Source organism: Nyctereutes procyonoides, unplaced genomic scaffold, assembly GCF_905146905.1.
Source record: "Nyctereutes procyonoides isolate TBG_1078 unplaced genomic scaffold, NYPRO_anot_genome, whole genome shotgun sequence".
Classification (NCBI taxonomy): Eukaryota; Metazoa; Chordata; class Mammalia; order Carnivora; family Canidae; genus Nyctereutes; species Nyctereutes procyonoides.
In genome coordinates, this window is record NW_026575141.1 from 5,356,804 (window position 1) to 5,465,692 (window position 108,889).

Below are 108,889 nucleotides of genomic sequence, written 5' to 3' on the forward strand. Positions count from 1 at the left end.
TATGGAACGTCTTTGAGACCAGGCTGCAGGGAAGCTGGCCTCCCAGTAGTCTAGGGCAGTCTTCCAGAATACTGTTCACCTCCCTCTCCCCCCCAGCTCTCCCCAGCTGTCTAAGAGTCTGAGAACTAATCCCCAAGGCCCCTGGCAATGGTTCTTTCAGGTATCCTGCCATAATCCCAGACCCCGCCAAATAGGTGGTGGCCACCCAGAGAAAGCACGAGAACAAGAGCTAAGCCTCTGCGACAGGCCACACTTTATTTGGAGTGTTCCATGTAAGCGACTCCCAGCAGAGCCGCCTGATATGTGCAAAAGTCCCCCCAGAAAGCTGGGCCTCGCAGTGTGTAAAAAAGGCCCCTCATGGGGCAGAGCTGTGCAACTGTAAAAAAAAAAAAAAAGAGAGAGAGAGAAAGAGAAAGAGAGAGAAAGCAGTCCTCCAGGAAGCCTGGCAGGCAGATAGAAATCGCTCTGGGCCAGGTCACGTGCCAGCGCTGCTGCTGGTTCTGGGTCTGTTTTCTCCTCCGATTGTGCTTTCTTTTCCAAGTCCTTCACACTCTGGGGTTGGGGCCACCGGAGGGGCCAGACACAGTCCTTAGCAAGGTGGTCTGGCCGGCAGTGCGGCTTGAGGGTAACCTCTCTCACACACGCAGACACCCCCAAACACGTGCTTCCCCACTGGCCTCAGCCCCACCAGAAAACTCGGGGCTTCCCTGACCCCTTCCCAACCCCCAGCCTGCCCTCATGTCACATTCGATGGGAGGTGCACTGCCCTGAGACAGATAAGGCCCTCCATCCCCTGGGGGCATGGCAGGGTGGGGAGGCCTTGCCGCTCATTTCACACCCCAGGGCAGGTGTTCGTGGTCTGACTGCGTGTGTGCATCTAGGGGTGTGTATGTGTGTGTGTGTGTGTGTGTGTGTGCATTGGCTGGAGGTGGGGGCCGAGGCTGGGGGAGGCACTTCTGGGATTCAGGGCACGTTGACTTTGAAGGGGCTTCCAGGGACGCTTTCGTCGCCCCACTTGACGATGAGGATGTAGTCCCCTTTCTCCTTGACGGTGTAGGTGACGTTGTATACCCGGTTCCCCATGTGCTTCACATACACCTCCTCACAGGGGGTCTTGGGCCCATGCACGCCCACCATCATCATGTTGGTGCCTAGAGAAGGAAACAGAAGGGGCTGGCTCACACCGGGGGCCTGCAGCCCTTTGGCACCTCACACCCGAGAAAACCACCCCTTTCCTCCCTCGCATGCCTGCTTTGCTGCAGTCCACAGTGAAGGAGTTCTTCTGGCCCACAAAGGCCTGGGACAGCCCTGGGCCCCGTGTCACCACCTTACTGGCATCTGAGGAGAACTTAGGGATGGAGCTGTAGCTGGAGCCGCGGCTGGAGGATGACTTGGTCACGGTCTCCACCAGAACCGTGGATGTTTCGTGAAGGCTATGGCCTCCAGACAGCCGGGGACCTGAGGGACAAGGTGGAGTAACCACGAGTTGTGTGAGAGGCCTACGTCCCCTGGCAGCAGACCCTCGGCCAGCACTGACAGCCCCCGTGGGCCACATCCCTTCCCCCGCTGTGGCTTCCAGAGTTCCCAACAAGCCCTGCAATGTGTACCAGGTCCGGCTCATCCCGAGGTCCTGGGCCTCTGATGGCTCCAGCCCTCACCCTGGCTTGGTCTGGGAACCCAAGTCATAGGGTAAGAGTCTTGCTTTGAAAACAACACATATCCAACTAATCCTTCAGTGTTTTGAAAAGGAAAGCTCGCTAAATATGTACTGAGTTTTGTCTTCTAGGAAGCCAGAAACACAGGAAGCCAGGAGGGCAGAAAGTTAAGCTAAAGCTTGGGAGTCACTGCAGGGAAAAGAGTAATCAAGGGATGGATTTCAAACATGATTCTCCATGACATCACAGAATGGTGTGCTGTGTGAGGCCAGGCGACCTTATTCCTGGTTAGTTGCCCGTAGTTCCTGGGTTAGAACATGGCCCAATGTGAATGGCCACTGGACTCATCCAGGCTGGGATGGAAGGATGCGCCCAACCAGGGCACTCACCTGTGACCTTGGCCTTGAAGGGGCTGCCCACGATGTGCTGGGGGCCACCATACTTGATGGCAATGAGGTAGTTGCCAGGGGCCATGGGAGTATAAGTGACCACGTGGCCCTCAGGACACTCCCGACAGTCTAGCTGCACCTTGGAGGGGCCGTCGATGGTGACAGACAGGGCCCCTGAGCCCGCATTCAGGGTGTTGACAATGAACTCTGATGATACACCTGGGGGCCAGAGGCAGCAAGGCTGTAGGCAGGAAGGGCTTGGGGCCCAGAGCAGACCCTGCAGGGACTCAGTGCCCCGGGACAGGGCAGTGCAGGACCAGAAGCCGAGCACCCCAATAGCCAGCCCTCTTTCCCAGCCCCAGGCACTCACCAGTGGTGCCTCCCTCAAGCCCAGGACCATAAGCTGACACCAAGCCTGGGTCCCCTGCCTGGCTCTGTTCCCCAACACGGATCTTGAAGGGACTGCCGGGGATGTGGGCACCGTTGAACTTGACATCAATAGAGTGGACGCCGTTCTCATGGGGGATGAAGCGGATGGTGTGCTTGTCTGTGGGGCAGAGGGTTGGTGAGTGAGGCTTTGCTCTTCCCCTCTCCACTCCAGAAGGGCTGCACAGGGTGGGCAAGGCTGGGGCAGCTCACCGCTGTCCAGCTCAGAGACGTAGCACTCCTCCACTGCACCCGAGGGCGTGTGTACTCTAGCGTCGATCACGCCCCGAGCACCATTCAGCTGCACCGCGAAGGAGGCTGGCTGGTTCACCTTGAGCCCCGTCTCCTGCAGGGGCCACAGAGGGCACTCAGACTCCTGGGCAGGGTCTGGAGCACCACTCTCCGCAGCCCGACACTGCTCTCACTGCCCGCCCAGCCTGAGGCTCCCAGCCCCAGCCTGGCCCAGCTCAGGGAGGTAGTCAACAAGGCTGTGGGAGCTGGGAGGCAGGGGCTGGGCCTCTGGCTGGCATCCATCTGCCAGGAGGTGGGCCCACCTGGCTGTGCTGGGCACTGTGGGGGAGGAGATGCCGTACCCTGTCCTGGCTGAGGAGGTAAGGTTCACACGATAGAGGAGGCCAGTGCTATATGGCCCAGAGGCCCAGACAAGGAAGGAAAATGTAACCTAGACTGGCCTGGGGGTGCTCCCCAGAGAAGGTGGGTCAATGGGAAGGACTAGGAGAAGCAGGAGTGTGTGATGATCCTGGAGGTGAGACATGACGCCCCCTGCTGTACAGATACTGGGTTTCTGCTGACTGTCCTTACTGAGGTCCCTGCTAAGCTCCTGGACATGTTGACCTGCCCTCGACTCCTGCCCATCTCTTAGGATGGCAGAGGGACCCTACCCCTGGGCACATACCTGCAGGCTGGTGACGGTGAGGCGGCGAGCGTCATCTGAGAGGGAGGCCACAGGCACCACAAAGGGGCTGTCTGGTATGTGCTCATCATTGAACTTGATGGAGACCTCATAGTCACCTGGGGAAGGAAGGCTGGTTGGCACAGGCCCCTGGATGGCAGGTGGTGGGGGTGGAATCACCCAACCACCTCATCCCAGGATAGGCACCTTGGGTCCAGGGCTCAGGTCTGGAGAGAGACTCCCATCCCCAGGGGGTGTGGGGGTAGAGGGAGATGGGGGCAGAGAAAGAGCAGGGACCCATCTGTGCTCTGGCCAGAATGCCAGTCTGAAGGGTCAGGCAGGCACAGCCTCTGCCTCCAGCGTGGACCACTCACCTGGTTCCTGGACAACATAGGAGACGCCACAGGAGCCATCTTTTCGGTCTTCGAAAGCAATCTCCGCCTTGCTGGGTCCCTCCACAGCAATGGACAGGCCCCCGGCACCTGCTTCTCGAGTCCAAATGCTGAACTCGGCTGGGGACAGGGAAGCAGGGCAGAGGCAGCTTTTTAGCACCACTGCCACCCCGCCGGCTGCCCTGCTGCCACCGCCCCCCCGCCCGGCCCCTGCCCCTCACCTGGCACACCGGCCACACCTCGTTCCAGTCCTGTGCCACCAGCCCTTACTTTGTGGGCACCACCTTCACCCAGTGGCCCCACAGTAAACTGAAAGGGGCTGCCAGGCACATGCTGACCACGGTATTTGACAGTGACTGTATGGGGCCCCATCTCCTGGGGCACGAAACGCACACTGTATGCGCTGTCTTCTCCCTCAACGATCTCTGCGGCTTCCATCTTGCCCGATGGGCTGGTCACCTGTGCAGTCATGTCCTGAGAACTGGCTTCACCTGCAGGGAGTGTGGATTACTGTCAAGGTGAAACTGGGGCTGCTCCGAGCCTTGGACGTTCCCTCCCTCCTCAGTAACGCTTCTTCCTCCACCCAGAACACCTGCTGCCCGTGCCCTCCCCACCCTGTCCCAGGGACCAGAAGGCCCGGTGCAGCCATGCTTACCCTCCTGCTGCCGGGTGATGCTGCCGAAGGAGCCTAGGCGCTCCCGGCCCAGGAAGTCTCCGAAGACAGCAGGGAAGGGATCTCCACCCACCTGGGTGGACTCCTCCACCCGCACCTCGCGCTTGGTCTCCCCACCCCGCGTCTTGCTGATCTCCGTGCGCTCTGTGCGGGTGTACGTGTGGCTGCTACGCGTGAAGGTGCGCGTCAGGCGCTCCTGGGCAGACACCATCTGGAACCAGTTCCCTAGGAGACACAGAGCAGCAGAGGTGAGTCGGAGGCCCCGTGCCCTCCCCAGAGCCCCGCCCCAGCTCTTCCGAGTCACACCTGGGATCTTGAGGTTGAGGTCACAAGTGCTGCCGATGGTGGCGATGGAAGGCGCCTGTCTGCGCCGGGTGATGCTTTCCTTCATGCGGCCTTCGCCGGTAACCTTCACAGTGAATGGGCTTCCTGGAAGAGGGGAGGGGGGCGATAGGGTAGCTCAGACCACTGGCCTCACAGCCTCTCCCTGCCCAGCCGTGGCCCACAGCTTACCAGGCACGTGCTTGTCAGCAAATTTGATGTTGATGATGTAGGTGCCAGGCTCCGTGGGGCAATAGGTGACTTTACATGTACCATCTTCCATGTCCTCACAGTTGATGTCCACCTTGCTGGGGCCTTCAATACTCAGCCCCAAGCCCCCATAACCTGGCAGGAAACCAAGGACCCATCTCCCTCAGGCCCTGCCACTCTGCTCTCCCTTGCCCACACTACAGGCTCTGTCTGGAACAGGTGGCCGACGTGTATAATAACAAGTAATGAAAGCTGGCTCTGCAGGAGGAGGAGTGGGCCAGGCGCTGAACCAGAGGGCCAGGGATGGGGCAGTGTAGAAAATTCACTGGAGCCTAGGAGGCCTCCTCCCCCAGGGAGGGAAGGTGAGTCAGAAACTCAGAACAGATGAGCTTTCTCTTACATTTGAGAGAAGTGCATAGCCCCCCAAATGGACCCCGGAATGTGAATCCCAACAGAGATGGGGGCCAGGAAGTCCAGGGAGGAGGATGTGACTAAGGGGGCCCTGGGCAGGAAAGTTCAAGTCCTTGTTAGAAGCTCCAGCTGAAACAAGGGCCCTGGGGCAAGAAGTACCTGCATTGCGAGTGTCCACGATGAACTCCGCCACCTGGAAGGTGTGTCCCTCGGACAGGCCTTTGCCCCAGACCCGCACCTTGCTGGCATCCCCGATCTCAGATGGCCCCACCAAGATCTTGAAGGGGCTGTTGGTGACGTGCTTGCCACTCTTGCGCACGCTCACCACGTGCTCCCCAACCTCCTTGGGGGTGAAGGAGATGCCTGTGGAGAGGGGGTGGTCAGGCACGGTGTCCTGCGCCTGGCAGAGCACCCCTTCCTGACTCCTGTCATGCCTTCCTCCTCCTGAGGTCCCTCCCCACAGCCCCATGCTCACCAATGTGCCGGTTGGGCAGGCGCTTTAACAGGCAGGGCTCCTCATTGCCGGAGGGGGCACGGATGCTGGCGGTCAGCAGGCTCAGGTCACTCTCGGTGATCTTCAGTGACACATCCGTGGAGGTGCCCACGTTCAGCTGTGATGTGCGCATTGAGTCATCACCTGGTGGGGGAATTTGACATGTCAGACTGTGAGGACTCCAGACAGGCCATGTCCTCTTGGCTCAGGAAACCTCCTAGCAGACCCCACTGGACTCAACAGATGGGACCACTCAAAGGGCAGAGGCCCAAGGCCCAGGACAGCACAGTCTTCATTCATGTGTTAGCCACCAAAGATTACTGGTGGGTCCAGGACCCTGGCTGCCCCGTGGATGCCTCAGGCCAGAATGGGTTCAATCCCTAATCCATATTTTTTAATTGCAAGTTGTGGTTTCATGACACTGAAACACTAGGCTGGACTGGACGATGTAGACCGTTGCCTTCCATGTGGCTCTGACCTAGTTGCTTAGCCTCTCTGGGCCTACTGATCTATCAAAAGAGATTATACCCTAACTTCACAAGTTATTTCAATACTAAATGAGATGATGTATTTGAAAGCATGTGGGGTGGTTGGATACTCCTCATCTGCTATTGACAATGGAGTGTTCCCTCTATTTGTCCAAACAGACCTCTTTCACCCAGAGGGGCCCCTAGTCTAACGCCCTGGGTCAATCAAACACGCTGGGCTTGCACATCCAGCACGTGCCGGGGCTTGGCCTGTAGGCCTGTGTGCCCACCCCTGCCCCACCTGTGATCTTGGCTGTGAAGGGGCTCCCTGGGATGTGCTTGTCATCAAAGCGGACGATGATGCTATAGTCTCCGGGTGCAGTGGGCAGGTAGGACACGGTGCAGGTGCCATCCTTGTTGTCCTTGCAGGTGATCTCAGCCTTGGATGGGCCCTCCACGGCCAGGGACAGACCCCCTGTACAGGGAGGTGGGGCTGAGCTCAGATGTTCCTGCCCTCAGCCCTGCACCTGGCCTCCTACCCAAGCCCTCTGCCTCCCCAGCACTCACCTTCCCCAGCATCCTTGGTGACAATGGTGAAGGTTGCCGGCTTGTTGACCATGCCATGGCTCAGGCCTGGCCCATAGGCACTGACATGGCGGCTGTTGATGGCGTCCACGTAGAACTGCAGGGGACTTCCTGAAAGCAACCGAGAGAAGGGGTGGTACTGGTAGTGAGGACAGGAGCTACCTCAGCCCACCTGTCTCCCACATGACTCCCTGACTTTCTCTGTCTGCCATAGGGCCTGATGGAAGTCTGCCTCCTACTGAGATAGCAGCCTCCTCGAGGGCTGGCGTGGCATCTGCAAAGAGCAGGTGCTCGAGGGACGTTTGTTGAAAGACGGCAGGCAAGGATGAAGTCACCGTGGGTTCCTCTCAGCCCAGCCCAAGCCCAGCCCGGCCCCAACTTACCAGGGATGTGGTTGCCGTCATACTTGATCCCCATCTGGTGTAGGCCTTTCTCTGTGGGTGCATATCTCACCGTGATGGTGCCGTCCTTGTTGTCGGTGATGTTGGGCCGGGCCGTTTTCCCAGAGGGCATCCGTACCTCCCCTGCCGGGTAGCATGGTTATTAGGGGACCCCGTTTTTTCCCACCATGCCCACCCCTTTCTTGTTGCCCTGAGGCACCAGGAGACAGCCCGGAGCGGCAAGATGAAGCCTGCACTGGGATGTAGGAGCCTCGAGTCTGAGTTCCAGCCCTGTCCAGCTTGGCTATGTGACCCTGGGTAACTCCTTTCCCCTCTGGGCCTGGAAGAAGGTGACCCCTTCCCAGGCAGCGCAGGACAGTACCCGTGAGTTCCCCTTTCTGCACAGTGAAGGGGATGACCAGGTTGAAGGGCCTCAGCATGGATTCCATTGGCTCTGCAGGCACCATGGGCTCCTCTGTGGCCTGTGTAGGGGAAAGGAACGGTCGGCCAGGGAAGGTCTGGGGAGCCTAGCCTGAGTCACAACTGAAGTCCGAGAAAGTGAGGAAAGAACAAGATGGTGAATGGTGAAGCCAGAGTGGCAGGAGAAGTGTGTCAACCGCAAGAGAAGAGGTGCTCAGCTTGGAGGCCCATCTGCCCAGACTGACACCCACTTGCTCCCCAAGATGGCCCCCCCAAACCATGCCCCAGCCCTGGCCACAGAGGACTAGAAGGAAGAAGTGAAGGAGCAGGGGGAGGGCGAGGCGTGGCCCAGGTGGGAGGCAGCAGTACCCAGTGTGTGGGGTAGGTGCTGGGCCGGGGCAGCTGCAGCACGTCAGCAGGCTCCTCCACGTGGGGCATGGGGTCACACGCCTGGGAGGCAAGGCACGGAAAGCATGGGTTGTGGCAGGCTAGTCCACACCCGCCAAGAGACCAGGAGCTGACTCTGAGAATGGCCCAGGGACCTGCAATTGGGCTACCCCTGGGGCGGGATGGCTATTTCATGAGCTTTATCCTCTGGAGGGCTTCATCGTCCTGCAGGGCCACCTTGAGGGGATGTATAGGGACTGTGGGCCTGAGGGTCAGTGAGGAGAGTTCTGACCGACCACTGGAGGGACCTGAGACAGGGGCTGTGCTCAACTCCCAAGTTGGAGGGCCATGGGGATACAAAGGCTTGACTCCAGAATACTTGGACCACAATTCATCAGACATGGGGATGGGTTCTGGGATTTCTTGCTGCTGCTAACAAGGCCCATCTCCTCAGCCACTGCCCCAGGCCTTGGAACTTACCAGCACATGGAAGGGGCTGTTGGGGATGTGCTCGCCTCCAAAGCGGATGGTGATGACGTACTTGCCGGGCTCGGGTGCTGTGTAGTAGATGTCAAAGGTACCATCGTGGTTCTCAACCACGTCCACGTCGAGCTCTGCCCCATCCGGCGTGGATACCGTGCATGTCACCTTCCCCTTGCCTGCTGCCTTGGCATCTACTGTGATCACGGTCTCCTCCCCGATCTGGATGCGGGGTCCCAGGCAGGCACCTGCCACCCAGAAGAGCCAGGTTGAGGGTCTATGAGGGCTGTGCCCAGTCCCTCTCCATTCCCAGCTGCCCCTACCACCTCAGCCCATGGCAAGAAGAGAAAGGGCACTCACCCAGGCCATGGCCTCCAATGGACACTGGAAACAGAGAAGAGTGTGAGGCCACACAGCCATGGAGAGGAAGAGGGGGTGGGGGATGGGGGCAGATGAGGTGGGCTCTCTGACCAGCAGTCCCCTAAGGACTGGGCCAGGGACCTGGAAGAGCTATGAGGGGTGCTCCATGGTGAGCAGGAGCAGAGGACAAGGCGGAGGGTGGGCACCCACCTGTGACAAGACACTTGCTGGCATCCCCAGTGGGCAGGGCATGGATGCGGAAGGGTGAGTAGGGGATCTCATCGCCACCATACTTGATGGTGATGGTGTACCGGCCACTCATGTCTGGCAGGTAGGACACGGTGTACGTGCCATCCCCGTTGTCTCGGATGTTGGCCTTCTTGGGCTTTCCCTCAGGATCCTGGGAGGGAAACAGAGGTCAGGGCCTGCCTGTGCCCAAACCCTGACCAGGGAGGTGAGCTACACACGGACTCACCAGGATCTGGACGGTGAGCAAACCCTCGCCAGCATCCCGGGCATCAATGGTGAACTCCACAGGCAGGCTGGCAGGGATGCCAGAGGCATTGAGGCCAGGGCCACTGGCCCGCACCTTGCTGGCATCGTGGGCAGGAAGCACCTTGATCTTGAAGGGGCTTGAGGGGCAGAAAGGGTGGACAGTTGTCTGCGGGTCCGGGGGGAGTGCTCCCCACAGACAGAAGCAGGAGGGAGGATTCTGCAGGGCAGAAAGGAAGGAAGAGCCCACATCCCAAGTTCTGTGGGAGGGTAACCTGCGGGGTTACCCGCTCATGATGGACCCAGAGCATTTCTGCGTTCCCTGGAAGATGCTGTGGTCAGTTTAAAGAGGAGGGTGTGGAAAGCTTCCTTCTCCCACCACCTGCTATTTCCCAAGGCACTAATTTTGTGGCTATGTGGCAGGAAAGCCTGACCCAAGGAGAGCCCCTCCGGCTGTGTGCCTCTCTGGGGTGACAGGCAGGGAGCCCCAAGGAAAAGCGGACTGGGGGGCTGAGATTGAGACAGGCGAGGCCAAGGCAGATGGGAGGGGCACCCCCAGGACCCTGGCAATGGCCTGCAGGTACAGCCCCCATAGCAGGGCTCCAGAACTCAGGCTCAGTGTGTGGGAGCCCAAAGGTAGTTCTCACCTGCGTGGCACCTCCTGGTCAGCATACTTGACAGCTACCGTGTAGGGCCCATCCGTGGCTGGGGTGTAGTGGACGGTGTGGGTGCCACCTCCATTGTCAAGCACCTCCACAGGCTCGGCCACACCTGGGCAAGGTAGGCAAGGTCAGCAGAGAGCCTCCTGATGCTCCATCCTACCGGCTCTCCTCCCCCCACCCCCACCTGGACATTCTGTACCTGTGGGGCCCAGAACGGCCACTTGCAGTGGGGCCCGGCCAGCTTGGCTGCAGTCCACTGTGAAGGTCTGGGGTACCCGGGCCCGGACACCGGCCCCCAGCCCTGGTCCTGAACACTTCACCTTCCCAGGGTCCACCACGTCCTTCACTGGCACCCGGAAGGGGCTCCCTGCAAGGAGGAGGACATCAGCCCCAGCCCACCTGCCTGGGAAGATCTTGGACACTGAGGAGGCAGCTAGAAGGAGGTCTCTGAAATGCCTCAGGGAGGCCAGACCAACACGTGCAAATGCTTAAGACCTTGCTAAGAAAATGTAAACAGGAATAAACAAACTTGGCTGCAGACAGCGACGGGGCAAACCTCATGTGTAGGGCCACAGGCCTGGAAGAATTCCTTCCTAAATAAAATGCTCGAAATGCATTTTAAAAATCAGATCCACTTTTGATGGTGTGAAATTAGAAACGGTCAAAAAAGTCCAATTTCAACATGCCCAAGCTCTGCAATCATGGAAGACAGAACGTGTGCCAGCAGCTCAGCCCTGCAGGGGAGCAGGAGAGGGTGCAGACAGAGCAAGAGGGTATGAGAGGCGACCTCGCTGAGCCAGCAACAGGGGTCTGGACTGGGTCTGAGTGACTGGACCCCTGAAGTCTTGTGCTTCAGGCGAGAGGCCAGGACACCAGCTCTGGACTTGTGGGCGTGAACTGGAGGGGCCATCTCGTCCACAGCAAGCACCACCCTGCTTCTCACGCCCTCAACACCCGCACCACCCCACCACCCCACCCGCAGCCTCACTGCTGCCTCCCCCCGGCGGCCTGCCCTCCATGCACACCTGGGATGGGCCGCCCCCCGAAGGTGATGTTGACGTCATAGTCTCCAGGAGTGAAGGGGATGTACTCCACGGTACAGCTGCCATCCTTATTGTCTTTGCAGGACATCTTGGCTTCCGAAGGGCCCTCGATGGCTAGGCCGAGGCCTCCAGTGCCAGCTCCCCTGCAAGGTGACACCCTTGTCAGCTCCGCTAGTGACAGTCAGGGAGAGGGAAAAGTGGCTGACTGGGGTGGGTGGAGGAAGGAGGGCAGGCCACCAGGGGGCCAGCTGAGGAGGGAGGAGCTACAGGGGTTGACGTGAAGCACTGCAGGAGGTTTGCTCCTAGGTCACCCTTGAGGGGATGTGATGAGGCTCACACAGAAGGACAAAGGAGAAGGGCACATGGCTGGGTCAGGATGGCCATGCCTCAGAGGGCAGATTAGGAAAGGGGGAGGATACCTGGTCTCCACAGTGAAGTGGTTGGCCTTGTTGACTAAGCCACTCTCCAAGCCTGGTCCGAAGGCCCGCACTCGGGTGGGGTCACAGCCCTCCGTCACGCCCACTCTGAAGGGGCTCTTGGGCACAGCTACGTCGTCATACAGCACCTCCACCAGATGTACGCCTGGAAGCCGGCCACACACAGCAAGTCAGGGTGCACACAGCCCCAGTGCCCCTGCTGCACTGAGCAAGCAGTGATGGGAGCCCCACCGTTCCTCCCTCAGCCCATGCTCTCACCCTCTTCATAGGCGGTATACTGCACTCGGTAGGTGCCATCACCATTGTCCGTCACATAGGTGTCCGTCTTAGCACCCGAGGGGTTGAGTACACGCGCTGTCACATGGTTCCCACCAGTGGCTGTTAGGGATCTTGCATCCACAGTGAACTCTGTGGTCACCTCACGCAGGACACCTGGGTCCCAAGAGAGGCACAGTCAATGTGGGTCGGGGGCAGCTCTCACATAGTTGCTCACATCTCCACCCTCCCTAACTCCCAGGCTGTCCCTCCTATCCGCCAGCTACCTCCCCACCTGAGCCCAGCCACCCTCTGCACCCCTGTGCACTCCAGGCCCACCTCCCACAGCCCCTGATTTGTTCCCATCACCACCCTGTGACACTCTGTTCACATCAGATGTCCCACAGTCTCAAGGGTGAGTCTGGGTCTTCTCTCTCCTATACCTTCCACCCCCACACCTAGCCAGTGGCTGGCCCCCAGCAGGTGGCCACTCATGTTTACTGAACTGAGCTGAACGGTCTCCTAACCCTCTACTCCAAAACTTTCCCTCTATACTCTCCACAGTGTGGATTTTTCAGGTCAGGGACATGATCCAAGAAAGCTAGGCTCTCCTCAGAAAGATGCACACAGGAAGGCACAGGTTTGCTACGGGAGCAGAGAGGCAAAGCTCCATGCCCAGCCTCTGGCTCTTGGTTCCTTCTCTGGGGTATCTGAGCCCTAAGAACTCCAGGCTGCCCCCCAAGCCCTATTTTCACCCAGCCCTGGCCCTCCCTAAGCCTTCAGCCCTGCTTCCCTCTCTCCTGCTGATGCCCATGGCTCCCTGACTGGCTCCTTCCTCTCACTCACCATGAGGCTCCACCCCAGGCCCCGAGACCTTGATTCCACTGGTGTCAACAGCAGGCTGCACGTGGACGCGGGTGGGGAATTTGGGGACAGGGTGCCCGCCATACTTGATAGTAATGGTATAGGTGCCAGGAAAGGCTGGGCTGTAGGTGATGTGGTAGGTGCCGTCTGCGTTGTTGTGGATCAGCACCTCGGCCTTGACGCCGGCATCCGACAGGATCTCAATGGTCAGCTCAGCCTCACCCGCCTCCGAGCAGTCCACAGTGAAGGTGGCTGCCTCGCCAGCCTTGCCACGCTCCAGGCCAGGCCCACTGGCCCGTACCTTGCTTGGGTCAAACACGGGCCGGATGGTGGCCTTGAAGGGTGAGCCTGGGATGTGGGCTTCGGCAAATAGGATGTTGATGGTGTACTCGCCCGGCTCCGTGGGTAGGTAGCTGACAGCACATGAGCCATCACCATTGTCCTGGCACTCGATCTTGGCTTCGCAGGGGCCCTCTACAGTCAGCCCGAGGCCGCCGGTGCCTGCCCCCTTGGTGTCAATGGAGAACGGTGCTGGGCTGCCTACCAGTCCACCCTTGAGACCAGGGCCATAAGCACAGACCTAGGAAGAGGAGCAAGTATATGGGTTCCTGATATCCCATGGTTGGTCTTCATGGCTCCCTACCCAGCTAAGCACCTTTAAATGTAGCAGCTACTACAGACTGAGTCCTTATAACAATTCCAGATGAGGAAGTGGGGACAGACAGATCAAATCATTTGTCCCAGTTAGTGAACCTGGAATGCAAGCCCAGTGCAGTCAAATACCACACTCTTAATAACTAAGCTGTCTCAAAGGCAGGCCCTGGGATGGGGGAATCACTTGGCATTGGGTCCTTGGCTGCACTCACTCCAGGTGCATGGGTCTTCTAGCCTCTGCCCCTGTGATTCCTCCATCTTCCCTGTAAACCCCCATACCCCAGCTCCCTCCAGCTGCCATCTCTTCACCTTGGAGGGATCAGGGGGCAGGACACCTTCCACAGCAAAGGGGCTGCCAGGCACTGGGTGACCATCGTAGGTGATGTCCACCTTGTAGGGCCCCTCCTCAGGGGGCATGTAGCGCACAGCCTGGGTTTCAGCTCCACCCCCAGGCTCCACCTTGCAAGGGATGGGTCGGCGAGAGGGTGAGGTCATCCGCACATCCAGCTGGCCCTGACCGCCAGCCCCACGTGTGTTCACAGAGAACGCTTGTTCTTGCCCCACAGCCACCTCTGCGGAGAGGGCAAGGGACACAATGAACAGAGACTCCAGCCCATCCCACAATACCGGTCACTTCCCAAGGCAGCTCCTGTCCCACTTACTGCTGTTCAAGCCTTGAACTTTGACTTTGCTGAGGTCCAATGGGGGTGCCACATTCACTACAAAGGGGCTCTTGGGGACAGGGTCCCCACCATAGGTCACTGTCACAGCCATGTTGCCCTGTTGGGTATGAGAGGAGGTCAGAACTAGGTGGGTTAGACATAGCCTGGCAACACACCCTTGGCCAACATGGACTTGAGGCCCAGAGGTGCACAGCCAGAGAGGAAGGGTGGCAGGAAAGGGGCCAACACTCAGAAGTGGCCCTAGGAGACTGGAGAATGGAAATTCAGGACCCTGTCAGCCAGGAATGGTGAGGTGGGGTGGGGGGACACACCTGCTGGACAGCTGTGTACTTGACAGTGTAGGAGTAGTCATGGTTGTCAATGATTTCAAAGTCCCGCACAGCTTCGCCCTTGGCAGCCCCAGCAAAATGCACATCCAACTTGGCCTTGCCGGCTCCCTTGGTCAGTACCGTGAAGTGAGTGGGCTTCCCAACTTCCACACCTGGGGAGCCCAATCAAGATGGCAGGTGAGGGCCTGGGGGACACCCAGCCCCACCTCCAGCCCAGCCCCGTGTCTGCCCAGACACCTACCTGTTCTGTTCAGCCCAGGGCCCTCAGCCTTGACCTTGCTGGCATCATGGGATGGGTCCACCTTAATATGGAAGGGACTGGCAGGGATCTCCTGGATGGGAAAAAGACCTGGTGAGGATAGGCAAAGCCAGCTTCTGAAAGAGTCCCCTTTGTTTTTTCTGAAGCATGCTGCCTGCACACAGAAGTGCTCGATCGATGGCTGCAAAACTGTCCCCAAATGACATCATATCAAGCTGCTGGCTTAGACATGGAGGGTATAGGCTACCAGACTGCCACAGGCCAAGGGTGGGGTACCTGGTTGGCAAACAGCACCATGATGGTGTAGCGGCCCGCTCCCGGGGGTGTGTACTTGACTGTGAAGGTGTCATTGTCATTCTTGATGATGTCAAAGTCGATGTCAGCTTCTGCAGGGCCCACTACGCCAGGGGCGCACTTGATACCGATACTCACATCACCTGAAGGGAGGCAGGCACAAAACCGTGAGTGGGGTCTCAACAGCCTCACCCACTTAACTATAACTCTGCCCAGAAACAGGGTGGAGCCAGAGCAGGAGCCCCACCCCAGGCCCCTTCCCCCACCCCAGCCACAGCTGGGCGCACCTTGCCCAGCCTCACTGCAGTCCACGGTGAAGTAGGTAGGCTCGTTGGCCTTGAGGCCTGTCTTCTCCACGCCTGGGCCATACACCTTCACCCGCTCAGGGTGGCTGCCTTCTCCCACATTTACCTGCAGGGAAAGGGGTCAATGCTCAGCACAGTGCTCCTCCCACAAGGCCACTTTCCTCAGCACTACCAGCCCAGCCTTAGTGGTACCGATCTTAGCCTCCATGTGGGCAGTGAGGTGGGGAGCAGGTGACAAGGGTCCAGGGACAACCAACATCTCCTGTGCAGGGTTCCACCCTCCCCTGGGACCCCAGCGGCAGGGAGCAAGACAGGAGGACATACCCGGAAGGGGCTCTTGGGCACGTTGACACCTCCCCAGGAAATGATGATGGTGTGTTTAATGGGCTTGGTGGGCACATAGGAGCAGCGGAAGGTGCCATCGCCGTTGGGAATGACCATGATGTTGACAGGGCAGCCATCAGCATCCTGTGGGCATCACCAAGCGAATCTTAGAGTGCTCAGGCCTCCTCAGAGCACTGGCGCCCTCTGCTGGCCTCCATGCCCTCCTTACCCACCGCCTCTGACCTCAGGCCAAGGGAGCTCGGCCCCACGTGCTCTGGTGGTCAGGGCCCGCCCTGGGAGCCTAGAGATCTGGCTCTAGGCCATCTGTGTGGCCTGGCCTCCCAGTTAAGCATCTGAAATGTGTTAGTGGGGGAGAGGTTGCGCTAAGTCACTGTTTCTAAAATTGAATAGTGAACATTTTAAAGAAAAATTATCCTCTTGGACCCAAGAATACATTCATTAACTTCTAGAGGTTAGTGGCTACCAGTTTGAGAAACTGATTTGGGAAGCCAAGTCTATCACTGGCTTGAAAGATAATCAAATAATCTTTCAAATTCAAAATTATTAGTACAACAAAATACACTTTTGGTAAAATATGCTCTTATGAATTCATCAGGAAACACAAAATTTTGTTTCCCATAGTTCTCCTGGATCCATGAGAGTCAGTCCTGCCATGCTACAATTTCCTCTGCCTCTCACCTGCCCCCACCTCCCAGGGCTCCTGCCCCAGGTGATGGGGGCAGCAGGATTGGGCAGTAAGTACCCCACCTGGGCATACAGATTCAGGTCTCCCTTGCCAGCAGCACGGGCATCAATGGTGAACTCCGCAGGCTTGTCCACGATGCAGCCTGTGGGCTCCAGGCCAGGCCCAAAGGCCTTCACCTGTGTAGCGGGAGGAGCAGAGAGCTAGGTCAGGGCCTGGAGGAGGGCCCTCTCCCCCAATTCTGGGCCCTTGTACAGGCGCTGGGACCCACCTTGTCTGGAAAGCAGTCGGGTGCGGCTGGCTGGATGTGGGCAATGAAGGGGGAGTCTCGGATGTCCTCATCATCACAGATGACATGCACAGCATACTCTCCGGGCTCTGTGGGCCAGTACCTCACATCGCAGGAGCCATCCCCCTTGTCATCACACTCAATCTTGGCCTGCGAGGGCCCCTCAATGGAGAAGCCTGTGTGCAAGGTACAGAAGATCAGAGGGCACAAGAGGCAGCTCGGACATTCAGGCAGGACCCCTATGTCCCACTCCTGATACTACCCAGCATTCCCACCCCGTCCCCAGTCACTTCCCAGGTCCCTCCATCACATCACTTCCCCAGCATTCCTAGCTGCTACCACCCAGCCACTTACCCAGTGTCCCCACCTCCGTGCCAATGGCCTCCACCACAAAGTCGGCTGACTTGCCCACCTGGCCAGTTTTCAGGCCAGGACCCCAGGCCCGTACCTTCTGTGTTCCTGCCTGTGGGCTCACCTGTACCTCAAAGGGGCTAGGCAAAGAGGGATCTGGTGTCAACGCCAGGAAGTACCTCTGCTGGGGGTAGCCCTCCTCTCTTCCCTCACAGTTCCAGGCAGCCCAACCTCCCCCCTCCACCCTGTGAGGGTCCCAGACAGGAAGGCATAGAGTGTGCCCAGTGCTTACCTGCGGGGGATAGCATAGCCGCCCCATGTGATGGTCACCACGTACTTCCCAGGCACCACAGGGTAGTACTCACACTCGAACACACCATCTCCAGCCTCTCGCACCTTTACTGGCTCCTCTGTGCCCTCTGAGGAGATGAGGGGTGGAGAAGGGGGTGTGATCAACAGTTTGGGAGTAACAGTTCCTCCATCCCTCAAGGAGCCCTCGGAACCCAGGTCCAGCCTGAAGGCAGGACTACCAGTGAGCAGAACTGAGATCAGGCAGGGATCACATGTCATCCCTGTGCCTCACACCCGGGGTTGCACGTAGGGTGAAGAGGATCATTCCTGGCTTGCAGTTGGGAAACTGAGGCAAGAGAAGAGACAATGGGTCTCTTTGGAGCCTCTCCAGGGGGGCATGGTACTAGCTGTCACTGCCCTGAGGGAGCTAGACCCACCCAGACCCAGGCCCTGTCACTCACTCGGCCCCTTGACTGTGACCTTGAGCTCTCCACTGCCGGCACCCTTCGTGAACACCTTGAAGTCAGCCACCTCTTTCACACGCACACCCTTGGGCTGCAGGCCCCGCCCAGAGGCACGGCAGGCATTGGGGTTACAGGCTGGGGGTTGGAGAGAGAAGATTACCGAGGCTCTGTCTCAGGCTCCTCACCACTCATCCCCTACCTCCCTGGGCATAGTCTTCCTGACCCTCACAAGCACAGGGCTCTGCCCTCATGCATCTTCCCCCTGTACTCCCTGGGGCCTCTGACACAACTGGAGCCTCTAAGAGCCAAGCTGGACAGCGAACCACTAGCAACCCTTCTCGCTGGGCTTCTCAGAGTCCGTGGTGCCTGGGACAAAGATACAGCAGAGCCTGGCAGAGAGTGGGGCAGAGAGAGATAGGGGAGGGCCCCAGACCACCCCAAGGCACCCACCTAGAGCCACCTGGGCCTTCTCAGGCAGACCCACCATAGTGGCTTTAGGACTAAGTTATGCCACAAAACACTAACATGGCCTCAGAACAAGAGATACTCAACATGAAGCCAGCCACAGGCAAGGCAGGGAAATCAGCCTGCCATGGAATGCTACCACTGGCAATGAACCCAGACCTGGTTTCTAAACACAGGCCAAAGAATGGTGATCTCAGCAGAGAACCCAGTGGGGGGCCACAGACTAGGCAAGGACATGTACTCCTGGCCTACCATGGAACCTGGGCCCGGCCACATAGCACAGGTGAGGCCAGTTAGCCATGGACATGCTGGCCGCCTCCGCCAGGCAGCACTAACTTGGCACCACTTTCTTGGCCTGGTGGATGATGGGCAGGGAGTGGACGAGTGATGCCAAAGGTTCTGAGTGGCAGAGAGAAAACTGGGAGGAGGAGTCACCATCTGAGGGCCTGGGCTATGGGTGTCATCACATGTGCCCCTGCAATCCTTCCAAGGTGGCACCTGTCTCATATGCTTTCCTATGGTCTCCTGACCCTCCCTGGGAGTAATGTGTGGAGAGATGATCGGGATGAGATCTGTCCAGAGCTACCCACATCCTCACCATGACTCTTCTATTTTAAAGCTTCAGCTGACTCCCTGGATCGGGTCCTTCATTTCCCATAAGCCCTCAGACCCAGAATGTGGTGGCAATTGTGTCCCAGCCTCAGTGAGGGTGACTGTGGGGGACAAAGGACCTTTACCTTCTGCCACATGGACGGGGAAAGGACTGCGGGTGATGGGGGCACCAGCAAAGGCCACATGCACCGTGTGGGGCCCCTCCATCACAGGCCTATACGTGCATCGGAATGTGTTGTCACCCTTGTCTTCCAGGGCCACCTCCACTGTGTCCCTCCGGCCCTGCGGGTCCACGATCACCACGGCAACATCACCAGTCCCAGCCCCTGCCAGGCACAAAGGCTGTGAGTGCTTGGGCTCTGGACACACACAGCTGCTCAGAATCCCCTTCTCTGGGACTGCCCACCTCTCTGCCCCAGGCCCCCATCTGCATCACCCCATGCAATTGTGGGCTGCCTGCCTGACATCCCCCTGGGGCCCACCCTTACCCGCAGTGTAGATGTCAAAGTAGGTGGGTTTGTTGGCCACATTGCCCATGGGCTCCAGGCCAGGGCCACGGGCCGACACCTTGTTGGCATCCCCCAGGGCCATGCCCACGTTCACCTCAAAGGGGCTGCGTTCGATGTTCTGGCCAGCAAAGAGCACGGTCACCTAGAGTCAGGGGACAAGTGTTAGCTTCTTAGGGAAAGCAATTCTGAGAGGGGGTAGTGGGGCAGGGCAGAGCCAAGAATGGGGGGAGATGGGCTGCTGGGTGTGCTGGGATGGGGTGGGGTGTGAGCCAAGAGGGGTCCACTCAACCAGGGCTAAGGATGTGAATGGAATGGGGAGGGTCTGCAGGGAGATACCTTGTGCAACCCTGCAACCTTAGGCACATAGGAGACAGCATAGGTCCGGTTCTTGTCATTGTTGGGAACCACCTTGGCCTATGGGGAAGGGAAAAGATCAGAAGTCACAGCACCTGGCAACACCCACGGGGATGCCTCCCCCAGTCCCCAGTATAGCAGCTGGTTCTGGCAGCCATCTCCAGGCCATTCCTGTTATCAGCCTGTGGTCTCTGGTTCCAAGCCCATGCCAATCCCTCTGGTCCCCAAAGGCTCTGCCATACCTCCTCGGTGTGGCCCTCAGGGTCCTCAATGTAGACCAGCACCTCACCCACACCGGCATCCACCGTCTGAACAGTGAAGTGGGCAGGCTGCAGCACCGTGTTGCCGTGGGGCTCAATGCCTGAAGGACAGAAGGCAGAGCCAGGGTATTTACGGGACCCATCCAAGGACGTACCCAGCTGCACAGGGTCCATCCAATCCCAGGCCCTCAACACATACCAGGCCCGTAGGCGATGGCCTTCTTCGGGTTCAGCTGCTTAGAGCGAACAGGGGCACCAGGCTTGAGTTTGGCCTTGGGGAACTGGGACAGGTAGGTCATGACAGAATGCTCATCCACGTTGGGATCCACAATCTCCTCAGGGGCAATCACCTGCCACAGAAAGGAATGGAGTCACAGGGTGCCTGCCACCTTGCAACCTATTTCTCTCCCACATCCTGGCTGGGCTCCTTATAGACCCAACCTCCCTCCTGAGCCCGCTGACCCCCCTTCTCTGCCCTCACCCCATTTGCTGGTGTACCTGGGGCACCCCGAGCCAGTCGTCCGCCTGCTGCATGGCCTCCCGGGCGTTCTCCACAGGCTGGTTGGGGTCCCAGGCCTCCCAGTCAGGGCAGAGGCCTGGAAAGATGGTAAATGGAGATGGTGACTTGGGGGTAGTAGCCAGTCCAAGGCAGAGCATTTCCTTGTCCGACAGCCTCGCAGGCTGTGAATTCACATGCCCTGCTTGAGGCCCCGAGCAGCAGCAGTGCCTCCTGACCACTTACGTTAGGGCACATTGGCTGGGATGCCCATTGCTGTTGAGAGGCACAGCAGCCCTCCCTAGCACCAACAATGAGGTCTTTCTGCCCTGGCTGACGCAGCCTGGCACCAGCCCTGCCTGTCAGCCTCCTGCCTGCCTGGGCCCCAGTGCAGACCCTGTGAGGACACCCCCATCCCGTCCCTCCTGCCTTGTTCCTGCTGCCTTGGGGGTGCTCAGAGGAGGTGAGAGGCCCCATCCTGCATAAGCCTCTGGCCTGTCCCCCAAAAGGTCTCCTCACAGCCACCCTCAAGTCCTAGACCTCCAAGCACTTCCCACATCAGCCTTAGGGCATAAGACACCCTCTCCTTCCTCACTGACCACTTGGGGAAACTGAGGCACTTAAGGGCATGTTTTGAGAGAATGGGTTCTCCTCTGTGGACACCCAAAATCCAGCCCTCCTAATGGGAAGAATGCTGAGGCAGCCCCAGATCACTCCTGTCAAGGGGTGCAGAGGTTAGGGGGTACTTGGTCCAGGCCAAAGCTGGAGGAAGGGTGATGCTCATTGGTTGGGAGGGGGCTGGCTCAAAGGCTGGAATCCATGACCGCCGGAACAGCTGAGCTCACTGCTGGCGGCCTCACCAGCTGTGGGCAATGGTTCAGCAGCTGGGAATGCTTCCCAGGCACTGGTGCCCCCGCCTCCCACCCCCTGGCTCCCCACCCCCTGCTCCCCGGCTGACCCTAGGCTGGGGGAGGATCCTCCCAAGGGGCCAGCGGGCAGAGCTCATCCACCTATCCGGGTTAGAAAACGACCTATCTTCTTGGGAGGTGATGGTCAGAAAGGGAGCTGCCTATGGGACAGGGCACTAGTGCGTGATGCCTCAGTCTCCTCGCCCTGAGCTGTCCCCACCTGATGAGGCCAGGGGCTACAGCGAGAGAGGGCAGGGCTGGGTCACCTGCCACTGGGCAGTGCCACACCAGCCTCAGCCCCTCCTCAAACTGATCCCAGGGTCTCACGAAGAAGAACCTTCTCAGGACCTAACTCCTGGCCTTCTTGCCACATTTCTGTTCTTTCAGCTCAGCAGAAACGGTACCCATGTGGCAAAGTAGGAAGCTCATGGAGCAGGGAGTTGAGGCCTTGGGCTCTAGTTCAGTTCTGCCACAAATAAGCTGTGTGGTCTTGGACAGGTCACTGGCCCTCTCTGGACCTTAGTGTCCTTGTCTGTAAAATGAGGAATTCTGAACCTTTTGCAGCAGCTGCAGGATCTGGCACAGATCAGAGAGGGCCTGCTGCCAGCGATGATTCTCGGCTGGAGCACGGGCAAGCCTCACCAGCGCTCCTGATCCCCCAGCCCATTCTGACAGGCCCAGGCCCCAGCACCCCCAGCGAAGGGCTCCATGATGAGCCCTCTGGCCCACTCACCAGGGGCGCAGTTGTCCACCAGGGCACCCAGAGCCTTGCCGTCCTGCCAGTCACGGTTGAAGTTAGTGATGGGCAGTTGGGGCACCTTGTTCTGGATCCAGCCGAGCAGACGCTGTTTGGGCGTCTGCTTGCGGGCATCCTCATCATCCTCATCCTCCCACATGGGCATGGAGATGGAGTAGTGCAGGATCAGCGTCCAGATTAGACCCAGGATCAGCTTCAGGTTCCCATCCACGATGGCCTTGCTGTCTGCAGAGCAGAGAGAACAAGCTGGACTCAGCAAAGGGGCTGCCCTGAACAACTCAGCTCCTGAAGCTGCTGTTAGAGCACGGGGAACAGAACTCCTGATTCTGGAACCTGCCCCTTCTCTGCCTACCAAATTCTCACCCTCCCACAATGCCGGACCCAGAGGACTAATGCATTTGTTTGGGTCTCTCCCCTGGAAATGAGGTTGCTTCCCAATGTGCCTCCACAACAGGTGCCTGGCACCAAAGGAGACCAAAGACCTGAGCAACAGTGCACGCATGGGCCTCCATCAGGCTACAAGCACCTGGGCAATTCTCCGGGATTGTGAGCCTCTTGGGGACAGACGCTGTTTTCTTTTTTTTTTTTTAAGTTTTATTGAGGTACGCCTGACATACAACAAACCGCACATATTAGAGCATACAACTGGATAAACTTTGACGGCACGTATACAACCAAAAAGCCATCACCATGTCATAAATGTATCCATCCCTCCCCAAATTTCTTTGCATGCGCCCCTTTGTGACCCCTCTCTCTGCCCCTCCTTATCTCCTCTTCCCAGGCAACAACTGGTCTGCCCTTGGTTACTATGGATTAGTATATGGATTGCATTTTCTAGAGTTCTATACAAATGTAATCGTGTAGTATGTACTCTTTTCGTCTGGCTTCTTTCACACTAGACACTATCTTATTTCTCTAGACTCAGTGTAGAACTTGGTGGGGTCTCAATAAATACTGGTTGAATGGGTGAAGATTTTAAAAACTGAATTTGGAGAGGAATAGAACTAACCTGGTTCCAGCCAAATTTTCCTCTGAACACCATAAAAGGCTTTTGGAACAAAGTTCTGGAAGGAGGGAGGGGGTACAGTGCAGGCTTGAGTAAGGCTTGAAAATCATGTTTTCAAATGCTGGGGCCAGTGGGATTTCACATGAGCCAGGAAGAATGTCACCCATGTGGACTCAAGTCTCAGAAGCTCAGACACCGCACCCATCCCTTCCTTTGAGGAATACCAGAACAGGTCCCCCAATATTTGGGGGGCCTAGTTCACCTTCCATAGCCAGAAAGAAATATCCAGGTCCCAAGGTGACCTGGAGTATAGATCTTTGCAAACCAGCTTATTTATAAAAGACAGCACACGAGTGAAATCCATCAGCTTCCCTGAACACCACTTTTAGGAGGTTTGGCGGGCAGGGAGACTCAGCCTTGTTTACTGGTGTTGCCTGAGAGATAGGAGAGGGTGGGGCTGGAGCCACCCCACCCCCCTTACACATCTTTTCCTCCTTCTCTAGATCTTGGGAGAAAGCAGTTAGGAGACCAAAGACCTGGGGAACTCCAGCATCCTCCACCCCATCCCACCCCCACCAGCCCCCAAGAGGGAGAATCTCAGCCTCTCTGTCCCTGCGGCCTCCAGCTCTAGCCCCCTTGGCTCCCCCACCCTTTCACTGATTCATCCTTCCTTCCCCCGCAGCTCCCCAGCCCGCCCCCCTCCCCCTGGCTCCACCGCAGCACAATGGTTTGGCAGCTCTCAGATTCCATGACACACTCCCGGCCTCCCGGTGCTTCAGTGCGCTCTCTCAAACACTCGGTCCACAATACTTTCACACAGCCTTGACACCCAGTGCCCCGCAGCCTCTCACCACCCTGACAGCCTCCAAAGCCAGTGCTCACACACCCAGAAGTGCTTCTTGCAAACTAGAGCCAGATTCCTGGGAGGGAGGCCCTGAGGTTGCCGGGGTTGGAGGGGGTGTCATTCATATTTGCTTCAGGGAGAAGTTTCTCCCCAGTAACTGGCCCTGGGCCAGACAGCAAGTGGTCCACTGCAGCCTGGGGCAGGAGAGGGGCCCAGAGTCCTGCTCTGGAGCAGTGACCTTCCTCTCTGAACTCACCCCCACCCCCAGGCCAGGCAAAAGAGGGAGAGCTCCAACAGAGCCAGGCTTCCTCCCTCATTCCCTGAGCCACCACTTCTTCTCCAGCCTGGGGACACCCCCAAAGGGGTGGGAGGAGCCTGAGAGCCAGTCCTTGAGGCCACCCCAGGCCTCAAGTGAAGGGGGAGGAGAGAGGGCCTGGGCGAGGGAGGTGCCGGCACAGCTGCTACCCCCTCCAGCCCCTCCCTCAGCTGTTGGCTCTAGAAGGAATAGCAACTGGGGAACAGCTGCGGCACAGAGCTGCCTCATTAGGCCTCTTTGTTCGGAGGGGCTGGGGGGGGGGTCGGGGTGTTGGGGTAAGGGTGCAAGGCTCCTTCAACCCAGGCTGAGCACCCCTCCTTCAGGTGTACTTCTCAGATCCCACCCCACTCCTAGAAAGGGAAGTGGGGAGACTTTTTGACTCCCTCCCAGGTGCCCAGATGCTCAATTTCAGTCCTGAGACAATGCCCAGAGGAGGCCCCTGGACAGCCCCCTTCCCACCACTAGGTGGGCCAGAGGGAACCAGAGGAAGCAGAACAGCCAGCCCTGGTGGAGAATCCCTTGACATCTCCCGGCTGGGGTGAGCAGCCCTGCTGCCCATGCCCCCTCCCTTCCACCCTCAGCCTCAGGCCTGGCCCCAAATTGCTGACAGCTTATCTCATCAGCGCGAGTGAGCCACTTGGCCCAAATGGGGAACAGTTCCCCTTCCTCTCAGCGGGAACCGAGGAGCGTCCCTCCCATCCCCAAACCATCTTTTGCTTCTTCCCCCTCTACTCTGAGCCGGCCCCTCTACAGCTGAGCCAAGGGGCTGGAGCCAAACACCACCATGGGGGAGGGGAGAGGTGGGCTCAGGAAGGATGAGGCCCAGGCCCGGAGAGGGGCTGGCCACCCCCGCAGTGGGGAAGGGAGGGGAAGGCTGAGCAGTTTCCTATAAAGCTCTGGTAAGGCCCCAGGCCCTGCCCTTGAGACCCCACCTGGGACAGTCAGTCCTGTGGGTCAAATCCCAGCATGCAGGGGGATGACAGCCCCAGGACTGACTTGTCTCTGCCCCCCCCCACACACACACCATCTGACCCCCCCCAACACACACACACACATACACACACACATGTAGCCTTCAGCCCCACTACAAACACCAGGGCCCCCTCCCCCACTCCCTGTCCTCAGGCTTGTCCTTCTGGAAAGCTCAGAGACATCTGCTGTGTCACGGAGGCAGGGCTATTTCCAGGCCAGAGCGGGTGGGGTGGGGGGGCAGTATTGGGGCAGGAGGGGTAAGGCCTAGAGAAAGGACTGGACAGGGCAAAAGGCCCCGGACTGACTTCAGCTGCTAATTCAGGAGGCCGAGAGAAGCCCTGAGGGACAGTGGGGGTGGACAGACATTCAATTATCTAGAGAAGTCTCTGGGGTAGCCTGGTGGGGAAAGGCACCTGACTCTATATGAAACTCCTCTTCTGGGGCCCTGGAGTACACCCCAAGCGGCCCTTTCCTGTAAATCATGGCAAGACTCTTAAGAGCTTATCACAGGGGTTGGGGGTCTTCCCTGGGCCCTTAGCCAGCAGGGAGCACAGCAGGGCTGGGAGGGGAGGAGCAGCCCCTGGCCACTCAGATCCCACCCCCAGCTCCCTAGCTCCCCAGCTCCCAAGCCTGGAGTGCCTCCCCACCCCCACCAGCACTGATACACCTTCCAAATCTGGTTACACTCAGGGACTTCCTCCCTTCTACAGTCCTTCCCCTCCCTCTCCTCAACCCAGACCTTTAGTTGCAGCCAATGGGGGCCAAGTGGGTGGGCTGGGGCCTGGCGTGGACTTGGGGGAGCACCCTCCCAGGCCAGCTGAAGCTGGAGGTGGGTAGGCAGGGGTTAAGGTTCTCTGCACTCGCTCAGTGCCTTTTTAGGTTTCTGAGGCTGGGCCCTGCCTGCCCTGGCCCAGGAGCCTGAACCCAGCTGCTGAGCACATGCCTGTGGAGGGTCCCCGGGCCCCATGCCTGCCCGGCTACCAGCTCTCCCTGCACCTCTCAGTCCTCAGATGGGCAGTGCCTGGGACCTGCCTTCAGTGGGCTCCTCCTCCGGTGGAGGTGCTAGGAGGCAAAGAAGCTATTTGCTTTGTTTAGGGAGTAGACACCCCCAGGAATCAGTAATGGGCACTGACCCTGTCTTCTCAAGCGGGGCTGGGATGGCCCCATGGCAAGAAAGGGGACAATGAGGAGAGGAGGGTTGATGGGAGTGTGTGCGGGAAGGCTGAGCTGGAAGACTTAAGAACGGTAAGGTCTGGACTCCTCCGGACACCCCCCAGATGCCCCTATAAGTAAGGTCTGGACTCCTCCGGACACCCCCCAGATGCCCCTATAAGGACAGCCCGGTGTGCAGGCAGTGCCCGTGTGGCCTGCGTCGGAGGGCTGGGAAGTCCCTGTGCCTCCCCCCGCCCCCCCGTGCCGGGGTCGCCCCCTGCCCTAGCTCAGCTCCCCGCGCCCACCAGCACCAGCACCAGCACCACGCGCGGCGGCCCCCGGGGCCCGCCCATTCTCAGGGCGCGTCCCCCTCCCGCACTGACCGATGGACACGAGCTTGATGTGCTCGCGCTCGAGGAACTCGAGGGCCACGGACACGTTCTCCAGCTTCATCTGGCGGAAGTTGGGGCGCGGGTGGAACTTGCGGTACATGCGCTTCTGGCTGAGCACCTCGAGCAGCGCGATGAGGCGCAGCCCGTCGCTGAGGTCGCGCTGCAGGTCGGTCAGGCGCTTGCCCACGCACTTGAGGTGCTCGTTGCACCAGCGCGTGAACGTGTTCTGCTGGATCTTCTTCCACGGCGCGTCCTCCGCCAGGTCCTTCTCCGTGGACGGCATGTCGTCCACCTCGTCGCCCAGGCCGAGGCCCGCGGCCTCCGAGTAGCCGCTGTTGTTCATCATGCTGGGCGGGCTGCGCGGGCTGCGCGGGCGCTGTCGGGCGCTGTCGGGCGCTGTCGGGGCGCGAGCGCGGGACTCGGCCGCTCGGCGCGGCTCTCAACTTCTCTCTCGAGCGCGCCCCGGCTGGCGGGACTCGGCGGGCCTCCTCGGCTCCTCGGCCGCGCTCCCTCTCGGTCTCCCTCTCGGTCTCCCTCTCCGGGGGCGGAGCGGTGCTCGGGAAGTGCGGGCCGGGCCGGGCCGGGGGGTTTAAGAAGCCCCCGGGGCCGCGCCCCCCCCACGCGGCGCGGCGGCCCCCGGGTCCACGTCAGAGCGCCGGCCTCCCAGGAATGCCGCCCGGCCCGCGGGTGGGGGCCGCGCCGGCGGGCGGGCCCCGCCTCCTCCTCCCCTCCCCCACGGCCGCGCGGCGGGAGGGGCTGGCCCGGGCGGGGGTCCGCGGCCCAGGCGGGCCCGCCGCCCCGCGCAGCCCCGCCGCCCCGCCCCGCCGCCCCGCGCAGCCCCGCCGCCCCGCGCAGCTCCGCCGCTGGGGGCGGTGGCTCGCAGCGCAGGAAGGCGAGGGGTGAGGGCACCCGACACCCCCAGGCTAAGCGTTGCCAGTCGCTTTGCCAGTCGCTGAAACACCCCTTTCAGACGCTGTGGGGCTAGAGAGATAAGTGGGGAAACTGAGGCTAGTGCTTAGGGGCCAAACACACCGAACTAGTGTTGACAGAATTTTCTGGATGAACCGGTGTTAGGGCCATCGACAGGGCCTGCGAGTTCTGGCTCTTGGCCCTGGGGTATTGTCCACCTGCAGGGGAAAGGAAGTGTGTGTGCTTGTGATGGGCTGAGAGGAAGCAGGGACACTGCCCAGGCCAGTTAGGGAGCAGGCGTGGGGGCTCTCCACTTTACAGGTAGAAAAGCCTCATTGGAAGCCCAAATCCAGGGTCCCAGGGCAAAGACTGAGGCTGCCCCTGACTCAGTGTCCCTGTCACCAGCCCACTTGGCCTCATCTCCTCAAAATGAAGCTGAGCTCAGGAAAAGAGTACCTGGTGAGTCAGACTGTGTCCCCCCTATGTCTGACTCAAGCCAAGGTGACAAGAGGGCAGGGAGAGACTCTGTCCCGTTGTACCAGGGAGCCCCTTGGGCAGTGTGCCCATTTGAGCCACAAGGCCGATCCTTCCAGCAAAAGGGCGGGTTAGCCAGACAGAAACAGGGAGAGCCCAGCCCAGAACAGCCAAGGGGAAACGTGACGGGGCTGGTGGGCAGGGAGAGCCTGAGGGAGCCAGCCAGAAAGCCTAGGCGGGACTGGGCTCAGGGTAAGCCAAGGGCAGCTGGAGGCCTAGGGTATGGTGACAGCAAGGAAACTGAGGCACTCGGAGGAGCTGCTTTGGTGAGGTGAAAGAGCCAGAGAGCATACTTATATAGAGGATATAGAGTCTGCAATTCTGTAGCATACATATGTTCCACATCTCGCAGTACCCTTTCTAGGCCAAACTTTCTCAGCTGCCCCAACCTTATTGACCCAGTAGGTCTGGGCCAGACAATCCCCAACCTAAGCTGTGTGTGGTGATTAGAATTCGGGAAGGTTCTGGGACCTTCTCTGAATCATTCTATCTTATTCCTCTTCTACCCCCAGGCATGGTGAAAACGAAGAGGACAGTAGGCACCTTTGAAGGGTGTCTCTTCAAGAGCAGAATGAAGGCAGTCCCTGTTACGGGGCTCAGGAAGAAGTTCAGGAGTTTTGTGGGGGGGGCAGTGCTTCTGGTAAAAGGGGGTCTGGGAATGATTTCTTTCCCTTCTCATAATGTAGGGAGGGGGAGGAGTAGAGAAGGGACCAGAAACAGAAAAGAGACCTGCTGTGTGTGACTTGGGAGGGGGGAGCTCTGGGGGCCCTGATAGTGACAGGCGAGGTATAAATAGCTTGGGTCCTGCGGCTCATGTTCTGTCTGCTGCCTGTGACGAGGTGCTCAGGAATTCCACTCTGCTAGTGGCACCCCCCCGTCTCCAGAACTCTCGTTCCCCCATGCCACCTTTGTTCCAGGTCCAAAATCAACCATCCGGCATCAGTACTGACCATCGACTTGAGAGGCTGAGCTCTCCTGTGGAGAGGTGCCCAGCTGCAGACACATGACACATAGCTGGGTCTCACAGGGATGTGTGTGTGTGTGTGTATGTGTGTGTGTGTGTGTGTGTGTGTGTGTAAAAAGGTAGACATTTGATACCCAGTCTGATGTGCCAGCTCAGGGATCAGTGAGGTTGTCTTTGAAGCCCTGATGAAGAAACTGAGGTAGGGATCTGAGACATCTCTCCTGCAGAGGAGAGAAAGGGGTAGGGTGGGTTTGCGTGGAGCTGACAGCCTCTTTACAAACTCTGATGGAAAAAAAAAAAAAAACCTCTGATGGCTCACAGTCCTGTTTTGTGGGCATTACCTGAGGCCCCCCAGTAGGTTGAGGGAGTCTGTTGAGGAGGGGAGGATTTCGAGGGGAAGCCGGTGTGTGAAGAAAGAACTCCCAAGTACAGCTTCCCGGCTCTCTCCTCCTCCTTCCCTCACCCCTCTCTCTCCCCTCTCTCCTCCTTCTCCTTCCCTCTTTTCAAGAGAGGTTTGTGTGCGGCTCCAGAGGAGTAAGTGAATGGTTGGCAGACAAGGGCGCCCAGTGCCAAGGATGGTTCCCGGCATCCTTCTCACCCCCTCCCACAGAAACCCGAACCTGTTGCTCTCCAGGATAAATCGGGGCCTGACTCAGGCCCCAGCCAGCCAGTCACAGTCAGCCTGACCCAGGCACAGGCTGGTGACTCAGCCCTCAATATAGCCCATGAGCCTGGGCCCAGCCATGAAAGCTGGAACAGACCGTGCACAATGCTGGTCCTGGGGCCTGCCAAGTGGGGCCCCCTCCCTGAGGAGGGCTGATGTGCTCCTCCCTGAGTCAGGCAGGGGCACAGAGAGGGGTTTACAGGGGGTTTCATCAGCTGAGTATTTGGGGCAGTGCTGGCTGGGGCCACAGGCCTTTTATAGCCCCCCTGACTCACCACCCACTGACCTGTCTCAGGAGACCAGGTTGCCTGGCTGTTCACCTGGCCCTGCCTTTCCCACCAAGGGGCAATGCCTGTCAGCCACTGACACTGGCCATATTTAACTTAGGCTGAGGGCAGCCCCGGTGGCGCAGCGGTTTGACGCTGCCTGCAGCCTGGGGTATGATCCTAGAGACCGGGGATCGAGTCCCACATTGGGCTCCCTGCATGGAGCCGGCTTCTCCCTCTGTCTCTGTGTCTATGCCTCTCTCTGTGTGTCTATGAATAAATAAATAAAATCTTAAAGAAAAAATAACTTAGGCTGAGCAGAATCTAAGTGACCAGGTCTAATGGGCCATGTTTGGAAATCTTGTTTTTCTGGAACCAGGGACATTTCTATAGTCACCTGTGATGATACCAGGTTGGCCAAGCTCAAAGTTGGCGCTTTAATCAATCTGTGATACTGACTGTGGCCCTGACTTAGGTCAGGGACACTGTGATAGTGTAGAAAGAGCCATAGGCTGAAATCCAGCCTCTTCACTTCTGGGTCTTGCAACCTTGGGCAGATAATATTACTGCTTTGGGGCTTCAGTTTTCTCATCTGTAAAACGGAGTTACTAGTACCCTCATAGGACTTTTTTTTTTTTTTTAATGTGTGAAGGCGTAAGGCGACAACATGTGAAATGATTAGCACAGTGCCTGGCAACCAATAGGTGATCAGGAAAAAAAAGTGAGTTTGCTTTTTCTGCCGGTACCATGTAGTTTCTAGTGAGCTAGCCCTTCCTCACGGCTTTCCCTATCCCCTGTAGAGCTCATTGCCAGGATCTCTACACTGTTCCCCAATTCCCTTCCCCATCTGCCAGAATCCAAACCGGAGTACTTCTGATCTGTGGAACCGCCCAGGAGTGGCAGGTGGTGGCGTGGGAGAGTCAGAGGTGGCCGTTGTGCAGAAAGGGAGCAATCATGCAGAGTACAGTAGGGGGGAAGGTGTTTGGAGTCCTGATTCTAGCTGTACCTTGGCCCAGGTGTGTGCCTGCCTGTGGCTTCTAAGAGAAACCCTTGCAGACATAAAGCTAGCTTAAGTGGCTGTTTCATATTCAACACAGAGAGGCCTCTCTACCGGGGCAACAGTGTATCAACAAGACCAGGAGGCACAAAGCCCCCAGTGATAAAGAGGATGGCTTTCTAAAGCAAGCCAACAAGAGCAAGTGTCCTAAAGGGAAGAGTTCTGTATTCAAAGCACAAAGGCCGGGGGAAAGCAGGACCACTTTCCTGCCATTGCTCAGGCTCTAGGCTCAGGTCTGGGAAGGAACACACAGCATCCTAACTGGATGCTGACTGCACACCAGACTGTGACCTCCATCTTGGCTTCTAATTCCAACTTAAATCAGTGATCCTCACGGGTAGGTAATCTTCCAGTCCTTTCCACCACATATGTTCTCTTGCCAACTGGTGGCTGGAATAAAGCAGATAAAAAAAAAAACAAAAACAAACCCAGGGTCTCACTAACACTCAACAGCAAGGGGCTAGTGGTACCAGGTGGGTTGTGAAGGAATTTCTCCAATTTAAGTTACAACTGAGAACACATGACCTAATGTAACCGAGGGCAGTTCTTCTCTAATTTTACTGTGCGTGCTGATCAACTGGGGATCCTGGTAAAATCCAGATTCTGTGTCAGTAGGTCTGAGGTAGAGCCTGAGCATCTGCCTTTCTAACAAGCTAACAATGGTGCTGTTGCTGTTCCTGGTCTGTGGGCCACACTTTTGAGTAGCAAGGGGCTAGGCCACCCTAAATCAGTGCTAGTTTCAAAGAGGACTCATTTAAAAGGAGGTAAAAGGAACACATGGCCCTGCCCTCAATCTGCCTAGGTGCAGCCTTGTTCATGCGGACTGGTCACGAGTTTAGCACCAGCCCCAGGCCCCCTGGGAAAAGGCCAGGGAAGAGATGAATTTTTTTTTAAAGATTTATTTATTTATTCATTCAGAGAGAGTGAAAGAGAGGCAGAGACACAGGCAGAGGGAGAAGCAGGCTCCACGCAGGGAGCCCGCCATGGGACTCGATCCCGGGTCTCCAGGATCACACCCCGGGCTGCAGGCGGCACCAAACCACTGCGCCACTGGGGCTGCCCGGGAAGAGATGAATTAATCAAATGTTTGGCAGTGCCCACCACAGTGCCTCATTCTTTTTTTTTTAATAATAAATTTATTTTTTATTGGTGTTCAATTTGACAGTGCCTCATTCTATAGGTATGTGTTGCTTTGGATATTTGAGTGAATGGAACAAGGTCCTGTGGCATCAGGTAAAAAAGAGGCAGAGAGGAGGGTTCTGGGAAGCCAGCAGTCAGGGTGCCGTTTTGCCCACTGTGGGCTATGTATATACTCACAGGCCCTCCTCTGGGAACAGTCATGTGAAACAAAGAATCACAAAGGGTTCCACAGAGATGGAGGAAAACAAGGACTCTCCTAAATTTCCCTCATCATCCTGCTTGTCCCCACTTTGACCCACTCTCCATCCTTTTCCCTGCTCTGAATTCCAGGAGACTGACTTTATGTCCCCTAGGCATCTCTGCTCTCTGGCTGCCAGCTGGGATTAGCCAATGAAAGGTGCCAACAGGAAACTGGCAGGTGGGAAGAGGGTATCAGGCTCTGGCAAGGGCTGTACCCCCTGTGGGTCTGGGGTCCCTTTCCAGGCCTCTAGCCCTTGCTTCCTCCCCTCTCCCCTTCAGGGCTGGGAGGGGTGACAACTGTTGCTGGTGCCTAAGGACTTCACTATTCCTTGCTGGTTCTCCTAACTCTGCCTGCATGGAGCCCCTTCACTAAACACTCTTAAAGTTAAAGCTCTAATACACCCCCTATTCACTGCAGGCGCCTACATGATCAGTAAGTCCTCTCTGAGCACAAATCCCATGAGGAGTCACAAGGACTGAGACTTGAATGCTCACATGCATATCTTCTCAGGGCACTCTTCTCACTACAGACGGGTATGGGCACAGACCCAAGGGCAAGTCATTTAACCCCCCTCACACAGAGTACCCAGATCATTCCATTTCCCTGAGCTAGGATGAGCTCCTAGAGACGGGGTTTATATGTGCAGACCAATGCATTTGCGAGTCAGCTGGCAGCACAGGGAGCCACCCTCATCCTGAGGTCATCTGCAGGGTGAGAAATCATATTCAGGAACCAGATCCTTAAGTGAGGTACCTGGTTAAAGGGGGACTGCTCTCTTCTGGTTGTGTTGTGAGGTTCTGTTTAACAAACAAAAAGCCACAAAGTCTCAGGTAATTAGGTTGATATTTAATTACACGGAACCCGGGTTCTTACACAAGGCAGGAGATGGCAGCCAGCAGCTCCCCATAACCTTTCCAGCCTGGGTGACTGAGGCTAAGGAGATGGGGACACATGGGACACATGGGTGAGGTGGGGGCTCTGGCGCAGTGTGTCCTGCCCAAAGCTGAGGATAGTGGCCACTGGGGATCTGCTCCCTCGGCTGGCCCAGGTCTGCCATCACTCCATGAGGCAGAACTCTGACTCCTGCGGTCGCATGTTGGGTAACACATACAGAGCCACAGCCGCAATAGCCAAGAACACCATAGGCTTCCACATCCCAAACAAGTTCTGTGGGGACCAAAGACAAATGGTGAGTGCTCGGCCTTCTGAATCCTTCCCTAAGCCAGAGATTCCCCTGTCTACTGGCACTGGAGAGACATCAGGAACCTCATGGTCTGGTCTCTCTCACCTCCTGGGTAACTGCTGAAGACAATGTGGCCTTAGTTCTGGCAGTGTTAGACATCTGGAACAACGCCAGGTATATCACCTGAGGTGACTGCGTGTAGGCATGCCCAATGGAATGAGGAGAATACCAGTTCCTGTGTGTAGAAGCAAGCTCAGGAGGCAGACCAAAGAGTACCCAGATGGTCGCAATGAGAAAGGATCAAGTGCCATGGCAAGAAAAAGAGAGGGTAAATGGGGGCCTTTAGGAAAAGCAGCAGTGCCTCATTGGCTTTATGCAGGAGAAGTGAACTCAGTCAAAAGGATAAAATGGAGGGGGAAGTAAAGAAAGCACACCATGGAGTACAGGCAAATATGAGGTTCTTAGGCAGCCGAAGCCTTTTGTGGAGAAGGACATTGGTTTGGGGAAACTCAAGGAAGCTGGTCACTGGTCTAGAAGGCAAATGCCAGGGTCCTTAAAACACCCCTGGTCACCAGGGCGTTGACTTCCAGAGCATGTGCCACTGTGCTAAGTCTTCTAGACTCTGCTGACCACAGTGAATCCTGCTGATTCATGGGACAACAAAGCAGCATCATTTAGGGCACATGAAATCGTGGACAATACATACTTAGGAAAATAGTTCCTATTGTTACTACTTTTTTTTTTTTTACTGTATTACTTGAAAGACCAAATTTGGGTTTTGAGTCCTAAGCTATGGCATAATAATGGGGAGGATTTTAGGTAAGAGCAGAGTATAGCCCATTGATGCTCAGAATGCATTTGCTCAGAGAATAATGGAACTAAAAAGAGGATTTTAAGCCAGCTATAAAGAACAAAGATCTCCTACATTTGTAGAAGTAGTTACTAAATAGAGCAGCACAAATGTAATGGAAAGCACAATGCTGGAGATAGATATATAGAGTAATTTATGTAACAAAATAACTGGAAGGGCACCTGAGGGGCTCAGTCGGGTAAGTGTCCAACTTTGGATTTCAGTTCAGATCATTATCTTAGGGTCATGAGATCCAGCTCCATGTTGGGCTCCACACTGGGCATGGAGCCTGCTTGGGATTCTCTCTCTCCCTCTCCCTTTGGCCCTCCCCCTCCTCAAATAAATAAAATAAAATAAAATTTAATTTAATTTAAAAATAAAATAAAATGGAAGATAGAGCTGATCCATAAATGTGAACTAGTAATTCTCTATACCAGAGATGCAAGTTCCAGACTGGCTGAGTGGAGGGCTGCTCCCAAAGGGTAAGTCACATCAGGCTCTCCTTTCAGACTGGGTTCCTAAGTTGGCAGACCAAGGAAATGTTTTTGGACTTTATCAAGACATCTGACAGACTTTCCATGATATCCTTGGAGAGGATGGGAGGAAATAAGAGTAGGGTACCAGCACAGTTTTCTGTGTGACCATTTAATAAGTGATCAGTGAGCTGGATAAAAGAGAGCCTGGAGAGACAACACTCTAGAGGCTCAGCCCTCATCTTTGATGATCATGAACAGGGTGCCTAGCTGGCTCAGTCAGAAGAGCAAGCAACTCTTGGTCTCGGGGTGGTGAGTTCAAGCCCTATGTGGGGTGTAGAGATTAAATAGATAAAACTTAAAAAAAAAACAATGCATAATATAAAGGTGGGCTGGTCACCTCTGAGGAGGATGCAAAGCTGGCAGAGAAATGGGTACTTTGAAGCCACAAGGTCAAGATTTAAAAAAAAGAAAAACACAAACCCAAACTCCACAAGTTACATCAATGGATTATACCTAATGGGAATGAATTAAAAAATCTGCCTTGGATAAAAAAATCAACTGCAGGTAGAAAATGAGGAGAGGATGCTTAGCATATGCAATATGCAAAGAGGCTTTATAAACAATGCATGCCCTGAGTTAACAATGTGACATTAGTTGTCGAGAGCTAACACCATTGGAGGCTACATTAAGAGAAGTACGGGGTCTTCCTAATTACATGGAAGCAACCAAGGAAAACTGCTCAAAATGTGGAGAGATGGTAAGGAGGGAAGCAAGACTGGCATTTTAGCTGCTGCTAATATTAGTCCTTAGAATCTAACTCACAATTCAGTGGTGGTATTACTTGACCTCTCCATGCCTTGTTTTATTATATGATAATAAAAGCTACCTGGTCGTTGCAAAGATTAAATGAGTTAACATACATAAGGTGATAAGAACAGTGCCGATCACATAGTATGTATAATGTAAGTATACACTCTTTTAAAATTATTCATGGGGTGTTTTACCATTTATGAAGCACTTTCATAAACATGAACTCCTGTGATCTTCACACAAGGAAGACAGAGGTTTGTTTGACCATCCTTTGCTGTCATCTCAGAAACGAATGTTCTCATTATACATTTTGCCCACTGGGACTAAAAGGAAGAGGCAGAGACAGACTGGGCCAGATTTTCTGACCACTGGTCAGTCACACCTTCTATAGGGCTACACTGCCTCAGCTCCTGGACTGGGAGCTGCAGAGCAAGAGGCACAGCCAGGCTCCCCAAGAGTGCCCTACCCAGGGCTCCTTCCTCTCATTCTGCATGGGCCTGGCCAAGCTGCAGAAAGGTTCCATCCAAATGCTTTGGGTCTCCCCTAGGAACTGAGAAATCTGGATATGGACCGGAGAAGAACAAGTATAGGGAGACACTCTGTCACCAAAGGAGTAAGTAGAATGCCTTAGAGGGGAGAAAGGATGCAGAGGAAAACAAGTAAGGGGAAAAGGATGCTGGTGAGTCCTTACCAACACATGCTTCAGCTGCCACCCCAACCTGTGTGTTAAGCCAGCTGCACTCCATTTGCAGGGGTGAGAAAGGAGGGCAGGGAGTGGGGTAAACAGGGGAGCAGGAGAAAGAAGCCAGAACAGGCCAGGAGAGAATAGTTTATGGGTTCCAAAGATAGGTGGAACCCTAGGGCTCTACCTTGGGCCCTCTAGACCACATTCTGCCTCCTAAATTTGGTATCCTGTTGAGAGACCAGATTACATGGACCAAGGCCAAATGGAAGGTGCCCAGAATATGTCAGCCTCGGTGCCCTGAGAACACTTGCATCTCGCTCTTTTCACAAGTACCTCATTCTCTCCAGAAAGCCTGGTTTGGGAAGCCAATTACAATAGAATCTGGACCCCAAAAGGGATAAACGGAGAACTATAAAATATTTCCTGGCATTCTTATTCTGATTTTTCCTAAGACCAGAAGTCCCAAACCAGAGAATTCCTTAGAAGAACACAATATGGTAGGGGTTTCTATTCCATTTTCACCAAGTTTGAAGGACAAATTGAGGCTGCCCTCATACAAATGCCCCTGGGCAGAGGGATTAGGGTTGGGGTTGGGGGCTGGTCATGGCAGGCCAGAATTCCTCTCTCACCCAACAGGGGAGGCAGTGATGCCTTATTTTGCCGTCATGGGTGGTGACAGTAGTGAGAGCGTGGTTCTGGGGCTAAACAGAGACAGCCTTGCCAACAGATGTCAGCTCACCAGAAGTGGTCAAGCGTTTCTCAAAGTAGCCACAGTGCTGGGAGCAGCCAAGGCTTTCCCAGCCAGAGGACAGAAACTCAAACTGTGTCAACAGTATGCATTTCAACTCACTATGTGTTAGGAAGACGTGCTCAGAGGTGTGGGCTCTGCAGTAGCCCGAGGAGAAGTCAGGGCTAAAACTCAGCCCTGCGTATCCTGCTGTCCGATGGCTAAAGCAAGAAGCAAGCAAACGAGAGAAAGGGGAAAGAGGAGAGGCCAGGGCAACCTGCACCCTCCCTCTACCCCTCGGAAGAAGAGGACTCAATACCAGTACCTGTGTTAGGACGACGTCTCAGCCCACCAGCACCAGAGCAAAGCCGATATGACCACCAGGCCTACAAGAGGCAAGGAGAAGATGGGGGGCTTGGGGGCAGGGGATGGCTGCAACATACCAAATGAGAAGGAAGCACAGGGAGAGGCCAGGAGATGGGGGGTGGTATAAAAAGACAGAAACATATGAATCCAATGGATAATGAAGATGAGAAAACAAAGGGAAAAGAGAAAGAGATTGAGAGGTTAAACAACAGGCAGTGAGGGCAGCCATATCTCTCCCCTGGCCCGGGGCCTGGATCTTCCCACTGGCAGCCTGCGGAAGATGCAAACCTGAATGGGTTAAATCAGGCAGTGGGGCCACTCTCCTGGCTCACCATAGCCCTCTCAAGCGGGGTGATCTGCACTAGACAGTTCTTGAAGGACAGTGACTCTTGAAAAGGGATGCCCCGAGAGTAACGCTGGGCTCTCTGGATGAGGAGGACGTGTACTTCTCCAGGTCACTGGGTCTCCTGCCAGGCCACCCATCCCTCCAGTAGCCCACTTGTTCTGGTTGCTCACCACCAGGTCTCAGTGTTCTGGGCTCTGGTCCCAACGATCCCCTAGGAGTCTAATGCTGTTGTTGGGGGACAACATGCACTAGAACAGGCTAACAGTAGAGAAGTGCTAGTGCTTCGACTTGCAACAATCTTCCAGAGAGCAAGTGAATTCGCAGGCAGTGACACACATGCCATCAGAGCTGCCTGCAAAAGATTCGGGCCGCAGGGAGGCAAAGGGGCACCTCCACGTGTAGACACAAGGAATGTGCTCAACTGTGAAGTTCAAGGATCAGGCTGGCGTTTAAAGATGCAGCACCCAAGGCAAGGAAAGCTAGGAGGCTCTAAGCCAACATGTGGTGGAATATGATGAATTTGAAGAAACTGGAACACTGGGGAATGGGCTGTGGTTGCTCCTACTTTTTACATCCCAAATAATGGTCCTCTGCCACAAGGTTAACAGAGAACTGCACACTAGATTTTTTAGCCAGTGCTGTGGACGGAGTTGACTGGGACATCTCACCACAAGAGACTTATTTTCTTCCCCTGTGTTTAGAGAGATGGAAAGAACCTGTCCTGTAAACTGAGGACTTATTCAGGAAGGACTCTTCAGGGAATCGGAGCCCCCAGTTAACCTCAACTAGGGCAGGAAATCAGTTGGTTCGTACCTCTGCAGATGTACCAGTAGTTAAAATACAGAAATACTTTTGTACAGTTGGTAAACAACTCAGGATGCTCCCATACCAGCCTCTCAAGATCTAGCAACTAAAGGGTGAGGGCTCTGGTGGCTCCCCGGATGGGCCAATGGCCCTTGCTGTGCAGACTAAAATACTCTACCGCTTCTGACCAGCCCCCATCCTCCTACCCTGTAATACACAGAACCTGTAAGGCACAGCAGCCTCCCCACACCCTTGACAGCAATGACAAAGGTCAACCCAACAGGGCACCTCAAGGAAGCAGGACCGAGCCACTAATGCAGGCTGAGAGGGCTTGAAGCAGGCCTCACATTGTCCTATCCTCAGTGCAGCGCCAGGTGAGGGGTGAAGAGCCCTCCTGACGTGAGGAACAAGGGCTACCACCCAAGTGAGAGGAGGTAGGATGGCAACAGCCCCACCCCACTTCCCAGGAAAGGAGATCTCTGAGCCATAGGTCCACCGCATGTGGGCCTGAGCCCACCATCTCTCGTGGAGAGCCCACCTCCACCACTTCAGGCTCCATCTGCACTCTCCCCAAGTGCTGCACCTCAGGCCTTGGCTGGCCTCTGCTCCTACAGACGTCCATCCTCAGGCTGGGTAACCCCTCCACACAAGGGCACCTGAGGGAGCCCAGAGCCCACTTCCCACTCAATCCAGCCTTTGACCGTGGTTACCTTTTTGCTCTCAGAAAGCTTGAGGGGGTTGCTTCCCTCTGAAGCTTCGGGACAAGCATCAACAGTGCTCTCATCTTTGCTGTCTTCCTCCTTGCCCTCCTGTTTTTGGGACTCTTCATAAACCCCGTCCTCATCTTCTGTGGACTTCACCTCTGGAGGCTCTGACATCACAGAAACCACTTCATTCCAGAGGACCTGCTTCATGTTCTTGATTTTTTCCTTCCCCTCCTCCACTTCTGTTAGATCACCTAAATCCATGTGGCTGGCCTTGTAGTGCATCACCACCTCCAGATTCTGTGGGTGGAGGCAGGGCAGGATTCTGCAGTTACCGCAAAGATGCCCACCTTTGGTGACAAAGCTGGACTATCTCAAGAGCACTTTGCTTCCCAGAGTGCTCGGTGCACAGGCAGCAGCACATTCTGGCACCAAGTCTCTGCCTGAGCACAGAGCGGTGACAGTCACATCCAGCCTCTCTGGACCGACACAACCATCGTTGGCCATTTAAGATGGCTACCAGAGCTAAAATCTTGAGCTCTGTCCCTCAGCTGCTGCCTCCTACCCCACAGGGCGACCATGACTCCTACTTGACCCCACCCTCCTCTCGTCTTAGGACACAACTGCTTTGAATGAATTCCTTCTCTGCATCCATTTGGTCCCTCTCTTGGGCATGTAACCCACGAAGAAAATTGGGCTGAGCTAATTGGAGCACTTGTCCACCCTAGGGGATATGGTCCTTTGGGGCTGTACCACCAGGTATAAGTGATCTGTGTTCCACTGCTTTTAAATACACAGGAAAGGGGAGTATGGAATTGCCACCAAGAGGGAAATACTCTGCTACAAGAGAGAGGCCAGAAGCTTCTCTACAAATACCTCACCTGGCCAAAATGGTGGCGGTGATGATTTTTCTTCCCAAGATCTCGTCTGCCTTTCTGCTTATCTGGCTACTAAGGTTATTACTCACCTTTTCGTTCTCATAGCTGCCCTCAGAACAGTCCAGGCTTGGTATGGTCACCTTTTTATTTTTAACCCCATTGGCATTTTTGTTCATATTCTTATTGCCATTTTTCCCATTGGTTTCTTTGGTAACAGAGGACTTCTCTTTGAGCTGGCGGAGCTCTTCCTGGCAGCACTGCAGCTGCCCCTCCAGCTGCTCCTGCACTGCCAGAAGCCGGCCCTGCTCATCCATGCTCGCCTGGTACTGTAGCTGCAGCTCCCGCAGCTTAGTCTGCAGCTCTTTGATCTGCCAGGGTGGGGGAGCAGAGGGCCAGTCAGCCGCAGCCTGGCCTAGTCAGTCAGCTGGAGCCCTGCCTGGGGGTCACTCCCAGAGTGTGCCTTGCCAAGGCCCAAGGGGGAGTAGACGAGAGGAAATTTTAAACTGCAGGATACGAGTCTCTATTGCAGTTTTACAAATAGGCTCTGAATGAGGTACCTGACGGTTTACACCTAATGTGATCCAAAAAGGATGATTTAAATTATGTTTTTACTGTGACCTGTCTGGGGAAGAACTATAGGGCTACCTTTTCTGAACCTCGGGGCTTTATTACAGATAATCTTTCTGATGGAAACTCTTACTTTGCCCAAGCTATTTCTCTATTAGGTACAACTACCTAAGGAACCATGTGGTCCACTCCTGAGAGCGTGCCTGGACTCCTACACTTCACCCTGGAAACATAGGCAAATTCCAATGCTGCTCTCTAATTTCTGGTTTTGTCTTTCCTGACTTCTGGCATCACTTCTGGTTGCCCTGGTAGGTACCAATACTAAGCAACCTAGGCCCACGTGCTGGCTGCTCTCTGAACTCTCCTGTGTGCACATGGTGAGCTCCGCTGGACTGGACTACTCCTGGGTTTAGAAAGACTGCCTTCTGTCCCATCCCTCACAGATGCACAGCACCCTTCTTGGCATAATGTGATCCAAAAGGAGGCAAGCCTCTGTCCTCAAGGTGCTCACAATCTAGCTAAAGAGACCCCAAATAACTAAAGGTGAAAAAATACAACTCCACAGAAGTGCTCTGGGACCTACAAAGGAGAGAGATGGTAAAAGGACAAAGAGAAAAGCTATTCAGAGTTTTGATGATGAATAACTCTCAGCGCAGTGAGCACTGAGCAGTGTCCATCAGGGCTGATGGGCTGCAGCTCCTGCTCTGCTCCTCTGACCAGGAAGGGGGCGACTATGCAGAGCAAGCAGTGAGCTCCCAGACCTCTTTCCTCAGTCTCTCCAATATGGCTGTGACCTATGACCTCCTCTGGCTCTAGGAATTCCTGGAAGAAACCTGGCCTCCTAGATAGCAGTTACCTCATTCTTGTCGTTTGGGGAGGCAGTGGGCTTCTCAAGGCTTTCTATGCACTCCTTGAATTCCTTTTCACAGGCGTCCAGCTCTTCCTTCAGCTCTTTCTGCCTGTCCAGCAGCTTTTTCATCTGCTCTTGCAGCCGATCGTGTTCCTCCTGGCTGAGCTGGTACATGGCCTGCACCCCCTGCAGCTTGATCACCACCTTGGCAACCATGTCCTCACAGTGCTGCGGAGGGTGGAGGAGTAATGACCGCACCCAGGGGAGGACCTGCCCTCCGCCCCACTCTCTTTGCTAGGCCCTTACCTGGGTACAGAACAATGGCGGCAAGGATCTGAAGCTGCCCAGGGGCTAATTCTGTATTTCCTCCCATAAAGCACCATTGCTGTGATGGGAGCATCTCCATATTAGACAAGGCGGAGTGCCTTGTTCATTTCCAGTGACCCAGCTCAGCCCTGACCCTGCTGCCCACCTCACTTCTTGCACCCTTCATTGGTGACTTATCTCTTAGTAAGACAAGAAACTTCTCTCCCTGGCTGACCTCTCCTTTGGCTACTTTTACCTCTGTATCTTCAAGCCCAGCAAGCTCATCGTTAGTGCCACTGATGTAACTCTTGTAACAGGTGTCAGAGCTACTACTGCTGCCGTAACTCTTCTTATAGGTAACGCTGCTGCTGCTGCTGCTGCAATAACTCTTCTCAAAGTTCTCATGGGCACTGGAGCCGCTGTCATAGCTCTTGAGAAAGCTCTCGTTGCTGGCCTGAGTGCTCCCAAAACTCTTGTGATAGCTCTCACTGTCATCAATGCTACTATAACTCCGGGGACAGTTCTCGTTGACGGTCGCCATATCGCCATAGGTCTTGTAGGACTCCAGGCTCATTTTTATGGAAGGGGACTGGCCCTGGAGCAGCTGCATTTCTTCCAGGCAGAGCTGTAGGTCGGCCTGCAGCCTCTTCCGCTCCTCGAGGAGCCTTCCCTGCTCCTGCTGCAGTAGCTCCTGCTCGGTCTGAGTCCCCTCATACAGCACCTGCAGAGCCTGCATCTGGGCGATGATCATCTTGGACTGCCGGGAGTGGGTGGGGAGACATTACCAACACTCCAGACACTGCCATCCTTCTAGCTGCACCCCTCCTGGGACAGATGTCTGAGATGCACTTCAGGGACCCGTACACCTACACTCATTTCACCATGGCCTAGGTCTTTAACAGCCTGCAGCTACTGGCACATGTCAGTTTCTCACACTGGGGATAATCTTCCCAGGGCAGATATTTTATGGTTCCCAGGCTCCCGTTCCTGCTAGTTTCTAAACTCTGGTACATCTGTCTCTCCATGCAGCAGAGCTGAGTGAGTATCAAGAACACTCTGCCTCCCTCCCCTCCCGTCTTCTCAGTCGGGATATACCCATTATATCCTAACCCTGGGGCTCAGTCCCCTCCCCTATTCCCAATTCTAAAATCAGCCCTGGCCTTGAATGTGAGCAATGTGAGCCTACAAGAATTCCTCCTTCAGAAGATGTGGACCTGGAATTAAGGTCTCACTACAAGTCCCTGTACCTCCTGTCCCAATTCTGAATCTGGCCTCTGGGCATGTTTCCCAGGCCCTCTGCGCCTGGCTTCTTGGCTGCTAATGCCCAGGATGAGATCTGATCAGTTAAGGAAATAGTTATACCTGGTTCCTGGTCAGTGTTATCCATGCTGAAATCTGATGCCCTTGGAGTCTGACCAAATCTGTTTGGACTTCTGCAATTTCCTGGTTCTCCCTATCTAGGCTAATATCTGAATGAATAGGGCTAGCCTAAATTGGAACTCTCTACCTGCTCTTCCCTGCCCACCCTGAGACCTCAGACCAAAGGCATCCCCCTTAATCCTGAAGAGACTTGTGCAGAAGTCTCCACCAGTGTGACCTCAGAGGCATGGCCCCTTCCTGGTGCTTGAGATGCATGGATTCTCTAGTCTAACCCCCATCACGTGGCTCTTACTGCCACCAAAGTTCCAATGAAGATAATGTGGTCAGTACCAAGAATGCCACATGCTAGGAATTCTTCCCTTGGAAATGAATGGCCCCAGATTTGTGGCAGGTAGAACACCAAAAAGTGATAGATTTTGATCACTGGAAAGTACACTGCTCATTTATCAACCAGCTCATGAGAAAGGGATGACATGCTCAGAGTCAGTCCCAAGGAATCCAGACAAACACTAAATTGATACTTTAAATCTGGAAAATGATGTTGAAGGGGCTGCATCAGATTATCAAGTGATTAGATTCCTGGGTTACCCCCAGTTCTCAGTGTTCACAGCACTTCAACTGAGCATGTACCTGATTGAGGTCCTCAGGCCATAGCTAAAGTCACATCTTAATGAGCCTGTGGGTGGGCATGGCTGAAGGAGGGGGCCTCAGGCTCATTCTTACACTTGGGCAGACAGGCCTTCCTGACTTTGACCCTTCCATGGAGCCCTCTTCCCTACCATGCTGCTGTCCCAGGAACTGTCTCCCTGCCTCTTGTTCTGGTTACCTTGTTCTGACCACACTTGGAGGACTTAGGTGATTTGGAATTGTCGGGCTTCTCCAACACATCCCGGAAACGAGACTCTTTGAAATGATGCAGCTCCTCATGCAGCTCTGACTGTTCTTTGAGCACACACTCTTGATTCTGCACCAGTTTTTTCTGCTCTTCCTGCATACCTTGGTAGAGCAGCTGTAGTTCACACAGGTCTTGTAACTTTGTAAGTAGCTCCTGACTCTGTAAGGTGGAGTGGGAAGGAAGCAGGCAGGAACCGTGGTAGCTACATAGAAGACCCATGCCTCCTCCTTCATGCTGGGGACCCTTCCCTTAGGAGTCTCTGGGTTGGCTCTGGGATCCCATCTGGGATGGGGTTGGTGTGGTGGGGGAGTGGTCCTTCTGTGGAGACCTGCTAGGTGAGTAGTCATGATCTCATATGGTGCAGGCATTCTGTAGTTTACAAAGTTTTCTCAGAGTATATTTTATCCAGTTGGACTAAAAATCTAAGGAGAAAATGCTGGGCAGGTTCCAGAGTACAATATGTATTTTAAGATTTAAAACCTACTCAGCTATACTCAATTTTTTGGTTTGAAGAGTCAGTGACCAAAGTAAGCCATGGCTGACTGAGAAAAGGTTTGATTCCCACCCTGATCTTTTCCCCAAGTATAGTCACACCTCAGAAGCTTCTCGAAGCAGCTTCTCCCTAGTCAGCAGCCATTCCCTGGCTGGGGTTACCTTAGGGATGAGACCAGTTTTGGGCAGTGGGAACGTGAGCCTGTGCAGCTCTTCCTGCAGCTGCCCCTGCTCCTCCTGCATCCTCCTCTGATCCTCCAGGAGCTCACACTGCTCCATCTGCAGCTGCGCCATCTCCTTCTGGCTGGCCTTGTACTTTTCCTGCAATTCTGTCAGTCTGGACAGCAGTGTGTCACACTGTGGAGGGGGTGGTTACTCTGAGAGGCATTTCTCTGCACTGTCCGGCAAGCAGAGCCCTTCTGTGCTCTCCTGCATCTTGTGGTTCACCAGAGGCTCCCTCCCTGTATGGTCCCCTTGGACTGATGGTCCCAAGCCATGCTGCACCCGTGTGGGTTTAGACACCAAATGGGAAACCCCAGCAGGCTGCTCAGGACTGTCCGGTTATGCTGTAAATTTCGTCTTCTGGCCACTTCTGAGAGCCCTGTGAAGGGAGTGTTAACAACACCCCTCCCTTCTCAGGTCCCCACCTTCCTTTCCTTTGGCCCTTACCTTTGGTAAAGATCATTCTCCTGCCCTGCTGGGAGTTCTGGTTCCTGTCACTGTCACCAACCCCAGTTGGTTTTATACCTAATTATACTTCTTACCAATAAAAACTCCACCCGATTTGTCCCCATTTTTGTTTTCATTATCATCTTTTTAAATCTCTAGAAAAATATGGGCTACTGCTGAATTTGGATTGAAAAGACTAAATTATCCCATGATTCCATGAAACCAAACCTTCTAATATTGAATTCATCTCACTGCTGTTTTAGGACAAGAGGAAAAGCTGGCTCTGTGTCAGCGAGCTGGCTCCCTCTCTGTAGTCTCTTCTACTAGGAGAGGAGGGGGTGAGCAAGTCATAGACACTCTGGCCTCTAGACTGAGTGGGAATGGAAGAAGAAAATGTGAACCTGGACACAGAGAGGCAGGTGGACCATTGGGGTGGTCCAGATAACCTCCCCATTCTGGGTCTTCCGAAGGCTTTTCCCTGGGGACACAGCCTGCTGCTGGCTGTGGTAGGAGCCACTGAGTATTCCGGCAAAAGGTGACTTGCTCTACCATACTTTGAGAATCTTGTGCCTTTTCTCCATCATGTTTCAACATCTTCCATTTCCTATCAGTGATCAGGAGCTGAAAGTGCTCAACACAAGGTCTAAGGATAACTGATAATGACTTGCATTTTATACACTATGAAAAAAAAGAAAATAAGGAAAGCCTCACTTATCACTACCAGGGTTTATTATTAAAAGCAAGTAAGAAGGGAATAGTATTCTGTTCAATGTAAAGAGGGTAAAACTCAAGCTTAGAGAACTTCTCTATTCTGAAGTCACAGAGGAAGCCTTAGAAGAGCCTAGGTCCTTCTAATATCCAATCAGCACCCTGGTCTAGTTGCACAAGACCACATCACCTGACAAGAGCATCTGCAATCTGCCTGAGAAAACTGGACCTTCTCTTTCTAGGTCTAATGATAAAAGTTGCACATGTGGGCTTTTCTGTATGTTCTCTGCAAATGACAAGATATCACTGTAAGTTCTAATAACAAGGTCTAAGTGTCTACACATATGGAATCACATGCAAAACCCTCAGGTGTTCAGACTGGATGCAGCTGCACTGATCCTATTAGGCTGTGGCTTGGGCTCAAAGTCAAGATCAAGGCAAACTGTTTAAAAGTAAATAGCATGGGACTCTTCTGTTTCCTGACTTGCACACCCAGCTGTGACTGGACGGACAGGGAACTCATCAACCCCCTTGGTTGGATGACTGCACCTGTTGCCCTTATACCTCCTTTCTCCAGAGGAAGTACCCAGGAGACCTCATCTCTCTTAATTACAATTACCTTATTAGCACATTTCCCCTTGTCTTCTGGGATGGGCTGGGTGGTCTTGAGCTCCTTCAGCTCCTGGTGGCAAAGCAGGAGGTCCTGCTCGAGCTGATCATACATGTGCTTCTGCCGCTCCAGCTCTTCCTTGCTGGTCTGGTACAGCCGCTTCATCTCCTGAAGCTGGGCGTGCATCTCTGCGTTCTGGGGTAGGGGAGGCAGGCCCCACCATCATCCCAGAAGCCCTTGCAGCTGCACTCTCTCTTCACAGACAGGGACTAAGGGGTCCTACCTGGTCCTTTCCAGTCCCAGGAGGGGACTGGAATTTCATCCCAATGGAGGCTACCTGAGATGGACCAGACCCTAACAGGCTCGATGCAGGGGCCTTCTGGGGCTTCCCTTTTGGGCAGATGGGGAAAAAAAGAGAGCTACCTTTTTACTGGCTGATTTTCTGATTTAAAATCAAAGGAAGCTGCGTGCATCATGACTCTGTGAAATCACCTTTCTACTAGGCACCTCTTTATCCCCCATACCAATGGCTATACTACAGAATGCCATGAGTGCCCCCTCCTCTTTGGTACTACTGCTTTCACAGAAGATTCCATCTGGCTATATTCTCCCTCACCTGGAGTTTCTTTTACCTTCTCACTGCTCTCCTGGAAGGAGGCCACGACGTTCTTGAGGCGCTGCACCTCCGCCTCATGGTACTGCAGGTCCCCACACAGCTGTCGCTGCACTTCTAGCAGCTTATCCTTCTCACACGTGATGTGCTGGTACTGAAGCTGCAACTTCTGTAGCCGGCACAGTAACTCCTGCGGTGGAGGGGGCTGTGGGCAGTACCTCTGGGGTCCTCAACCCGTTCACTCTTCTGCCTGAGTCACTCTCAGACACGGATGGTCTAAGACCTGACTTCTCCCTGCCCCTTGCTTACCAGTTGTCCTCTCGCCCAGCGCTGTGCTCAAGGGTGGCCGGAGATCCGTACCAGTGGTGCTGCGCATGTGGCAGCTGGACTTATTTTAACTCTGCTCTGATCCACCGTCCCCAAAACCTCTAAGCGCCTCAGTTGCCCCTCACCTCCTTTTGTGGTTACCTTCTCGTTTGGGCTTTCTACGACTGTGGGTTTCAAGACTCTGAGCTGCCGGAGCTCAGACTGAAGCTGTAGTTGCACCTTCAAGAGCTCATTCTGCTCATCCTGGCTAGCATCGTACTTTTGCTGCAGGGCACAGAGTCTGGTCTTCAGCTCCTCGTTCTGTGGTGGGAGGACGTAGGTAGAACAGTTACTCTCAAGAGAAACAGCAGACCCCTCTACAGACCAGTTTGGGTCCTTTCCAGACGTAGACATCTTGAGGAGCTCCCACAGGTCTAAGGTTGGGTTTCTTCTCTGAGGCAGACATTCAGGAATGGCTACCATTTCTAGAACACAAAGCTATGTGACTTGTCCAACTGGTCTCCAGTAGACTGTACCCCTGGTCTCAGGGCAAGAATCAGCCAAGCACAGCCTTGCTCTGCGTTCATCCTTCCCTGATGCAGCAGCTTCACAGAGGCCCTTCCGCCCTCCCCATACTCCCTTCCCCCATCAGTGTTTACCTGGGTGACATTGGGAGAGGTCTGAAATCGAAGCACCTCATTCTGTGCACACTTAAGCTCTCTCTGCAGCCGCCTCTGCTCCTCCTCACTGGTCCGACGATGATGCTGTAGTTCTTGCAACTCACAACACAATTCCTTACACTGTGCAGGAGACGGAACAGAAAGGCTGATTGAGGATAGGTGCCACACACACTTCAAAACTAGACTTGGGGAAGAAAAAAAAAAAAGAATAGGCTTGGAAAGGATATGGCATTCCTTTTTTTGGAATATTTCCATCGAGCAAGCAAACGAGAACCCAGAGTACTATCACCTGCCATAGTGTATGCCTCCTTTGTCAGCCCCGTATCTAAGGAGATGTTGCTAGTGTAGGCCAGGAGAGGGTAAAAGAGAGACAGTGACGGTGCCTGCCTTCCCCTACCTTGTTCTGCATGTCATGCATCTGCTCTTCAGCTCCCAGAAGCTGTTGTCGCAACAACTGGGTTTCAGGATCCGGTTCTAGAAAATCCATTTCTGAAGTCTGAGACTCTGCTGACATCATATTCTTTAGCATTTGGGATTCCAGCCACTTTTCTGTTGCTCTTCGTGTCCTATAATCCAGAACCCCAGAGCCATGTTTGGGAAAGTGCTCTGCCTGGCATCACCTAGTAAGGGTGCTTGGTCCTGATGTCTTTATTTTAGGCAAAGATGGTAAAGAGCCTTATATTGTGATTTGTCTTCCAAATAAACATGTCAAGAAGGTGAAGAAAAAGTCCCAGTACCTCAATCAAGGCATGCTTGGCTCTGGGAGACCTAACAATGATAGTCTAGTTGGGCTCAAGGCTGGGCCTTGTGTCCAGCCAGCTCTAATCTGAAGGGAGGTACTACACCATTTGACTGAATTCAGCCTGTGTGGACAAGAAAGGAATCACTGTGATCAGCTCTAGGGCAGAGCAAACCAGACCCCAACCCCTAGAATGGAAGTAAACTAAATTTTAGAACTAAAAAAAAAAAAAAAAAAAAAAAGAACTCCAGTCCTGAGACACTTGGCTCTCCATGTTTGCTTCTAAGTGGCATCTGTGGAAAAGACTGGCTGGGTAGAAGTAGAGGGACATTTATTAGCCTAGCATCTGCCTTCACTGGTTCTATTCAGAGAAAAGCCAAAAGCAGAGTCCTAAGAGTCCTCCTAGCCTGCTGGTTATACCTCTCACTCTCCAGATCCGCAAGCTGCCCCGTGAGGCTGCTGTTGCTCTCCTGCAGGGCCTGGTACTCCTCGTTCAGGAAGCGGTAGCGTTCTCGCAGTTGCTGCAATTCTTCTGCAGAGGACAAATGGAGACGTGTGAGATCCTGGAGAAGAAGCACTGGTAATCAGCCCCTAATTTTCCTGCTTAGAAATCAGATAGCAGAAAGCTGAATAGCTTCTCTTTTTCTAAAGACTGAAGAGACACCGCATGCAGTGGCTTAGAAGACAAAACCCCCCAAATTCCACACTGCTATGTGTCTTTATCCTCTTTCACATAGCGCCCTTCTTCTCATCTGCCCAGATCTGCCCTGTGTACCCATCTTCAGAACCCCAACAGAGGAAGAGTCTTGAGATTTTAGGAGCTCGTGAAGGTTTTTTTTTATTTTATTTTATTTTATTTTTTTATTTTATTTTATTTTATTTTATTTTATTTTATTTATTTATTTATGACAGGCACACAGTGAGAGAGAGAGGGGCAGAGACACAGGCAGAGGGAGAAGCAGGCTCCATGCACCGGGAGCCCGACGTGGGATTCGATCCCGGGTCTCCAGGATCGTGCCCCGGGCCAAAGGCAGGCGCCAAACCGCTGCGCCACCCAGGGATCCCGCTCGTGAAGGTTTTAATTGAGTTTCTGGGTTATTATATTTCAAGTTTCCATTGATGATTACCTTCCTATTACTCTTTTAGTACAAAAGCTGAGGGATGTGAAACTACTGCATCACACTGCCAGTCCTGGCCTTCTAGAGACAACCTGGGCATCCTGAACGTCCTTTTACTTACTTTATCACCACACCAAATACACTGGCCTGCATGTGGTCAAGAATTCATTCTGAAGATCTTTTATCAGCTGACAGAAGAGCCCATCCCCACCAGACCCGCATATCACCCTCAATCATCAGCAGAGATCTGGTTGCAATGACCCGGCACATGTCCCTAAGTACCAGCTACTAATACTTTCTGGAGCTACAATCAAACAAACACCTCTATTTTGTTTCTTCCTGATTAAGAATTATTTATCTTAGAATACCAATTCTACTGATATTTAAAGAATACTGACTTGCTCCAATTAGAACACAAGGTCTATTGTACCTGCTGTAAGAGTCAACACCCTGAAATTCACATCTAATGTTCCTTCTTTATTCCAACCAAAAGTTTTTGGAGTACTGCAGATTACCATGGAAGGAAGGAAGGAAACTAACCTTTAATATAAGCCAACCATGTGCTAAGCATTAGACTTGATGGTTTCAGCCTTCCAGTTAGCTAGTCTGTGAGGACTTCAACATACTAGGCATTTCATTTAATCCCGAAAATAGCCCTGTAAGGTTTTCTTTCCCTTTTTTTAAAATAAACTTTTAATTTTACAATAGCTTCAGAGTCACAGAAAAGTTGCAAAGATAGTGTAAAACTCCCTGGGAGAGCTCTCATCTCATTTCCCCTATTGTTAACATCTTACCATGGGTACATTTGTCACAACTAAGGAATCAATATTCATACATTACTGTTAACTAAACTCAACATTTTATTCAGATTCCTCTCCATTTTCTCTAAGGTCCCTTCCTATTTCAGGATCCCTTCTGACTGTAAAGTTTTATTAACCAATTTTTACAGACACAGAAACTAAGAGAGAGACAATAACCAGGCCAAGTTCACCCCACTAATTAGCAGAACTGTGGTTCTGCTCTCAGGTCTGTTTAACTTTGACCCAAGCTTTCCCACTGTGCTGGCCTCACTCTCCTGGCACCACCAGCCCAAATGCTCTTCTGAGAAACTTGTTATAGCTGGGAAAAATCACAGTTCTTTGATTCCTTGTTGATTGCCTCTGCTTGACCTGGCCTAATACGGGGCCTCCCATTATACCTAAATCATAAATCTAGCCTCAGAATAAAGGCAAACTCTGATGTCATGAATCCTAGCAACTAGCTGGGAGACTCATTGTCTGAAAGCAGAGCTCTAAGCTTTTTAGTACTTCGTGTATTACTGGAAATAACCTCTCTTTCTCTCCAGCTGTCTTGTGCTCTGCTTTGTTGCCCCCTAAAGCTTCTACGTTGGAGAGGGCTCAAGGAGCCTAAGCATTAGCATCCTGGGACCTGGGAGCAGGACTGGAGGCCCCCCCCCGCCCCCCCGCCCATAACACGCAGTCCAGGCAAACTGCCATGATGCCAGAGCAGCAGGAAGTTTCCCAAGGTGATCAACCCCTTATCCTCTCATCCCGGAACTGGAGACTTTCTCAGGAAGTGCTTTCCCACAGTTAAATCAACAAACGTCCAATGGCTCTCTGAGGAAGAATTCTCAGAATACACCTCCACAGTGTCATTTCTCATACCACCACTGACTGGTTATGTGACATCTAGATAAATTCTTCTCCCTTATGGTCTTGAATTAAACGTGGAGGTTTTTTCTAGAGGTTCCCAATTCATGATCTAAGACCACCTTCCACCATTTTCTTGGATACTAACTCCCTCTGCTCGGCTTTACTGGCAGGCCAGGAAGGGGGTTTGCCCTCTCATACCTTGCATCTCGGAGAAATCTGAAAGACTTAAACTATTGGATGGGTCAGAGCTCTTCATCTCCATTTCTGCACGGAGGGAGGTGATCTCCATTTCATACTCTCCCCGAATGCGCTCCATGTCATCGAGTTCATTCTGCATCCGGCAGAGATCCTCCTGCAGGGATGCTATGTCACTCTCATGTTCAGTCGCAGAATCCTCTGCTGCTTGCCGCAGATTATGGATCTCAGCCTGGGCCAAGTGCAACTCCTGTTCTATTTCCTTAAGTTCACTTTCTTTCTCACGCTCTAACAGGGAAATCTCCTCTCGTAGAGACCGCAACTCACCTGCAAAGCCCAGAGGTTGGGATGGTCAAGAGGATAAATGGACTTATCATGTTCTAGAAGCAGAAAGTTAAAGGCAGACTTATTTCTTATCTGGAAACTACTGGCAATCTAGTCTCTACCCCATCAGAGAAGTATAGCTCCATCTGCTATGGAATAAAGAGGACTCCATGTAGGAAGGTAGAGTAGAAAAGGAGATTCTGAGGCCTGGCACCAAAGCAACCCCTTAGGCTACTGCAAACAAAAAGTATTAAGTGCTCCTGTGTTGCAGATCAAAACTAATTTACAGCATTTTACTGATGCACTGAGTCTTTCCAAAAATTCCCTGACTAAAAAAAATTTGCACAGACTATTCTCATCTATTCAGTCTGGAAGCTTAGAAATTACAGAGCCTCACAGCTCCCACGAACTGCCTAGTACTGGCCCCTGATGTGTATTTAGAGTTCTCAGCTTAAATGAAAATGTAGGCTCATCACATGATAACCAAACATGGTTATGTCCTTCACTTTCCTACTACATCCTTGACGTTAGGGTTTAACTTTCCTTTAGGGTCCCCTCTGGGGTCTGGCCCTTAAAAAAAAAAAGGCTTCCTCAGATCCACTGGAGTATGGAGGAAGGTCCTCTTCATCCAAAAAAGTTCATAATTTGGGAGCGCAAAGGGGCAGGGCCCACCCAGAGTAGAGGGGCGGGGATTGCAAGCCCGAGGGGGAGGGGCTTGCCCGAAAACTGGGCCGGGCAGCCCCCCCCACCCCGGTAGGGAGTTGGGGTGCCAGACCCGGATTCCAAAGAGCTAGGGCCGGTTGACAGTGGGTCTGGGGCTGTCCGAGTGAAGCCTAGGGCCCGGGAATCGGGCTGCGGGACAGAAGTGGGTTCTTACTCACTGGTTATGGCCTCCATCTCGTCGGCCCCCCCGCAGGCGGTCTCCTTGGGGGGCCTCCCGCCGCCGGCCGGTCCCGGCCCCCGCGGGGCTGTGGCGGCCAGAACGGCCTCTCAACACCAGCTACCTCTGAGGTCGCGTGCGCCCCCTCTTGGCGGAAACGGGCAACGCGCGTGCACAAGGGCGGTCTCTATAGTTTATCCGGCAGGGTGCAGTTTGTGTGTCTTCACCAGACCCTCAGCCCCTCTCTTGCTTGAGACCTCATGCTTAGTAGAAACAACCCTACTTAGTAGAGAATCGCTCCTGAATTTCAGTTTTCCCAAGTAGTTGTCAACCTGCAACTCTACTGACTTCCCTCCTATTTGTAAGGAAGTATGTCCCTTCTCCAAGCAAAGAGGTCTTTTCCTCCTCTACAGGATTGCTTCCTTCATCATACAAACATGATCTAATGTAGTGAATCCTATCTCAAACCACCCCCCCAAAAAAAACCTCTCCCTTGACTTCATTTCCTCTCCCCTTATTTCTCTGCTTCTCTTCAGAACATGTCTACTGTAACTAACTGTACTCACCTCCTCTATTTCAACTCCCCCTTCCTCTTTAATCCCAATCCAAACGGGCTTCTGTCCTCACTAAAATATCTCAGAGCCCTCCAAATAAGATGCAACAGGCATCTTATTTGATTTAACAACTTTTGACAGTTGATCATTATCTCTTTGAAGAAATTTCTGCTCTTGGCATCCAGGACATGAAATACTTTTGCCATTCCTCCTGCCTCACTCTCTTTTGTTCATATCTCCTCTACTGGACCTTTAAATACTGGAGTATCCCTGGGACTGGCCTTTTCCTCTTCTTATATCTCACCATGTGATTTCATGGTGATCTCTCAGGGATTCAAATGCTACCTATATGCTAATGACTCCCAAACTTATATCTCAAGCCTTGATTTCTCCCCTGGTTCTAGATTCATATAGCCAACTGCCCCTTTAACATAGTTACTTAGATGTTAACAGTCATTTCAAACTCAACACGTAAAAACATGTCTCCAATGGTTCCTCTAGCCCTTAAACTTGTTCTTTACCAAGTCTTCCCCATCCCAATAAATGACAGCACTGTCCATTCAGTTTCTCAAGGCAAAGTGATCTTTCATGTCTCTCCTATTCCCACCCCTCCCCACCCTCCACCCCATCCAATTCATCAGAAATCCTGAGGGCCCCACCTTCAATATAAGACACTCCCATGTCTTTTTACTGTACTCAGAATAAAAACCAAACCTCCCAGCTGACCTATAAGGTCCTTTGTAATCCAGCCTCAGCCTGACCTCTCAGAATACTCTCTCTTACTAGGGTCCTCCGCATGCACTCTGCTTCAGCCACAGTGGCTTTTGTTCTGTCCTTCAAACACATGAAGCTCATTCCCACCTCTGCATTTTTGCATGTGCTCTTCCTTCTGCCTGGTATGCTCTTCCCTCAGATCTTTCTCATTATTCAAGTCTTAGCTCAAATGTCATCTTCTCAAAGAGGACTTTTCTAACTGCCCTATCAAAAAAAAAAATTCCATCTCACCACATCTCTCTATATCCTATTGTTATACTGTCTTCATAGCATTTATTGCCACTTGAACTTATATTGTTTATATTCTGCCTCTCCCTGTTAGAATGTACTCTTGATTAGGGCAGGGATCTGGTCTGTCTTATTCATAGATTGTCCTCCAAGTATATGGGCACTCAATAAATGAATGATAAACAAATAAATCAGCACCATTTTACGGATAAGGAACTGAGTCCCAGAGAGATAAAAGCGACTTGCTGAAGATTCTAAAGCATGTCAAGTGGCAGAGTTGGGCCCAAAAATCTAGGTGATCCGAAACAAATGATCACTGTCTTCCCAGATGCAATGCATCTCCTGCCATTTCTCTCCCTCACCCTCTTCCCATTCATTGTCTACTTCTCCTGCATCTACCTTGGCTTACATTTTTCCCTTCTCTTTTCTCCCCTTTCTCTACCTTTGCTTGTTCCTCTCCAGGCCCAATACCCGGCCTTCCTTTTTTCTCCATTTATATTTTTCTTTTGGTTTGATCTCAGTTCTCCCTGGAGAGTCCCTGCTGTTTTCTAGGGCAGCTTCCCTAAACCTTCTGGAAGCCCATGGAAGTAACAAAAGCTGCCTCTTTTTTTGGTAGTACAGGGGAATGTGGGACACCTGCCTTGCTGCTTTCCAGAGACAAAGGGATGTGGGCGTTAGAGGAAAGGGATTTGGGGCCACAAGCTGGGTCCTAGGAAGCAAGAAAAGCGTTCTCATCTGCTTCCCTTAAAAGATGTAGAGTCCCCTCAGTCACTTCTCATTGGCTCATTGCTTTTCCCATGGTGGCCTTGTAGGGACAGGGAAAAGCAGTCTGGTTTGGAATTCAGCCCTGATTACCTACCCCATGACCGGAAGAACAAAGGGAAAGGGATATAGGTGTGACGGGATGAGAGAAAAGGGAGAGTGTTAGCCAGAAAAAGAAGATGTGAAATGGTATGGCAACGAAGGGCAGCGGAAGGCAGAAGAGCCAGGTAGAGATGCAAAGAAGAACAGAAATTAGGTAAAAAAGAGAATGGGGAGAGAAGGAGGAAAAGGTGAGAATAGTAAGGGGAAAATGAGGAGAAAGTACTGAATTAGTTTATATTTGTCTGCTATGCTACAGTCAAACCCTCAGGACAAAAGTACTTGGATGGCCACGTTCCATCCAGTCCAAGTGCTGGCAATTACCTTGGAGCTGCTGGATTTGCTTGGTGAACACCTCTGCCTGCTGGGCACTGGCCAGCCGTTCATCCTCCAAGAGTCCTGCAGTGAGAGAGGCAGCAGGCATGATCCTGGGATCCGGGGAGCCCAGACCCTCTGGCCCCCTTCCAGGCACTCACCCTGCAGCTCCAGGGAGTCATCTTCATGCTGCCCTGCCAGTTCCCGGGTCTCCTCCAGCTCTGCCACCAGCTGTAGCACCTGAGCCCGCAGCTCTTCCAGCTCCGTCTCTGTGAGGCTCAGACCCCGGTGCTTGCTAACAGACAGGGAGCCCACACTGCCACCTTTCTGCACTTGCTCTTCCTCTTCTTCCACCTCTTCTTCTTCCTCTTCCTCCTCATAGAGAGCTGGGAGTAACACTTCCCCTAGGAGAGAAACCCATCCCACCAGGGGGTCCGAGGCAACATCTTTTCCAGAGTCCTTCAAGGGCCCTTCTGCTCATTGTTCCAGTGCAGAGATGGTATAATAGTGCCACCTGGTGTCCCCCAAGGAGCCCCCTCGGCAGGACCTGCACTCGTGATGAGTCCTCAGGTGTAAGGGTCAAGTTTGGAGGTAGCCCATCCCCACCCAGGCCCTTCCTGGACCAGTATTGTACCAGGTGGCCTCTTGCTACTGACTTCGGGCAAACTGAGCAGCTGGGGTGCTGGTTAGCTATGTGAGCTTGCACAAGGATACATGCTTCTTGCAGTCCTGGTGGTCTCTGCATAGTGGGACAAGTACTCAAGAAAGGATTCAGATGCTGGCCGTGTCTTTAGGCCAAATGGGACAAGAGTTAAAGTCTGGGGTTTGTCCAAAGTTAAAAAACTATCCAGGTGGCTTGGAAGAAATTAGCCTTTCCAGAATAAGAAAAGGTTGCCTATTGGTAGTTAGAAAAAGAAAACATCTGAATGAAGTGATTTTAAATGTTTTACTGGACCAATACTGAGGCCCTTTCAAATGTATTCTATCACATGGCTGTTCTGAAATTTTCTGCAGAGTCTACCTTCCTTTTCTCTGCTGTTAGGAGGCCTCTCCCCTCCTCAAGTGTTATGAGTTCCCTCCTCCTAACTTCCCTCCTCAAACCTGAAGGAAACTTCAGGTTTCAGTTCCAAGGCTGTACTTGTGTGTAAAAAAAAAGCCTACCATTTTAATGCATCAGGAAACTGGGGTGCACTGGTCCCCAGCCTCTGGTTGGTGAGTACCCCCTCCTTTGCTGCAATGCAATTCCTTGAAATAGTGACACTTTGTCAGGATACTGATTATTTACTTTGTTTTACAATTCTGAATCCCTGGTCTCATGACAGCAGCCTAAGGTCCATCTGGGACCCCTTGTGTCATCTGTCCCCCTTAAAGGAGCAGGGTTGCCCACACAGTGTGCGTGGAGACCTGGGAACACTTCACAGGGAGTCCTGGGAAACGGATCAGCATCCTTCCAGGAGTCTGGTGTTGGCAGCAACTGTCAAGTAACATGGGTGCGGTGGGGATACATGAGTGTTGGAAGGTTGGCCTTCTCACCTGCCCCCTCCCAGGCAATTCTTTCAGGCTGTAAGGGATCCTAAGAGAACCAAAGCCACAAAGTTAGTGGCTGGTGGCACCAGAAGGACAATGCTCACTTCACATGCTCAGTTCCCTGCTTTTCAAAAATATGAGACAGCTTGGGATCTGGGTCGGGTGGCAGTGAGAACAAACCCCCTGCTGAAAGGCTGCTTCAAAGCTGTGTCCAACAAGGCCTCTTTCTCTGTCTGGCAGCTCCCCCCGGGGACACACAACCTGGTTAGCTGGTGATTAGGGCCCCAAAGGGAAGCACCCAGAACCTCCCTCAAAGCCTGAGCCCTGAGGAGGGGTAGATTTCAGACCTGAAGGGTAGAGGGGGCTCAGGTGAGCTACAGGAAGGGCTCTGTCCTGGCTGGGAGCTCTGGGGACCAGATGGGGTAAGGAGGAAGGAAGGGGAGTTGGCTGAGGGGAGAGAAAGAAAGCTCTTTGGGAAAACTCACCCTCCATAGCTTGCATCCCCCGCCGCTCCAGGGACCCCCAGCGTTGGCCTTTCTTCCTCTCACAACCCTCAGATGCTTCATAGGAGCCTAAAGTGGTCACTGTGGGTCCTGTGGGTAGGAAGAGAGGAGGCACGGTGGGCTACTAAGGGGGCTGGGGGCTGGGGTGCACAGGAGGGAGAGGGGGACGTGCCTTCTAGCCCTCTGGAGCCCCAGAGTTTTTAATCCAGGTGGAAGTGCTCGGCTCAGGCAGCCCCGGCTGCGACTTTCCTCCCTCAGCCGCCCCTCGAGCTGGGCCTGCGGGGATCCCGCCCTGCGCCGCCCAACCTCCTCGGCATCCCCAGTTCCAGGCTCCTCTCCCAGCACAGTCTCTTTAGCTGTGAAGGGAGACGGACGGGCAAGAGCCAGGGCGGAGAGGCTGAGAGGGTGAGGTGGTGCATGGAAGGGGAAGGAGGTGATGCGGGGCGGGAGGGGGGGGGGGGCATGTGGCAAGGGGTTCCGGGCCGGGCCGCTCCCCTCCGCTCCATTCTCTGCCTGGACCCCATCCACCCCATCCGCGCCCTGCGCTCGGAGCCTTCGGGCCGGAGGGGGCGCAGGGTCTGGGGCCCCCAGGGCTGGACCGACGGGGTGGAGGGGTGCAGGGCGAGAGACCGCCAGCGGATGATGCGACCGGTGTGGGGAAGACCCAGCCCGGAAAGATGGAGACCGGGCCCGGGGTGAGGGGCAGGATGGAGGGAGGAAGACAGGACGGAGAGGTGGGAGCGGCGGAGGGAGAGGGGGGAGAGGGAGGACGTGGGGGTCTGGAGGGAGGAGAGATGGAGAAGAGGAAGGAGTGGCGGTGGAGAGGTGGGGGGCGGCTCTGACCTGGGCCGGGGCAGCTCCAGCCCGCGGCGCCCGCGCCCGCCCCGGCGCCCGCCTCCATGGCCGCTCGCGCCGCCGCTGCCGTCGCCGCCCGGAGGAGACGCCGCAGCCGCCAGGCCGGGGACCCGGAGCCGGGTGCGCAGGGGAGGGAGGGCGGGCCGAGGGGGCGGGGCCTGGCCGGGCCACCTGACGCCACCCCCGCCCGGAAGCCCTCCCTCCACCGCGCTCCGGGACCCGGCGCGGCGAGCGGGCGGGGGCGGGGGCGAGGGAGCCCGTCCCCCGACACGCCCCAGGGCCGGGGAGCGGGGAGGGGGGAGCGGGGAGCGGGGAGCGGAGGGAGCCCCTCGGAGCGTGAGGCCGTCCCAGGAGTGGCCACGAGATCGCCCGGTCCCGGCGAAGGGTCCCGCCCGAGTCGGCTGCGCGCGGAGACCTCTCGGGGCCAAGTCTCAGACGAGCCCCGTCCCGCGCGGGGATGGGGCAGGAAGAGGACAAAGCTGGACGAATCCTCCGCTGCTGTTTCCTCCAGACGCGCGGACACACGCCCGCCAAGCAGGGCCCGCGTCCCCCACCTCCGCGGGCAGCGCGGACCCCGGCCGCAGCCCCCATCCCCGCGCGGTGGCCTCTTGCGTCCCGGGACTGACCGCGTGAAGGCAGGAGAAGGGAAGCCAAGGCCGAGATCTGTGAACCGCAGGGCCCTGACCCCTCTGCTTTCCCCGCGCCCCAACCAAGCCAGAGCCCGAACCCTCTCGGGAGGGCGGTGCCTTGGCCCCTCGCAGCCCTCACTGCCGAAGACCTCTTCCCGCCACCACTCTGCCCCCCCCCCCCCCCCCCCCGGCCCCACACCCAAGGAGCTGCGATCCACGACTTCTACCCACCCTGCCTCTGGAGCGTGTTCCGAGTGGGCACTGCTGATTTTCACTCTCATACGAGGGAGATGTGGAAACCCAGAGGGCTTATTTCACTTAATCGTTCATTCAGGGAACATCTACCTGGTGCTGGATCAGAGGAGGCAATCGTTCTCAGGTCTCTACAGGTCTCACCCAGGAAAGAAGTGGATACACTTGGGAACCAGGCAGTCCCAATGCATCCAGGAAAGTGTTAGGGGATTCCTGAGCCAGGGACACACACCAATCCCTTTTCTTGGCTATCCACTCACCAGGTTATGGACGTGCATTGTCTGTGTTCACAAGCCCTCTGTATTCTTCAGGAAAGAAGCCCTCCTTTGCCTAGACATCCCTACTTATTCTACAACCCTCAGTCAGGAGTCACCTCTAGGCAGCCTCTCCTGATGCCCACCCCTAGACCAGTAGAGGCCTGCTGTGCTCCACACTGTCCTCTTTACTCCTGGGGTAACACCTGTCACTTTGTCAAGGTCAGGTTTTTACTTTTGTGTCTGCCCAACTTCTGGAAGATTGGGAAGTACTATAGTCATTTTTGTATGTCTAGCATCTGAGAAAGTATCTGACACAATAAATGAGAAAGGTAAATCTTTCAACTACACAATTAATACTCTGTCTTATCATTTAACACATGATTTCACATGGAGTGAAATGTTGCCTATTAAGTATAATGTTGTCCTGTAAGTCTCTTCTCTCCCTCCCCCCCCACCTCCTTTTCTTCCCTCCCTCTCAAACCCCCAGCCTGGTGCTCTGAAAGATGATGAACACAGATCAAGGAGGTTTCATTTGCTCCCCAGAGGTCAGGATTACACCCCAGGTCCTCTGGTCAAGGTGATCCAGATGTGGGGAAAGGCTGTTGAACAAGCCCATGAAGACCCCTTTCAGAGAGCCTGCTCCAGGTATCAGGCTTGTCCAGACAAGGCTGGTGTGGGGGTGGCAAGGCATCAGGATGGGCGCACAGAGCCTGGGCATTGAGGACACTGGAAGGCTGGAAGCCCAATAGCTGTTTGCTCTGCCCAAGCATGGCTCCTTCTAGTCCTGGCTTAGCCAGCAAGTTTGGTTAACAGTTGACCTTGACTGCTGACTTCTTGGTTCATGGAGGGAGGGGCAGAGAGGAAGTTGTCAACTGTGACATCCTGTGATCCAGGCTCTCCTCAGGGAGTTATTATCCTGAGTATTAGGACTAATCTCTCCTTGGTTCCTGGGGTGCTGGTCACCATTCACCTTGGATTTGGGGAACATTCAGGAGAGACCTGAACCTGTCCATTTTCAGGACCCAAATTTGGGCAAATCCTGATTGAGGATGGGGGTGAAGTTAGGGGGCAAGAGGTAAAGGCTTAGCAGGCAGGGGGTGGGAAATGGACTGTGGTCCAGGGATGCATAGAAGGGCCAGGAGTGGTGGAGATGCCAACCAGGTAATCAGCTTAGGAGGATGATCTGAATTAATCCTTGTAATCCCTGGACTCTGGACTCAGCCTCCTCCTAATCCCATCCCAACAGATCATCCTCTCTGAGGATCGATGCAGCCATTTATCCCCCTTTGCCTTTATTTCTAAAGGCCCATTTAAAAGGGAAAAAATGTGAATATTTCAAACATGCAGAAAAGTACAGTACAGAGTATAATAACAAATATCTGTGTACTCACCACTGAAATCCAACAACTGTTCATTTTGCCTCATTTGATTCAGAGATAGCCCTTTTATTTATAGTTTCACAGTTTTGCTTTATATGTATGTATCCACGAACAACAAAATATTGATTTGTGTATTTAAAAAATCTATCTGGGGGCTCCTGACTGTCTCCATAGAGCATGTGACTCTTGACTTCTGGGTCCTGAGTTTGAGCCCCAGATTGGGCATAGAGATAACTTAAAAATAAATAAGGAAAAACTCTGCAAACTTTCTTCCTTTTTTTTTTTTTTAGATTTTGTTTGTTTATGAGAGACAGACAGAAAGAGAGGCAGAGACACAGGCAGAGGGAGAAGCAGGCTCCATGCAGGGAGCCTGACATGGGACTCGATCCCCGGGTCTCCAGGATCAGGTCCTGGGCTGAAGGCGGCGCTAAACCACTGAGCCACCCAGGCTGCCCTGCAAACTTTCTTCTTATCTCAACTTTTTTTTTTTTTTATATTTATCCATGTTTCATTTAGCTCCAATTCATGAATTTTAACTGCTGAATACTACTTCAGTATTTGCACATTCCACAATTTATTTATCCAGTCTTCAACTAATGGGCATTTAGGCTGTTTCCAGTTTTCTGTGTTAGAAAACAGTGCTTTAGGGGCATCTGGATGGCTCAGTTGGTTAAGCATCTGACTCTTGATTTCAGCACAGGTCATGATCTCAGGGATGTGAGATTGGCCCCCATGGGCTCCTACTCATCTCTGTACTTGGCTGGTAGTCTGCTTCTCTCCTTCTCCCTCTGCCCCTCCCCCAGCCCAACTTTCAGGTGCTCTGTCTTTCTCTCTCTAAAATAAATAACTAAAATAAGTAAAACGAAAACAGTGCCTTTGTGGTTAGTGTTGTACATGCATCTTGCACATATATATAAGAACTTCTCTAAGGTAGATACTGAGGAGTAGAATTTCTGGGTCATAGAATAATATGTGCATCTTAAACTTTGCAGATTATTACCAAATTGCTCTATGAAATAGTTGGACCAATTTACGATCCATTAACAATGGCTTCCAGGGCTCATTTAGATTCACTAGCATATTTATAAGTTCCTCTGCTCATCATTCCTTCTTGCATTTCTTTCCTTCCTTCTTATTTGCTTCCCTTCTTATGAAGTATATCTTTTGGTGGTATTTCAGTGAAAGTCTTTGGTAAACATTCTCAAATATCTTTGTTTCATATAACCTTTTTTCCCCAAAGATTTTATTTATTTATTCATGAGAGACAAACAGAGAAAGGCAGAGACAGGCAGAGAGAGAAGCAGGTTCCCTGCAGGGACCCCTGATTCAGGGCTCAATCCCAGGACCCCGATCACGACCTGAGCCAAAGGCAGATGCTCAACCACTGAGCCACCCAGATGGCCCTATATAATATAATTTAAATAGAAATTGAAAAAAAAATAAAAAATAAATAGAAATTGAATTTATTTTTTTATTTTAATTTTATTTTTTAAAATTTTTTACTTTTATTTTTATTTTTATTTTTTTAAATAGAAATTTAATGGGCATAGAATTTTAGGTCGAGAGCTTTCTCTTGGCCTTTGGAAGATATTCTTTTTCTATAATCTTTTTTTGCTAATGCTTTCACTAGTGTCTTTTAACTATTCTTCCATATTTCATATCTCATCACTTCCCTCCTCCATATTCCCCCCCTCCATATTTTGAATGATTTCATTAGCTCCATCTTCCAATTCACTAATTCTCTTAACAGCCGGGTCTATGGGACACATGGGTGGCTCAGCAGTTGAGTGTTGGCCCTCAGCTTGGGGTGTGACCTGGGAATCCCTGGATCAAGTCCCACGTTGGGCTCCCTGCGTGGAGCCTGCTTCTCCTTCTGCCTATTTCTCTGCCTCTCTCTGTGTGTCTCTCATGAATAAATAAATAAAATCTTAAAAAAAAATTAACAGCCAGGTCTGGTCTACTGTTCAATGGGTCATTGTGTCTAATTTCAATGATGCATCTTTCCCTATGTTTTACTTTTTCTCTCAATAAGGTTTTTTTTTTATAGGGCAATATTTTCATTTTGGTTTATTTTCTTATCTTTAATCTTTAATAGTTTTAAGTATACATATTATATAATGCTTTTCATGTTGTTTTCTTATGCACAGTTCTTGGAATGTCGATTCTCCTATTTGTTGTGTCTGCTGACTCTTCCTTATGGTGGCTTGCTTCCTTGTCCAGTTTATGATATTGTGAGGTCTTCTTCATTGGATGTTTGATTGTTTTGTGAAAGTCTCATATGCCCTAGGTTATGAAAACATTGTGACAGAGCTCTTTTTTCTTTAAAAAATTTTTTTCTAATTATTTATTTTAAAGAGAGAGAGAGAGCATGAGCAGGGGGAGGAGCAGAGGGAGAGGGATCGAGAGAGAATCCTTAAGCAGCTTCACCAATGAGCATGGAGCCCAACTTGGGGCTGGATCCCAGGACCTTGAGATCATGACCTGAGCCGAAATCGAGTCAGCCATTTAACCGACTGAACCACCCAGTTGCCCCAATGACAGAGCTCTTTCTTGCTTCTCTAGGGATATATGGTATTCTAAGTTTCCTAAGTCAGGGTTAGATTTAATTTCTCTGCTTGAGGATCCAGCATCATGCAGATAATGTAAATCCAGATGCAATACAAGCATTTGCTCAGGCTTGGGACTTTAATTTCTGAGTTGATTTGTGTTTCTATCCCTTTTCATTGCTTCCTTGGACTGGTGTGTGTTGTTTTCATGTTTTTTCCATGAACAAAGTAGATCTTTGATAATCTGAGCTTTGTGCAGGGTTTTCAGTCCCAGCTTCTCATCTCTGGTGGGCTGAAGTGACATGCCCTATAACTGGAAGCACTAAAACATAGTTCCAGGTTCCCGGGTATATATCTGTGTCTGAAACCCACCATGGGCCACTGTGATAGCCCCCTCTTCTCATATCTTTTCTTTTCTGTTTTTTAAAGATTTATTTATTTTTATAGAGAGAGAGAGCACAAGTGGTGGGGGGAGCAGAGGAGAGAGAGAGGATCTCCAGCAGACTTCACACTGAGTGAGGAGACCCACTCAGGACTTGACCCCACAACCCTGAACATCATGACCTGAGCCAAAATAAAGAGTCAGTCACTCAACTGAGTTAGCCACCCAGGTGTTCCCTTATTCTCTTTTCTTTGGCTTTGTATTCCTTAATTCTGATGTTTGGAGATATTTCTTTCTTTTTCTTTTTTTTTCAAGTTGGCTCCATGCTGGGCTTGAACTCATGACCCTGAGATGGAGACCTGAGCTGACATCAATGGTTGGATGCTTAACTAACTGAGCCACCCAAGTCCCCAGGGAATTTCCTTTTTTAAAATAAATTTTGGGTGGGTGGGGGGTGCCTGGGTGGCTCATTTGATTAAGTGTCTGCCTTCAGCTCAGGTCATGATTTCAGGGTCCTGGAATTGAGCCCCATGTCAGGCTCCCCTCCGAGGGGAGTCTGCTTCTCCCTCTCCCTCTGTCTCTCCCCCTACTGGTTCCTTCTCTCTCTCTCTCTCTCTCTCTCAAATAAATAAAAATCTTTAAAAAAAATAAAATAAAATTTTACATTATCTAGGTATTAATTTTGTTTTAATGTTGTTTTTGGTTTTGTTTTTAATTTTTAACATACTCTCCACACCCAGTGTGGGGCTTGAACTCACAAGCCCAAGATCAGGAGTCACATGGTCTACCAACTGAACCAGCCAGGCATTCTGATACTAATTTTTAAATTCTTTTTTATTTATTTTTTAAAAGATTTTATTTATTTATTCATAGAAACGGGGCGGGGGGGTGCAGAGGCACAGGCAGAGGGAGAAGCAGGCTCCATGCAGGGAGCCTGACGTGGGACTCAATCCAGGGTCCCCAGGATCACACCCCAGGCTGCAGGCGGCGCTAAACCGCTGCGCCACTGGGGCTGCCTTTATTTTTTTTTTAATATTTTATTTATTTATTCATGAGAGACACAGAGAGAGAGGCAGAGACATAGGCAGAGGGAGAAGCAGGCTCCATGCAGGAAGCCCGATGTGGGACTCAATCCTGGGACTCCAGGATCATGCCCTGAGCCAAAGGCAGATGCTCAACCACTGAGCCACCCAGGTGTCCCTAAATTCTATTTTATGCAACCTTTTTGTGTGTGTTTTAGGTGGCACTGGGTGAGGAGATAGCTACACTAGTTCAGTCTATCCCATTGCCACAAGTTCCTCTCTAGATTTTATCTTTAGCATCATTCCAAATAATCCCAATGCTGTAAGGTGCATTATAGTTTGCAAAGAGTTTTCACATACAATTTCTGCTTTAATCCTCCCAACAACTCTAAGGAATGAGTGTTACTGTTCCCATTTTACCAAGGGGAAAACTGAGACTCAAAATTGCTACTTTTTTTTTTTCTAAAGATTTTATTTATTTATTCATGAGAGACACAGCGGGGGCGGGGGCGGAGACATAGGCAGAGGGAGAAGCACGCTACATGCAGGAAGCCTGATATGGGACTCCATCCCAGGACTCCGGGATCATGCCCTGATCCAAAGGCAGACGCTCAACCACTGAGCCACCCAGGTGTCCCTGAATCCTACCTTTTGGACTTCAAATCCAGTGCATTTCGTAGCTTGGACTTTATACGAGGAGCTTGTCTTTTCTAGACCTCCAGCTCAGACCCATTCCCCAAATTATGCTGATCATTTGCTCTTTATCTGAGGCCCTCTGAGAGGCTCTTTCAGCCTAACGCAATGCAACCCTTTGGATCTGACCTTCTCTAGCTCAGCTCCTGATGCCAGTCCCCTCCTTCCCCATTTGGCCTCAGTGAAAATAATGGGCTATATACAGGCCATGGCTAATGGGAAGAATGACTGGCAGCTTATCCTTGGGGTCTTTTATTCACTTACCACTAGGCCATCTTTATGCCTCTACCCTAAAAAGGGCATGCAGTGTATATGTGTGTGTTGGGGTACTGGAAAAAATTTTAAGAAAACCAGGGCTCGTCCGGGATTTGAACCCGGGACCTCTCGCACCCTAAGCGAGAATCATACCCCTAGACCAACGAGCCACTGATGTCTATGTCTAACCAGATGTGCCTTCCCTGCCACATCAGCAGCAGGCGCAGTTTGTGGTTCCTAGAGGTGGAATCTTCTCCCAGGCTGGCAACCAGCCCAGGCCGGCTGCACTCCAGCGGGCTTTGCCTCTCTCTTGGCTCTCTTCGCTCCTCCCCGGCCCAGTCTGGAGCCACACAGATGCTCCAGGCAGGGCCTCTTCCCCAGGACCAGCCGTTTCTCCCTCGTGGGCTTTGTGGGGGTGCTGGTGGCAAAAGGCTGAAAAGAAGCCAGGGTCCAGCAACCTCCACTTTCCAGGGGAGCCCCAGGTCTGAGGAAGCCTGTCTGGCATCTCTGGCACCCCATGAAGAACGGCCCTTCTTTCTTCCCTCATGATTAGACCACCAGAAAAAAATCCTCCAAATCATTAGCCTCTTAGATGAGGAAGTAGAAGACTGATCTAGATCACCTTGACTAAAAGACATGTGCTAAATTGCTCAGTTTCCTCATCTGTCGGTGGGTGGGGAAAGTAACACTTGCCCTATGTGTCTTACGGGTAAGACAATGTCTGTGAAAGCAGTCTACAAACTGTAAGGGGCTGTATGAAGGAGATGAGTTCTTCTGATGGCAAGATGGGGGTCGGGGCGGGGGGGCGGAAAGACTCAACAGGAAAGTTGCTCTTTAATGCTTAAAATAGGCTGGGCAATATATTCTATGTTTTATAGCTCTTATTAAGCCTCATAACAACCTTGTGAGATAGGTGTCATTCCCACTGTAAGAAAAAGAAACATCTACATTCAGCTTACAAGAGGCACATTTATCTAAGTTTAAAGCCTGTTTTAAACACAGTACATACTGCTACCCAGACTTTCTAGAAAACTAGAGATGAGAATACATCCTGTAGATACTCACACTCCCTCCCACACCCCAGCCTGCCCTGCTCATCCTGCCCAGGGGAGGCTTTAGGGAAAAACCTGCTAACAGGGTAAGTGTGGCCTGGGTGGGTACCTTGGGCTGCGGGCTGCAAGTTTCCGCCTCCCAAAGGAGGTTCAGAATCTGGGGTCTCAGGGAGCCCAACGTGGGACTCGATCCCTGGTCCCCAGGATCACACCCCGGGCTGTAGGCAGCACTAAACCGCTGCACCACCGGGGCTGCCCCAAGCCACGCATTTTAAATACAGCTAAGTTGGGATCCCTGGGTGGCGCAGCGGTTTGGTGCCTGCCTTTGGCCAAGGGCGCGATCCTGGAGACCCAGGATTGAATCCCATGTCAGGCTCCCTGCATGGAGCCTGCTTCTCTCTCTGCCTCTCTCTCTCTCTCTCTCTCTCTCTCTCTCTCTCTCTCTCTCTCTGTGTGTGTGTGACTATCATGAATAAATAAATAAAATCTTTAAGAAAAAAATCTGGGGTCTCGGGAGACCCCAGGGTGGGGGAGGGGCCCTGCCTGGCTAACTCTTTTGCACGTCCCCTGTACCATATCCATCACCCTCCTCCCCACCCACTACCACCCAGCCTTGCTTGCTTGCTGAAGGCAGAGCCCTGTCTTGTTAGTCTTTGGGTCCTGCCTGTGTCTGGCACTTGGCAATCCTGCTGACAATGACTCCCAAGCATTTCTATGCGCTGGGTTCTGTGTAATCACTTTACCAAATTAATCTCATCTTCACAGCACAACTGTTATTGTAGACATCACTTAGCAAATGTCTGTGGAATGAATGAGTGAGTGAGTACGTGAAAGAAAAGTCTCATGAGAGTACACAAAAAAATCACTAGTGGCAACAGATATTCAGGTCAATCCTCATCTCTTGGCTCCAAGTAGAAACCATAAGCCTGAAGAAACCCTCCTGCCTTCTGTGCTTTTAAGCTGGCTTCCTAATGAACCAACTCCTCTCTTGGATAGGCAGGAAGAGAATGGCCCCTCACTTGAGAGGATTGGCCAGTGTTTGTCTCTGCGGGGGGTGGGGTGGGGGTGGGGGGGTTATTGTCTCCATCCAGGAGGGCCAGACCAGACAACTGGTTCTGCTAACTAATCATGGCCAGGAAGAAAGGCAACAGCTCATCTATTCTAAAACCAAAGAGACTTTTTTGGGTAGCTGTTCTCCAGCTATGAACTGGCTTATAAATAATAGCACATTCAACACGTCATTCTGTTACCTCAGCACGCATTCCCTAAATTGCTCATTTTGGTAGATGTGCCAGGAAGTGAGGTTGCTCCAAGAGAGGCTCCTAGGGCTAAGAATGTTTCAAGGATGACACCGGGGTTGGATTTCAGCCAATGCTTCTCTCTGGGGGTGCTCTTCAAATTTGGCGCAGGATCATTCTTCTTTTTGTGGCCTGTCTGGAACAGTGTCCTGCCCACTAAATACCAGTAATCCCTTCCTCACTGTTGAGACAGCCAGAACACCCCCCCCAACCCCACCCCCCGCCACACACAGCCAAATATCTCCAGGATGGCAGGGGTCTGGGGAGAGGATGGGGAGAGGAGTACTGCTCTGGTGGGAATCCAGTGGCACCTACCCTTTTTCCCTAGGCTAAAATTACTGTGGCCTTGCTGTGGGCACTAGGCCTTTAGGCCCTCAATGACTTGTTTGTCTCTGTGTTTAACAAGCCACAGATGGAATTCTCTAGGGACAATCATGGCTCTACCTCTAGGGGCTTCCTCCCTTTCCTCTCAAGAGAGGATAGTTTTTAGTCAGGCAAATCCTTTGATGATTCCTCATTTCTGTGACAGCATGTAGGCCTTTCTCTTATATCATCATTTGTCTGGAGAACCCTTATGGGTCAGTATTTAACAGACAGCATTGTCAGAACACATCATCTCAAGTTCATTGTCACCTCCTATGTATCAACAACACAACAAAAGTCAACACTGGTTGCCTTGAGAGAGGGGAAATGGATGGGAAATAAGCTGCTTCTTCACTGTATATTCTTTTTTTTTTATATAGATGGATTTTATTTATTTATTCAAGAGAGAGCACAGAGGGAGAATGAGAGGAAGAAACAGATTCCCCGCTGAGCAGAGAACCTGACTTGGAGCTCATACTCAGGACCTTGAAATCATGACCTGAGCCGAAGGCAGACTGATGGAGCTACCCAGGTGCCCCTTCACTGTATATTCTTCTGTACTTTTTGAATTTTCAGTTCTGGACATGTCTATAACCCACTCAAAAACAAATTAAATTATGGAAATCTAAGCAGAGAGAAGCAATGATTAGAGAGGGCAATGAGAAATATATTTCAAGAGTCTAGGGAGACTCAGTATCCTCTGGGTCAGAACAGGCCAGTGGAGCTGGTATTTGGCTCCCAGCCTAATGGTTCTGGTCTATGTCCAGTTCTGAATTATACTTTGTGTTGAGTCTGTATTGAGGGGTAATAGGCGTATACCCAATCCTGTGAAACTGGTTGTTCTGTCTACTTGAGAATGTTGTTGAGGACATTGTTTATTGTATCACACCAACGGCTCCTTTGTGTAGTTCCCACGGAGGCATTCTTGTCTGTCATAATCCCAAGAACAGTTGGTTTGCATTTACTTTCTGGACACTGAATTATGTAAATGTGTAGCTGCTAGAAAGCATGCATGTATGGTCATATTTCAATTTATTTATTTTTTTTTAATTTTTTATTTATTTATGATAGTCACAGAGAGAGAGAGAGAGGCAGAGATATAGGCAGAGGGAGAAGCAGGCTCCATGCACCGGGAGCCCGACGTGGGATTTGATCCCGGGTCTCCAGGATCACGCCCTGGGCCAAAGGCAGGCGCTAAACCACTGCGCCACCCAGGGATCCCGATATTTCAGTTTAATTCCTGACTTTTGAACTCCTCACTGTTGTTCTCTTTCTTCTTTTGCTCCTACATTTGATTCGTGACTTCTTGTTGTGGCCCATATATTCCCCACAAACCTCTGTCGAACTACTTCTGGAAAGGGTGGGAGTATAAATGAATAAACTCTTAAAGAGAATAGGAAAAAAAGAAAAAAAGCCCAAACACTAAAACTATTCAAAAAGGATCCTCTTTTGGGGGCTCCTGGGTGGCTCAGTTGGTTGAGCATCTGACCCTTGGTTTTAGTTTGGGTCATGATCTCAGGGTGGTGGGATCTAGCCCCACATTTAGCCCCACCATAGAGCGGAGTCTGCTTTGGATTATCCCTCTGCCTCCTTCTGCCCTCCCCCTGTTCTCTCTCTCTCTCTCTCAAATGAATAAATGAACCTTTAAAAAATCCTCCTTTTCTAGGACTTTCCTTTTTTCTGGACAATTAGAATGATTGGAAAAACAAATTTCCTCTTGACCATTTGGTTCTGGACATTTATGTGTAAAACTAAATCAGTAGTTCTTAACTGGAGAGTAGGGGCCATTTTTACCTCTCAGGGGATATTTGTGTCTGGAAACATTTTTGGTTATCATGACTGAGGTGGAGCTAGTGCTATTGGCAGCCAGTGAGTAACGGTCAGGAATGCTGTTAAACATCCTACAATGCGTAAGACAGCTGTCCTTCCCTCAACAACAAAATATACCTGACATAATTTTCTGTAAAGCCTTAGTATATTATCACGTTCCTAAATCAATAAAGTGACTTTAAACCCGAAAAGTGCACCGCATACATTAAATGTACTTAAAATGTCTTCAGTTTTTATATCATTACCCTCCACTTTACCCCCTGTACCATCCTCAAAATCTTTCTGCTCCCTACTCTATGGCTTTACTGACTCTGAAAATTTGTTGTCCCCTGCGTCAGTTTATACTCTATGCTTGGGTAAGGCTCTTTTTGGCCTGAGCTGTTCACCACCGCCACCTGGCACTCTGAGCCCGGGCATCTGCCCCATCTTATTCAGGGCTGAGTTGCTCCCAGCTTGGGCCCACTGCCCCTCCCTCTGATGTTGCGTGGAATATGGTCAGAAGGGACTGTTTGAAAAGGTTTCAGGACCGACCTAGGAGGGGCCAAAGATGCAGCCACCTGGGTAGTGCAGTGACAGGGCCTTGGGGTGTCTTTTGCCCACATCAGCTGGGATGGTAGCCCAAGCCCAAGGGTTCCTGTCAGAACCATTTACAGAGGTGGGCAGCTCAGCAGAGCCCGGAAGACAGCAGAGGTTGACTCGCTCTACTCAACACAGGCTAACAGGCCCCATGGCCTGCCCAGAGGCAGGTCTTCAAACATGGCCTTCGGGATGGCCTCTGGCCCAGGTCAAAAGAGCCTGCCTGGGGCAGAGGACCAGCTGACCCAGGCATCTAGTGGAGACAAAGTGGCCTTGCATTTCCTGGATGCTTAGCTGGGTCTCTGCCAGGATCCTAGCTGTGGGTGCGTGCCCGTGCGCACACAAGACACGGAGACCCCAGTCTCTCACAAGTGGCTGGCAAGTCTGCTCTGAGCCTTTCTAGCTCAGGATTCAAGGGATAGATTTCAGTCCTAAGATGTGGACTTTCGGAGTTTCAGATGGAAAGCCACAAGTGTTTGCTCAGCTCCCCTAACTTGGTGGAATCAAACTCAAGCACTTTCTCTGCTGCCCTAGAGAGCAGCTCGAGCCTCTGCTTAGCTTCCAGACCACCAGCTCTTGCCTTTTGGGGACTCCTTGGATATTCCTCCAGGCAGAGTTCAGCAGGCGGCCTGCAATCTGAGGGGAGTTTGCATGCAGATCTGAAGGCCTCTTCTTCTGTGGCGTCGTCCTTCCAGGAAACCTACTTTCACTCTTCTACCCTGGAGTCCCAGACTCTGTCCTCTGACTCTTCAGGCATAAAGGTTGGGACTTTTCTGCTGGAGTTCCAGCTGTCCCTTGCCAGTTAGCCTGGGGAGTGTCCTCAGGAAATAATCCATTTACCTGTAGACGGTTCCTTTCATTCGAGGATTGGGTCCTTTCTGTTGCTGCCTGCTTTGGGGTACCTTATAGTGCTTTCCAGTAGATGGTTCGCAAATTTTGTCCAGTTTATAATTTACCCCGCGGGGGGATTCCTCTGATACAAACTACTGTGCCACCAGGGGCCATCCTTTCGCTTCCACTTAGCTGTATTTATTTATTTTTAAATTTTTTATTTATTTATGATAGTCACAGAGAGAGAGAGGGGCAGAGACACAGGCAGAGGGAGAAGCGGGCTCCATGCACCGGGAGCCCGACGTGGGATTCGATCCTGGGTCTCCAGGATCACGCCCTGGGCCAAAGGCAGGCACCAAACCGCTGCGCCACCCAGGGATCCCAACTTAGCTGTATTTAAAATGCGTGGCTTGGGGCAGCCCCGGTGGTGCAGCGGTTTAGTGCTGCCTACAGCCCGGGGTGTGATCCTGGGGACCAGGGATCGAGTCCCACGTTGGGCTCCCTGAGTGGAGCCTGCTTCTCCCTCTGCCTGTGTCTCTGCCTCTCTCTCTGTGTGTCTCTCATGAATAAATAGATAAAATCTTTAAAACAATAAAAAAATAAAGTGCGTGGCTTTTATCTACATACTCACGGTCTGCTGAGGTGGGGCAGAGGGCACATTCACAGGACTGAGGTGTAGTGTTGGAGGCAGAGCTTAGGGCAGAGCTGGCCTCGCTGGGGTGGGCTGTGCGGAAGAGGTCTGGAGTCCAGCTCTCACAGCTGGGCAGGACTTGAGAGCAGGCAGGGCAAAAGGATGGGGGCTTGGGCACTGCTGAGCTCAAGGCAGGGCCAGGGAGCAAACTAACCTCAGCCTGGCTGGGAGGAAGGGGGGAGATGGGGGCATGAGGGCTCTGAGCAGAAAGCACACCCTCTCTGGGTAAAGTTAACAGGAAGAAACAGGCAGCCAGGGAGGCCTTAGACTTCAAGCATTGTCCAATTGCCCTTGTGCCCATCTGTGAAGGCTGTTTACTAAGCTGCTCCCAGGGTGCTCCCCAGGATGCTCCCCTGGCTCTGCCCCTTCCTGGGGCATGAGGCTGCTCCCCAGGCTGGCTGTGAGTCCAAGATCTCTGGAGAGGGAGACTTAGGGGGCACCTTCCACAAAGGAGCAGATGGGAAGAGAAACATAGGGATGTAGTGGTGCTGAATGCCAAATGGAAAGGCATGCCCTCAATAGCTTCGTTCGAAGGACACACACACACACACACACACACACACACACAATGATGGCCACAGTTCTGTTAATATGGGTCAGCACCCCCAGGTTGCAGTGAGCCAATTCTTATTCATTCTAGCACCCAGTACTGCATATTGATTCTTTGAGCCCAATATTTTTATCCTCTCAAGAACACACAATCAGCTTTAGGGCCACAAAAGGAGGATGAGGTGGGGGCTTGGACAGCTCTAATCTCAAACTTTGTCCTTAGGAGGCTTAGGATCAGGACTGATCATTCAGGGAGCCCGGAAGGGGCTTTGGAGGGTGGGGCAGAAGTGGTGGTGGGATGGTAATCTATAAGAGGAATCAGAGAGGGTGGTGGACATCCCATGAGTAAGATGTCAGGGGAAGAGGAGTTTTATCTGTTCAAGAACATCTCCTTGGTGGGGCCATGGGACGGGCCTCAGTACCACATCGCCCCTGTCTGGGCCTTCCACCTCCAGGCAGTCTTCATGGGCTTTGTCTTCTTTGCAGGGACACCACTCAATGGCACGGTGCTGGTGGCTACCCTGCGCTACAAAAAGTTGCGACAGCCACTCAACTATATTCTGGTCAATGTGTCCCTGGGGGGCTTCCTCTACTGCATCTCTGTCTCCACCGTCTTCATCGCCAGCTGTCAGGGATACTTTGTCTTTGGCCGCCATGTTTGTGCTTTGGAGGCCTTCCTGGGCTCTACAGCAGGTACTGCAGGGGAAGAGGCTGGGGGGAGACAGGACTACTCCAGATTTGGAACCAGGGACCAGACTGTGGGGTTAGAGTGGGTCCCTAAAGAGGCCTGGGGGGACGGGATTTGGTGCTCTTTATCATCTGGGTACAAAGCACCCTGGACTAGAAGTTTGACGAACTGAGTCCCAAACTCCACACCAAACGTCAGCCCAAAGCGCCTCTTTCCCCGCTCTGCCTGCCAGGCTGGGTGGGGCTGTCTACCCCAATTACCCTCACGTTTCACTACAGGTCTGGTGACAGGCTGGTCACTGGCCTTCCTGGCCTTTGAGCGCTACATTGTCATCTGTAAGCCCTTCGGCAACTTCCGCTTCAGCTCCAAGCACGCACTGATGGTGGTCCTGGCTACCTGGACCATTGGTATTGGCGTCTCCATCCCACCCTTCTTTGGCTGGAGCCGGTGAGAGTGTAGGGCAGTGGTGCTGATTTAGCTCGGAGCTCAGGTTAGCGTGGGTGGAAAGAGTTGGGTATAAATTTAGTCTCTGACCTCTTTTTTGTTTGTTTTGTTAAAGATTTATTTTAGAGAGAGAGAGCGAGAGCACTCGTGCACGCACGGGGGTCAGGGAGGGGCAGAGGCAGAGTCTTAAACAGACTCTGCCCTGAACGTGGAGCCTGATGTGGGACTAGATCTCATAACCTGCCCCAGGTGAAACCAAGTCAGGCACCCCTGACTTGCACTTTTAAAGAGCTGGTGGACTAGGTGAGGGCAAGGCCTGTGAGAGGCAAGTGCTAACATTTATCCTGCAGTTGGAATTGCTATAGCTGTAGCTGGTAAAGACACAAACTGCCCCTGCATGAAGTCCTTGAGCATCCTCTAAGTAGAGAGTACAATCCAGGAATCTCAGCTTCCACTCCATTCGTACTTGTGGTGAGCCCCGCAGCGAGCAAGTGCTTGTCCAGTGGGTGAGTGTTTGGTCCCTTGCAGGTTCATCCCGGAGGGCCTGCAGTGTTCCTGTGGCCCCGACTGGTACACCGTGGGCACCAAATACCGCAGCGAGTATTATACCTGGTTCCTCTTCATCTTCTGCTTCATTGTACCTCTCTCCCTTATCTGCTTCTCCTACTTGCAGCTGCTGAGAGCCCTCAGAGCTGTGAGTGATTTTTGAGGGTCAGGGAGGAAAGGGTCAGGGAACTCCAGAGGAGGGAAGAATGAGTGGGTGCTTTCAGAACATAAGACATCTGGAAATGCCCACAGTCAGGTAGAGGGGATATCTAAAAGCAGTGAGGGAAGTGGGGGCAGGCAGAATGATGAAATGGTGTGAAGAGTAGGGCGAGGACCTCTCTGCTCAAATGTGTGTGGATTCATGTGATCTCTTCCAATGTCACAGACTAGAGTGCCATCTCCATCTTGCCTTCCTCAAGGAAGGAGAGCAAGAGGCACTAGGCCAGAAGCTGGGACAGAAGAGAGGCAACTGGAGTAGATGTGTGCAACCCCCCCACCCCCTGCTGCCAGTCCCAATAGAAAAGGGTGGAGATGTGGGAGTTGAGGGCCAGGGAGAAGAGGATGTTTCACTGTGCTCTGCCCAGGTTGCAGCTCAGCAACAGGAGTCAGCTTCAACCCAGAAGGCCGAGAGGGAGGTGAGCCGTATGGTGGTGGTGATGGTGGGATCGTTTTGTCTCTGTTACACACCCTATGCTGCGATGGCCATGTATATGGTCAACAACCGGAATCACGGACTGGACTTACGGCTTGTCACCATTCCTGCCTTCTTCTCCAAGAGTGCTTGTGTCTACAACCCCATCATCTACTGCTTCATGAATAAGCAGGTAAAGCTCTCTAATTACATTCCTATGAGATTCCAGTTCATAAGACCTGGTTCTCTTCTCACCAACAACTTTTGATTCAGAGCTCTTGAACCCAAAAGGTTTCTAAGAGTGAACAAGGGAAGCCTTTGGTAAGCACAATGAGATAGGTGTGGTCGTCGAGACAAAGTAATAGAACCCAGAGAAAATAGAACTTGAGCCATAAAAAATCTGGTTGCTCCAAATGGCAGGATGAGAAATGAAAGGGTTTTGTTTTCTTGAAAAATAGTCATTCCCCTAAACTAATCCTTCCACTTTACAAGTTCTTAGTCCTTTCCTTTCCTATTTCTACCCCGCAGGAGCATATGCAAAGCACAGAAATCACAATACATGCATAAATCTCTAACACATCCTATTATCTGAAGGTTCCAGGTGGACTCCTATCCCAAATCATGAATCTAATGAAAACCCAAACTTAGGTGAATCTAGGAGAGTTCCTGTCTTGTGGGGCAAACTCCTTGCTTTGAGAATAAATAGCTTTGTTTCTTCAGTCCCCAGAGATGGATTCAAAACCCGTCAATGGAAACAAAATTGGCAATTCTTTCCAACCAGAAGCACCTTCTAATAATAGTGGCCCTTCCCTTCCAGTTCCGAGCCTGCATCATGGAGATGGTGTGTGGGAAGTCCATGACAGATGATTCTGAAATGTCCAGCTCCCAGAAAACAGAAATCTCCACTGTCTCTCCCAGTCAAGTTGGCCCCAACTAAGGTGCCATACTGGCTTATTTGCAGCAACAAGGGTTTTACATTTAGGGAAATTTCTCTCTCAAAAACCAAACTACTAACAAAGCAAAAACAGATGGGATGGGAATATTGGTAATTCAGGGAGTCAATTTTCCATTTTCCTACCATTCCTTTCCTACCTACAAAGCTATTGTTCCAACTGGGTCTACTGACATGGTCTATGGCCATGTCAACAATCCTCGATTTCTACTCCTAAGTGGCATCATTCATAGCATTTGGAGAACTGATTATATATGAGGGACAATAAAGGAGTATGGCTGATTTTTTTAGTGTATGGATAATAATTATCTTCCTTTTTGCCAATATTTTTCCTACTGGGAATCTGAAAGGATACATTCTGAATTAGAACTCAAACACCTTAGAAATGGGAGAGAGATAAAGAAAAAACTGAAACTTTGAGTAAGCCCAAAATAGGAGTTTGAAAGAACTTCTTTATGCCATCACTGCCAGTAACCCTATAGCTCTGGCAAGGACAGCCATGTCCAGAAGTTCCTGAGCCAGTATGAGTTATTCTAGGTGCTCTCCCACCCAATTTAGCTAACCCTATATATCTCTCTTAAAGATGCATTATTTAGTAAAGTTAATATTTAATTCCCTTCATGTTCTCGAAATGACTTTGCACATCTTAATACCATTTATAAACTATACCAGAATGTTCAAAAAAACTGTTTTACCTTATAATTTATGCTTCCCCTCTGCACCTCCTGAAAAAGAGCCTTTTTGAAATAAAAGATAAATGTGTATACATTCAGGAATGGCTTGTTTGGTATCAGGTAATTATGTAATGAGCAGCTGGACTCCTCTCCAGTTATATGGCCCAAGGAAAGCAAAGAAGGGTTACAGCTGTAGTGAGAAAGAAGCCAGAAGATTTCAGAAATAGAAAAAGAATAACTAATCTGGGAGAAGGCAGAAGTTGGATGGGGAGGGAGTGTGGTAAACCTTCTAGGAGACCTCCTTTTCTTGACATTATATAGCATCCATAATTCTAAGCATGAGTTTTTCTTTTTTTTTTTTTTAAGATTTTATTTATTTATTCATGAGAGACACAGAGAGAAAGAGAGAGAGAGAGGTAGAGACACAGGCAGAGGGAGAAGCAGGCTCCATGCAGGAAGCCTGATGTGTGACTCGATCCCAGGTCCCCAAGATCAGGCCCTGGGCTGAAGGTGGCGCTAAACCGCTGAGTCACCCAGGCTGCCTGGGAGTTTCATTTCTTAAGAGAATAAAGGACATACACATTCCCCACAATGAATGTAAACAGTTTTATTTAGAAACAGATAGGTACCTGTTTGCATTATAGAATATAAAACCTGGTTTACACTCTATAAAAAATAACCAGTATCCAAATTCAAGAGAGCTAGCATTCACAGAACACACAATGTGGGTGTGTAGCTACTGTTCACCAGCCTCAGGCTTGACTTAAACCAAAAAGATAATCCAGGGGGATCATTAGAGATTAGAGTACAACACTTGCTGCTGAGCACCCAGCATCCGGAAGTTGCCATTTTAGCATATGAAGGTTTGCTTTCTTTTCTTTTTTTTTTCCTTTTTTTTTTTTTTTTTTTGAAGGTTTGCTTTCTAAGTGCATGACTTTAACATAAGGCCTGGGTTCTCTGTACCTAGGGAGCTGCAGGGCTCAGTTCATAATGTGCTCTCTCTAATCCCAGGTTGACATTATTATCTCTGATCTTCTTAACGATAAAAATGGGGAATCTGGAGAGCAGGGAATTTATATTCCCTTACACTGGGGTTAGACTTTAAAAGAGTGTATCCACTTTCAAGAGCTCAATGTAAAGGCCAGGATCAAGTTACATGATAATCCGGCTTTTTACCAGGCTAAGTAGTCCACCTCAACATGATCATGGAAGACCAAAGGATACACCTAGGTTCAGATTATAATAATCACCCAGCACCACCTGAATGTATTATCCAGAAAGATATATGAAATAATAAAGGTTAGATATACATATATTTATCTTAGTAACCTGAGGGCTAAAAAGTTTGGAATACAATAATTCTTCTCAAAAGAGGTCCATCTGTAAGAAAAGGACCAAAAAAGACAGAGTTCATGTTACATATGGGTAAAGTGAGTTGGGAACAGAAGGTGGCTTCTTCAGCTCTTTCTACAGTGTCCCTCTCTTTGACAAGGATTGACAATTTGCTGATCCATGATAAACTTTTTGGGGGGCAGCGGGGATGGGGGCTGATGGGTCAAAAGGCAAGAAGGTTGAGCAATGGTCCTCAAACCAAAGAGTCCTCTCAGTAGGCCCTCTCATCTTTGAGTCTGAGTTCAAGCTCTTCAGCTGACACAGAAACAGGCCTGGGAGTAAGTGGTTAGCATTCTGAGGTATGAGGATCCCTGGTAAATTCAGCAGCATGTGGTTTTTGGAAACCAGCCCACAAGATAAGAACACTGCAACCAAGCTCCTAACTAATACTGCTATTTAACCACTATCTGAAAGAGAAAGGGAAGAAAAAAAAAATCCCCAATATACTGGGAGGTTGTAAGCTTCATATAAGGTGGCCCAAATAATCTCTATTTCATCTCAGGATTTCTTAAGAGAACCCTCATTCAGTGATCATTTCTCTCATTAAAGGCACTTTCAATGAAATGACATAATTGGCAAGGAGTACATTTTAACTGTAGTGAAAGCAAGATTAATTCCTAGGAACACCTGGGGAAAGAGGAGTTGAACGGGGCACTTACAGTGATTCAACGGGCAAGACAGTCTTGAGCACTTCAACAGATGCACACCCAGAAAAAAGTGTGTGCCCTGAAAATACTTGTATTTTTCCCTTAGTTTTCCAGCTGTTTCTATGTATAGCTCTGTAAGAGATCACACTCACTACTTGATTGATTTTCAAGACATGGCCCTAACTCTTCCCACCACAGCTGTGCCTAGCAAAATTAGCAAACAGCCAGTCCTACTGGGAAGAAAAAAAAAAGAATGAAATCAAGTCGAGCCAAGCTTTCTGACAGCACAGGGATCTGTCCTTGCCCAGATATTGCCACAATCAATTGCTAGACTTAGAGCAATTGAACGGAATATGTGGCCCCTACTACTTATGAAATATATTTTTCAATAGGCAAAATTAAGTGTTGTCTCTCTAAATATAAATTTTGGGGTATTTTTTTTTCCTTTTCTCTCTACTAAACATTTCTTATTGATCTCAGGCTTAAAAAATTAGTTAAGCCAAAATTACAAAAATTATATGGCAAGGGTTGAGAAAGACTGAAGGGCTAATGTTTGCCTACAAGCGTGAGTCAAGGATGTTGATCCTTCATATCATACTCCCAACCAGAGAACAAATACAAAAATAAACACACCATGTTATACATAATACAAAGTGTAAATCTACAAACACAAGTGTACTAATTAGAGTTGTTCCTCAGAAGCACAGTTCCCTCCAGTACCTCAAGGAGGAGGAGGAGCGGGGACGGGATGGTTTTCATTACGCCTTTTCAGGTCTTAAAGTTTGTAATAACAGTCTCAGTAGCGCAAACAATTTCATGTGAAACCAGAAGCTGTAAAAATAAATTACTTTTGAAGAAATGTGGGTTCCTCTGTCTACAGCTCAGAACTCATCATGCCGTACTAAGGCCTCACCAAAATCTGTGGCCTGGCTGCCCACAAATAAATCATACTTGTCAACAATCTCCTCCTTGGTAAGCTTGCCATCCTGAAATTAGAGAGAAGAGTGAATTGAGGCAAAATAGATTTCCCACTCCAAATTTAGAAACACTGCTAAAGAACAAAAGGGGTTAGTCAGGATTTATGATTCTAATTCCCACTAAATTAAATGTGAACTCAACCTTCACCCTCAGCCCCCCACAACACACACACAAAGAAGGAAGAAAACAGCAATTAGTACGGTTTTCTTATAAAGAAAGTTAAAAATGGAAGGATGGAAATAACACAGCTCAATAACTGAACACCAGAGATACGTCAAACAAAATGTGGGACATCTCCTATGTATAGGTAAGAGACAGGAAGAATTGGGGAAAATACTTTAAAGTGAATCAAGTCATTGCCTAACAGGAACAATGAAATCTGCTATCGTCCTCGCATAGTCTTCACCCCCGCTATGCCCTAGCCACCAATCAGATTCCAGACACAACTCCAAATGAAGGCTCAGACACTCAGCTCAAAAATTATCTAGGCCAGATTCCGAAGGGATGACTTTGGGAGTTTCCTTTTCTCACGTATCTCAGGACACAGCATCTGGCTACTAAAGTGATTAAAGCAAGAACTCAAAAACAGATTGACCCTTAAAAAAGCCTAATGCTAAGACACTGCATTTGAAACAGAAGTTTGGCCTAGATAGGAGAATGTTCAGCATACCACCCCGCCCCCATCTTTAGATTGACTTTCTGCATACTCTAAGCAGAGCATTCAGATTGCTGAAAAGCATTCAGATTGGTGAAAAAGGTGACGGCTTAGTGAGACTTCAATTCTTTTAATGAAATAAATGCCTCAGATAATTGATGAAGGACAATTTTAACAAGCTCCAGAGAAATGCTGATTTATAATCCACTACAAAGAACTTAATTTTAAAAAGTATATTTAAAGAGGAAACAATCAAATTTGAGCAAGCAAAATGAGCCTGTAACAGGTAAAAGAACAAAGGAAAAAAAAAAAGCAGAGAAAATGTTCTGGGGATCCAAAGGTAACAGATGATGCATTCTGGACACAGGCTACATACAGAGGCACATTTCTGAAGCAAATGCCTTCAATGTGTGAATACTGGGCAATGGGATTTCTAGAATCAGATAGCTAGCACTGCCCTGTAAGTTTTCAATAGCTGACTTAAGATTAGTAGCAGACTTAGACCAATTAAGACCTTGCATGCTCTATGTACCTTAACAGGAATGGTTTAGGCAACACCCCAGAAATAGACTTCGCTCACTGCTATGTCCTTTAGACATGGCCAGACTTACCTTGTCTTGGTCTGATTCATAGACTAGATGCCTGGCTTCTGCCTCTGCATGATCATAGTCTGAGGGGAGGATCCAGTCTTTGGTCTCTTCCTTGTCCATCTTCCCATCACGGTTCTTATCTCGAAACTCAACAAACTGTTCTCTTTCTGTCTTTACCCACTCTGGCTCATCAGCATTTCCATCATGGCTGTACATGTCACCTGCAGGCACAGATGTATATAATGCAAAAGGTGAGTCTGTCTTTTCTCTAAGACTGTCACATGGTAATCTGGCTTAACTCTTCTTCCTCATCCATTTGTACGGGACCTAGTAGCAGTAACAAGGGTATTTTAGGTCAGAGAGGCCTTAACAAGTAAGGCATTTTCCCGAGGCTTACTTAATGACCTTGTAACAAGAATATTTCCAACTGCTTAATGTCCACAATAGCTAAAATATGGGAAAAACCCAGATGTCCATCAACAGATGAATGGACAAAGATGATGTGGTATATATATGCAATGGAATATTACTTAGCCAGTAAAAAGAATGAAATCTTGCCATTTGCAAAGACATGGACAGAGCTAGATAAATACCATATGATTTCACTCATATGTGGAATTTAAGAAACAAAACAGGTTGAATATAGAGGAAGGGAAGAAAAAATAAAAGCAGAGATGGAGTAAACCATAAGAGACTCCTAACTATAGGGAACTGAGGGTTGCTGGAGGTGGATGGGGGGATGGGATAATGGGGTGATGGGCATTAAGGAGGGCACTTGATGTAATGAGCACTAGATGTTTTTTAAAATTTTTTTTTTTAATTTTATTTATGATAGTCATACAGAGAGAGAGAGAGAGGCAGAGACACAGGCAGAGGGAGAAGCAGGCTCCATGCACCGGGAGCCTGACGTGGGATTCGATCCCAGGTCTCCAGGATCGCGCCCTGGGCCAAAGGCAGGCGCCAAACCGCTGCGCCACCCAGGGATCCCCATGAGCACTAGATGTTATATGCAACTGATGAATCAATAAATTCTATCCTTGAAACTAATAATATACTATATGTTAACTAAATTTAACTTAAAAATTATTTTTAAAAAGAATATTTTCTGCTGCTGATTTTATGAGTGCAGAGAGTCCTTAGCTCTTAGGAAATGCAGAAATAAGGGGCAATGACTAGCATCTAGAAAAAAAAATAAAGACTATACTTTTAGAATTATGTGAGTGGAAAAGTCTGAAAATTCCTAAGTTATACATCAAACTTGCATGCAAGGTATGGGGAACATATATTACATAGGTCTAAATAGTTTCTAGCAGTTCTAAGCAAAGGTAGTTATTTAGTTGTGATAAAAGTAATTCATATGTTGAAACCCACAAAATGGAGGCTGCTCTAGTAGCATGGCCTACGCCATAAATCTAAACCTAACTTCTGGGAAACACTACACTGCCAAGGAAATTTAACATAAACCAATCATAATTCTCCAGCTCAGCTTTAGCTAACTTACCTAACCCTAGAAAACAGAACCTACTAGCCCTATAAGGAAATCCCTGACCTTCTAGCCAATCATGCTGTTTCTGCATTGCTTTCTTCTAATGCTTTTTTTTTTTTAATTTTTATTTATTTATGATAGTCACACAGTGAGAGAGAGAGGCAGAGACATAGGCAGAGGGAGAAGCAGGTTCCATGCACCGGGAGCCTGACGTGGGATTCGATCCCGGGTCTCCAGGATCGCGCCCTGGGCCAAAGGCAAGCGCCAAACCGCTGCGCCACCCAGGGATCCCCTTCTAATGCTTTATAAAACCCAGTTTTACTCAAAATCCCTTGGGAAGAGTGTTCCACTGCTTATGAGGCATTGCACTCCCCAATCCATAGATTGTTTTCCCTTGAATAAAGGATGAATTCATTACTAAACAGTATTGACAGCTGCTACTGTCATTTTCCCCAACTTGAAGGCTTAGAACTACTTTTTTTTGAACAAAGGAGGAGTACCTCAGAGCAGGACTTGCCAGTTTTTTTTTCTATGCCATAGCATATTCAGAAAATGTAGTATTTGTATGATCCATTAGGCCCAGTGCACCTTATTAGCTGTCCTATGGGTCAAGGAGACCTTTCACAGTACATATGAGGAAATTCTGAATTAGGGAATAAATGTGTGCTGTAAAGACAAATTTTAATATATTTTTTATTTTTTAAAAGATTTTATTTATTTATTTGAGAGAGAGCGAGCATGGGTGACTGAAGAGGGGGACAAGTGGACTCCATGCTGAGTGCAGAGCCTGACATGGGACTCAGTCTGAGATCATGACCTGAGCAGAAATCAAGAGTCAGGGCAGCCCCCGTGGCTCAGCGGTTTAGCACTGCCTTCAGCCCAGGGCATGATCCTGGAGACCTGGGATCAAGTCCCACACTGGGCTTCCTGCATGGAGCCTGCTTCTCCCTCTGCTTGTGTCTCTGTCTCTCCCTCTCTCTCTGTGTCTCTCATGAATAAATAAATAAATAAAATCTTTAAAAAAAAGAGAAAAAGAAATGAAGTCAGACGCTTAATCAACTAAGCCATGCAGGCGCCCCTTAAAAGACATACTTTTAATAGAAGCTAGAATATATGACATAACCTAAGTACATTTTAAAACTAAATGAGTAAAGAATATTATTTAATTTTCCATTTAAAAAGGATTCAATCTTTCTTTTAACATAATCTCAAAAAGTTCTTTTAGGTTTTAGAGATGTATACATAACCCAATGCTTATAGATGAAATGAGATGATGACTGGGATTTACTTCAAAATAAATTTAAAAAAAAAAAAAAAAGGAAGCAGCTATAGATTTAAAAGTACTGGCCATGGGCTGATGGCCATTAAGTACATAGTGGTTCATTATACTAGTCTAATTTTGTGTATGTTTGCAATGTTCTATAACAAACTTAAAGAATAAAAATAACAGTATAACTCCAGGGACTTCTTATTAATGTTAAATGTAAGAGACAAGGACCATTTACTTATGATCTCATTCCTCAACAGGGTAGAAACTAGCATATCCCCCCAAACTGGAAGATACTGTTTGGGATACTTTCAGGTTTACAAAGCCCAGCATCCCTAATGTAAAAGTGTTTACAGTAATTGATGATTTGTAAAAGAAAGCAACAAATCTACACACACAACTGATAGCTTTAATAGTTTCAAAATACATTTCCTCTGCCTTTGAATCTCTATGATAGGGATGCAGAAAGAAATCTCTCCTTATTTGACCTCAGTGCTTGATAAATGATGGTACTTAACAGTTATAAAACTTAATTCCTCTCCTCTGGAGGTTCAAATGAGTTCTTCAGTTTTAGCAATGGTGATAAAATGGCAAAAGCCAAGAATGAAAGGATAAAATATTGAAAAGTAGAAACAGTCAACTTTGAAACAGGCTCAAAGTAAATGCACCCAGACATTTATTTCCACTACGGTGATGAACTCCACTAAAAATAATCATTTTGGTAAAAAAAATCTTCTACTGCTCATCCCTTTCTTTAAAAAACTCAAAACACATCACTGAGTCTTTAAAGAAAAGAATGGTTAAGTATTCAGGAGTAATTCAACTAGAATAATAACCCTAAATGTAAGTAGCAAGTATAATTAGATAAAAATCTAAGAAGTAACTCATTTAATTCAAGGGACAGGTGGAAAAAAAAGGAGACAGAGGACCTAGACAGAAAATACAAACAGAACACCATGGAAAGAAGCAAAGGCTCTAAGAGAAACCAGCAACTCATGGTCATTAATTCACCCACTGATCTCTTTTATTCTGTTCCCTATCTTCTTCTCCTGGGTTTCCCAATGGCAGCCTAGGCTCCCTGAAACTCTTCATTGTCGATTCCATAGACATCTGGGATGAACCACATCAGTGCTATCCAATATGGTAGCCACTGGCTACATGGAACTATCAAGGACTTGAAATGTGGCTGGTCTGAACTGAGATGTACCGTAAGTGTAAAATACACTTTAGAAGACAATATGAAAAAAATCCTTAATAATTTATATTGATAACACGTTGAAAGTATAGTACTTTAGAATATTAGGTTAAATAAAACATATTATTGAAAATAATCATGTTTAGGGCAGCCCGGGTGGCTCAGCGGTTTAGTGCCTCCTTCAGCCCAGGGTGTGATCCTGGAGACCCGGGATCGAGTCTCATGTCAGGCTCCCTGCATGGAGCCTGCTTCTCCCTCTGCCTGTGTCTCTGCCTCTAATTCTCTCTCTCTCTCATGAATAAATAAAATCTTAAAAACCAAAAAAACCCCACAAAGATATCATGACTTCAAAAAAAAAAAAAAAGAAAAGAAAATCACGTTTAAAACATTTTTTTTGATGTGACTATCAGAAAAGTGAAAATACGTATGTAGCTCACATTTACATTTTGATTGGATAGTGCTGCTACAGATACTTTATCACCACCCACTATTACTCATGCTGGTCTGGCCTTAATGTTGTGCTAAGAGTTGACCCATGGGGGCCAAATTATTTCTATGGGCAAATACACTTCCATTGCTTCTCAGCTTCTCCTAGGAAAAACAGTAGAAACAGACTTACCAATATACTCTTCTAGGTCAATGAAACCATCGGCATTCTTATCTATATCCTCCATTGTTTCCTAGGCAGAAGAAAATAAGAAGAGACTATTAAAGTTAGTATCTAGATGAAATTTAGGCAATAATTTATCATTAAAACACATACATACACATATATGTGTGGGTATGATTAAACCACAGGAAATTGCTTAGGGCACCTGGGTGCTCAGCTCGTTAAGCATTTGCCTTTGGCTCAGGTCCTGGGATCTAGCTCCGTGTAGGGCTCACTGCTGGGGCGGGTTGGAGGAGGTGGTGTGGGGGTGGTCATGCTTCTCCCTCTCCCTCGGCCCCTCCCCCTCCACAGTTTGTGTTTTCTCTCTCAAATAAATAAATCATTATTTTTTATTTTTTTAAAAGGATTTCATTTATTTATTCATAAAAGACAGAGAGAGAGAGAGAGAGAGAGAGGCAGAGACACAGGCAGTGGGAGAAGCAAGCTCCATGCAGGAAGCCCAATGTGGGACTCGATCCTGGGACTCCAGGAACATGCTCTGAGCCAAAGGCTCAACCACTGAACCACCCAGCCGTCCCAATAATAAATCTTATAAAATAAACCATAGGAAATTGCTGTTTTTCTAGCTAAAAAATGGTAAAACATTACTTATTTTTTATGCTTCAACCCAAAATAACTATGAACCCTCTTGGAGGAACACTAGCACTGTTCAATGACCTATCCCATCAAGCCCACAATGATACAGAATAGCCCCAGTCATGCTGAAGTCATTCTAACGGGAGATGTGACAAATAGGTCAATAGCTATAGTCTATATTTCATGTTTACAAAACTATAAAGCTTATAGTTTATGTCTTATTGGTAACCGCCTCCTGTGAGAAATCTTTAAGTATTACTATTAGTGCCTGATAACTGGTTATGGAATATTTTTAAAAATAGGATTTTCCTGGGGTGCCTGGCTGGCTCAGTCGGTAGAGCATGTGACTCTATCTAGGGGTTATGAATTCAAGCCCTATGCTGGGGCTTAGAGCTTACTTAAAAATAAAAGCAAATCATTCTTCCAGATACAAAGTAAAGGCTAAAGAGGAAAGACAGTCCAAGTAACAAAAAGAAACTGAGTTTCTGTTGAGAATTATCACTCTTCACCAACCTGTACTACTATATCTTTCATGTAGTCATATTCCTCAGGGTGCAGGAAAGCTGTAAATTCCTCCTTTGTGGCAATGAGGTCTCCATCCTTGTCTGCCATTTTAAACCTCCGCTCATCTCTAACCATCATTTGTTTATAGTTAAATCCATCATCAGGGTCTGGATCATCTAGAAAACAAAACATTTACGTCAAATCTTAAGACTTCCACAAAACATGTGTGGGCTGAGGAATCAATTTCCAAGATGAACCAAGTAATGAAGAAATAAGCTGATTACAAAGATAAAATTGTAACAGTGTGAAAACATTCAGTTTTCATAATCAAAATCAGGTGCAAATTAAATGTAAATGTTTGCCATTCCACATGGAACCCTGACTCCTTAGCTATGTAACCCATTACGTGATGCTTTGCTATTTTTGAAGTTAAGGCTATGAGGGTTCAAGCTTTCTGGTTATATCTGAGAGGCAGTGCTAACATCATACTATCTGGGTTTGAATCCTACCACTTTTTAGCTGTGTGACTGTGGGCAAGTAACCGTGCTTCAATCTATTCATCTGTAAAATGAAGATAACAGTGGTGCCTGTCGCGCAGGACTGTGGAATGAGCGAATAAATCTAAGTGCTTAGAATAGTACCTGGCATATAGTGGGCATTCAACAAATGTTAGCTATTGCTGTTTTTATTAAACATTAGGCTCCTGAGGCACCTGGATGGCTCAGTCAGTTAAACATCTGCCTTTGGCCCTGGTTGTGATCCAAGAGTCTTGGGAGGGAGCCCCACATCGGGCTCCCTGCTCAGTGGGGAGCCCGCTTCTCCTTCTGCCTCTGCCGCTCTCCCCCTGCTGTGTTCTCACTCACTCTCTCAAATAAATAAAATCTTAAAAAAAATAAACATTAGGCTCCCATTGAGAAGCTAGATACCAAAGGCCCCCTATCTCATCATATTAAGCACACTTTGATTCAAGCAACAGAATATTACCCTTTGAAAGGTCACACTTTTTTTTTTCAGTGAACTCAGATCTACCGTTAAGTTACAGGTACTGTCTGCCACTCTATCATCTCCACCACCCCCGGAAGATTTATGGAAGATTTCTGGAAGATTCTAGAATGCAAAACTAATCTACAGTTATAGAAAATAGGTCACCGGTCCCCTAAGAATAGGGGGAAGGTAAGCAGAATTACAGAAGGACATGAGGAAACCTTTGGGGTGATGGATACATTCATTTATCTTGATTGTAGTTATGGGTTCACTGGTATATATCTATGGCAAAACTCATCAATTGTTCATTTGAAATATGTGCGATGTACTGTATGTCAATTATACCTCAATAAAGCTGTTACAAAAAATAAGCATTAGATTACAACCAAATTGAAGTTGGACCTACCCATCTGCTAGGATGTTGAACTACATAAGGAGTAGTTATTTAGTCTCTATATAAGAATCTAGAAGAATGAAATTCAGCTTAAGTTAAGAAAATGTGGAGTTACCCGTAGTAAAAAAACCCCAAAACAAACAAACAAAAAAATCTTTTCAATCTGCTGTGTGAACCAAAAGATAACATGTGAAGATATTATGAAATGTAAAAGACACCACATTAAAGCTAAGAAACAATCTTTTCTAGAACATACTGATCAAATAAAGATATGGCATTAGTTTTATAAAAAGACCCACAGGGCCCCTTTAGCAATAACATCACACTGATTTTTGATACTGTAGTTCAATCTTTCCATACTTTAACCACTGTTGGGGAAACAAAAAGTACTGTTCTATTTTCAGAGTTGGGTAGTTTGAAGCTTTATTCTTTGTTAAGTGTCAAAATTCTGTAAGACAGCTTATTGAATCATACTCAAAATCATAACAGGTTGAAGATGGGAGAATTTAAGGAAAATACACTTTTCTAAGATACTGAGTCATCTAAACAAAGTTTCAGCACTAACTACGCAACAAAAAAATAAGATAACAGAAGACAACTTACATATTAAGACTAGATTCTTAACTAAGAGCCCCCCTCTCTGCCTTAAGGTAAAATGTGGTGGCTACAATCCAGTAGCCTGATACATGCACATATATGAGGATGAAAAAGGAAGATAACTTTATTTTAACAACTAAACTCATATGTTTGCTGTCATTACTGATTGCCAGATCTATCCTAAGTACCAGTTTACTGTGCTATCCAGCCTACACAGTTTTGATAGGCTCTTATCTAATTTTTCTAAAATGTAAAATGGATCTTAGTATTTATCTGACTTGTGATAGAGACAGTGTTAACTTTCCTTTTGTGGAAAGCAGATTCATTAAGACAGATTTTAATTAAAAGCTAAGATGATTTATACCTGAGCTCAAAAATTCAATCAAGAATGTACTCTCAGCTCACAAAAAACCCCTTAGCACTTCTGTAAGCCACCTTACTGCCCCAACAATATCCACCCACATGCCTCAAGGGAAAGGTGCCTTATAAAGATATTTCCTCTCTAGTGAGTGCTTCAGCTTATTCAGCCTCAGTAGAAATACCCATTACATTGAATCATTTGACCAAGACAGCAAAAGAGCTCTCAACAGCTTTTTATGCGCATAATCATACAAAGGGTTTAAGATTCATTCTGGGTAGCAAGTGAGTGTCTAGGTCTGAATAGAGATTTATTATCATATCATTTTGTTTAGATCACCAAGAACTTACCCTTCACTCTATTTTTATAAGTCCAAATAAATCAGGAGGGTGTTGGCTCTCAGCCAGAAAGCAAGAAGCACGGGTGCCTCTCCAACTGCACTGACTTTTTAATACACAGGTTCTTAATTGGGTGAAGGATATGTTTGGTTCTTGGCTAAGTGTCAAGCATGAACAGAGATTGCCACTTTAGTCTAAGGAATGAGAACAAGCCCAATACAGAAATAAAAGTCTCTTCACTAGAAATGCATGCAGTCCTGTAATTAATTAACACAGACAGCTGGCTATCCAGTGGGAGATACACTCACTGCTTATTAACCAGCGGTGGAGAATGCCTCCTTTAACCCAGAAATTTGCCTAATTTCCAGGATAAAAATGCAAGAAGTAACATTTAATATACATCTTATTTCAAATTGTAACCACATAGGGGAATCTCACTAACAAAAACATCCTAAGTCATCAACTCAGTAAGATCGCCACCTAGCATTCAGCAACAGGCAAGTGTAATACGAAAAAGAAAATTACTAACAGGTGGCCCAAGCACACAAACTACCAAATCCACAGAAAGCAATCAAAGTCATATTTATTTGCCTTGAGGCATTTGCATAGCAGGCTGATAAACTCATGTGCCAGAGAAAACAAATGGGAAATTTTCATTTCTAAACTTCATAGGCAGATATACTAAAATAGTTAAATTTTATCAAGAAAAGCTATTATACTTGATATTTACTTCATTAAGGAAAGAGCAATTTTCCTATTCTCACCAGTTATAAGGAATCTAATTTGGTTTGAATTTCAGGTCCAATACTTAAAAAATTTTTTTTAATTTAAATTCAATTTAGTTAACATGTAGTGTATCATTACTTTCAGAGTAGCATTTAGTGATTCATCAGTTGCATATAAAACACCCATTATGTTCAATACTTTAATGTGACCATGTCAAGAGACATTTTAAGGTCTCCTGCTTTGCATTATTGAAATAATGTAGCCTTTTAGATGATATCTACTCCATGGTCTCTGAGGGATCACAGAAAGAAAAAATTGGTAAAATAATATCTGAATTGCTAAAGATGTATAAGATGCCAGACCTTAGAAAACCAAATTAAATACTTAATATATATATTTAAAGTTCATTTAAAAAAAAATCACTTCAGAATTGGACTATTTAAAATAAGTACAATTTCCTCCTTTCACTGTGTGACCCATTTGTTTCTTTGACTCAAGACCATGGTCTCTATCAGGCTGACATCTTGCCCCTTACCCAGGTAAGTGCCATAAGTCACGTTTCTGTACTCATCCCAGGAGATTAAGCCGTCTTGATTCATATCAAACTCGTGCCATTGGTTTTCAACATTGTCATATATGTATTTCTTCTGGGCGTGCTTAATCCAGGATTTCAGCTCCCCCTCCGTCACAAACCCATCTTTATCCACGTCTATTTTATCTACAATCATTCTACAAGACAAAACAGTTACGTTTCAAGGTGCCAGCTCCACAAGGCTTTTTCCCCCAGATAGTAGGGACCTACCTAAAACGTAGCCGTAGGTGGCATTTTTATACTCCTCCCAGGAAACGAGGCCGTCCTCATTGAGGTCATGCCCCTTCCACTGTCGCTCTACATCCTCGTAAATCCAGCGCTTTTGTGCAAATTTAATCCAGTCTTTGAGTTCATCCACAGTGACAAACCCGTCCTTGTCGCCATCTATTTTACTTACAATTTTTCTGTAGAAAATGCAGAGAAATCCAGCAAGAGGTTAAAAGGACACAAGGCTCTAGACTTAGCCAGGTGTGTGCTGTAGCCAGAAGTGTTGCCCAGCGCTAAAGCATGGACATAAAAGAAGTCTCAAAAAAAAAAAAAACAAAACAACTTCCAGACAGGCAACTGAAAATATTTCTCATAAATGGCCTGTTACTGATCTGAAATGACCCTTCCAGATAAGGCAAGCAGAGTTCATAGTCGGTGCACTCACATGCAAACCCAATCTCATCCCTTTAGGGGCAGGTTATAGCCAGTGGTCAGAATTCAGGAGTGAATATCCATTCCTATCTGGATTCTTCATTCTTTGCATCAAATAACATGCAAATCTTTAAGTTTTTCTTTATTGCTTTTGAGAGAATCTCAATTTCTTGGTAAATAATCACAATCACTGATATGATTTTCTAAAAAATCAAAAATTTACACTAGAATTTAAAAAAATCAGTTGCTTTTTAAAAAGGTAACACTTTTGTTAAAAATATAAAAATACAGGGATCCCTGGGTGGCGCAGCGGTTTGGCGCCTGCCTTTGGCCCAGGGCACGATCCTGGAGACCCGGGATCGAATCCCACGTCGGGCTCCCGGTGCATGGAGCCTGCTTCTCCCTCTGCCTGTGTCTCTGCCTCTCTCTCTCTCTGTGTGACTATCATAAATAAATAAAAAAAAATTAAAAAAAAAAAATTAAAATACAAAGACAGTTCTGGGATCACTTACACCTCAAGTCAAGATTTAAAAACAGAAGCCAAAAAACCAAAACACACACACCCCCCAAAACCAAAAAGACCCAACCCCTCTCCCCATAACCCCCCCCAAGCCCCCCACAGTGACACAAAGGCAGGACAGATGCATGTTTATTCTAAAAAATAGCTAGCAGCTAATTCTACATTATGTTGAATTGGACTTTCACATATAACCACAAAGAAAGAGAACTCCCAGGAAATGATGTGATAATAATGTCTGCCCCTAACATACATGAGCTTAGAAGAATGTTAGTAAGTTGAGAGGGTGAGGATATAGATGATAAAGCAAAACTAAAGAATCAATATACTTCATCCTTCATGAGCTTTTCTTCCAGATTTGCCATCTCAAGTTTAACTTAAGAATTTTGAAATATGTGCATGATATGAAAACCCCTAAAGATGCCACACTCTAACTTACAGAGACACAGACAACCTATGTAAAGTCACCCAAGAAAGTAGCCCAGTTTGGAACAGGAACTTCAAATCAAAATGTCTACGAGATCTGAAATCTTGGCATACTCCTATCCTCTACTATTTGCAGAATTGAAAGAAGTCTGTCACTTGGTAGCAAAGATTGTCTTTTCCCAGTTTGCATTCATTTCATGAATACAACACTGGAAAGTGATTAAAAATCACATAGTACTCCTGACACTATGAAAAGAGATTCACTTTGATATTGGTATGTTGTTAGCCTTAACTGTCTAGTATTTACTTAAACTCTGTAATGTAACAAGCATTTTCCTTCAGGGAATGTGTAATCGTCTAGCTTTTACTCTAAAATGTTAATAGAAAAAGTAAAGCAGTAAGAAGCTCTCTCTTAAATATCTTCCTCTATCTATATGGACATAAGACAATTTTTTTGCAACTTTAACCCTTGAGAGTCTAAAAAGTTTTTAACACATTAATTCATACCAGTATTAAAAACTTCTGCATTATCTATAATGGAGCCCATTTTATGTCCAAATGTACTGACTACCAATAGTGCCACTGTACCATTAAGAAAAAAAGGGTAAGGTATTGGAATGCCTCCTGTTCTCAAATGAAAATTTTAAACTATTATAAATAGCCTAAAAAGAAGGATCACTCAAATAAAGAGACCTATGACTATTCAAGATGGGGTTTTGTTAATGAAGTTGGCTGAACGCTACTCTATGTATTTCAACAGAAATATCTCAAATGCTTTAACCCAGAGGGTGGTAAACTTTTTCTGCAAAGGGATAGATAGCAAGTATCTTTTATTTTGTTGGCCACATATGGTTTGTCACATATCTCTATATTTATTTTTTTTAAAGATTTAATTTATTTATTCATGATAGAGAGAGAGAGAGAGAGAGGCAGAGACACAGGCAGAGGGAGAAGCAGACTCCATGCAGGGAGCCTGGTGTGGGACTTGATCCCGGGTCTCCAGGATTGCACCCTGGGCCAAAGGCAGGCACTAAACCACTGCAACACCCAGGGATCCCATATCTCTATATTTTAATAGTCATTTAAAATATGAAAGCTGGGATGCCTGGGTGGCTCAGTGGTTGAGTGCCTGCCTTCAGCCCAGGGCATGATCCCAGAGACCCAAGATCGAGTCCCACATCAGGCTCCCTTCATGGAGCCTGCTTCTCCCTCTGCCTATGTCTCTGCCTCTCTCTCTGTGTCTCTCATGAATAAATAAATAAAATCTTAAAAAAAAAAAAAAAAAACAAAGTTATATATATATAAAAGCCATTCTTATCTTGCTGGCCATCCAGCCTGTAGGGAGCTATGAAAGTACACTGGAAGCAGGTATGTCCTATTTTAGGCACTAAGCTCTAAACTCTGATCTTTAAAGTCTGTGCAAATTTATGGAGCTAATGGTGTTGTTTTCCTGCGACCCTGAAGAACTCTACAGATGTAGTTATGATGCCACCAAATAAGCATTTATTTCAGGATAGACACAACGTACTTAGTGGACCTTATGTTATTTCTTCTAAGAGATAAGACATGCTTCTACATTTCAAAAGTCAAAAAGCAAATCCTTTGTTGCTGTTGTTTTTTAATGAACCTGGGTAAGTAGGCTCCAGGAGGATTCACAATATTCCTGAAATTTTCAGCATGCAAAATTTTATATATAGTCATATGTGCACTTTTCTGAGGAAGACTTCTTTGCTTTCCTTAGACTCTCAAAGAGGTCGGCCTATGCCCTAAAAAAGGATGATGAGCGGGATCCCTGGGTGGCGCAGCGGTTTGGCGCTTGCCTTTGGCCCGGGGCGCGATCCTGGAGACCCGGGATCGAATCCCACGTCAGGCTCCCGGTGCATGGAACCTGCTTCTCCCTCTGCCTGTGTCTCTGCCTCTCTCTCTCTCTCTCTCTCTGTGACTATCATAAATAAATAAAAAAAAAAAAAATTTAAAAAAAAAAAAAGGATGATGAACTGTTCTAGTTCATTTCTTAAACAAATACACCAACGGTGAAAACTGTTTAATGTTAAGGACCACCACCTTAAAACAAATAAACTTCATCTGAAGGACACATAAATGAAAAGTATACTTAAGACTTCTTCGGGTGGGAGGGGAAGAATACACACATAAGAAAAAATGTTCTATTTGTCAACATTCTTAAGAAAAAGGGAAAACTCGGGATCCCTAGGTGGCGCAGCGGTTTAGCGCCTGCCTTTGGCCCAGGGCGCGATCCTGGAGACCCGGGATCGAATCCCAAATCGGGCTTCTGGTGCATGGAGCCTGCTTCTCCCTCTGCCTGTGTCTCTGCCTCTCTCTCTCTCTCTGTGACTAACATAAGTAAATAAAAATTAAAAAAAAAAAAGAGATTTAAAAAAAAAGAAAAAAAGAAAAAGGGAAAACTACATTAAAATTAAATGTTTTATATATTACTAAAGATTTAAAAATAGTAGTGAATTTTTGCAACTACAGGTGTAAACAATGATCTTTTCTCCTAATCACTTGCCTTCTATATAAATGGAAAATTCAGAGGGTGGGCCGAATCTGTTGTTCCCAACCTCTGGTGTGTAGTCCCCTACCAAAACAATGTTTAGAAATGCCACAGCAGGGACGCCTGGGTGGCTTAGTGGTTGAGCGTTGCCTTTGGCTCAGGGCGTGATCCCAGAGTCCTGGGATCGAGATCCATGTCAGGCTCTCTGCATGGAGCCTGCTTCTCCTCCCTTTTCCTGTGTCTCTGCCTCTCTCTCTATCTCATGAATAAATAAATAAATCCTTAAAAAAAAAAGAAAGAAATGCCATAGCAAATAAGCTTTAAAAAAAATCAGGGATCCCTGGGTGGCTCAGCGGTTTGGCGCCTGCCTTTGGCCCAGGGTGTGATCCTGGAGTCCCAGGATCGAGTCCCGCGTCGGGCTCCCTTCATGGAGTCTGCTTCTCCCTCTGCCTGTGTCTCTGCCTCTCTCTATGTCTATCATGAATAAATAAATAAAATCTTAAAAAAAAAAATCACAAAAAATCACTTGGTATCCTTGTTTCCAATAGCAGTACATCACCCTACATCACCCTATTTCTCCTTATCTCCAAAATTTAGAAGAAAATAGTACTTGTTCACACATTCTATGAAAAACATTTTAACTATCTTACTCTAAACAAATCTGAAGTCTGCTCATGTGTTGAACTTTTGCTATTTAATGACAAAAAGGAACATTCTCTCTACTGAAAACTGCTAGCAGAGCTATTCCACTACCTGCACAGAGTCAGAATGTACTGACACCAAGTCTAAAGGCCTTCATTATTTAAGAGTAATTCTGTGAAGAGCCATGTGAGACCCAAATGGGGGTCGGACATACACATTAATAGGTATAAGACAAAGACGGAGAACACCCTCATGCATCCCTATTTTTAGTCCAAGTGTTAGCACAGTTATAAGATTAAAATTAAAAGTGAGCATGGTCTCTTAAAGTTAGAAAAGCAACCTAAGAGAAGACTGACTCTATGTGCCTTCAGGTGTTTGAAGATAGTTTCTCATCCACATAGCAAAATCTTGTATTTCTGTCAGTGTTTCAGAATAAAATATTGTACCCTTCAATTAACAGATAATCTAATGAAAGGATAAGATAAACTTATTCTGAAGTATCACCCAAAACAAACTCTATAATGTCTTCTAATCATAGTACTATCCACGATGGCAAAATACTTTTGGAAGTTCTTACGTGGCACAACTTTCCAAACAAATCTCTTTAATATAGTTCAGGAAATTACACCAACGGTGCTCATTAAGGAGGAAATGTTCACTAAATTAACTTGCACTTCCTCAAAAAGCAAGGCTTTTGGAAGAGCCAAAAAAGACATTCTTAGATCTTCAGAAATCCACCAAATCAACTCGCTAGGTAAAAAAGATGGCTGCTGAGAGCCACAGAATCCGACTTTGGACCAGTTGTTATTAAAAACAGCAACTCATACTCTGACATTAAACCTATCACTTATTATAATCTAAAAGGCAAGGCTGGTTTGCTTGCTTTTGTTTTTGTAATTAAGAAAATATCTGAGGGGATCCCTGGGTGGCACAGCGGTTTGGCGCCTGCCTTTGGCTCAGGGCGCGATCCTGGAGAGACCCCGGATCGAATCCCACGTCGGGCTCCCAGTGCATGGAGCCTGCTTCTCCCTCTGCCTGTGTCTCTGCCTCTCTCTCTCTCTCTCTCTCTCTCTCTCTCTCTCTCTCTGTCTCTCATGAATAAATAAATAAAAATCTTTAAAAAAAAAAAAAAGAAAATATCTGAGAATAAAAACAAGGTAAAAGACATTCTCAGAAATCATCAACTTTACAGAAATTAGCCCAGGGGTTTCATTTACTCAAAGGCTTGGCTTGAGGAACAATGAATAGGTCGAAAATTGTATGTAAAAATTAAAAGCATCAGGGCCGAGAAACCCTCCATGTAACATTCCTTTGAAAATAAGATGCAATTCAATCTGGGTCCTGTAGCATTTGGTACTTTTATGCAAAAATGACTTTGCTTTGTAGAATGAGGTAAAACTGTTACTCAGTGGAGAAATGTATGAAAGCAAGCAATTAATTTTAGTGGTAGCAATTCTGGTTAGTTTTCAGGTGTAGTTCAAAACAGCTTTACTGTGTGGCCAAGCCAAAAGAGAAATAAAAAAGAATGAGCTGATTTTTATAAAGAAATGTCATTAGTTTAGCCCCCTGAGAGTTGGCACCTTACCCAAGCCTTTCCTTGCTTTCTTCTGGTGTCAGCTGATCAAAGGTCTTCGCTTCTTCTGCACCCAAGAAGGCATCATGGTCATAATCAAAACTCTGAGCATCATTGTGAACTTTGTCACTAAGCTGAGGCTCATGGTGTACACGGTCCTTCTTTTCTGTGGGCTTGCTCAAGGCAAAGGCTGTGCACAGGGACAGGCACATAAGAAACTGTCGCAGGTCCATGATAATCAGATCTTAAAGTAAAACAGAAGTTAGTTAAAATTCAGGAAGCCACGTACTTTGTAATTAATTAAATAAGAAACTAAAAGCTCATAACCAATTTTTTTTTGGCTCACAACCAATTTGATACTAAACCAAACATTATTATTTAATCCATAAAATAAGAATGGTAAAATATCAGACTTCCCAATTTTCACCAGTTTAAATTCAGATCTACTGACTCCAAATAACTATTTTTTGTACTATATCAGGGTTCTGGCCTTTAACCTGGATGATTATTAGGATCACCTAAGAACCCTTAAAAAATGTCTCCTACTGGGATCCCTGGGTGGCGCAGCGGTTTGGCGCCTGCCTTTGACCCAGGGCGCGATCCTGGAGACCCGGGATCGAATCCCACATCGGGCTCCCGGTGCATGGAGCCTGCTTCTCCCTCTGCCTGTGTCTCTGCCTCTCTCTCTCTCTCTGTGGCTATCATAAATTAAAAAAAAAAAAAATTAAAATAAAAAAATGTCTCCTACTGAATTAGAATCTCTAAATTGAATGAATATATCTAAAGTTTTATTTTTTAAAGATTTTATTTATTTATTCCTGAGAGACACAGAGAAGCAGAGACACGGAGAAGCAGGCTCTATGCAGGGAGCCCGATGTGGGACTCGATCCTAGGACTATAGGATCACGCCCTGAGCCAAAGGCAGATGCTCAACTGAGCCACCCAGTTGTCCCTGATCTAAAGTTTTAAATGCTTCTCAGGTGATTCTGATGATTCTGATTGGGAGCCATGAAATATTTGAGATTACTTGTCCTTATATACAGCACCAAGTTGTCTCCCATACCCATGCTCAACCTCAAATCACCTTCAAAGATCAAACCATTCAGATGGTACAGTGATGGAGAACAACTGGCTTTAGCATTCCTTATACTGTGTTTCCCAAACTTGCCCAGGCATTAGGACTGCTTGGAGTACTGTTCAAAAGCACAGATCCTCAGGTCCTACTCCATACCTTCAGAATCTTGATAGTCACAGTTGACTCTAATGAACATGCACAAGGCTGGAACACTTTATCAAAAAATGTTGACCAAAAAATTGCAGACAAGCTGCAGAATGGTAACTTGTTTAGCACACTCTACAAATGTCCCACAGTATTGTCTAGAGAAGTTACAGTCTTAGAGAAAAAAAATAAAAGTAAAAATTATGGGGAAAGATTTTTCCAACTTTCATATTTTAACTAATCTTTCACCAGAAGAACATGAATTCTGAATGCCTTTCCCCTACAGTGAGAGTCAGTTTTTGTAAATTCACAGTTATCTCTTACTCATTTCCACTTGAAACCAATGGCTCCCCTAACTGGATAGGCAGGTGGTTATTAGGCATGAGGCTTGCTGTTGTGGTTAAATTGTGTTTCCCAAAAAGATACACTGAAGTCCTAACCCCTGTACCCATGAATGTAACCTTATTTGGAAATAGGATCTTTGCAGATGTAATTAAGTTAAAGTGAGGTCATTTTGGATTAGGGTAGGCTCTAATCCAATGACTGATATCCTTATGAAAGAAGGAAATTTAGACACACAGAGAAGAGAATACCAAGTTATGAAGAGGCAAAGATTGGAATGATGCATCTGCAAGTCAAGGAATGTCAAGGATTCCTGGCAACTGCAGAGGCTAAGAAGGGGGAAGGAAGGATCCTCCCCCAGAGCCTTCAGACAGAGCATGGCTCTGCCAACACCTTGATTTCTAATTTCTAGCCTCTAAAACTATGAGAGAATATCTGACCTTTTAAGCCACCCAGCTTGTGGTAATTTGTTACAGCAGCCCAAGGAAACTAAGGCTCATGCAACACACAAAAGATAAATATGTTACTTTACCCTAATTTGCAGATTAAACTAGCTAGACTTTCCTTCCTCAGGATGTCTTTAGTGGAACCATCTAGTCCAAGGGCTCACAATTTATATGTAAATATTTTTAAAAACATGAAAATTCTTTCAGCCTAACTCCTAACTTAGTGGTTCTCAACCTAGACTGCATGCACCCTAGAATCACCCAAAGACTTTTAAGAAAATATGATCACTAAGTCTCACCCCTACCTATTAATATTTTGAAAAGGCAACCAGGTTGTGAACCACTATTTTAACTAACCTCTCAAATAGCATAGTAATATCTTAAGAAATCTGATCTGAAAGTATACTTCAAAGAAACTGCATTTATCTGATCCTGCCTCAAAGTTTTTGAAACCTGGAATGAATTGTTCCAGGGAAAAAAAGAAATTAAATATGCCACTACATTAGACAAATTTTATTTTTTTATTTTTATTTTTTATTTTTTTAAAGATTTTATTTATTTATTCATGAGAGGCACAGAGAAAGAGAGAGGCAGAGACACAGGCAGGGGGAGAAGCAGGCCCCATGCTGGGAACCCAACATGGGACTCGTCCTGGGTCTACAGAATCACACCCTGAGCTGAAGGCGGCACTAAACCACTGAGCCACCCGGGCTGCCCCAGATTAGACATATCTTAATGTATGTTTTTCTTGTAACCCTCAAGAAAGCACAACCTGAGGCCTCCATGAATAACTTTCAGGCTGCAAAAGCATAGAAGGACACTGTATTCAATACCTGGGAAAGAAGCACAGTGGGGAAGGGAGAGAAGGCCCTAAAACAACAGAGGATTCATCATTAGAAAGTAGAAAGTATTCTAAATAGGACAGCCCCAAGAAGTCCCAACAGAATGCCGCTAAGGAGATGACGGGAGGCAGTCACTCCTGGAATGCCCATTCTCCAAAAAAAGGTACTCTTACTTGAATGGTTGGTGAGACTGATGAAAACCCCTAAGCAATGTGAAAGCCAGACCAAGAGACTCTTAGAGAAACGTGAAGAAGGTGGTCCTTTTCTTTTCTTTATAAATTTTTTGAATTTATTTATGATAGTCACAGAGAGAGAGAGAGAGAGAGAGAGAGAGAGAGAGAGGCAGAGACACAGGCAGAGGGAGAAGCAGGCTCCATGCACCGGGAGCCCGATGTGGGATTCGATCCCGGGTCTTCAGGATCGTGCCCTGGGCCAAAGGCAGGCGCCAAACCACTGCTCCACCCAGGGATCCCGAAGGCGGTCCTTTTCTTAAGCTGTTCCCACCAATGTTAGAACTCAGCTATGCTTCTGAAACTTAATCAGCATCCTGTTTCATGCTATCTCACCCAAATGCCCAAATTTGTATACAAAGACACTTGTACAAAGATATTCAATGATGACAATTTATAATGATTAAAAAAATAGAAAACTAAACCAGAGAACTAGTAAATACATATTAAATCTATATTATGGGACAATACAAAAGATTAAAAAGAATGAGGTGGATCTATCTACACTGAAACGGAGAATTCACGATGACATGTTAAGGGAACAACAGAAAAAGTTGCAAAACAATGTCAATTTAAAACCCAAACCAAACAACCTCTCCGATTATTTATATTTGTATAATATAGAACATGTATGCATGAAAATGGCATGGAAGGATAAGCATCTACCTGTAAACAGTGGTATCTCCCCAGGCTCAAGGGAGAAGAGGTGGGGTGGTGAGGCTGGTGTGAACTTTAATATTGTACTTTGTTGTCTATATTTTGTAAATGAATACACAGTGTATTGCCTGTATTACTTTTTTTTTTTTTAGATTTTTAAAAAGATTTATTTTTTATGAGACACAGAAAGAGGCAGAGGCACAGGCAGAGGGAGGAGCAGGCTACCTGCATGGAGCCTGATGCAGGACTTGATCCCAGGACCCTGGGATCACGACCTGAGCCAAAGGCAAACACTGAACCACTGAGCCACCTAGGTGCCCTGCAAATAAAACACAAGCCATTTCTCCAGATTGAAAAAGGAGACTGAAAAAACCACCCCACTATTCTTAAGTCATAAACGTTTTAAAAAAAAACATGCTGCTCTAGAATAACACTTCAGCTTACCCTTCAATAATTCAACTGATCAATCAAATCAGTGGAACAAAAGCGAAAATTAGAGATTTAGTGGCTCTCTTTAAGTGCCAAAATGAGTATGACTTTATTTAAGGGCAAAATAAAGCTTCCATCTCAAACTACAAACAGTTCTTTAAACCAACAAAACTCTTTAGAGATAAGGAATAAATTTCTGTTGTTGATATTTTGTAATATATCTAAACGATTTCTATATACTGTTAGAGGTTTATAAAATCAAGTAAAATCAAGTCACTGCAACAGAAGATTTTCCTTATGCCTATTAATAAAATAAGGGAACTTTACTTTTAGGAAAATTTTATAAAGAATTAATTATATCCTCAGAATAAAATACCCCAACAACTCTTGCAAATCTCAAATGTGACAATATGAATAAATGCGTAAGCCCATTACCAGGCCTGGAAAAGATACTGTACAAAGTTTTTATACATGAAATAATTGGAAATGTAACACCGATTCACTGAGATTTAGAGGCAAAACTACATTTAAATTTGAGGCCTAAGATCTTGATAACAAGATAACAAGGGTAAGAGATAAGAGAATTCCAGAGTAAAAGTCAAGAGCTTTATCATCTATCGATCCCTTTTTCTTTCTCTTTGAATTAACCTTCCAATCCCATGCCTCTAAAGGCTCCATCCCCCATTTTGTCAATCAATACTTCTCAGGTTTCCACAATCCAAAATCAGTTCTTTCCCAGACCTCACTATCCATTCAAGGTTGCCCTTCCCTTTCCTTCACCAGCAAGAGTGTCTAGGCTGTTATCTGTGCCTCCTCACCACCTACTGCCACCCTGAAATCTAGCTGCTTACCACTGATGAAACTGCCCTTTAAAAAAAAAAAAGATTTTATTTATTTATTTATTCATTCATTCATTCATTCATGAGAGACACACAGAGAGAGGCAGAGACATAGGCAGAGGGAGAAGCAGGCTCCCTGCAGGGAGCCTGATGTGGGACTCCATCCCAGGACCTCGGGATCATGTCCCGAGCCAAAGGCAGCTGCTCAACCACTGAGCCACCCAGGTGCCCCACTAAACTGCTTCTTAAAAAGGTCATCAAGGATCACTTGATAGACAAAGTCAATGGTCCTACCTTCCACTCTCTGCAGTGGGCAATAAGAAACCCTGCACTTTAACTTTAAATATATATATATATATATATATGCTTTGTGCCCGCATATACTAACTCCTGGCTATTAGAAACTTTCACAAAGGCCTCTTGTTCTATGAATACAGACACCAAAAAACAAAACAAAAAAAACCCAAAATGTACTAGATTTATCTAAATCCATACAATACATAAAAATGTTCAAGTAGAAACAAAGGCTATTCCCCAAGACAAAGGATATTTTATGTGGGAAGATGTGAGAACAGTACAAAACAATTTTTCACACAAAGTATTTGAAGAACTATATTAGTGCAGTTATTTCTGAAGCATCTTTCTCTTTTTAACCAAACTGAAATCAAATGAGAAAACTAACCGGCTCTTCTCTTTCTCCTTCCCTCTTCATTATAATTACACATCAATGGATAATAGAGTATCAGGAAAACATAAATGAAGAACTTAGTTGTATGAAAGCTCACCATGTGATCTAGAAAGTAAACAAATGGTTGTGCAAAAAGCATCTCCCCATCTCCTATTTCTCAAATGGCCTGTAATTTCTTCTAAAATTCTGTCTCTAGGCAGCACCGGTGGCGCAGCGGTTTAGCGCCGCCTGCAGCCCAGGTCGTGATCCTGGAGACCTGGATCGGAGTCCCACGTCAGGCTCTCCGCACAGAGCCTGCTTCTCCCTCTGCCTGTGTCTCTGCCTCTCTCTCTCTCTCTCTCTCTCTCTCTGTGTCTCTATGAATAAATAATTAAAATCTTTAAAAAAAAAATCTAGGGGTGCCTGAGTGGCTCAGTCGGTTAAGCATCTGCCTTCCTCTCAGGTCATGATCTAGCATCACATCCCCCACGTGATAGATATGTCTATCTAGCTCCCTGCTCACTGAAGAGTCTGCTTCTCCTTCTCCTTCTCCCTCTGCCCCTGCAGGCAAGTGCCTGGGCGCTCTCTCCCCTTTCAAATAAATAAATAAAATCTTAAAAAAAAAAATCTAGACCTGTACTGTTCAGGACAGTAAGTGTGAGTCACCTGTGGCTGCTAAGCACTTGAACTGTGGCTAGTGTAAATTAAGATGTGACATAAGTGTTATACTTTATGTAGAAAGAATGGCATTTCTTATGTACTGGGTTAAATTATTAAAATTAATCTGTCTTAAAATGTCAGGTGAAAATGTATTCATATGTAACATATACTTTATTTCTACTGGATAGTGCCATGTTAGAGACACAAACTAAAAATTTTTTTTTTAAGATTTATTTATTTATTCATTCAGAGAGAGCGAGAGAGAGGCAGAGACACAGGCAGAGGGAGAAGCAGGCTCCATGCAGGGAGCCTGATGTGGGACTCGATCCTGGAAACTCCAGGATCACACCCTGGGTGGAAGGGAGGCGCTCAACCACTGAGCCACCCAGGCATCCCTAGAGACACAAACTAAATAGACCAGGGTAAGATATAAAGTAACTATCATCCTTTTGAAGTATGTCATCCATAATATCCTCTGCAAAGTTATTTTTCATGAATTGCTTGTTAATTCATAAGGAGAAAAGATTAATAGCATACGCTTGAATCTCCTTCAATAACAAAGATTAGCCTTAAGAATCTGTTTATTGTGCAGCCCAGGTGGCTTAGCGGTTTAGCGCCGCCTTCAGCCCAGGGTGTGATCCTGGAGACCCAGGATCGAGTCCCATGTCAGGCTCGCTGCATGGAGCTTGCCTCTCCTTCTGCCTGTGTCTGTGCCCCCCCCCCATGAATAAATAAATACAATCTTTAAAAATAAAAAATTTAAAAAGAATGTTTATTGGGGGATCCCTGGGTGGCGCAGCGGTTTGGCGCCTGCCTTTGGCCCAGGGCGCGATCCTGGAGACCTGGGATCGAATCCCACATCGGGCTCCCAGTGCATGGAGCCTGCTTCTCCCTCTGCCTGTGTCTCTGCCTCTCTCTCTCTCTCTGTGACTATCATAAATAAATAAAAATTTTAAAAAATTTTAAAAAAAGAATGTTTATTTTATCCATTCACAAATTTCCTTAAAAGCTCTAAATTCTTGCCATTTCCTTCCCTTACCTCTAGTCATTGGTCACAGAACACTTAAATTGTTTCAGGGGAAATTTAGATGTCTGGATTAAATGCAACTTCTCAAGAACATTAGCACTGAGTGATCCCACAGGTATTCTGGTTGACCAAAGACCCATTGCTCAAAGTTAACAAGTGGGAGAAACGGGCGTGGTGGTAAAATTCCAGTTCTCTGAGCTGGATATTCAGCAAAAAAGGGCAATCCACTATAATGCAGCAAAAACAGGATCTAAGTGTCTACTTCAACTGTGGGTTGGATAGCAGCTTAAGTATCCTAACGCCCACGTTATGAAATCTAAACATTTAGAGCTATCTAGTTATCTGACATTCTTCATTTACAACTTTAACTTTAGTCCAAGTACCACCAATGGATTATCACATTAAAGGAATAATATCATCCTTCACGATCTGATACAAGTTATGATAATGACAAACCATTTATTCAATGTTTCTCTAGTGGCAAGGCAAATCATTAACACATTCTAATTATATTTGAGGTACTGAGAGCACACATTTTTTAGACAGCTGAGAATAGAAAAACTGCAAAATTTAGCCACAGAAGAACTTTGAGAATGATAAACTATTACTCAGGCTTCATTAGTTCTATAACCAAAGCAACCCAGTATAAAATTTAAATTTTTCTGGGGATCCCTGGGTGGTTCAGCGGTTTAGTGCCTGCCTTCGGGCCAGGGCGTGATCCTGGGGTCCCGGGATCGAGTCCCGGAGTCCCGGACCCCGCATCGAGCTCCCTGCGTGGAGCTTGCTTCTCCCTCTGCCTGTGTCTCTGCCTCTCCCTCTGTCTCTCATGAATAAGTAAATAAGGTCTTAAAAAAAATTAAAAATTTCTGGCTACGGAGTGAAAAAAATTAAGAAAAAAGTTCTAAAAATTCTAGGAGAAAAAAATTTCCTTTGGGGCTGATGAAACTTTAAAACATAATTAACTGCCATGGGAATGCTTTGCAGAATGTAGGGACAGGAGCTTTGTTTTCTAGTTGCAATTTTGTAGTGTATGTTTAACACACATAAAGTCCTTGAGAATTTGATAGTTATTTTAGTTCAACCTCCCTTCAAGTGCCAAATGTCTATAAATAATTTTAAAGTCCTAGATGAAAAGACCTATCTATTATGATTACTCCATCTGGAAGTAATCCGTATCCATTCCTCTAAACTTTTATAAAACTTGTTTGTACCACTCCACAATAATGATCTTAGGCTACTTTTTTTTTATTTTTTTTTTATTTTTTTCTTTATTTTTTATTTATGATAGTCACACAGAGAGAGAGAGAGAGGCAGAGACACAGACAGAGGGAGAAGCAGACTCCATGCACCGGGAGCCCGACGTGGGATTCGATCCCGGGTCTCCAGGATCGCACCCTGGGCCAAAGGCAGGCGCCAAACCGCTGTGCCACCCAGGGATCCCGATCTTAGGCTACTTAAAGTAGCTCCCCTATAGATACAACATTTTTTAAAAGGCAGGACTCTCATCTAATATAAATTAATATCTTTCTACAGTCCCTAATACAATGTCTTGCATTTTTTATATACCAATACATTTTACTTGACTGGTTGGACAGCACTTGGCAGCAATGCAGTTCCTGCCTGCTACCCAACCCCCAATTCCCTTTACCAGATCTGGCCATCAGGCAGCAACAGGCAACGTGTTATTTCAGCTGTTTTAACTCTAATACATAAATTACAACATCAACAACACCCATATTTCAGAGTTCACAAAGGATCTCGGATGCTATGGTCCAGCCTCTCCAATGGCTATCCCTAGCTATACCTCTGTCCTTCCGACACCCCTGGCACATCTATGTTATAGAAAATTTGTGTTAATATTTATTACTGACCTCCTATACTGGTGGAATGTATAGAAAATGCCACCAATAAGTGTATCTTGTGATGAACGAAAACAATTATATTGAGAGTGATGAAGAGTTGATTTCAAAGCTGTAACTGGGTACCACTCATTCAAGCATATGCAAATCATCTTTATCAATCAGTTCATAGTCCTCCCAGTTGCAATTCTCAAAAAAATCCTACTGGAGGGATCCCTGGGTGGCGCAGCGGTTTGGCGCCTGCCTTTGGCCCAGGGCGTGATCCTGGAGACCCGGGATCGAATCCCACATCAGGCTCCCGGTGCATGGAGCCTGCTTCTCCCTCTGCCTGTGTCTCTGCCTCTCTCTCTCTCTCTCTATCATAAATAAATAAATAAATTAAAAAAAAAATAAAAAAAATCCTGTGAAACTCAGATTAGACCTAGGCAACTCATCCTCTATCCACAAGTCCAATTTGCAGGTTTGTACTGTAAATCTGTACTATACTACTTAAAGTCTTCAGCAATGGCCAACGTTTGTTGTTTGGTTAACTAAATTTGCTGAATGAGGTCAGACATGCATTTGTCTTGTGTCTTCCACTCTAGGGCAAAAAATAATTTATCAGTGATTACACCTTCCCTACTCCCATGAAACCATCATTAGAAGCAATCTTATTCCCAATTCGTTAACGTTGACCTTATAGTACATGCTGCCAGGAAGTGAATGCAATTCAATTCTCAGAGACATTATTCTGGGAACTTATACACTTAGGAATTGAGATCAAGGGCCCTACAACTTTAGGAGACCTAATAAACTTTGGCTTGGTGCAAAAGCTTCTTTCAAAACTACCAACCACCTACCACGCGCTTAATCAGGGCAGCTGTAGGAATTTACTTTTCAATACAGCATGCCAAAAATCAGAACTAGGGTCCAGCGCTAGAAATAGGAGAAAAAAAAAAAAGTAAAATACAATTCCCCAATAAAGCTTTACAAACTATTTCCGGTCGCTGACAAGTACGTAGCCAAACATGGAAGCTCAAAGCAGTCGGCTTTTTAAAATTACACAAAGTGTTTTTTTTTTTTTTTTTTTAATCACCTAAGTGTCTTCCCGCTTTCTCCCCGCCCCGTTTCTACCCCCTCAAAGTCAGCGAATACGACTTTTTGGCAGACGCAGCCTACGCTCGAGATGTGGCCTTGGGCCTGGGCTGGAGGACACAGGTAGGCCAGCTTAGTGGGAGGTGGCAGATTACAATAACGCTACCCCACCGCCCTCCGACCTTCGGTAGGCAAACAGGAGGGATTCGGCGAGAGACGGGGCCCCGGGACCGAAGACGTGGCAAGTCAGCCACAAAACAGCACCCCCCACCCAGGAGGCCAAGCCCGGAGCCGCAGTTCGCCGAGACCCAGCCCCCCCTCCCCCGCAGCGCGCGCCCGAGCGCGGGCGGCGGCCTTCCACTCAGACCGCGCGCCGAGGGCCCGGGGGTCGCAAGCAGGTTCAGGGCCGTGTCCCCGCGTTAGCACAAACAGGGGCCCCAAACGGAGGGGATCCATGCCGCGTGGGAAGCGAGGGTTGAGGACAAAAAGAAAGCGTAAAAGGGCGAGGCTGCAGAGGGACGGAGGTCCGCGGTACCTACCTCTCCTCCCAGCGCCCACGGCCCAGGAACCCACGGCCGCCGCTCACCCACCGGCTCCGCTCCTGCGCGCAAGCCCCGCCTAACCGGAAGCAGCTTCGCGACCCGCCCCCGGCCGCCTCGCCGGCGGCCTCCTGACCAATCATCAACGAACCCGCCGCTGGCGTACAGCTTTTCCGGACATTCATTGGCCCTACAGTCGCGTAACCGGGATTGGCTGGAAAGCGCCACGTCCCCGCGAGCGCGCCGAGTGCGTGGACCGGGTTCCCGCCCAGCCCTGGTCCCGGCCTGTGGGGAGGGCGGGCCCCGGCCCGCGCCTCCGGGCGGCGTGTGGGCGCGGCTGCCCGGCGGCCAC

The 108,889-nt window shown here is 49.1% G+C and overlaps 4 protein-coding genes and 1 non-coding gene across 9 annotated transcripts; 1 reads left to right on the forward strand and 4 right to left on the reverse strand.

Annotated features, from left to right (window-relative positions):
• Positions 1–230: 230 nt before the first annotated feature.
• FLNC (filamin C) lies at positions 231–27,368 on the reverse strand. Of its 2 annotated transcripts, XM_055307439.1 has the most exons (48): positions 26,696–27,368; positions 21,999–22,247; positions 20,360–20,457; positions 20,061–20,211; positions 19,844–19,962; positions 19,584–19,661; positions 19,227–19,389; positions 18,864–19,064; positions 17,659–17,796; positions 17,199–17,325; positions 16,910–17,046; positions 16,538–16,731; positions 16,332–16,445; positions 15,564–15,707; positions 15,222–15,345; positions 14,917–15,077; positions 14,623–14,713; positions 14,364–14,533; positions 14,032–14,149; positions 13,679–13,941; positions 12,698–13,295; positions 11,855–12,028; positions 11,579–11,741; positions 11,142–11,302; positions 10,316–10,483; positions 10,102–10,225; positions 9,438–9,594; positions 9,173–9,362; positions 8,963–8,986; positions 8,603–8,850; positions 8,105–8,185; positions 7,698–7,797; positions 7,319–7,459; positions 6,918–7,046; positions 6,652–6,825; positions 5,866–6,027; positions 5,550–5,753; positions 4,962–5,114; positions 4,755–4,877; positions 4,431–4,673; positions 3,997–4,266; positions 3,758–3,895; positions 3,387–3,502; positions 2,684–2,816; positions 2,415–2,591; positions 2,045–2,263; positions 1,249–1,458; positions 231–1,151 (listed from the first exon to the last, which is right to left on the reverse strand). In XM_055307439.1, the coding sequence occupies exons 1-48, from the start codon at positions 27,048–27,050 to the stop codon at positions 964–966; spliced, it is 8,163 nt and encodes a 2,720-aa protein (XP_055163414.1). In that variant the 5' UTR covers positions 27,051–27,368; the 3' UTR covers positions 231–963. The 2 variants fall into 2 exon arrangements, with proteins under 2 accessions (XP_055163414.1, XP_055163415.1); XM_055307440.1 differs by lacking the exon at positions 8,105–8,185 and having other exon boundaries at positions 26,696–27,367.
• A 5,937-nt stretch (positions 27,369–33,305) lies between these two features.
• Positions 33,306–59,026, reverse strand: CCDC136 (coiled-coil domain containing 136). 3 transcript variants are annotated; one of them, XM_055307526.1, is made up of 18 exons: positions 58,898–59,026; positions 58,037–58,144; positions 56,186–56,428; positions 56,034–56,108; positions 52,092–52,415; positions 49,544–49,655; positions 48,782–48,950; positions 48,364–48,504; positions 47,867–48,025; positions 47,418–47,588; positions 46,795–46,980; positions 44,961–45,155; positions 44,238–44,465; positions 42,288–42,788; positions 41,732–41,953; positions 40,398–40,676; positions 39,437–39,730; positions 33,306–33,646 (listed from the first exon to the last, which is right to left on the reverse strand). In XM_055307526.1, exons 1-18 carry the CDS (start codon positions 58,953–58,955, stop codon positions 33,536–33,538), a joined length of 3,576 nt encoding a protein of 1,191 aa, XP_055163501.1. In that variant the 5' UTR covers positions 58,956–59,026; the 3' UTR covers positions 33,306–33,535. The 3 variants fall into 3 exon arrangements, with proteins under 3 accessions (XP_055163501.1, XP_055163499.1, XP_055163500.1); XM_055307524.1 differs by lacking the exons at positions 39,437–39,730; positions 40,398–40,676; positions 41,732–41,953; ... (1 more) ...; positions 44,238–44,465; positions 44,961–45,155 and adding an exon at positions 37,536–37,642; XM_055307525.1 differs by lacking the exons at positions 39,437–39,730; positions 40,398–40,676; positions 41,732–41,953; ... (4 more) ...; positions 47,418–47,588; positions 47,867–48,025 and adding an exon at positions 37,536–37,642.
• A 7,396-nt stretch (positions 59,027–66,422) lies between these two features.
• TRNAP-AGG (transfer RNA proline (anticodon AGG)) lies at positions 66,423–66,494 on the reverse strand. The gene has a single exon. It is a non-coding gene; the product is annotated as a tRNA-Pro (tRNA).
• A 7,361-nt stretch (positions 66,495–73,855) lies between these two features.
• OPN1SW (opsin 1, short wave sensitive) lies at positions 73,856–76,760 on the forward strand. Its single transcript, XM_055307537.1, has 5 exons — positions 73,856–74,207; positions 74,481–74,649; positions 75,175–75,340; positions 75,777–76,016; positions 76,641–76,760. Exons 1-5 carry the CDS (start codon positions 73,856–73,858, stop codon positions 76,758–76,760), a joined length of 1,047 nt encoding a protein of 348 aa, XP_055163512.1.
• Positions 76,761–78,041: 1,281 nt separating this feature from the next.
• Positions 78,042–108,631, reverse strand: CALU (calumenin). Of its 2 annotated transcripts, none has more exons than XM_055307516.1 (7): positions 108,538–108,631; positions 97,720–97,951; positions 91,342–91,535; positions 87,419–87,585; positions 86,279–86,339; positions 81,733–81,932; positions 78,042–80,474 (listed from the first exon to the last, which is right to left on the reverse strand). In XM_055307516.1, the coding sequence occupies exons 2-7, from the start codon at positions 97,938–97,940 to the stop codon at positions 80,370–80,372; spliced, it is 948 nt and encodes a 315-aa protein (XP_055163491.1). In that variant the 5' UTR covers positions 97,941–97,951; positions 108,538–108,631; the 3' UTR covers positions 78,042–80,369. The 2 variants fall into 2 exon arrangements, with proteins under 2 accessions (XP_055163491.1, XP_055163490.1); XM_055307515.1 differs by lacking the exon at positions 91,342–91,535 and adding an exon at positions 91,609–91,802.
• Positions 108,632–108,889: the final 258 nt, after the last annotated feature.

Coding starts and splice junctions, on each gene's coding strand:
- CCDC136 (XM_055307526.1), bottom strand. CDS start 58,955: ATGGAGGCGGGCGCCGGGGCGGGCGCGGGCGCCGCGGGCTGGAGCTGC. Junction 52,416..56,033: donor GCAAATCCAGCAGCTCCAAG/GTAATTGCCAGC, acceptor TGGGCTTTGCAG/GTGAGTTGCGGTCTCTACGA. Junction 48,951..49,543: donor GCGGATCTGGAGAGTGAGAG/GTATAACCAGCA, acceptor TCTGGATTATAG/GACACGAAGAGCAACAGAAA.
- FLNC (XM_055307439.1), bottom strand. CDS start 27,050: ATGATGAACAACAGCGGCTACTCGGAGGCCGCGGGCCTCGGCCTGGGC. Junction 17,326..17,658: donor GGTCACAGTCAAGGGGCCGA/GTGAGTGACAGG, acceptor TCATCTCCTCAG/AGGGCACAGAGGAGCCAGTA. Junction 5,754..5,865: donor CCTGCCCAACCGGCACATTG/GTGAGCATGGGG, acceptor CCCTCTCCACAG/GCATCTCCTTCACCCCCAAG.
- CALU (XM_055307516.1), bottom strand. CDS start 97,940: ATGGACCTGCGACAGTTTCTTATGTGCCTGTCCCTGTGCACAGCCTTT. Junction 81,933..86,278: donor TGACCTAGAAGAGTATATTG/GTAAGTCTGTTT, acceptor CTGTGCCTGCAG/GTGACATGTACAGCCATGAT. Junction 80,475..81,732: donor ATGAATCAGACCAAGACAAG/GTAAGTCTGGCC, acceptor CTCTAATTTCAG/GATGGCAAGCTTACCAAGGA.
- OPN1SW (XM_055307537.1), top strand. CDS start 73,856: ATGAGTAAGATGTCAGGGGAAGAGGAGTTTTATCTGTTCAAGAACATC. Junction 74,208..74,480: donor CTTCCTGGGCTCTACAGCAG/GTACTGCAGGGG, acceptor GTTTCACTACAG/GTCTGGTGACAGGCTGGTCA. Junction 74,650..75,174: donor CCCTTCTTTGGCTGGAGCCG/GTGAGAGTGTAG, acceptor GGTCCCTTGCAG/GTTCATCCCGGAGGGCCTGC.